The 143,442-nt window shown below is 43.9% G+C and overlaps 3 protein-coding genes, 1 long non-coding RNA gene and 1 pseudogene across 12 annotated transcripts; 3 read left to right on the plus strand and 2 right to left on the minus strand.

Annotated features, from left to right (window-relative positions):
- Nucleotides 1-10,457: 10,457 nt before the first annotated feature.
- Nucleotides 10,458-34,214, plus strand: MTFMT (mitochondrial methionyl-tRNA formyltransferase). The gene is made up of 9 exons (XM_060618272.3): nucleotides 10,458-10,943; nucleotides 12,826-13,035; nucleotides 15,783-15,905; nucleotides 17,406-17,508; nucleotides 18,622-18,697; nucleotides 23,386-23,477; nucleotides 30,422-30,500; nucleotides 31,350-31,432; nucleotides 33,771-34,214. The coding sequence occupies exons 1-9, from the start codon at nucleotides 10,723-10,725 to the stop codon at nucleotides 33,966-33,968; spliced, it is 1,185 nt and encodes a 394-aa protein (XP_060474255.1). The 5' UTR covers nucleotides 10,458-10,722; the 3' UTR covers nucleotides 33,969-34,214.
- Nucleotides 34,215-44,005: 9,791 nt separating this feature from the next.
- On the plus strand, nucleotides 44,006-63,960 carry SPG21 (SPG21 abhydrolase domain containing, maspardin). Of its 4 annotated transcripts, none has more exons than XM_060618287.3 (10): nucleotides 44,006-44,269; nucleotides 44,881-45,037; nucleotides 47,780-47,866; nucleotides 50,579-50,740; nucleotides 54,774-54,854; nucleotides 56,104-56,249; nucleotides 58,707-58,830; nucleotides 59,621-59,728; nucleotides 61,791-61,931; nucleotides 63,251-63,960. In XM_060618287.3, the coding sequence occupies exons 3-10, from the start codon at nucleotides 47,804-47,806 to the stop codon at nucleotides 63,365-63,367; spliced, it is 942 nt and encodes a 313-aa protein (XP_060474270.1). In that variant the 5' UTR covers nucleotides 44,006-44,269; nucleotides 44,881-45,037; nucleotides 47,780-47,803; the 3' UTR covers nucleotides 63,368-63,960. The 4 variants fall into 4 exon arrangements, with proteins under 4 accessions (XP_060474270.1, XP_060474268.1, XP_060474267.1 ...); XM_060618285.3 differs by lacking the exon at nucleotides 44,881-45,037 and adding an exon at nucleotides 46,526-46,632; XM_060618284.3 differs by lacking the exon at nucleotides 44,881-45,037.
- An 854-nt stretch (nucleotides 63,961-64,814) lies between these two features.
- Nucleotides 64,815-65,301, minus strand: LOC132669005 (small ribosomal subunit protein eS26 pseudogene; annotated as a pseudogene).
- A 2,701-nt stretch (nucleotides 65,302-68,002) lies between these two features.
- On the minus strand, nucleotides 68,003-105,826 carry ANKDD1A (ankyrin repeat and death domain containing 1A). Of its 6 annotated transcripts, XM_060618276.3 has the most exons (15): nucleotides 105,744-105,826; nucleotides 102,249-102,352; nucleotides 100,116-100,214; nucleotides 96,651-96,749; nucleotides 91,705-91,809; nucleotides 90,869-90,967; nucleotides 86,119-86,217; nucleotides 85,629-85,727; nucleotides 83,528-83,626; nucleotides 77,120-77,218; nucleotides 75,993-76,091; nucleotides 74,866-74,961; nucleotides 72,241-72,445; nucleotides 69,977-70,108; nucleotides 68,003-69,018 (listed from the first exon to the last, which is right to left on the minus strand). In XM_060618276.3, the coding sequence occupies exons 1-15, from the start codon at nucleotides 105,775-105,777 to the stop codon at nucleotides 68,957-68,959; spliced, it is 1,530 nt and encodes a 509-aa protein (XP_060474259.2). In that variant the 5' UTR covers nucleotides 105,778-105,826; the 3' UTR covers nucleotides 68,003-68,956. The 6 variants fall into 6 exon arrangements, with proteins under 6 accessions (XP_060474259.2, XP_078304858.2, XP_078304859.2 ...); XM_078448732.2 differs by having other exon boundaries at nucleotides 77,120-77,215; nucleotides 100,116-102,352; nucleotides 105,744-105,757; XM_078448733.2 differs by having other exon boundaries at nucleotides 70,040-70,108; nucleotides 100,116-102,352; nucleotides 105,744-105,757.
- Nucleotides 72,356-88,668, plus strand: LOC132669006 (uncharacterized). Its single transcript, XR_009605927.3, has 3 exons — nucleotides 72,356-72,799; nucleotides 76,054-76,168; nucleotides 88,211-88,668. It is a non-coding gene; the product is annotated as an uncharacterized LOC132669006 (long non-coding RNA).
- Nucleotides 105,827-143,442: the final 37,616 nt, after the last annotated feature.

The following is a 143,442-nucleotide window of genomic DNA, read 5'->3' on the forward strand; positions in this document are numbered from 1 at the left end:
AAGCGATGGACTCTTGATTTTGGCTCAGGTCATGATCTCACAGTGGTGAGATCAAGCCTTGCTCTGGGCATTGAGCCTGCTTAGGATTCTCTCTCCCTCTGATCTTCTCCCACTCATACACAAGCACTCTCTAAATAAATAAATAAATAAATAAATAAATAAATAAATAAATAAATAGCAAAGGAAATCTAAAAGTAGTGATGTAAGGAAATGACAACACATGGGAGCTGAGATGGATGGATAAGGATGAAATGTTCAAGATCTGGGAAGGGGTTAAATTATGATACCAACAGAACCACATATTTCTTCTAGGGGCCAATTTTTATATTAAACCTGGAGGAAGGAAACATATAGTAGAATCAGTGGGGCATTTTTTGAAAAGGTAGGGCAATTAAGTCCAAAATTACTGGTGCTTAAGCACTGACTTGATGCCTCCATCTGCAAGATGGTGGTTGAGAAGAGAGATGGGTATCCAAAGGGAAGCCATCTTTGTGCTGAAGTAAAATGATCTAAGAGAGCAAATTCTTTTTCAACAGATCCATAACTTGCTGGAAGCATTTCAGGAACATTTGCAAAGTATTGGAAGTTTGGGCAGACTGGTGTATAGCAATGGAACAAAGTATGTACTTTCTCCAAGAGAGGACATTCTGCAGCCACCACTTTCATCTTAGCTATAAGCATTTGAAACTTTCTATGTTGCTGACTCTTCTTTATAATCCTCACTTTTCTGTCTTTGACCTTTTGCGCCTGGCTACAGTCTAACCAGTTATCTCCTTCAGTTCCTGACTAAATCAAAGTCCAAGAGTAAGCAGAATAAAATCAGTCTCTCAGCCTTTCATTTTAATTATATGGGACACGTGAAGTTTAATCATTCCCGTAGACAGCCCTGTAGGAATAGCTTCGTTTGAAAATGAATTGCTAAATAATGTGAGGAATGACTAACCATTTGGTAAGAAAGCCTTGTGTGTTAATCTATCTGAATTTTGTTGTTATCACCTTTCACAAGCAAGTATTCTTTCAGGGGAACTACATAGCATACAGTTGGCACCAGCATTAAAGGAAACACTTTTTTTTTTTTAATGCTTATTTATTTATTTTTGAGAGAGAGAGAAAGAGTGCATGTGTGCTCATGAGCAGGGGAGGGGCAGAAAGAGAAGCAGAGAGAATCCCAAGCAGGCTCTGCCTGTAGGTGCAGAGCCCAATGCAGGGCTCCAACTCACAAACCATGCATGAGGTCATGACCTGAGCTGAGATCAACAGTCAGATGCTTAACCAACTGAGCCACCCAGGTGCCCCAAAGAAAACACTTGTGACACTTTAGTTAGGACCATTTAAAGTTTTATTACAATCTTGCTATAAGGGGAAAGGCCTCTGGCACTCCTAGTTTACAAATTCACCTTTGGTAAATGGTTAGATAATCATTGTTAGACTAGATTTTTAAAAGGAGAAAAATGTTTGATGAAAAGGTCACTAAGACTCTTAACTGGTGTCAGTTGGGTGGGTGGGTGACCATTTTCTAGAACAAGTCTTAATTGTCTTAAATTTAGCAGAAAATTTTCTAAGCATTTTTTTTTTTTTTACCAGGAATCATAATTTCTTTCCAGAAGGAAGTTGTGAATTAAATCATTAAAAAAGGAGAAAAGTTCTTTCCTCAACCAGGTTTGGGACAATTTTTCTTTTTCTTTCTTTTTTTTTTTTTATTATGAAATTTGTTGTCAAATTGGTTTCCATATGACACCCAGTGCTCATCCCAACAGGTGCCCTCAATACCCATCACCCACCCATCCCTCCCTCCCACCCCCCATAAACCCTCAGTTGACAATTTTTCTTTTAAAGCCTCTCCTTTTGTCTCAGATTATTTTTAAAGATCTGTCTTGGTCAAAAAAAAAAAAAAAAAAAAGAGCTGTCTCTATGTTAATTACATTTCTTACCTAGATGATCACTTTTTACATCTTTTTTTTTTTTTTTAATTTTTTTTTCAACGTTTTTTATTTATTTTTGGGACAGAGAGAGACAGAGCATGAACGGGGGAGGGGCAGAGAGAGAGGGAGACACAGAATCGGAAACAAGCTCCAGGCTCCGAGCCGTCAGCCCAGAGCCTGACGCGGGGCTCGAACTCACGGACCGCGAGATCGTGACCTGGCTGAAGTCGGACGCTTAACCGACTGCGCCACCCAGGCGCCCCCACTTTTTACATCTTTTAAAATTTATTTATTTATTTTGAAAGAGAGAGAGAGAGAGAGCCCGCACACACAAGCTGGGGAGGGGCAGAGAGAAGATCCCAAGCAGGTTCCGTGTTGTCCACCCAGAGCCCCATGTGTGGCTGGAACCCATAAACTGTGAGATCATGACCTGAGCTGAAATCAAGAGTCAGACACTTAACTGACTGAGCCACCCAGGTACCCCTGCATTTTCTTAAAAATGGAGGCAAGTAGGCATACAAAACATACACAATCATCGTTGCCAGAAGTATTCATGATCACATTAATATTATTCCTTTCAACCAGCTTTGCATATTCGGGAAGAGTTTCTAAATGAATATTGTGTGATGATTCATTCTGGTGGTAACAATTTCATGCAGTTTACGAGCCTGAATTATTTAAGTGTTATTCTATGTATCATGTTTTATTTATTTATTTATTTATTTATTTATTTATTTATTTATTTTTAAGTTTATTTTTAAAAGAGAGACAGAGAGAGCAAGCAAGGAAGGGGCAGAGAGAGAAGGAGAGGGAGTCCGAAGCAGGCTCAGCATTGTCAGCACAGAGCCCAATGTGGGGCTCAAACTCACGAACTTTGAGATCATGACCTGAGTGGAAACCAACAGTTGGATGATTAACCGACTGAGCCATCCAGGTGGCCCCTCTATGTGTCATGTTTTAATTCACAGATCCAAAAGAGGCATCAATAAATGCACAAAGACCTTGCTGAATGGTGAGCCAAATTAGAATCATAAGATTAGAAGCAGAAAATTAACTCTTCCCTGTAAATTTTATAAGGCCTTGGGGGCAAGTTTCCATTCTTTCCATGGTGCCAGAAATGCTTTCTACTGACCTTATCAGTGTGTTTGCTCTGAGGCCAGAAAACGAGCACCATCTAATCACCTCACCAGGTTTGGTCATCAGTTTCCAAATCTCTTCTCTAGCTCCCTAAAGTTTGTCAGTGTTTCTGGCCTGCCCAGAAATGGCAGCCTTTACTACCTGTAAGATTATAAATCCATAAGCCATTTCCTTGGAAGACTTTGTGGTGTCATTTGTATATATGAAATGAGGAATCACTTATCATTCTGTTTGTTTGCTTATCATTGTTTGCAGATTTTATATCTCCAAAAACTTCATGGAAGTTAATGGGTTCTTTTAATAGTCTACATTTTGGAAGTTACAACAAAAAATTTCTGTCATCTATACAAAGGAAAAATAAAAATGTATTTCACTACCTCACACTGACTCACGACTATATATACACATGGTCAGGCATGTGATCAGTGTACTAAGTTGCATTATTAATACTCTATTATATATAAGCATCCCAATTATTTAATTAATTTTGATATACCTATTACATGTGTATTTTAAATAAGTCTACTAAATATACCTCATTAAGTGTACTAATATGCCTCATTACATATATATTTTAAATAAGTGTACTAGGGGCACCTGGGTGGCTCAGTTGGTTGAGCGTCTGACTTCTGCTCAGATCATGATCTCACACAGTTTGTGAATTCGAGCCCCGAGTCGGGTTCTTTGCTGACTGCTCGGAGCCTAGAGCCTGCTTCGGGTTCTATGTCTCCCTCTGTCTCTGCCCCTCCCCTGCTCGTGCTCTGTCTCTCTCAGAAATAAAATAAACATTAAAAAAATTTTTAATATAAATAAATAAGTGTACTAAATAATGATAGGTACAATATTGTTTAAAGCTTTAAATTTTGGTTTAAAAAATAAAATTATCCTTGTGAAGTATATGTTAAGATAATTTTATTGCATTAATTTTATTCTTGTAACTTGAATATGAGGCAAAAAGTACATTTCATACATACAAGAGTATCTGAAAACAACTTTTAAATAGGTTTATTGATTTTTTACATAGCATAGCATGATTTTTTATATAGCATACAATTTATTGATAATTTATATAACATACAATTCACTCATTTAAAGTGTACTTTAGGGGTGCCTAGGGGGCTTAGTCGGTTAAGCCTTCAACGACGTGTTTTTAATGTTTGTTTGTTTGTTTGCTTGCTTGCTTGCTTTAATTTTTAACGTTTTTATTCATTTTTGAGAGCCAGACAGAGAGACAGAGTGCTAGCAGGGGAGGGGCAGAGAGAGGGAGACACAGAATCTGAAGCAGGCTCCAGGCTCTGAGCTGTCAGCACAGAGCTCGATATGGGGCTCAAATCCACAAACTGTGAGATCATGACTTGAGCTGAAGTCGGATGCTCATCCTGAGCCACCCAGGTGCCCCAAGCCTCTGACTATTGATTTTAGCTCAGGTCATGATCTCTGGTGAGATTAAGCCCTGCATTGGGCTTTGTGCTGACAGTGCAAAGCCTCCTTGGGATTCTCTCTCTCTGTTTCTCTCACATAACAAATAAATAAACTTAAAAAAGAAAAGAAAAGGAAGTGTACTTCAATGGCTTTTAGTATGTTCAGAGTCATGTAGCCATTACCAACAATTAATTTCAGAGCGTTTTCATCCACCCCAAAAGGAACCTTGTGCCAACGGCAGGCACCCCTCATTTCAACCAACACCCACCCCTGCCCTACTTTCTGTCTCTATAAATTTGCCTGTTCTGGACATTTCATGTAGATGGAACCCTACATTTATTTGGTCTTTGTGACTGGTTGTAAAATATATTGTGCAATCTCCAAGTATTTGTATTGTCTCAAGCTACTTCTTTTAATTACTTAATTTTTTTTCAGATAACCAAAAATTCATTTATTAATTATTTTAGATTAATATGCCTAGCTCTTCAAGTTAATTGGTTATCTTGGAATTATGATTTAAATTGACATTAACTACTAAATGAATAGCTGTTGGTATTAAATACACAAGCTAAATATTACTCAGGTAATGCAAGCAATGTAATTCTGTGGTTCCACATGGTTTACAACATTGCCTGAGCTTTACATACTATACTTGTTATTATAATTAAATTTAGCTGAGACCCCATGGTTATATCTACATAGTCTTATATTTTTAGCGTTGACAATTTCAATGGCTGTAAAACAAGCACAGTGTAAGGAATTTGGAAATTTCAATTAATTAGGCTTATCAGAACATAAATCCAATCCTTACATGAGCTAAAATGGCTTTTTTGGCACTTTACTCATATTGTTATAAAATCAGAGTCTTTTTAAAAATTGGAGTATACTATACACATAGAATCCGTAAGTCACAAATGCATACCTTGATAAATTTTCACAACTGTGCAATCAGCTCCCAGACCAAGAAATGGAGTGTGACAAGCCACCTAGGAGCCCTCCTGGGCTCCCTTCCAATCACTGCTACCAAACTCCCTACAAGGATAACAACTGTCTTGATTCTAACACCGTGGATTAGTGTGTGTTTTGAACCTTATGTAAGTGGAACCACACAGAATATACCCTTTTGTGTCTGGCTTCTCTGACTCAGTGTTATGTTGGTGACATCTATCCATGTTGTTGCATGTAGGGATAGCTGGTTCATTCCCATTGCTGTATGGTATTCCAATTTTTGACAAGTCCATAAATTGTTTATCCATTCGATTGCTTCCAGTTTGGGGCTATTATGAAGAGTCCAGCTATAACATTTGTGAATTTGTCTTTTGGTGAACATGTATACACTAGGAGTGGAGTTGCTGGTCACAGCATATGCATATTTTCAGCCTTAGTAGACACTGCTAAATGATCTTCCAGAGTAGCTCTCCCACCGATAGTGTATGAGAATTCCAGTTGTTCTACATCAGTGCCAAAATTTGGTATTATCTTTTTTGGTTTTGGCCATTCTGATAGTCATGTGTTTATATCTCATTGTAGTTTCAATGTGCATTTCCTTGCTGACTAATATGCTTATTGACCCTTGGGATATCCTCTTTTGTGGGGCGTCTAGCTCTTTTTCCCACTGGGTTACCTGCCTTTTAAAATCGATCTATGGAAATTCTTTAATATTCTGAATACAAGCCCTTTTCTAGATATATGCAATGGATTTCTTTTAAACCATATTTAACACCTATTTAAAACATATTTAACTTGTCCAAGTACTTACCATAATCAAGAGTTTTGTTTGTTTTTTTAAGTAGAGCACAAGTTGGGGAGATGGACAGAGAGAAAGAGAATCTTAAGCCAGCTCCATGCTCAGCACAGAGGCAGACATGAGGCTCGATCCCATAACCCTGGGATCATGACCTGAGCCGAAATCAAGAGTCAGACGCTTAATCAACTGAGCCACCCTGGCGCCTCACCATAATCGAGAGTATTAAGTGAAACTATAATTTTGTATAATCTGTTCTATTTGTTTATCAAGTATTGATACAACTTTTAAGACGTTGGTTTAAAAGTCATATACAGAAAGATTTCTTAGGACCGGCCTAATATCTATTTGGATATCTTTCATTCCTTATATTGTAACCAGACACTTTCTATTAACAAAAACTCCATTGTTCTTTTTTTTCCTCCTATTATTTTCCCAGCAGTTCTTGAGACCCTTATTCTCAAGAATAATTTTTATAAATGGTTACCAGTCTCTAGACCAGTCAAATTATGAGTTCCATGAAATGTGAGAGGTATTACTATCTTGTCAATTTCCTTGCAGAGCTAGGAAAATGTACTTTATAAAAAAAAGAAATACTCCTTCTCTTTGTTAATATTGTACAGCTCTTTGCCTGGGGGGAGGGGAACCAAAGATTTTAAGATTTGATCTCTTTGTGTCTATTTTGGTATTTCTCTTGGTTTACTAGGTTACCTACAGCAGCAAGGGAAAACTTCCTTACCCTTAGGCTGCTCCTCATTCCCATAGTACCACAACTGGCTTCCCTTCCTGGGGCTCTGACATTCATCAAATGTCATTTGATCTCTCCAATTTCTCTCCTCAAGGACACCCAATCCTGTGGGCCCACGCTGCCTCTTAAGCTCTTTCCTGGGACGGAAGGACGCTCAGGCTCCTAGCAGGGGACAGTCTGTCCAGAAAACAGCCTCCTTACTATTTGTGTCATCATCTATAAGAGGTGGTTGGGGCAACCTATCCCTGTCTGTCCCCAGCAGGTGGCTTTGCAGTCCCAGTCCTGCTTTACAGAGCAGCTGGACACTTGATGAGGGACGTCTACTGAAAGTAAAGAGGGCAGTAACAACACTGACAGCCAAATCTAAGTGAAAAGTACTGGAGCTTGTGAATGAATTGTCCAGCAGTCTCAACGACAGGAAAGGTTGGTGAGCAGTGCCCCCTTGCGGAATTCTGGTGCAATCACAGGCAGAAGGTGGTAATAACATGGAACTTCTCACTAAGGGGTTGGCATCCCAAAAGGCTTCATTGGACTGCACCCTGTGGCTGGGTTCCTGACTGTGGCACTGGCCAGATGCCTGTGTACGGTAGACCTTCTCCTGGTCACATGTGGCATTGCCATCCAGACCACATTCAGGAATTCTTGTGGATTCAGGCATTGGCCATTTTACCAATCAGAGCTCTGACCATTTTCCTCCTTGTGCCCCTTCTCCATCTTTCCCAGTGCTCTTGCTGTTCTGTTCCTCCTTTTTGACTCTCAGCACTAAAGGGCTGATCACACACACACACACGCACACACAGAAATTTAATCTGTAACAGGTCTCCCCACTCCTCAGAAATCAGGTACACATATTCAGGATTAGGGTGAAATGATGGGGAATAGGGAGAGGAGATGTTCCTGCTTCCTCTCTAGATCAGCTGTCCCACCCTCCAGACATTAAGGTCAATCTAACATTCTAGATTTCCACCAAACATCTCCACTTCCATTCCAAAGCATATGAAGCTGAACCGTCATCACAGTTACCACCTAGCAGTCTTCCTGTTTGTCAATGACCCTGCTCTTGTCTTGTCACCCAGACTCAGAACGTGGAGAAATTTCATTGATTCAGCATACACACTTATTCCGCTCATCAGGAGAGAGAACTCCCTGGAAACTGGAGTACCAGGGTAATATTATATCCCAGTCCTCTTGGGTGTGCTTTCTGGACATCTTAAGTTATTACCTAAAACTCCTTGCCATCAGGGACTGGAGTTCACATTGTCTCTGTGTGCTTTATTGTAGTTCCATCAATGGATTTTCTGGATGTAGAAGTGGACCTCCCCATACATTCCTAAATTACTACCACGGGTTTCAGAAATATTTCCATTTTCGCATCATGGGAAAACTTCAGCCATTACAATCATATCATGTTCAATTTTTTAAAAAGAAGTTTGCTGCTGGGGCGCCTGGGTGGCGCAGTCGGTTAAGCGTCCGACTTCAGCCAGGTCACGATCTCACGGTCCGTGAGTTCGAGCCCCGCGTCAGGCTCTGGGCTGATGGCTCAGAGCCTGGAGCCTGTTTCCGATTCTGTGTCTCCCTCTCTCTCTGTCCCTCCCCCGTTCATGCTCTGTCTCTCTCTGTCGCAAAAATAAATAAAACGTTGAAAAAAAAAAAAAAAAAAAAAAAAAAAAAGAAGTTTGCTGCAAATCAAAAGACCATCCACTAGAGGGGCGCGTGGGTGGCTGAGTCGGTTGAGAAACCGACTTCAGCTCAGGTCATGATCTCATGGTTGATGGTTTAAACCCTGCATTGTGCTAACAGCTCAGAGTCTGGAGCCTGCTTCGGATTCTGTGTCTCCCTCTCTCTCTCTGCCCCTCCCCAGCTCGTGCTCTCTCGCTCTCTCTCTCAAAAATAAATAAACGTGAAAAAGAAAAAAAGACCATCCACTAGAAAATAAGAAGTCAATGGCAGGAGACAACCCTGTAAGGGAAAGAAACCGGATTGGCCTTGGTCCTCAGACCAAGCAGTCGCTCTGTGGTCGGCAGAGGGCGCTGTGAACAACTCCTGCAACTCTAGGGAACAGGACTAGCTGTGGGGACCTTGGATTGCAGAAAATTAATCGTAGCATAATGCAGGTTAGCTCAAGGAGATGAGGTAAATACAAACAGTCACACTTTAGAGGCACCTGGGTGGTTCAGTCGGTTAAGCGCCCAACTCTTTCAGCTCAGGTCATGATTTCACAGTTCATGGCTCTGCACTGACAGTGTGGAGCCTGCTTGGGATTCTTTCTCCCTCTCTCAAAATAAATCAGTAAACTTAAAAAAAAAAAAAAAGACAGCAGCCAGATTCTGGGGTGAAAACCCAAATGACTATGTGGGTTGCATTTATAGGTCATGTGGTATGGAAAAAGACCATTTTTAATATATTAGAATCATATTTTGCTTACTTGCAGAGGATACTGGAACAAAACTAGATTGAAGGAATAGAAGGTTTGGGTTCCCAGTTCACCCTCCTCATATGTGATCAGATGAGCAGAATCACTGGAAATACAGTCTCTCACTTCCTCTTTGCTTCTCTCTTTTCTATTCTACACACAGATGAATTTGTCAATGTTTATGCATAATAAGACAACTTCCCTCAGTAATTCCAAACTGTGGTGAGAAGCAGTGATTCCCACAGAACATGAAGGAGGCACATGGAAAAGCACATTAAATCCATGCAGGCAAGAGCTAGAGGCTTCTGGGAGCATATCTGAACTTGGCATTGAATAATGGATATCATTTAGAGAGTAAGTGATGTGAGGAGAGCAGTCTAGAAAGAATAGCAAGAAAAGACACAGAAGTAGGGATGTGCAGAGCTCATAATTTAGGGAAAAGGACTGATCCAAGGTCGCTGGGTCTAAGACTATGTGATGGGAAAATGTGTTAAGAGTAAGATTAGAAAGGAATCTAATCTTCACTCTATAGCTATAAAAAAGATGTGTGATCATACATGAGAAAGCCACTGTGTGGGCCTCCAGAATACAGAATCTAAGCACTAATGGCCCTTACAGATCTTCTGGAGACAGCTTCTCTGATTTTTTTCCCCTGAGAATCTCCCCCATAGCATCGTTCTGTGTGGGAGGGAACCCACAGGATAGGGGCAAGACTGGGGCCTTCGATTCATCAGAATGTGAGGAAATAACTGAGACTCAGTTTCCTCAGGAACAAAATGGGGGACATTGACTTGCCTGGTACATAGGATTGCGATGAAGACCAAGTGGTTAGGATCACAGACTTTGGAACAACATGAACTAGCTGTCAGGACCTCAGGTAGGTAATTCTCTTGATTTCATTGAACCTCGGATTCTCTTCAATAAAATGATAATATTTGCCTTGTATGCTTGATAGGAAGATTAACTGATAAAATGGCTACAAAATGCTTAGCCAAAGCATGGCATACAATACTCAGTAAATATTACTTATCATAATTACTTAATAAATGATATTTTATTGTCTGAAAACACATGATTTGTTCCCAAAAGACTTCTTTTGGGAGACTGCCTAAATCGTGCAAACAAATGCAACAAAATTCACGGGGACCCATGAGCCCGCAAATTCCTAGTTGAGCTCCAACACAGGCGGGCCACGCCTCCAACCGTGCAGGCCACGCCCCCAGTCGCTAGCAGAACCCGCCCTTCAGCTCTCCTCCCCGGCCCCGCCCCTCCGGCCTAGCACGCGCACGCCTCCCATTCCGACGCGCCTGCGCAGGGTAGGCTTCCTTCAGAGGCTATGAGGGTGCTGGTGCGGCGTTGCTGGGGTTCTCGGCCGGCTGGTGGTGGTCCGGACGCAAGGCCGACCCCCCAGTGGCGAGCGCTGGCCGGGCTTGGTGCGTCCCCTGGCAGGGAAGACGGCCGGGGCGTCCGAGTCCGCGAGAAGCCGCCCTGGCGGGTGCTCTTCTTCGGTACGGACCAGTTTGCCCGAGAGGCGTTGCGGGCGCTGCACGCCGCCAGGTACCGGGGCCGGGGCTTGGGGGGCCCGGCTGCCGAAGGCGCTGCTGCCGAGCCACTGCGCCAGCTCCGAGGGCTTGGACTCCTCGTCAGGGATAGCAGCGGCGCCGGAAGGGTCTGGGCCCAGATCTTGGCGTCTCCGGGCGCCCGGAAGGTGCACCCTTCCCGTCTGGTCCCTCCGGTCTACACTCCGGCTCCCGGCTTCATCCGTTCTCCTGGCGCTACCGGGCGCTTCAAGGGGCCAAGCCCGCGCTAGTCGTTTTGCATACCTCATCCACCACAGCCACCACCCCCTTGCCCCATTTGTGTGTAAGGAAACCGGAGCTTGGAGAGGTTAGGAGATTGCCCAAGGTCATCAAATGAGCTGGTTCGGCCTTGAAACAGGGTCTGACTTCAAAGTCCTCCCCTTTCCACTTACTCCTTCTGCCTCCTCTTCATCTAATTTGTACCCACCAATCCTTTGGGCTTCTTGCCGGTCACAGGCATACCCATGTCTCACTTCCCTGCCCCCCATCTCCTTGTATGCAACGGGACTCAGTTTTCTGGAGCCACAATGAGGACATAGTCCAAAACCGAACTACTTTCAACTGAATAAATTTACAAATCAGAACTCTTAGGTATACATTTAGTATTTCTGAAATTTAACAAATCTTATTTACAGGGGAAAAAATTGAGATCCACTCTGTTCTGAAAGTCCATAAGGTATACATTTAGTATTTCTGAAATTTAACAAATCTTATTTACAGGAGAAAAAATTGAGATCCACTCTGTTCTGAAAGTCCATATGGTATATGGTAGTGGCTCTACCCAAATATACTGCTCTGCCTTCTTTCTCCCAACTTCTGTTTGTTATTTCCCCACTCCGTTTTTTCCTGATGTGTCTCCAACACTCATTTCTGCCTTCTCCAAGTCTTCCCTGCAGATTCTACACAGCAGCCCTCCTACTGTCTCCCCCGTCAATCCCCTCGTATCATATCCCTCCCTCTAGTGCTCTGCCCTGGCACCCGGAAACACTCCCTTCATACATGGTCCCTTTGCATACCCTCCCTGATGTACTCTCCACATGCTGCTTTCCCCAAAGTGCCTCCAGAATCTCACTGCTTGTGTGCTGACCTTTTTGCTGATGTTTCACTTGGCAACTCCATTATTCTTATGCTTTGTCGCTATATACTCATTTCCTTATTACTTCTCCATACCTGATGCAATACCTGCTAAATTAATTAACCCCACCCCCGGATACTGGAATACTACACAGCAGGTAAAAAGAAAGTAGTAGTACTAAATGTACTGCTATGAAATGATGCCCATGGGTGTGTGTGTGTGTGTGTGTGTGTGTGTGTGTGTAAAGTATTTATTGTTTGACCAGCACATGGTTGTGGTACAAAATTCAAAAGGTTCAAAGGATATACAGTGAAAAGGCAGTTCCTTCTGCCTCTATCACTTCCCAGTTCCTCTCTTCACAGACAGCTACTGTTTCCAGTTTTTTATTTTAGAAATGTCCGACAGATATACAAGCAAGTGTATACTGAACCCACTTTTTAAAAAGACTCATAAAATGGTATATATAGTGTTAAGAGGAAAAAAACAAAATGCAGAGCAATATATATAATATCCTAGTTGTGTAAAATGTCTGTACTGTGTGTGTTTCTGTATGCACAGGAAATTTCTAGAGTCATGCCATCCAAACAGTAGCCACTAGCCACATGTGGCTCTTTAAAAATAATTAAAATTAAATACAAAATAAAAACTCAGTCAGTTGTACTAGTTTTAATCACTTACCCTTAAATGTTTTGTGAATTTAACCACAAAAGTACTGTGGAAGTATGGGAGGTAGTTTAGCTTTGAGTCATTGTCTTAACATTTTCTTCCAATCTTTCCAACGTAGGGAAAACAAAGAGGAAGAGTTAATTGAAAAATTGGAGGTGGTCACAGTGCCCTCCCCATCACCAAAAGGACTGCCAGTGAAGCAATATGCTGTCCAATCTCAGCTTCCCGTGTATGAGTGGCCAGATGTGGGATCTGGAGAATATGACGTTGGAGTGGTAGCTTCATTTGGCCGACTTTTGAGTGAGGCTCTTATTCTTAAATTTCCCTAGTAAGTTTTTTTTAAAGGAAATAAAGTATAGAGGACTTGGTCTTTGCATATGGGCCTGGTGTTTAAAGTGCAATGACTTGAATTCTAGTTCTGCTGTCTTTAGTATTTTAAGGTAAAAAAAATTGTGTTGGTGTCACGAATATATGATGCTCTTGATCTATGGGCTCTCACTCACCCTCACTTAAATTCCTTGTTTATGGGGACAGCTGGGTGGTTCAGTGGGTTGAGCTTCTGATTTCAGCTCAGGTCATGATCTCACAGCTCATGAGTTCGAGCCCCCCATCGGGCTCTGCTCCTGTCAGCACACAGCCTGGTTCCAATCCTCTACCCCCCTCTCTGTGCCTCTCCCCTCCTTGCGTCTTCTCTCTCTCTCAAAAATAGATAAACATTAACAAGAATAATAAAATAAACTCCATGTATATACTGACGGCTCCCAAATTTGTCCCTCCAGTTCAGATTTCTCCCTGAATTCCAGGCCGCTGATGCACACTGCCTCCTCCACAGTTCTGCTTGGGTGTCTGATAGGCACCTTACACAGAAGATGTCCTAAACTGCATTCCTGAACTTGTGCCCCAAACCTGCTTCTCCCTACATCTTCATCTCAGCAAATGGCAACTCCACCCTTCTAGTTGTTGAGACTCAAAACCTTTCAGTCATTCTTATTGCTTATCTCACCCCACACATCCAGTCCATCAGCAAATTCTATTGGCTCTGCCTTCAAATTCTATCTAGAATCTGACTGGCTCTCTCAACACTTTTACTGCTGTTCTCACTGTCATTCTGCCCCCTAACCAGTAGCCCCCTAACTGGTGTCTATTCCTGTCCTTGGCCTTCTCAATCTTTTACCAACCCAGCAGCCAGGCAGGGGAGAGGCAGAGGGAGAGAGAGAGAATCTTAAGCAGGCTCCACGCCCATCGCAGAGCCCAGCTCGGGGCTCAGTCTCACAACTGTGAAGTCATCATGACCTGAGCCAAACTCAAGAGTCAGACACTGACTGACTGAGCCACCTAGGTGCCCCAAAATGATCCTTTTATTTTATTTTATTTTTTAATTTTTTTTTTTAACATTTATTTATTTTTGAGACAGAGAGAGAGCATGAACAGGGGAGGGTCAGAGAGAGAGGGAGACACAGAATCTGAAACAGGCTCCAGGTTCCGAGCTGTCAGCACCGAGCCTGACGCGGGGCTTGAACTCACAGACCACGAGATCATGACCTGAGCTGAAGTCGGACGCTTAACCGACTGAGCCACCCAGGCGCCCCCAAAATGATCCTTTTAAAGCAGAAGTTTGATCATGTCATTCTGCTCAAAATTCTCTGGTGTTTTCCCATCTCAGAAGAGGTCAGAGTCCTTATATGGGCCTACCTACTGGGTTTGGTCCCCTCCTTGCTGTCTTAGTGTTATTCCTCAGGTTCACTCTGCTCCAGCCACACTACACTGGCTTCTCTGCTGTTCTTGAACTTGCCCAGCATTTACCTTCTTCAAAATCTCTGTACTTATTACCTCTGCCTGGAATATGTTTGCATGTCTTATTCCCTCACCTCTTCACATCTTACTGGTAAAATTTTCTGTGACTCCTATTAAAATTGTAGTCTCCTACCTAATACTCCTACTCCTCTGCTTTATTTTTCCCCACAGCCCTTAGAACCATCTGGCAGACTTTTTGCACTTTTTGTTGTTGTTTATCTCCCACCCTTTGCGCATAAGCTCCCTGAGGGCAGAATTTCTTCTCCTTTGGTTCAGTGTTGCTTGTATCCCAGCACTTAGAACAATGCCAGCACATGAACTGTGCTCAGTAAATATTTGTTGGATCAATGAGACTGGTCTGAACAGAGCTTTGAATATAAGACTCTTATCTCTTAGACATACACTCCCAAGTGCATATTCCTGCGGTGGAGACATCATTAAACTAAGATAGCTTACTTAGTAAATGATTTAAGTTGCTCATCTATGGGCAATACGTGTGTTAGGGTAAAAAAAATACATCATTGGATGGGGATTCAAGAAGCTTGTTTTAGGCATTCTATATGCAAACTAAGTGAAACAAGGGTAATTATGTGACTAAACTATAAACATTCACATTGTCCATGAGATGCACAGTAGGGTTTGAGTAGTTCTTCTCATACAGTATAAAAGGTATTTTTTGCTTTTATTTAAAAACTCCAAGGGGCGCCTGGCTGGCTCAGTCAGTGGAGTATGTGATTCTTGATCTTGGGGTTTTAAGTTCAAGCCCCATGTTAGGCGTAGAGATTACTTAAAAAGTAAAATCTTTAAGAACTCCCAGACATCACAGATTATTGTGGAACACCTTTGGAACAGTGAGTTTGTTCTTGTTCTGTTTTTAATTGAGTTTCATTGGCCTTTTATGGTAATAAAGTAAACTTAATCTCTGGCTTCCTTTACTGATGATATAAGACGAGATTTTCTTTTATTTATTTTTGAGAAAGAGAGAACACACGAGCAGGGAAGGGGCAGAGAGAGAGGAGACACAGAATCCCAAGCAGGCTCTGCACTGTCAGAGCAGGGCTCAAACTCACCAACCGTGAGATCATGACCTGAACTGAAATTGAGAGTAAGGTGCTTAACCAGCTGAGCCACCCAGGCACCTCAGGTATAAGACTAGATTTAACCTTGTTTTTCAAACTTTCTAGGGAAGTATAATGATAAAAAGTAGCATATTTGTTTAGGTAGCAGGAACTAAATGGTAAAGCCCATTTGCACACTAATTTCTGCCTTTTTCTGACTCAGTGGTATATTGAATGTCCATCCCAGTTGCCTCCCGAGGTGGCGTGGTCCAGCGCCTATAATCCATACCGTGCTTCATGGAGACACAGTTACTGGAGTGACAATTATGCAAATTAGACCTAAAAGGTAGAAGATATTTTCTTTTCTCTAGACTTTGTAATTTTCATTGTTGTTGTCAATCTGTTTGGAAGGGACATGGAAGTAGATGAATGGATGGTGCTAATTCCTCTTAACTCCAGAGTGCCTTCCCTTTCTGTCTTTTCCTGGTTTTTAACACAAACTATATGTGGTTTTGTATTATGAAGTATCTCTTTAAAGTCCTTGTGAAATGTGTGGCTTGTTGATTGAAATAAATTATACCATTAACAAGTGGATTTCTTTAAAAGATGTGTAAATGAGAGGTGGATTTTTGTATATTAGTTGTTACAAATCTCAGTTCTGTTAGCCTAGGTTTCTGTGGTCAAAAATTTTTGGAACCTGAAATAAGACTATATTGTATGCCAATGTGTAATATAACTGTCTTAAACATTTAATTTTTTTAAAATCATACTGTGGTTTAAGAAACAGGATTATATTAAGTTGCTATCTGTTATCACCTAATGTCCCCATAGAAAATAATTCACAGGTTCACAAGAACAGCTGTATATCTGGGATTTGCTTTAACTAACTTCAGAAAAAGGGAGGAACATGTGAAACAAGTTGCAAAACTTTGATGATTCTAAAATCTGGGTGATGTTATTTGGGGATCAGGTGACTATTCACTCTAGTTTTATGGATGTTTGTAATTTTTCATAGTAAGAATTTTATTAAAGCTTATAGAATAGAAATTAAATTGAAATTAAATTGGAACTATAATTAACAACCACAAAGTTAAATATTTAAAATAAAGCATATTTCTAATAAAAGTTGATAGCCAGTATTTACAGAGCTAGATGTAAAAATGTAAGACTATGGGAATGCAAATACACTTGTGCCTACTTATAATCACCAGTGATTATAATCCAGGCAAAACTCTTGTCTTTTGAGAAAGGAATTACAGGAAGAAATCATTATGAATTTAATTGTACTTCCTTGGAAAATCAATTTTTTGCTCTATGCCTTCATTGTATAAATAGAAACTTTTTAAATACTATTTATTGCTAAAGGTATAATTATTATTTTTAATGTTTTTTATTTTTTATTTTTGAGAGAGAGACAGCGTGTGAGCAGGGGAGGGACAGAGAGAGAGGGAGACAAAGAATCCAAAGCAGGCTCTAGGCTCTGAGATGGCAGCACAGAGCCGGAAGCGGGGCTCAAACCCATGAACCATGAGATCATGACCCGAGCCAAAGATGGACGCTTAACAGGCTGAGCCACCGAGGAGCACCAAGGTGGACTTATTTGTAACTGCAATTAAATCCCTAATGTGCAGCTTCATACTTATTTCCTTTGGGAAAAAATAGATTTAAGATCTAAATACAGGCAAGATTTTACTTATTTCAGACTGACCTTTCTCTTTGGCTAATGGCTAACAGTGAAATTCACAGCCAGGGTTAAACTATTCTTGTGATGTGTAAACACTCATGTAGACAAACACATTGATCTTAAAAAATAGTAATGTTATCATTTGCTTTTGCTTTTCTATAGGTTTGACGTAGGCCCAATTCTCAAACAGGAGACGGTTCCTGTGCCACCTAAGAGCACCGCAAAGGAACTGGAGGCAGTGCTGTCAAGACTGGGTGCCAACATGGTACAGTTCTCCCATATCCCACTGCTTTCTACTCATTCAGTAGGTCTCCTAACTGTTTATGATGAAAGGAACACTTCCATGATGTGAAATTTGCAGCTGTTTTCTTTTAAGTGATTTCTGTCCCTGGCTTTCTAAAATTTAGGTTGGCATTTCTCATGTAAGTCTTTGAGAAATTTATCGAGTAGGTGCTTAATAAAGGCTCTCAAATGAAATGCATGTGTTTCTGTGGTCCACCACACCACGTTTCAGAGCCCTTTAGACTCTTCTTGCCAGTCTCACCCTTAGTCTCATAGAATCACCTGGTGCCCCCGTCAGACTGGCCAGCGGCCATTCACTCGGTGACTGGGCACTTCTCCCACTTCTGTGCCTGTGCGGCCACCATCGCCTCCACACACACTGGAGCTCTGTGGACCCCCTGGCTATACACGAGCTCTTCAGCTTTGTGTAGCTTGAATCTGCATACAGTAGGTCTGAGTGAATGCTTAGTGACCAAATTAATGATTTTCACATGAACTAGTTAATTTTCTATAGAGGACAGTTTTCCCCCATCTAGATGGTGCTTTCTAATCTAGGCACTCGCCTCAGAAGTGTTTTTGTAATAGTGGCTCTCATTTATCGAGCACTGGCTCATGTGCCAGGACTATTCTAGAAACTCTGTAGACATTATTATTATTATTATTATTATTTTACCTTCCCAATAAACTTCTCAAATAACTTTTCCACAATACATGCTAGTAGGTGGTGGAATTGGGATTTGAACCCAGAACTGTGTGACTCCAGAGTACATTCTCCTTCTTTGAGGCTCCACTCCCTTCCCTCCCTCAGGGTCAGAGTGTGGGTTCTGGAGCACATGCTGTCCTGACACCAGAGCTTGCATAGCCAGGCAAAGCTCAGCGTTCTCTAAAAGCATAACATTGCCCCATACCCTGCAGAGAGCAACATCCACACTCAAACTCCATTGAGTAGACACATGTCATCACAGCTTAAGCCAGTTTACTGCCCTGCCCTGCCACACAGCTCCTTCAAAATGTTTGATAGTGTCATGGTACTGAATTATAATGTATTTCTGTTTTTGTTCTCATCTTGAATGTGTTGCTCTCTTTTTTTTTTAAGCTTATTTCAGTTTTGAAAAATTTGCCTGAGAGTTTGAGCAATGGAAGGCAGCAGCCAACTGAGGGAGTGACACATGGTGAGCAAGGACTGCGGAGACCCTTCCCTCCTCCATGAGGTTTTGTCTGTCTTGATAGCACCTGAACGTCCTGACTTCCTCACTTGCACATTTCTCTTAATTTTGACTAAAGATTTAGTGCCCACTTGTATGTCCCTTTCCAAAGAATGGTTGGTATGGTCTCCCTTCCCCTCTTACCCTTGTAGCCTCATGAAGGTGTAGAAATTTTTTCCCACTTCTTTATATGGAAAAGTACCAAACAGAGTGAAGTTAAAAGATGGTGAATACCTGTTTTATCCAGAGTCAACAATTATTAATGTTTGGCCACATTTTTTTTCTGTGTGTGTGTGTGTGTGTGTGTGTGTGTGTGTGTGTGTATTTAGTACATATATTTTTTTTAATCTTTTTTTAATGTTTTTTATTTTTGAGAGAGAGAGAGAGACTGCGTGGGTGGGGGAGGGGCAGAGAGAGAGGAAGACACAGAATCTGAAGCAGGAGCAGGCTCTGAGCTGTCAGCACAGAGCCTGACATGGGGCTCAAACTCATGAACCAAGAGGTTATGACCTGAGCTGCAGTCTGACGCTTAACCAACTGAGCCACCCAGGCACCCCTATTTAGTACATATTTTTAGATTTCTGCTTAATCGTTTGGAAGTATGCATCGTAACCTGTCATCCCTAAATACTTCAGCATGCATCTCTTAAGAGAAATGAACAGTTCCCTAATAGCATCTAATATCCAGTGCATATTTAAATGTTGCTAATTGTCTAAAAACTTATTTTTTAACCATATATTTTTTTCAAACTAACATCTAATTGTAATTAGTTGTTATGTCTCCTTAATCTAGAGTAATTTCTCCACAAATTTTTTCCTTCCATGTCATTGACTTTTTGTTTTTTTTTTTTTTTTTTTTTTTTTTTAAATTTTTTTCAACGTTTTTTATTTATTTTTGGGACAGAGAGAGACAGAGCATGAATGGGGGAGGGGCAGAGAGAGAGGGAGACACAGAATCGGAAACAGGCTCCAGGCTCCGAGCCATCAGCCCAGAGCCTGATGCGGGGCTCGAACTCACGGACCGTGAGATCGTGACCTGGCTGAAGTCGGACGCTTAACCGACTGCGCCACCCAGGCGCCCCTGTCATTGACTTTTTGAAGAGACCAGGCTAGTTGTCTTTCCTTCCGGTGTTGTTTTAACTTGTTTTTCTAGCCCTTAGATTTCTTGTGAATTGGAAGTTTTAAAGCCTTGATTAGACTCAGGCTTGAAGTTTTTGAAAAGGGTATTTCATAGATGATATTGTGTTCCAATGATATTTGTTTCAGTTTGTTTTTAATTTTAAGGATTGCTTTTTATTTTTATGATTTGTTTCTTGAACATGTAAAACATTTACGTGATTCAAAAGTCAAAACTGTTTAAAAGGGTATACTCAGAGAAGTGTTGCCTCTGTCTACTCCAGTCTACTCCAGTCTTTGGATGTCACATCAGTGAGCCATAATACCAGGGTTGTATCGAGGCTGGTGAGGTTAAGTTGGATCACTTGGTTGAGTCCAGTACAAAGATTTATTTCCGCTTTTGCAGGGGTAGGTAATCTGTGGGGTAATGCTTTGGCACCATGCAAACATCCTGTTCTCTACCAACCTTTCACATAATAATTTTGGCATGGGTTGATGCTTCTTCGTTAAATGATTTATTTCATTAGGGATTGCAAAAATGGTGATTTTCCAATTCCTTTTACCTTTAATACTTGACATTATTCTGTAAAGAAGAGCTTTTCATCATTAATTGAAGATGAATTTTAGTTCATCCAAAAATGGTAGGATCAATGCTTGATTCTTTCTGTAACTACCAATTTTTAGAGTAAGAAGTGGGTGCCATAATCACCTTCAATTATGGTAGCAAATGAGATTTTTAAATTATTATATGACTCATGAATTTTCATTTATTGTGTTTTACAGTTAGTTGCATTTATAATTCTTTATACTGCTCAAGTCATCCCAAATTTGGCCAGTGGGAGCCCCTTAAAGTTGGGTCCTGTATCCTTTATTTTGTTTTTATTAATAAAAAAAATGTTTTTAATGTTTATTTACTTTTGAGAGAGACAGAGGACAGTGTGAGTAGGGGAGGGGCAGAAAGAGAGAGGGGGAAAACACAGAATCTGAAGCAGGCTCCAGGCTCTGAGCTGTCAGCACAGAGCCGGACACAGGGCTCGAAACTCTGGATCATGACCTGAGCCAAAGTCGGATGCTTAACCGACTGAGCCACCCAGGTACCCCTGGTTCTGTATCCTTTGACAACCCCAGGTAGTTTTTGAGTGCTTCCTTGCTTTCTTTTTCTAAGATGTCCCAGGCTCACTTTGTGAATTCTCAGCGTTGTTCATTTTAGCAGGGGGTGATATTTAGAAACAGTCTGGTGCAACTGTGTGTTCCAGGTTAAGGTGTCAATAGACAAGGTGAGGCATTATATATATATTTTTTTAATGTTTATTTTTGAGAGAGAGAGAGAGAGAGAGAGCGCGCGCGCACGTGTGAACAGGGGAGGGGCAGAGAGAGAGAGGGAGACACAGAATCTGAAAATAGGCTCCAGGCTCTGAGCTGTCAGCACAGAGCCTGACACGGGGCTTGAACTCTGAACAGCAAGATCATGACCTGAACCAAAGTCAGACACTTAACTAAGCCACCCAGGCATCCTGAGGCATTATATTTTTAAAATAATACTTGAGTTGATACTGTTACTGATTTAAATTTTAATTTCAGGGCTTTTCTTATATTTTCTTTTAAACTGTTAATACTTTCAAAAATTAACACTGACCTATTTATTTAATTGCTAGGCATAAAATAGTTTCAAAATTACGACACCAGTATTACTATAAACAGTAAAACTACTGAGTAATATTTCAGATTTCTCTGCAGTTTTTTTTGTCCATAGACTGCTAAGAGTGTGCAGTCAGAGTACCGTGTTCAAAACTTACTGGAGATGATTATTTTTTCCATGTGGTTTTGTTACCTAGTTTGATATATAGTTAAATTTATTTGCTTCAGTTTGTTTTTAATTTTCATAGTTGCTTTTTTTCCTCTTTATGATTAAATTTGATTTTTTGAATCACATAAAACATCTCTGTGATTAAAAAATTTAAGGCATTTGAGGAATTATACTCAGAGGAGTTTCGCTTCCATCCCTAGTTCCTCCTTCCGGTTTCCCTCCCTCTATAAGTAACTAAATGAGTTTCTGATTTAGCCTTCCAGTTGTTTCCTTTTATCAAAATAAGCAAAACCACATATTTTTTATTGATTTTTCCTTTTTTTCTTTCACAAAAGGTGGCATAAAATATACACTCTTTTGTACCTTTGGGTTTTTTTTAACTTAACAGTGTACCCTGGAAACCCTTTCCTATCAGTAAGAAGAGATTTTCCTTGTTCCTTTTTTTTTTTTTTTTTTAATTTTTTTTAATGTTTATTTATTTTTGAGAGAGAGACAGAGAGTGAGTGGGTAGGGGTAGAGAGAGAGAGGGAGACACAGGATCTGAAGCAGGTTCCAGGCTCTGAGCTGTCAGCACAGAGCCTCATGTGGGGCTCTAACCCACAAACTGTGAGATCATGACCTGAGCTGAAGTCAGATGCTTAACTGACTGAGCCACCCAGGCACCCCACCTTGTTCCTTTTTATGGCAGCATAGTTCTTACTTGTGTGGATAGATCATAATTTATTTAACAGAACCCCTATTGATGGGCACTTTGGGTGTTTCCAAGCTTTTGCTATTTCAGATAATCCCATTGTAGATAACTTGGAGCATATTTTACTTCCTAATCAAATAGATGAGAAATTGCATCTTGGAGTAGTTTTAGTTTACGTTACTTCTATGTGTGAGGTTGAGGATCTTTTTATATGTTTAAGGACTAATTGCATTTCTTTTTTCTGGGAAAGGACATTATATCTTTTGCCCATTTTTCTATCACATTTTTGGTCTTCTCAGCTTTTAGGAGTACTTTATATAATAGATTTTTAAAAATTTTTCTTTAATGTTTGTTTATTTTTGAGAGAGAGACAGAGCGCAAGCAGGGGAGGGCCAGAGAGTGAGGGAGACACAGAATCTGAAGCAGGCTCCAGGCTCTGAACCATCAGCACAAAGCCTGATAAGGGGCTTGAACTCAGGAACTGTGAGAGCATGACCTGAGCCGAAGTCAGACTTCACTTAACTGACTGAGCCACCCAGGTGCCTCTATGTAATAGATTTAAATAAATCTATATGATATAAAGTACTCCTAGATATGTTATTATAATATTACATAGATATATATACATAGATTAGCATATAACTTATATTTATTATAAATCTAAAGTGTTGTGATAAAAATTATAGATACTTTCAGTTTGTTTTTTCACTTAATTTATGACCTCTCCATCTTACAAAAGGTTGTTTTTAGTAAAAGCTTATTTTTATGTAGTCATATTTATCATTCTTTAATTGCTTCTGGATTTTGAGTCATTCTTAGGAGGGCTTTTTCTACACCCAGGTTATAAAGAAATTCACCCATTTTTCATAGTATTTGTATAGTTAATTTGTTTATTTTTACTTCATATTATGGAAAATTTCAAACATATTCAAAAGTTGAGAAAATAATACAAGTTCTCTTATATCTATTATTCAGCATCAATGTTACCAATTCATGGCCATGGAACCTGATATTTATTCTTGCTGTTGGCTTTATCTTTCAGCCCCTAAGATTTCTGCTGGTACCAGCTGTATAAAATGGGAGGAGCAAACTTCAGAGCAAATATTCAGACTTTATCGTGCCATTGGAAATATAGTAAGTTGGAAGTCAGATTGCAGTTTTACTTAATTGTCTTTGTGTGTGTGTGTGTGTGTGTGTGTGAATATTTTTATTTAGGACTGAATCTCAAACCTAAGAATCCTGAAATTCATTTTATTTTTAAAACTTTAAAAAAAAATTTTGGTCAAATACAACATAAATTTACCATTTCAACAATTTTTAAGTGTATAAATCAGTAGCATTAAGTACATTCATTTCATTGTGCAAACCATTGCCACTGTCCATCTCCAGAACTTGTTCATCATCCCATACTGAAACTCTGTACCCACTGAACACTGATTCCCCCATCTTCCCTTCCCACAGTCTCTGGTAACCACTGTCCTGCTTTCTGTCTCTTAGAATTTGCTTATTCTAGGTACCTCATATAAATGGTATCATACGATATTTGTCCTTTTGTGTCTGGCTTGTTTCACTTTGCATAATGTCTTCAAGGTTCATCAATGTTGTAGCATGTATCAGAATGTCATTCCTTTAAGTTTTTATATGGGCCTTAGAATTACAAAGCACTTTTGAATATATATATATTGCAGTTTCCCATAACCAAGTTTTATTACCCATTTCATGGATGAGGGGAATGATGGGTGCCCCATCACTAAATAATATAAATCTCATTCCTAATCTATTGCTTTTTCCAGTACGTCTTTCTGCCTGTAGCCAATTTTTTACAACAGAATTCTTAAATACTCAATTTCTACAGATAGTATACCAAATGGAGTTGTAACTTTAAATTACTTATTTATTACATAATTCTTTATTTGTACTTACAGTATTTATTAAATTCTTACTAAAATATCTGGGGTGCCAGGCTGCCTCAGTTAGTGGAGGATGTGACTCTCAGTCTCGAGGCTGTTAAGTTCAAGCCCCACGTTGAGGGTGTAGAGATTACTTAAAATCTTTTTTAAAAACTAAAAATAAATACTTATTAAAATGCCTGAGGGACGCCTGGGTGGTTCAGTAGGTTAAGCGTCTGACTCTCGATTTCAGCTCAGGTCATGATCTCGTGGTTTGTGGGTTCGAGCTCCATGTCGGGCTCTGCACAGTGCAGAGCCTGCTTGGGATTCTCTCTCTCTCCCTCTCTCTCTCTCTCAAAATAAATGAGAATAAACTTTAAAAAATAAATAAATAAAAATAAATAAATAAAATGCCTGAGTTAAATTCTCAGTTCTTTGACAAATATACTGTTTTTTCCCCCTTCATTTTGATAGTCTCTTGTGTTGTTTGAACTCCAGGCCTACCAAGTGTGGGATTTTTAATGGACCACCTGTTATTAATGTTGGTTAAAAAGGAGAGCTGTCGCTGAATATCTCTAGCATGCCAAGTTCTTCAGTGAAGATCACAATCGCACATTGTGGGTATTATCTGATTTTAAGTTGATGAAATTGAGGCTTGAAGTAGAGAATGGATGGTTATTGAATGATGTTGCACAAGGTCACATTTTTAGTTAGTGAGAGTCAGGTTTTGAACCAGATCTGTCTCACTGTAAACCTTGTACTTTCCCCATTGCAGCAGAATGACGTAGGGAAAGGAACATGGACTTTAGAGCCAGACAGAGCTGGGTTCCCTCTTGTCTCTGCCACTTCCTAGTTTGGTAGACTTGGGAAAGTTATTTAGCTTCTGAGCTTTAGTTTGTTCATCTGAAAATTAGGGCTGATATAATGTATAAGAAGCATCTAGTATAGTTTCTGGCAAAGAGTAGGTACTCATTAAATGTTATCTGCTATTATTCACATATTCGTGCATTCATTAAACAAAATATTTTTTGAGAGCCTATTATGTGTCAGGCATTGTTCTAGGTATTAGAAATACAAATGATGTGAGAAGATGGAAACAAGCAAATAAGAAAAATATCAGTGTGATAAATTTTTTGATGAAAATTAAAATAGGATAATATGATAGATTAACTGGAGGTTATTTTAGACTTGGTAGATGGGGAAGGAATCTCTGAACTGAAATTTAAGTTTAGATCTGAAAGACAATAAGGAGCCAGTCATGCCAAGTTCAGGAAAAGAGCATTTCAGACAGAGGGAGCAGCTGGTACAAAACCTAAGGAAGACTAAACAAGATAAAGACCTCACAAGAAAAGAAAGCCACGTGAATATAGTGGCTTCACAAGAATAGACTTCACAATAAAATAGGCTTTACAATATAGACTTTACAAGAAAAGAAAACCACCTTATGAATATAGCAGCAAAAATCCTCAGCAGAATTACCAAACCAAATCAAACAATGTATAAAAAAGGATTATATTCCATGATCAAGTGGGATTTATCTAAGGAATGCAAGATTGAATCAACATACAAAAATCAATCTATTAACGTACCATATTAATAGAATAAAGAGCATATAATTTACTCAACAGAGGCAGAAAAAGCATTTGACAAAATCCAACACCATTTCAGGATAAAAATGTTCAACAAACTAAGAATAGAAGGGAACTTCCTCAACCTGACAAAAACCCACAGCTAACATATTTAATGGTGAAGGCCTGAAAGCTTTCCCCCTAAGATCAGGAATGAAACAAAAATGTCCACTCTCACCACTTCTCTTCAACATTCTACTGGAGGTTATAGCTAAGGCTATCAGGCAAGAAAAAAGAAACAGTACAGAATCAGACTGGAAAGGAATAACTAAAGCTCTATGTACAGAATCAAAGAATCCGAAAGAAACTTTTAGAGCTAATAAGCAGTAAAGAAGACCTAAGTAAATGGAGAGAGCTTCTTGTTCATGGGTTGGAAGAATATTGTTAAGATGGCACTATTCCCCAATTGATCCACAGACTCAACGCAATTCCTATAAAAATCCCAGTTGACGTCTTTGCAGAAGTTGACATGCTTATCGTAAAATTCATATGGGATCCCAAGAGACCCAGAATAGCCAAAAAATCTTGAAAAAGAAGGACAAGATTAAAGAACTCACCGTTCCTAATTTCAGAACTTGCTACAAAGCTTCACTAATGAAGACAGTTGGGTACTGATATAAGAATAGACCTGTTTCTCAATGGGATAGAATTGAGAGCCCAGAAATAAACCTTCACATTTGTGGTCAATCGATTTTTGATAAGGGTACCACCATAATTTGATGGGAAAAGAATAGTCTTTTTTTTTTAAGTTTATTTTTTTAGATGGAAAGTATGAGCAGGGGAGGGTCAGAGAGAGAGAGGAAGAGAGAGAATCCCAAGTAGGCTCTGTGCTGTCAGTGCAGAGCCCAACGTGGCTCAAAGTTGAGATCATGACCTGAGCCAAAACCGAGAGTCAGACACTTAACTGACTGAGCCACCCAGGCACCCCGGGAAAGAATAGTCTTTTTAACACATGGTGCTTGGACAACTGGATATCCACACTCAAACAAATTTGGATTCCTACCTCACACCATGTATAAAAACGAACTCCAAATGGATCAGAGACCTAAATATAAGAGCTGAAATGATAAGACTCTTGGAAGAAAACCTAGGGATAAATCTTCATGATCTTGAATTAGGCAATGGTTCTTAAATATGTTGCCTAAAGCTTAAGTAACCAAACTAAAAATAGAGAAATTGCATTTTTTTTTATATTTATTTATTTTTGAGAGACTGAGACAAAGTGAGACTGGGGGAGGGGCAGAGAGAGAGGGAGACACAGGATTGGAAACAGGCTCCAGGCTCCGAGCTGTCAGCACAGAGCCTGACGCGGGGCCCGAACCCACAGACTGTGAGATCATGTCCTGAGCTGAAGTTGGACGCTCAACCGACTGAGCTACCCAGGCGCCCCAGAAATTGGATTTTAAAATTAAAACCTATTGGGGCTTCAAAGAACACTATCAAGAAAATGAAAAGACAGCTTACAGAGTGGAAGAAAATATTGGCAAATCACATATCTGATAATTGTCTAGTATCCAGAATATATAAAGATCCTATACAACTCCACAACAAAAAGACAAAACATCGTCATTAGAAAATGGGCCAAGCATCTGAATAGATATTTCTTCCAAGATCTATAAATGGCCACTAACAACATGAAAAAGTGATGATTTTCGTTAGTTGCCACAAAAATACAAATCAAAACTGTACAGAGATACCACTTCATACCCACTAGGATTGCTATAATTAAAAAAAACAATAACAAGTGTTGACATGGATAGGGAGAAATTGGGAACCGTCATACATTGTTGGTGGGAATGTAAATGGGTGCAGGTGCTACGGAAAGTAGTTTGATAGTTCCTTAAAATATTAAACGCAGTTACATTACTATATAATGATCCTTATCTTGTATAATTCACCTTTTCTCTCTACTGAGAACAAGCTTGTGCTATAACAGAATGAGAACCTAGGAGCCAGGAGGTAAAATTTGATTCCTAGAGCTCCCATTTACTAACCAAGAGCAAAACTCCTTTCTGGGTTTCTGCTTTTTTACCTCTAAAATGGGGTTAATGACCATGTCCACAGCTGCCAAGATCAAAGGAGATAAACCTTGTGAATTAAATCCGTGCAAACATATGATTTTGACAGTAATGATGGTGGATACTGAAATGACTATATTCTTACCATCCCTTTGCTTTCTGTAATGCTGTGATGATAAGGTGAAGATGATCTTTACCCTCCTCAAGAGCAAGAAGAATATATTCTGAACAAGAACTATATGTCTTGCATGTTTATAACTCTCAGTAAACATAAACCTTTTTTTAGTCAGCATGTTTCAAAAATATTTTGATTTCTTTGAAAGAAAAAAGTTACATGAAAATTGTTTCATAACTCTTACTGGAAGTGGGTGAAAGAAAAATAAGTCAGCAAATTTGAGAAGAGGATATTGTACTGGGGCGCCTTGGGTGGCTCAGTCGGTTAAGTGTCCGACTGTTTATCTCAGCTCAGATATCGAAATGAGGGTCGTGAGTTCAAGACCCAAATTGGCATGAAGCCTACTTAAAAAATGTTTAAAAATTTTAAAAAAAATTAAAAAAAAAAGAGGATATTGTACCAAGACATGTCACATTGAAGATCATGAACACCTATGAATCAAATGTATTTAATTCTTTGATGCAATGTTCAAATCTTTGCAACAACCTAATTCTGCTGAAAATTAAATTGTCCTCTTTAGGGAATCTCATAAAAAGAGCATTGAGCTGAGAGTGAGAAAACACAGATTCCGGTGCTTGGCTCTCCTAACTAACTGTGTCTAAACTTGGGAATATAGCTGCATTCTCTGGGCCTCACTTTCCTCATCTATGAAATGGAGGATTGAACTACAGCCTGAAAATCAATTTATTTACTTCAGAAATTTGAGAGAACTTGTGTCCTGGTATGTGTTAATTTTTATGAGTCTAAAATCAAAAGTGACAAAAGTGGCATTTCACACTGTGGGGAAAGGTGAGATGGATTGTCCAGTAAATAGGGTTGGGACAACTGAACTGGTTAGCCATTAGAGGAGGAAGCCCTCAAATCCTGCCTTTCAAAGTCAACATAAAATGTAGATGGATCAAGCATTTAAATATAAAAGAGTAAAGCCACAAAGAACTGGGGAAAAAACACAGTTGAATAATTTTACAATATTAGTAATCTTAAAGTGTGGGATAGCACTTTTAAGTTTGACATGAACCACTGGAGTCATGAGAGAAAAGATTGGCTAATATTACTACAAAAAACTAAAAAAAGTTACACATAGGAAAAAATTACTGTACCCAAGATTCAAAGTCTACACACTGGGAAAAAAATATTAATAGTAATAAGAAATGGAAAGTAATTGAAATGTCCATCATAAAGGTTTTGGTTGCATAAATTATGGCATAGTCATAAAATGGAATATTGTACAAGTACAGCAGATAAAGACTGAAATAGACACACATGCACTGATGAAAGTTGCCCACGCTTATTGTTAAGCAAAGAAGTCCCTTTGAAAAACAGTACGCTCTAGATTTTTGTAATATTTGTAGAAAAAACTACAAGGTTATACACATCAAATTGTTAACAGTGGTTACTTCTAGGGATGGGAGTACAGAATACTTACTAAGTTTTTTTTAATGTAATTGTGGTAATGCATTTTTTATAATGAACATAAATCTTACATTAGAAATGTTTTGGTTTTTTTTAATGTTTATTTTTGAGAGAGAGACAGAGCGTGAGCAGGGGTGGGGCAGAGAGAGAGGGAGATGCAGAATCCGAAGCAGGCTTCAGGCTCCGAGCTATCAGCACACAGCCTGACATGGGGCTTGAATCCATGAACTATAAGATCATGACCTGAGTCGAAGTCAGCCGCTTAACCAACTGAACCACCCAGGTGCCCCTTACATTAGAAATGTTAATAAAGATATAAACACTGATTTTTTTTTAAGTTTATTTATTGACTTTGAGAGAGAGAGCAAGCTGGAAATGGGCAGAGAGAGAGAGAGAGAGAATCCCAAGTATACACTGCCAGCATGGAGATCATGACCTGAGCTGAAATCCAAAGTTGGTCGCTTAACCAACTGAGCCACCCAGGCACCCCTATTGATTTTTATTTATTTATTTTATTTGTTTATTTTTAAAATTTTTTTAAATGTTTATTTATTTTTGATAGAGACAGAGCATGAGCAGGGGAGGAGCAGAAAGAGAGGGAGACACAGAATCCGAAGCAGGCTCCAGGGTCTGAGCTGTCAGCACAGAGTCCGACACGGGGCTCAAATTCACGAACCGTGAGATCATGACCTGAGCCAAATTCAGACGCTCACCCGACTGAGCCACCCAGGCGGCCCAAACATTGATTTTAAAAGAGTGTTTTAAGGTCTTACAATCTTGGAGACTTATGTAGAAGGCCACACCTGTGTTCTGTTTTGTAAGGTTTAGAGACTTCGCTCCCAATTCCTCTGTAATTGGGAGAGAAGTCAGACCATAATAATACAAAATAGTAGTTGAAAAGGGTTTGGGGGTTAAGTGTATTCTTTTATTATACCTTCTTTAATTTTCTTTGCAGATTCCGTTGCAGACACTCTGGATGGATAATGCCATTAAACTTCTGGAACTGGTAGAAGTTAATAGTTCAATCCTCACTGGTACTAACTTTTGAATAGCTGATGTGGAAAATGTTTTCACTATAGTCCATTTGAAAATGTGTCTTTTTTACCACAGGTTACAGTTACTAAAAATAAGAGTTCTTTTAGTTTGTGTCAGTTCAATAATTATATTTTATATTCATTTATTGTCTTGCTCTTTGCAGTGTCCATTCACATGTATTTTTTCATTCAGTCATTATAAGAATGTGGGAAGTAGGCAAAGCAGTGTTACTATCCTATTTTAAGCTCTGATTCTTTATACTAAGGTTTTCAGGGAGTGCAAAATGATTTGGTCAGTTTCATTCTGGTGAATATCATAATGAAAATCTTAGTGAGAATCCTAGACCAGGGTGTAGCATTTCATGACACAGTCTGTTCATTCTAAAGCCCATCAGTGCCTCCAGATGTGGTGGACTGAAGGAGTGTGAGTCACAGAGGGAGCTGGCCCAGCACAGAAGGAGTCAGAGTTCCCCAGGAATCTAAGACTTGTTTGGTCATGGATAGAAGGGTCAGCTTAGATCCTAAGCTTCCTGTATACCTCTCCACTGGTAGATAGTTATTTCCCCCAAATGGTCAAAATTTCTAAATTCAGCATTTTTAGTTAATCTTGGGAGACTGGGTGAAGGACTCATAAGTTCCTATGCATACTGAAAGCTTCCCTTTGAGTTTGAGATACACACAGCATTATGGCTCCATTGTAAGTTTGGATTACAAAGTCAGGACATCAGCAGGTATGCCCTCTCCAGTATTAGTACTGCCTCCCAGGATGTTTGTTTGATTTTTCAGAAGCGCCATGAAGTTATTTATAATAATTATTTATTCTAATATCCTTTTCCCCCCATTCTTTAGATCCAAAATTAACAGGACAACCTGTTATTCCAGGATCAGTAATATATCACAAACAGTCACAAATACTGCTGGTTTGTTGCAAGGTACATTTTTCTTTTAGTTTTAAACTATACTTGTTTTACTGAGTTTAATCATTTTTAGTTAAGATTTTACTCAACTATTTATCCATCAGATTGAACATTGTCTCAATCTGGGCAGTTTTTGTTTTTTTTTTTAATATTTATTTAGTTTTTTGAGACAGAGCATGAACGGGGGACGGTCAGAGAGAGAGGGAGACACAGAATCTGAAACAGGCTCCAGGCTCTGAGCTGTCGGCACAGAGCCCGACGCGGGGCTCGAACTCACAGACCGTGAGATCATGACCTGAGTCGAAGTCGGACGCTCAACCGACTGAGCCACCCAGGCGCCCCTCAATCTGGGCAGTTTAATTTTCTTAAGAAATAGTTGAATCTCTAGTATAATTTTTTTAAAGTGATGTTTTACCAAAGCATTATTATTCAAAGAAGATTCAGTAACCTTAGTGCTTTCTTAAAAGAAATTTGTATATTCTCACTAATCCATTGTAATTAACAAGATCTTGTTAAAACTAACAAGTCTTGGGGCGCCTGGGTGGCTCAGTCGGTTGAGCGTCCAACTTCGGCTCAGGTCATGATCTTACGGTCCGTGAGTTCAAGCCCCGCATTGGGCTCTGTGCTGACAGCTCAGAGCCTGGAGCCTGCTTTGGATTCTGTGTCTCCCTCTCTCTCTGACCCTCCCCTGTTCATGCTCTGTCTCTCTCTGTCTCAAAAATAAATAAAACATTAAAAAAATTAAAAAACAAAAAACTAACAAGTCTTGGGGCACCTGGGTGGATCAGTTGGTTAAGCAACTAACTCTTGATTTTGGCTCAGGTCATGATCTCACAGCTCATGAGTTTGAGCCCCATGCTGATGGCACAGAGCCTGCTTGGGATCCTCTCTGTCCCTCCCCTGTTTTCTCTCTTTCTCTCTCTCTCTCTTTCTCTCTAAACAAACAAACAAACAAACTTAAAAAAAAACAAACTAACAAGTCTTATTTAACTAGCAAGTTGTCTTGCTAATATGATGATCACAGAAGACAGACATATGAAAGTATGTAGCTGAACTACCACAGTGCTGGTATCCTACTTGCTTTTAGTGTTCAACAGTGGTTAAAGAGGGGATTTCTTAACTATTTAAAATGACTTGAGGGGCACCTGGGTGGCTCAGTCAGTTGAGCATCTGACTTTGGCTCAGGTCATGATCTCATTGTTGGTGAGTTTGAGCCATGCATCGGGCTCTGTGCAGACAGCTCACAGCTCAGAGCCTGAAGCTTGCTTTGGATTCTGTGTCTTCTCTCTCTCTCTGCCCTTCCCCTGCTCACAGTCTCTCTCTCTCTCTCAAAAATAAACATTAAAAAATGAAATAAAACAACATAAAATGACTTTAGAACCATTATTATTTAATGACAGTGGCCTGAGAGCTGTTGCACATTTTTTCCATTTCCTGGTATTTTCCTTCATGGTGTTTATGTGCAATGTTTCATGCTCAAGAGGTTGTGTTTGAAATGTGTGATAAGAGCGCCTGGGTGGCTCAGTTGGTTAAGTGTCCAACTCTTGGTTTCAGCTCAGGTCATATCTCACAGCTTATGAGTTCAAGACCCACATTGGGCTGTGCCCTGACAGCACAGAACCTGCTTGGGATTCTCTCTCTCCCCCTTTCTTCCCTCCCCGACTTGTGCGCTCGCTTGCTCTCTCTCAAAATAAGTAAACATAAATAAATAATAAACTTATTAATGAATGAATGAAAGAGTGTTAGAGTGATCTGACCTACATAGACTATAGATACAGAGCTTCCACATCAACCTCTCTTCATCTTTCTTCAACTTATTCTCGAACAATGTAGGGTGCACATGTTTGCTGTCCTTGTCTGGGTCTTTATATATCTGTATTGCAAATCTGCAGTTTACTCTCATAGAAGATGGGGTTGTCTGAACATGTGAGTTTGAGTGCCACCAGTTATGTCACGTCGGACAAATCACTCACCTCTGAGCATCGGTTTTCTCTTCTAAAATCAATTCCCTCTGGGGATGATAGTGGATCTGCCTTTTAGAGCAGTTCTATTTTTGATGACCAGTCATAGTAAGATATATGGACATACTCTAAAAACTGTAAAGTACCATGCAAATATAACATCTTTATTCTGCTTCCTTTATGTTTAAATAGGTTTAATTTATTCAGGTCTGTACATTTGTTATCACTCAGTAATAAATGCAAAGAAACGTGTATGTTACTTAGTACAGTGCTGTCTGCAGCTAGGCATTTGGTAAGATTTGTAGGTTTGTTTGTTCTCATGATAAAAGTTCTATAAACTAAAATGTAAGAGTTTTGCCACCACTGTCTAGTCACTGTCTTTTGCTCTTTAGGACGGTTGGATTGGTGTTCGATCAGTGATGTTCAAGAAAACGCTAACAGCTACTGATTTCTACAATGGATACCTGCACCCCTGGTACCAGAAAGATTCCCGAGCTCTACCAAGCCAGTGCAGATTTCAGACTCTCACACTGCCAACAAAGAAGAAGCAGGAAAACAAAATTGTTGCTATGCAACAGTGCATTAAGTAGTTAGGAAGTAGATGGACAAGAATCTACTACGTATTTGTAATTTATTAAAATCCTTCTTTACGGGAAATTACCTTGACTTTCAAAGAAGATGACACTGTTGGAGGGAAAGATTATTGTCAAAAGATGAATTACCTCACTTCCCATTTTTTGTTTAACAGTAATTAAAGACTACTTTTCTATTTGAATAACCAAAAAAAGCTTTAAATAAAATTTAATTAAAATAAAATTTTTATTTATAATGTGAAACTCAAGGAGATTTTATCTTTCCATAAAAGCAAATGCAACTAGTGTGTGTGTGTGTGTGTTTGTGTGTGTGTGCCCCCATTGATTATGCTATCATTTCAGCAGTATTTAATCTACATTTCTGACTTTCAACAAGCAGTAAAGTCAGCTCTTAAAAATTTATACACCTTCGGGGCGCCTGGGTGGCTCAGTCGGTTGGGCGTCCGACTTCGGCTCAGGTCACGATCTCGCGGTCTGTGAGTTCGAGCCCCGCGTCGGGCTCTGTGCTGACAGCTCGGAGCCTGGAGCCTGCTTCGGATTCTGTGTCTCCCTCTCTCTCTGCCCCTCTCCCGCTCATGCTCTGTCTCTCTCTCTCTCTCTGTCAAAAATAAATAAACATTTAAAATAAATAAATAAAAATTTATACACCTTCTAGTTTTTACAATGTAGTAAACATAATATTTAATCATCTCTGTCACATGGATTTATAGTATAAATTCATATTTTACATCTAGATTTTCTTAAAGTAGGAATATGCTAACATTTTTCAACTTAATTGTGCAATATAGGTTATTGAACATCTGGTCTGTACAAATTCATCTCTGTCTCCAAGAAAGTCAAGCACTTCTCAAACAGGAAGGAGATACAGTGGCCAGCTGTTGAATTTTTGAAAATCTTTACATATTGGCTCTTCCTGAAAATCTTCCATTCATTAATTCATCCATTTCACATGTATTGACAGGGTGATTATGTAATTGGTCATTTACATTAGACACATTCGTGAGTAAAGGAAGCACTTAGAAAAATCACTCTTGGACAACAAGCATAAACCAGGACTCTCCTAGGCAAACCAGATTGTATGGACATCCATTCTATTTACTGAACGCTTACAGTGTTACCAGCCTTTATGCTGCTTGCTGGAGATTCAGAGATTAAGTAATACTTGGAATCTTCAATCTACTGGGGAGACAAACATGTAAGCAAATATAATACTGTTAGGAATGACATAATGGAGGCATAATGGAAGCATTAAGTCTCTCTCAAGGGACTCAGTGGAGGCTTTCTGGAGGAGGTAGAGCTGACCTGAGGTTCCAAATGATGAGTTCACCATGCAGACTAAGGCATTCTAGCATGTGCAGAGGTTTGGAGGCATAAAAGAACACTATCTCTCATAGGGGGTTATGGAAATGTTAACTGGGTGGTGGGAGCATGATAGCCTTTTATTATCATTTTCTAAACCATAAATTTGCTATGCATTCTCTTCATTGTATGAGCCAGTTATATAAACTTACAGACATATGCAGCTAGCTGGAAAAAAGCTAACTGGATCATGGAAGAGAAACAAATGGCATGTTAAACACGGGGTGGGGGGTGGGGTGGGGAAGCACAATGTTTTGAAGAACCTGAAAGAACTGACATGAAAGGAATAGAATGGATGGAGATGAGACTGGAAGAGCAAATCAGGAGGGCCACTTCGCAGAGGGCTGTGAAAACCATGAGAATCGGACCTTTGTCTTGCATGCAATAATCGGAGAAGACCAGATTTGCATTCTGGAAAGGTAACTTTGGTAGTGGGGTGGAAGATAGAGTGGAGGTAAAACCTGTGGCAGGAAGATCTGTTGGGAGGTTAGAAGTATGAATATCTGAGTTACAGCAGCAGTTATGAGGGAGAGGAAAAGGATTTACAAGATTTTTGCTTTCAGACGTGAGAATGTGGGTTGTAGTTCGGGTATTATATCGCGTGATGGAGAGTTTTGGCTCCACCACTGACTAGCTCTTTGGTCTCTAACAAGTCCCTTAACATCACTGAACTTTAGCTTCCTCATATGTGAAATGAGGCTGAAGGTTAAACAACAACAACAACAACAACAACAACAAAACACTACCCAAATAGTTTTGAGAATCAGTGACTGTGTGGAAGTGCTTTTTTTGCTGTTGTTTTTCAGTTAATATGCATGGAGCACTTCCCCCCCTCCTTCCTCCTGTAGGGGCTACTGTCATGTTATTTCAGAGAGAGTGAAAATCAGTGCCATCTAGGAGTCTGCAGGTGTGCAGTAGGAGTGATTGCAGGCGACCTAAGTGCCCACTCAGACACTACCACAGGGAGTGGAGAACCTCACTGAGGGCACAGCTTTCCGCTTATCTCTTCTGATCTCCCACTACCTAATGGTGAATGGTGAATGGTCTCAGGTCTGCACCCCACATTTTATACTATTTCATTAGTATAAAAGGTATTTCATGGTATACCCACTATGCTAATCATGACGTCCAGCTTCCCTTTCCAGCTCACACAGCCTCACTTACAGCCCCCTACTCAGTATTAGGCTGTATTTTTTGTGCAGGTAAAATCATTGGACTGGGCTGGGCCTTGACTCACAGTCTGGCCAAGGGCTAGAGGTAGTCTACCACCAAAGATTCTGCTCAGCAAGGGCAACGGTAATTAGCTAAACAACACAGTAACCCAAGGCACCCCAAAATAAATAAACTTTAAAAAATAAAATTGGGGCGCCTGGGTGGCTGTCGGTTAAACATCCAACTTCAGCTCAGGTCATGAACTCACAGTTCATGGGTTCGAGCCCTGCGTTGGGCTCTGTGCTGACAGCTCAGAGCCTGGAGCCTGCTTCAGATTCTGTGTCTCCCTCTCTCTCTCTCTGTCCCTCCCCTGCTTGTGCTCTCTCTCTCCCTCTCTCTCTCTTTCTCTCTCAAAAAAAAAATTAAAAATTAAATCTAAAAATAAAACAAAATAATAAAATGTGGATTCCTGGGCCCAACTCCAGACCTTGAATCTGAGTCTGTGGATATGGGACTCTGCCTTTTATCACACTCAACAAATAATTTTTATGCTAGAGTAGTAACAGCTTTAACTAGCTTATGAGGTGCACATGGAACTATGGGCTGACCCCTAGGTCCAGGGTCCTCCCAGGAAGAGTGGAACACAGCCTATTCTGTGCTCTGGCTGAAAGGATGGATTTGCAAAAACATTGCCTCCTTATGCAAGATGCTTCTATTTGAGTTCTTGTCATTGCAGAAAAAAATCAGACTCAAAACAATTCAGTTACTCATTACAAGTTGAGTGACCTGGGACAGGTTACTTAAATTCTTTTTTTTTTTTTATTTTTTTAAATGTTTATTTATTTTTGAGACAGGGAAAGACAGAGCGTGAACAGGAGAGGGTCAGAGAGAGGGAGACACAGAATCTGAAGCAGGCTCCAGGCTCCAAGCTGTCAGCACAGAGCTTGACACGGGGCTTGAACGCACAGAGTGTGAGATCATGACCTGAGCTGAAGTCGGATGCTTAACCAACTGAGCCACCCAGGTGCCCCAAGTTACTTAAATTCTTTAAACTCTGATTTCTCAGTTTAAAACATGGGTAATACCTATGCTGCAGAATAGAAATACATATAGAATATGCCCAAGGAAGTGCCTGGCACATAGTAGATACTCCATAAGTGCTAGCTATTACTGTCACCACAGTCTAACACTGCTATAATGCCTTCTTTGGGCCTGCAACAATATTTCCTCCTCTGGATGGCAGCAACAGCTTGCTGAGATGCCTTTAGACCAACAGGAGGAAAAGAATTTTAGAGGGGGAAAGGATCTATAATTTAGTAACTCAAATTTAAAAGGGGCACCTAGGTGGCTTAGTTGGTCGAGCATCCAGCTCTTGATTTCAGCTCAGGTCATGATCCTAGGGTCGTGGGATGAAGCCCCAAATCGGGCTCTGTCCTGGGCATGCATTCTGCTTGAGATCCTCTCCCTCTCCCTCTCCCTCTCCCTCTCCCTCTCCCTCTCCCTCTCCCTCTCTCTCTCTCAATAAGCATTTAAAAAAATCTTTAGGGCATGCATTCTGCCTGAGATCCTCTCCCTCTCCCTCTCCCTCTCCCTCTCCCTCTCTCTCTCTCTCTCTCTCAATAAGCATTTAAAAAAATCTTTAGGGGTGCTTGGATGGCTCAGTCAGTTAAGCGTCTGACTTCGGCTCAGGTCATGATCTTGCAGTATGTGGGATTGAGCCCCGCATCGGGCTCTGCGCTGACATCTCAGGGCCTGGAGCCTACTTTGGATTCCATGTCTCCCTCTCTCTCTGCCCCTCTCCCGCTTCTACTCTATCTCTCTTCTCTCTCTCAAAAATAAATAAACATTTAAAAAAAAGAACAAAAAAGATCTTTAAAAATTTTTCCTTTAAGAGATGATGAAACAAGTACTCAGCAACAGTTTGCTAGTGACAATACTAGGATTAGAACCTCAAGACCACAGTAAATTCTGTTAAAAACAAGAATTTTACTCTTGGTTTGGTTTGGGTGACAAAAAAAGTATATCTGAGCATAAACTCGAGCTCTTGAGAATTCGGCTGCTGAAAGATGTTTATTGTTTTATACTTTATATTTAAGCTTCTTTTCACCATTTTTCTTAATAGTCATCAAACAATTTCAAAGTAAAGATATACAATTTGGAGAGGCAGAGTCTTAGATTCAACAAACATGGCATGAGCCCTGGCCCTGCCACTGACCCTAATTCTAGGCTGGTTACTCACCTTCTCTAAATGTGTTTCCTTATCTACGAAATGAAAATTGTACCGACTTTGCAACGGGTGTCATGAGGAATATATATATAACATATATATATATATATTACATATATATGTTATATATATATATATATTACATATATATGTAATATATATATGTGTATATATATATGTAATATATATACATATATATTACATATATATATATACATACGTATGTGTATATATATATATATGTAATGCACCTGGTACAGTGTCTGGAACGCAGCAGGTTCTCAAAAGCATTATTAGCTAACATTGAGTGCCAGCCAGATTTCCAAGGACCTGACCTAAACTATCTCATTTTATCATTACAAATAACCTTGTGAGGCAGGTAATGTTCTCAATCCTCATTTTTCTAAAACATTAAATAGCTAATAAGCGGTACATATAGAGTTCACACTCCACTGGTCTGACACCAGTCTATGGGCCTAACCACTTTCCTACCCTGCCTCTATTTGCAAATGTTTTTATCTTTGATTAGGGAATTTAATGTGTTAGGCCTTAGTGCTCAGGAACAAAGAAATGGGAGCTGTTGTTAATTGAGTGCCAATTATATGCAGGCAATATGCTACACAACTTCTTTCAAAAAGATTTTCTCATTTCAATTACTATTTAATCACTCTCTTTACCACCTCTAAGAATTCATAAAGTTTTCTAGAACCTTACAGACAGAAGCTTATTTTGTAGTATAATAGTGCAGTTCTTGCTTTCCAAGATTCTTTATTGCAGTTTTTCTTCCAGAAGACAGATTTATCACATTGTTATTTACAGAAGAAACATTAATGAGATGCTAAACTATCACATTAAGAAAAAAGAAAAAGATGTGAGGGGCTCCTGGGTGGCTCAGTCAGTTAAGTGTCTGACCCTTGATTTCAGCTCAGGTCCTGATCTCACAGTTTATGGGTTCAAGCCCATGTCAGGCTCTGTGCTGACAATGCGGAGCCTGCTTGGGATTCCCTCTATCCCTCTCTCTGCCCCTCTCCTGCTTGCATGTGCTCTCTCTCTCAAAATAAAAAATAAACTTAAAATTTTTTTTAAAGATTTGATACCTTTGCTCAGGAAATTTTATATTAAAAAGTTAACAATGGACAAATGTTGGGGCGCCTGGGTGGCTCAGTTAGTTGAGCGTCTGACTTCGGCTCAGGTCATGATCTCACGGCTCAGCTTGTGACTTCAGCCCCCCATCAGGCTCTGTGCTGACAGCTCAGAGCCTGGAGTCTGCTTCGGATTCTGTGTCTCCCTCTCTCTCTGCCCCTCCCCCACTTGTACTCTGTCTCTCTCTGCCTCTCAAAAATAAAGAAATAAAAATTTTTTAAAAACAATGGACAAGTGTTATCCAAGAAGTTAAAATATTGTTTCTGTAGAGAAGCATTTTTGTGTGCAGGCTACTTTTTTTTTGGTAAGTTTGACTGGAAGGGAGAGGCAGTGGGAGATTATCAGAGAAGAGCAGCTTTGAGGCAAGGCTATTTATAAAGATTCTGTGATATATCTGTCATAAATATATAGAATCTAAAATCTCAGAAAAGGAGGGGCACCTGGGTGGCTCAGTCAGTTGAGCAAGTTGAGTGTCTAACTCTTGATTTTGGCTCAGGTCATGATCCCAGGGTCGTGGGACTGAGCCCCGTGTCAGGCTCTGCACTGAGCATGGAGTCTGCTTAAAATTCTCCCTCTCTCTTTTCCTCTGCCCCTCTCTCCCACTCACATGTTCTTTCTCTCTCTCAAACAAAACAAAGTAAAAATATTAAAAATATATAAAATAAAATCTCAGAATTGGAAAGAATTTAGAGATCATTTAGTCTAACCTTGGACTCATTTTACAGAGAAGGAAACCACACTGGAGAGAAGAACTGTCTTGCCCAAAAATAGAACTCAGGTTTCTTAACTCCCGGATGATAATGAATTATTAATTACAAATAACTGTATATAACTTGTTTGATACGACCTTTGTTCGTTAGGAAGCAAGCTATAGAGTAGACATGTCAGCATCTTTCGTGGGCAGTTTCCGAATCCCCATTCTGTGTCTGATCCCCATAATTCAGTGTAGTATGTATCTGACACAGACTGGGTCTGGCAATAAGGAAACAGCATTCATTTTTCAGTCTTGGATCTCAGCATAATTTGATATACAATGCTGACATATAATGTATCCTGGACAGCTTTAAAGGATGGTATTCCAAGAACAGGTATTAGTTTAAAAAACTTAAGTGTTTTGTTTCTGTTTCACTTTTTCACACATCCATGGTTTCTGGGATAAAATAGAGGTATTTCACTCCAGTGGGTTAAGTGGAGGAGGCATTCTAAGTGGAGGGAAAAGTATATAATCACCCAGAGGTTTAAGACCTCATTGGGTATTTGGGGTCCTTTCAGAGAGCCTGACCTTCTCTCGCCTGTGGACCTTGGACTTTAGTTTGAAGGCAGTAGGGAACTATTAAAGGAACAGCAGGGTTTAGGGTATGAATATAGTTGCTTTTAATTATTATTATTTTTTATTTGAGAGAGAGAGGGAGGGAGAACATGAATGGGGAAGGGGCAGAGAGGGAGAAAGAGAGATGATCCCAAGCAGGCTCCATGCTGAGCATGGAGCCCAACGTGGGGCTTGATCTCACGACCCTGAGATCATGACCTGAGCTGAAATCAAGAGTCAGACACTTAACCGAGTCACCCAGGCGCCCCTTAATTATTTTTGAATCACACAATAATATATGAATACATTCTTACATAAATTGAAATACTAAATCTAGAGATGCCTGGGTGGCTCAGTCAGTTAAGTGTCCGATTTGGGCTCAGGTCATGATCTCATGGTTTGTGGGTTTGAGCCCCACATCGGGCTCTCTGCTATCAGCGCAGAGCCCGCTTCAGATCCTCTGTCTCCCTCTCTCTTTGCCCCTCCCCACCCTCAAAAATACAAATGAAAATGAAAACAAATACTAAATCTAAAGCCAAGGTTCTTTACCCTTCCATCCTCTGGTTTTCCTCAGAGGTAACCACTATTCCATCTGGTGTATATACATACATGCATAGGAGATACAGCTAGGATTATTTTGCACAAGTGTTTTAAAACAAATACTATCCTACCAAAAGATCAATTTGAAGGTTAGAGCTTGGTTTGGACAATTCTGAGAACCAGCTGGCCATCTGTTTACTTTGTTGGTGTTCACAGAGTATTTTGTGAACATTCCAGTTTTTAAGTGAGATTCTCACACAGGGATTGGTGCTGTGGGAACCATCTGGAAGACCCCAACCATGACAGCTGCAAACCCTCAAAGCCATATCCACTGGGTCTGCCTGCACTATGGCCTGCCCTGGGTCAAAGTTTGCTCCCTGCAGTTGTGCAACTACAGGACAGCTGGAATTCACAGAGATTAAATGTTCCTTGTTCAGATTAGGGAATGGATAATGTGCCTGCCATGTGTTATAGAGCAACTGAATATCCAAACATGACCATGGGGTCCTTTTCTCAGGGGAAAAAAAACATTCATTACTTTGGGTTTGATCTTTTACACTGTAACAAAAGTTCACATGCAACAAAAAGTCTACATAACGAAATGGCTTTTCATTATCAACAGTTGAGTTAAAAATTATTATCAAACTAACAGAATAAGGACTTCTAATTAGGCATATCCATAGCTTAAATCTCATTAGGGCTATTACTAAAGTGAGGTCTGGGGGTGTGGGACATAAGGAATCCGGTGTTAGGAATACATGTGGATAGATTTATTTATTCTCTCATTAACTCACTGAATATACATTTAGTACCTACTATGAGCCAAATCATGTACTAAGACACTGGTTGAATTACTCTGTTCCTTTTGCCCTAAATTAAAGTTCACAACAGGGGCACCTGGGTGGCTCAGTCGGTTAAGCGGCTGACTTCGGCTCAGGTCATGATCTCACAGTCTGTGGGTTCGTGCCCCACGTCGGGCTCTGTGCTGACAGCTCAGAGCCTGGAGCCTGCTTCTGATTCTGTGTCTCCCCCTCTCTCTGACCCTCCCCCATTCATGCTCTGTCTCTCTCTGTCTCAAAAATAAATAAATGTTAAAAAAAAATTTTTTTAAAAAAAGTTCACAACATACCTGGGGAGACACAAATAATGTAATGAGTACCCATAGTGGTCTTTACATGCAACCAGTGATTTGCCAGTTATTCCATTCATTAAACTATTCTGAAGTTTTGAAAAAAAGCCACAAGGTTAAAAATCTTCTGTAGAAACATGCCCTATACACTTATGTGGTACTTATAATAAATGACCACTTCCTGGTCATTACACTGACTGGAAATTCTGAAAGAAGTGATGGGGTGGGGAGCCAGAGGCTAACGAGTTACTGTGCTCCTGGGGAATGCATCTGGGATTTGTCAAAGTTCTAGACTAGGACCCAACACTCAAGAGCAGGAAAGAAGAGGTCATGACTAAGGATGCAATTTACTCAGATTCTCCCCTGACCTTAATCCCATAAACAGTTGCCTGGGTAAGGGCAAAAACCAAAGGCCTTTAAAACAGGGTATAAGCTTTCCCTAAAACAAGATTAGGGCAGGCACTTCCAACAGGACCTTGTTGCAGGATCACAAAAAGACTTCAAACAAGATTTACATGTTATCCATCCTTATCATACATTCTTTCAGCAAACTGCAAATGTTTTACTGAGTAATCTCCATTACATTTTGCTTAAGAAGAAAGTTTATAAGTATATTAATATTCTCTATTCTTTTAAAGGAAAGTGATGCAGGAGCTGGAGGCTTGGTTGGAGAATGACAGCACAAGTCTGCAAAGTGCTGTGAGGGGTGTTACAGTGGAGGATATGGAGGGCGACTATGCTCGTGCCAAGAGGAAAAAATCTTGCCAAGCAAAGAGAGTATACAAAGCGCTGCTCACTAAAGCCTGTGACCCAAAGGGGGTCCCCTCAAAGCTTTACGTAGGGGAGAGAAAATGGTCCGCACCTGCTTCCTCCAGGAGGGCGCAAACTGAAGGCAGAGGGAGGTCCCAAGGGGCCAGGCGTCCCCTTCTGCCACTCGCACAATCTCTCCCTCGGTGCCCACATCAAATGGGTGACCTAGAGCAGACCCAAAGGGAACTCGAACCTCCTCCCCGCGCCCTCCACCACCTCCAGGGCGGACACCGACTCCCAACCGGCAGGATGTACCGAGCCGGCCGGGAGTGTCTCACCTTGGTCTCCATCCCTCGCTGTCGTCATGGTGACCGCCGGAGCCACGCAGCCCCGCCCCTTCCTCATGACGTGGCCCCGCCTCCTCCGAACCCGGAAGCGCGAGGCTCGCGCCCACTGCGCGAACCGTTCGGGAGGGGGGAGCGCGGCAGCTGAGGCTCGCCGGGCCGCGCGCCCCGCCCCTCGGAGGCCCGCCCTCCAGCTCGCCCCCACAGCCCGCTGTGCCTGCGGGTACTGAGCGCTCCGGCAGCCGGCGGTGACCTGGACCCAGCCGCCTCCCCGGCCCGCGCCCCTACTGGAGGGAAGAGCCGCCTTGGGGAGGAGGGAAAGGGACGTGGGGGAGGCCACGGCAGGTGAGGGGTGGGCGAGGCCCTGGAAGCGGGGTGTGGGTGTGTGATGTGTATAGGTTTGCAGGTGGGTGTGTATGTACTGTGTGCGGCTGCCTCTGTTGGTGTGACTTTGTTAGTGTGGCCCCTAGTGGGCCGGTCCATGTGATCATGCACGTGACCGCATGTCCCTCTGTGTATGTGTATCTGTCTATCTGTCTGAGGTCAAGTTTGACTTCCTGAGGTGGTCGTTGTACTGTGACCCTGCCTTGTGGCTTTCACAGGCGGGACTGGGAAAGGGTGGGGTCTGTGTTTGGATCATCTGGGGATGGGGGTGCGGGTCTCTTGACCAGGGCATACTATTGTAATCTGGTCCCGGGGATACACTGCTGCAGCCCAGGAATATGTTTTTCAACTTTTAAGAACTCTGAGCAGAAGCTAGTTATTTTGAAGATTGCACCTCAGCCTGAAAGTGACAAATGTCTTTGTCATTGCTCAGTACCTGGTGTGAGACTTGTGAATGGGGGATGAGGAAAGTAACAGGACTAGAGTGCGTTGCTTTCCTTCTTCTGGCTTTCCTAGGGAGTTATAAATTCTGCATTTATGCTGCTGCTTTGTCTTCTTGTACAATGTTCCAGCTCCTGTTAGCAGCATGATTCAAGAGACCGAGGAGTAACTTAATAGCTGTGTGCAAATTTCCAAGAGCTTTTATACCAAGACAGTACAAGATGAGGTGTCACAGAAGAAATGTCAAGTTGGCAGCTTTTCCTCCCATGAGGTTTAGACAATAATGGAGTAAGTTCCTGAAGAAAAGAGGGATAAATGTTCCCCTAAAGAAATCTGGAGGAAGAAAGGATAGCTGTGTACTGGTGTGGTGAGCTGTTGAGATTTGCATTAAAAAAGCCAACTGCATTGCCTAGAGACTCTCAGGTCCTAATATTTAGTTACTGCTGGCATTAATAATTACAGACTGTCCATATGTGGATCAACTACAGATTGAGATAAAGGATCCAAAAACCTCTGACTAGTTAATCTGGTTATGTGACTTAAACATTTTTAAAGATGATTTCATTGACTGTAAACTGGCAGGTTCTGTTGAATCCCTGAGGGGTAAGTGCACACTCACAATTGGCAATTTTATTGTCTAGCACCACAGGGCCAGAGAGGACTAACTGTCCAAAGTACTCCCTGAGGAGGGATTTCTTTAGGCAAGATTAAGGCTGATCTCTGTAGCCCTTTTCCCACCAGCATGAACAGGTGCTTTTGTTTTTGCGAAGAATTGAATTGTGAGAGATCAGATCAGTGTTGAGCTCCTGGTCGACATTCTTTCTTATTTAATACTGACCAGCTTGGTCACAATCTCAGTTAACCTTTTTTTGCCATATACAGAATGTTCCTCTCGTGACTTGGAAAAGTATACCCCTTTAGTGAATGAAAGAGAGCTCGGAGAACAGACTTCCTTTTCATACCACTCACAGCTGCTTTCTCTTTGCAGCAGTGAGTTTTTTTGTTTTTTTTTTTTTTTAACTTAGATGTCAGTTGGTCAGATGCAACATTTGGTATCTATCTTACCTTTCATGTATTGCCAAACTAACACAAGTGTTAAAATCACTTGCCTCTACAAAAATTTAGTCACAGTTGGGTGGAATCTCTCCATCCAGTGAGATTAGTTATAAAATGTTATACTGAGGTGGTTGTGAATAATGCTGAGGACTGTGGTAAGGCACATCTTTCTACTTGTTGCTCTGGGAAGAAGTGGATGTCAGTGAATGTGTGTGCCTGTGTATGATCTGTATGTCTATGATAGTTTGGTTTGTACCTTGCAGCTGATTCCAAGACTGAATTAATTTATCCCAAGTTTGACAAATCTAGAAGCTACCTTTCTGGCTTTAAGTAGCTTAGATGTTTTATAAACCTACTGAGTAGATTCCAGGGGCTTAGATTTTTTTTTTTTTTAACATGTTAATATTCGTTAAGAGAAAATGGATATGCAAAGAACGATTTTCTTTATTCCAGGATGAATTATAACTACATCTGTGCACACTGATTTCAGCGTAAGACTGGCTAATGATATTCTTGGTACTTTTGAGAACAGCTTATGATTTTAACAAACTTTTCTAAAATTACCATCCTAGCCTTGAGGGAACAGACCATTATTGCAATGTCAAGGTTGTAAATCAAGTTTAATAATGGATGCCTACGTCTCCCATCTCCTTGGGGTTTAGTAACCTCTCCAAGATTAGAGGTAACTGTTATGATTGCTAAGTTCCCTGAACTCCTGAGTTGGCAGATGTGGAGGGCCAAAAAGGAGTCCCCAGCTCCTGGCCAGTCCAGAGAACTGCACCCGCTGACCAACCACTCAAAATAACAATTCAGAGTCAGCCCAGGAGGTAAGTGTTATGGTCTTGAACACATCCTAGCCTTGTTAGGAAATCCAGACTTGCTCTGGGGGTAGAGGACAGGATACACAGCAAGTATTTGAATCCTTCCAAACCAGGGGGTGGAAGTTCCTCGTTTGGCAATAAGAATCTGCAACAGGGAGCTATAATTTCAAGTTCCTGTTACGACAATATAGATGCCTGAGCAAGGAGGGGCAGCCTTTCCCTTGAAGATGCCCAGCCATTCCAAAGCTGTTAGATCCCTGGGTCAGAAGAGACTCTAGGATTGCCTGATCCAGTCTCCTTAGGACATAGTCATCCATTTAGTCAACAGATAATGCCTGTTCTGTGCCAAGCACTGTTCTAGGCTTTGAAAATACAGTGGTGAAACAGTCATAGATGGGAAAGCAAGCTCAAAGAAGGTCAGTGACTCTTCCAAGGTCACGCAGCTATAAAAGCTAGAAATCACTAATCTCACCACAAGAGACTGCGTATTTCTTCTAAAGACCCATGTTTTGTTGCTGGTTATAGTGCCTTCAAGCCTGTCCTGGTATTTGATCATAGATCTTTCAGAGGAGGGTATATCACATTTAATCACATCAAGAACTGCATTAAGAACTACATGTGAGGTTCTGAAACTATGTTCTGCTAGAGTTAGATTTATGGCATTTTGTGACTTGATCAGGACGCAGGCTTCTATTACCCCCTTTCTCTAGTGTGGACTGTTCCCTGAAACTCTATCAGACATCTTTGTTAAAATGGATTCTTAAGATACTGTCAACACATAGGTGATGGTACTGCAGTTTGGAATCATTTACCTAGGACAGGCATTCTGGTGTCAGAACACACTGTCCTACCTCTGGTCCTAGCTCTGCAATAGACAGGAGATCGCTGGTAAGTCATTTAAGTTTTCTAGACCAGGTTCTTCATCCGGAGGAACTAAGAAAGTAATTATCTCTCAGGGTCCCCTTCTGCTCTATGACTATAGGACTTCACCAAATTGTTTTCTGTAGTTTAAGTATATACTGACAAGGTAAAATAGCCCATTTCTTTGGTTTTACCATCTAAAGTATTGTTTTTATAGTTAGACCAGACTCTACATTTGGTTCTGATGTAAACATGAATTCTTGACATGAAACATCACATGCTTTTATTTCAGGGTTAACCTCCATTTCAGCTAATCATGGGAGAGATTAAAGTCTCTCCTGATTATAACTGGTTTAGAAGTACAGTTCCCCTTAAAAAGGTATGTATGGTTTTACTACACCTCTTATTTGCAAAATCTTGTATTGTTTTTGTTTGTGACTTAGATGTTATGCCTTAACAGTGTTTGAGAGGAAAGGTTATTGCCAAATATCAGGAGTCTGGGTCGTAGGGCATAAAGTTCACCCCTTCTTTGTCAAGTGCAGTGAACTCTTGAGACGCATTCAAGAGTAAAAGTGGGTATAACTGTACTCATTATTTTATAATTGCTTTTGTGTATTCAAGCAAACAGGAATATGTGTACTCTGTAGATAGTGGAAAGCTTGCAGCAACAGCAACTATACAGTACGTGCAGTCAGATTCGATTATAAAGCCTTTTCCTGTCCCTCAGATTTAAGATTTTCAATGGGCCACATTATAGATCCTCTGTAATGGTAGCCATTTTCAGGAAATCTTATTTGCCTGAGATGTCATTCACAGTGAAGTTTGACTGTCGACTCTGAGTCCCTAATTAATCCCAAATGTTTGGGGATCATACTGGACAAAAGCTAGTTAAGTCACAGAGCAAAGTCTTTGCTGATCCCTTTGCAAAAGTATGAGATGAAAATCATCTATGTCTCTGTTATAATTATTTTGTCAGGGTAGACATCTGTGGAAGTGCCATGCAGGTTTGAATTAACAACAAAACTATTCTATATAGAAATTTGAGATACAGTTCTCCAAGTGTAAACAGAGTATCTGCTAGACAACTGGCACTGTTGTAGGAGGTCAGCAGATACTTTATTTAATTCTTAACAGTTTAACAAAGCTGGTAGTGATGTGCCCCTCTTGCAGATAAGAAAACCAAGGTCCAGAGAGGTTAACATGTTAAAGGTCACTCAGCCTGGTAGAGTCTGCCCATTAAAATCAAATTAATCTGACTTCAGAGTCAGAAGTACTTGACTGCTTACCAAAGGGAGCTGCCCTTCCTTCTTGTTCCCTGGGAAACTCCTGCCCGTGCTAAATGATAATTGGGTCTTGCAGTCCCTCTGCCTTGTCCCATCCCCTCAAATAATTCATGTGCGCTCATCTTGATAGCTCACTTTCTCAGCAAGCTGATCACCAGACCCCAAACAACCCACACTTTGCTAAATATTCTTAGAAGTAGTTATAGGAGGTAGTTTGGTTGATGTGATTTTCTCCAGTTGTGAGATCAGTTTGGTCCACAAGTCATGATAAGTTTGCTTGAAATTTCGTGGTGCTAGATTTTAAATTATCAGGTAGATATTGCATCTTCTAAGGGATTTCTGACAAAATTGCCATTCAGAGAACTCTGAGAAAATTGAAGTGATAAACAACTTTTAAGTATTTATGGCTTATATTCAGAACATACTGTGTCAATTATATCTCAGTAAAGGGGGGGAGAGAACATGCTATTTTTGTTACTTTTCTCCCAAATAGATTATTGAAATAACTTCCTGGAAAATTTCAGAGATCTAAATATTCTTACCTCATATTAATTTTATTATTACAAGATTGGGATTTACTGTGTGCACTGTCAAAAGCCATTAAGAGATTTTTACCACAATCATAGCCTCCCAAAATAAAATAAGAGCAAAATTGTGTGTGGCAAGATGCCAAGGGCAGAAACATGAGTATGAGATATTACTGTCATCATCTGTGACCTGGGGATGTCTAAAAGGGAATTGTTAGATTCCTCTGGACTGTGCCTTGCCCCATTTGTCTGCTCCCAGTGATGCCAGTGATCCCAGTCAGTGTGTTACCATCCACAATGACACCAGTGGCCCACAGCACTGCCAGCTAGGAGCTCTCAGAAAATAGAACCTGGAGGCCTTGAATTTTTTAATGTAAAAGTAGGATAAATAATTGATTTGCATTGGCAAAAGTTCAGAAAGTTCAGGTATTTTTCCAAATATCACGAAAAAGTCAGCCACAGAAAACAAAAAGTAAACTATCATGCAGTGAATAATACTAATATCTAACACTCACTGAAACTCTCACTGCCCAACTCCACGCTGAGCCCTTGACTTGTTTCAGCTCACTTAATGCCCATCTTTTTTCCCTTTGGGTTAAGAACTACTAATTCAGGAAGGTTTCTGATGCCCTTCCTCCTCCCAACCCTCTTTTCTCAAGAAAACCAGTTTTTCCCTGTGCCCATTCCCTACACCTGACTGACTGGTTTGAAACATTCTTCCAGAACAGGGACACCTACACCTGCTGTGTCCTTCCTCTTTAGCAAAAGTCTCCCCCTCAAAGACGTGGTGTAGATCAGGCTCCAGAACCATCTCCTGAGTGGTACCATCTCTCCCTAGTTTGTCCCTAGAGCCTGGAGTCTTTCCTCCCCTCCGGACAGCACTGGAGAATGACTCTGCAAATTGCCTCTTACACCCACACAAAGCCAGAAGCATGGGGAAGAAATAAGATGCCAATTACAGGGTTTACTGTTTAATGGTAAACAAAACAGGCTTTTATAATCATGGATGGGAAGGAAAATGAAAAAACTGATTTTAAAAAAAGCTTTATAGTCTTTGGAAGGATATAAGGCAATTCTGTACAGTATGTTAGCACATAGAAGAAGGAAAAAGAGACCAAAGCAGTTTATTTATTATACACGCTAGTCTGGTGTGATCCCCAGGGTACCTTGTAACAACCAAGGCGGTGGCATTAAAATTGTCACAGAAATTATAGTGTAAAGTAACAATATCAAACCAAATCCATAAGGTTTTCCATTTTTTTTTTATAACTTTCCCTCCAGATTATCGTGGATGATGATGATAGTAAAATATGGTCGCTGTATGATGCAGGCCCCAGAAATATCAGGTGTCCTCTGATATTTCTTCCTCCTGTCAGCGGAACTGCAGATGTATTTTTCCGGCAGATTTTGGCTTTGACTGGATGGGGTTACCGGGTTATAGCTGTAAGTATTATTGATTCAGTATTACAGTTCAAGTCCACATTTTTTGGGTTTGGTTGTTTTTTTGTTTTGTTTTGTTTTTTGTATGTGGGTACTTCTGTTCCTGATTAACTATCATAATGGGCTTTTTTTTTTTTTTAGTTGAGGTAAGATTGTTTTCCTTCTTTAAAATGTGAAATGAAGCCTTTGGAAGGAAGGCGGTGTAGTACATGGACATACAGAGATGCAGAGGGTACAAACTTCTGTGGAAACCTCAACGCCCAGCTTTTATGTACATTCTCTTAACTCTGAATGGTAGGAAGCATTGTCCTTGTTTAGAGATGAGGAAATGGAGGTCCAGCCATTTTGGTGATCGTGGCAGGCCATGACCACTAGGTGGTGGAAGGAGAACCAGTCTGAGTCTTCTGACTCCATTTCCACTCCTGGTTCATTACACCACTGCCTGCAAGGGAGCTGAATGTGCAATATTATACAGCGGAGGGGTCTGCTGACATTCAGCTGACTGAAAGCTTGCTTTAATGTAAGTCTTTGACTGTTGGGATGGGTCTTATTATAGCCCATACTCTCAGCATTTACTTAAGAAGTTTTTTGTTTCTAATTGTTATTTTATCACTGAGTTTGGTCTAAATCTAGTTTCCCATTGGTCATTCTTGAATCTCTTCTGGAAGAACAGTGTAGGTGAGGAAGGCACCGTTGTTCATGACGCGACTGTGTAACAATGGAGGCTGGCCAGGGGCTCCTGGGTGGCTTGGTCGGTTGAGTGTACAACTCTTGATTTCTGCTCAGGTTTGTGAGATCAAACCTGATCTCACAATCTGCCTCTGTCTCTCTCTCTCTCTCTCTCTCTCTCTCTCTCTCTCTCGATACTAAATAAATAAACTTTAAAAACAAAAAATAATGGAGGCTGGTCTCCCTACTTCTCAGGAAGGAGAGATTCTTGGGCTTTGGAGTTGGCACTTGTTTCTGGGAGCCGGAACAGTAACATGTAAAACGGGTCTCCCTGTGGGAATATTGCTGTTACTGTACATTTTATTTACTATCTGAAGGAGAGAAAATGTGGACCAGATCTCTTTTCTCGGAAGGTAACTTAAAGTTTTACTGGGTTTACCACCAACTGGGGCCACACGGAACAAATCCAGTTCTTCCTCCTGACAGCCCTTCTCGAGAAAACGAGTTATTGTCAACTTGCTGCCTTCCCCCCAGGTCTTTTCTTTCAGGAGAAATTCTCCACATTCTTTGATCATTCTTCATGTGGCATGTTTTGAGTCTCTGCAACATAATCCTCCCTTGTTCTGGGTTTTCATAATTCCTCTTGGTTGACGGCATTTCAGGAAAGCGGGGTGGCAAGCACACTCATCCCAGCCCTCCACAGCCTAAGACACGACAGTACCTTTCCTGGTAGCCTCTGTTGATCAGCCAGGGAGGGGAAACTGAGCGGCCACAGACGTCTCTCCCACTTCAGAGCACTGTCTGAAGTTGACTGTGTGTTTTTTGCTCCAAGCTGGCAAGTCCAAATTGCTTTGCCTTTTGGCTGGATATTTCTTCTTGCCCTCAAGCTTCTTGATGTGGGATTTCCTTATTTCATTAGCTAGATAATGAATCAAGAAAGGGCCAGGGGCATCTGGCTGGCTCAGCTGGTGTAGCGTGTAACCCTTGATCTCGGGGTTGTGGGTTTGAGCCCCATATTGGGTGCAGAGATTACTTAAAAATAAAACTTAAAAAAGAAAAGGCCAGTGATGTCTTCAAAGTTACTTTGTCCTTATGTGCCTAACCCCACGAGGTTTGTTTTATTTATGTAGTTATTAAAATGTATGTATTCATTTTTGAGAGAGTGAGAAAGGGGCAGAGAGAGAGGGAGGGAGAGAGAGAGAATCCCAAGCAGTCTCCACACTGTCAGCAAGGAGCCCAATGAGGGGCTTGAACCCAAGAACCGTGAGATCATGACCTGAGCCAAAACAGACACCTAACCAACTGAGCCACCCAGGTGCCCCTACCTCACAAGATTTTAAAACTTATTACATACTTATCTAGCAGTTGAAAGGTACCAGTCCTTTTGTCATTTACATTTTTATTGAGATAATTATAGGTTCACCTGTAGTTTTCAGAAATGATACAGAGATATCCCTTTTATACTTTGCCCAGTTTCTCTCAATAGTAACATTTTACAAAACTGTAGTAGGATATTGTAACCAGGGTATGATATTAATACAATCCACCAATCTTAGATTTCCAGTTTTACTTGTACTCTGTGTGTGTGTGTGTGTGTGTGTGTGTGTGTGTGTCAAGTTGTGTACAGTTTTACCCCTATCTTGGGCATAGATATTTTTAAATTAAAGGCTTCATAAAAAATATTTTTACAATATAGGTTTTTTTTCCTTTTTGTTTTGTTTTTAATGTTTGTTTATTTTTGAGAGAGAGAGAGCACAATTGGGGGTTGGGTAGAGAGAGAGGGAGACAGAGAATCCGAAGCAGGCTCCAGGCTCCAAACTGTCAGCATAAAGCCTGACACGGGGTTCGATCCCACAAACCGAGATAGCATGACCTGAGCCAAAGTCAGACACTTAACTAATTGAGCCACCCAGATGCCCTATAATAGCTTTCTTTTCTATCATCCGACTCCAGTTCTCAGATTATCTGCTAGGGAGCAGCTGTTCTTCATCCTGTCAGAATAGTGGAATCTCATCCACAAATGAAATTTTTAATAGTAAAAGTAACATAATTACAGCAAATCTAAAGTTATCCTATTATATACATGATAGTATCAATTCCAGCAACTTGTTAATGACAAAAGGAATCTAAGTTCTTAAAACAACTAGCCTGTCAGACAGGTTTTGCTTATTATTAAAGAGAGTAGAATTCTTTGGTGACAAGCTGCAGTCCTCTAGAAAGGAGGTAGTGACTTGTATTTCTTTTCCTCTTCCTCAGCTTTTATAGGCTACTTAAGGTCAAGCACCATACTTTTTTGGCCACAAATAAAGGTACAAGAAATCAGATATAATGCCTGAGTCAATTAAGAAAAGAGGAACAATTTTAGTGAATACGCACTTCAAGCAATGCTGCCAAAAAGAGAGGGAATTCTCCTTAGGATTTTATTTCGAGTTCTCCTGAGCCATACTTTTAGAATTAAATTGGATTAAAGGGAAAACAGTATTTTTTTACTTGAAAGGGTTCTGCTCCTATTCACCCTTGAACCTCAGAGTTTCTTAGCTATTTGGAAAGTAAACAGACATGAATTGAAATTATTATTCACATAATATCTCTTGTGTGCTATTCTTTTTTTAAATTGGTCTGTTAGGGGGCACCTGGGAGGCTCAGTCGGTTGAACAGCAGACTTCAGTTTAGGTCTTGATCTTGCGGTTCGTGGGTTCAAGCCTCACATTGGGTTTGCTGCTTTCAGTGCGGAGCCTGCTTCAGATCCTCTGTCCCCCACTCTCTCTGCCCTTGCCCTACTTACCCTCTCTCTCTCAAAAAATAAATAAAACATTGAAAAAATAATAATAAAATAAATTGGTCTAGGGGCATCTGGGTGGCTTAGTTGGTTAAGCGTTTGACTTCAGCTCAGGTCATGATCTCATGGTTCATGGGTGTGAGCCCTGCATTGGGCTCTGTGCTGTCACATCAGAGCCTGGAGCCTGCTTCAGATTGTGTGTCTCCCTCTCTCTCTGCCCATCCCCTGCTCATGCTGTGTGTGTGTGTGTGTGTGTGTGTGTGTGTGTGTCAAAAATAAAAGGAGCAGAGCTTGAGCAAATGAGAAATGCTACTATGGGAGTCCTAAATTTTGCATATATATATTTTTTTTAATTTTTTAAATATTTATTTATTTTTGAGAGACAGAGTGCAAGTGTGGGAGGGGCAGAGAGGGAGACACAGAGTCCGAAGCAGGCTCCAGGCTCTGAGCTGTCAGCACAATGCCCGACATGGGGCTCAAATTCAACAGCTCTGAGATCTTGACCTGAGCCAAAGTCAGACGCTTGAATTGACTGAGCCACTCAGGCTCCCCTATATTTATTATTAATTAATAATGTTATTATTTCAGTTGCAGTATCCAGTTTATTGGGACCATCTTGAATTCTGTGATGGATTTAGAAAACTTTTAGATCATTTACAACTGGATAAAGTGAGTACCCTAAAACTAAATATTTACATGTGATTTTAATGCAGCATTTACATTGTAAAGCCTGGTATTGTCTTTGTTTTTAAATGATACTTCTTTTGAGATATAATTCACATACCATACAATTTACCCTTTTCAAGTGTGTGAGTATGGTTTTTAATATATTCATAGATAGGTGCGATATATATTTATATGTAAACATAAATATATTTTATATATAAATAAATATAATATATTCACAAATAGGGTCAATTTTAGGTCATTTTTTTCACCCCAAAAAGAAACCGCATATTCATTATTAGTGACTCCTCACCTTTCTTCTCCTACCCCTGGCAACTTAATCTCCTTTCTGCCTGTGTAGATGTACCCATTCTAGGTATTTTATATAAATGGAATCACGCAGTATTCATCTTTTTTTTTTAATTTTCTTAGTGTTCATCTTTTCTAACTGACTTCTTTCATTTAGCATAATGTTTGCAAGGCCCATCTATGTTGTAGCATGTATCAGTACTCCACCTTTTTATTGTCAAATAATATCCCACTATATAGGTGTACCCCATTTTATTTATCCATTTGTCAGTTCATGCACGTTTGGATTGTTGCCATTGTTTGGCTATTAGAAGTAACACTGCTGTAGGGTGCCTGGGTGGCTCAGTTGGTTAAGCATCTGACTTCGACTCAGGTCATGATCTCACAGCTTGCGAGTTTGAGCCCTGAATCAGGATCTGTGCTGACAGCTCAGAGCCTGGAGCCTGCTTCAGATTCTGTGTCTCCCTGTCTCTTTGCCCCTCCGCTGCTCTCTCTCTCTCTCTCAAAAATAAAAAATAAAACATTTTTAAAAATTAAAAAAAAAAAAAAGAAATAACACTGCTGTGAACATTCGTGGACACACGAACATGGACATGTGTTTTCAGTTCTTTTGAGTTTGTACCTAGGAGTAGAATTACCAAATCATAGTTTTCTTAAATATAAATTACTGAGTGGTTTCATTTTCTAGTGTAATCTGTAGATAATATTTTCTTACTTGTATTTGCATGCACAGATTGTTTTCTTGACGGGATGTATAAATTGTACTTAAGTGCAGTGTTTCCTAAATGTTGAACTGCTATCGATATTTTCATCTAAGGACTATGATGACATTATGTATTCTGTGATTGGTGGGAAGTAAAACTACTTTTTTTTTTTTTTTTTGGTATTTATGTTCAGGATTGATTGTTGTTGTAGTATTCTTCTTGTGTTTGTTTGCAATTAGGTTCACCTGTTTGGGGCTTCTTTGGGAGGCTTTTTGGCCCAGAAATTTGCTGAATACACACACACATCTCCCAGAGTCCATTCCCTCATCCTCTGCAATTCTTTCAGTGACACCTCCATCTTCAACCAAACTTGGACTGCAAACAGGTAAGAACATGAACATTTGGCCAAAATTCTTAGGATTTTCATTCAGTGGAATTTTGAAAATGTTGGCTTGGCGGGGGGCAGGGGGTTGTTGCACTAAGCAGTGGGGGTGTGGGGGTGGAAAGGGCTTGTATCTACCTCTGTCTTCTGAAACTGCCTTGGCTTTTAAAACTAGAAACAATCACCTTTGCCAAAGAAAAGAATGGAATGAACTCTGAATTTAGCTATTTCTATTACTCTGAATTATGGGTTAGCTTTGTTTAATATACATTCATGTGATCCTAACAGGTCCTCTTCAGTTGCATATGTAACTAATATGGTGTTCTGCTTGTTCCGCCTACTGTGTTGTTAAACAGTTCTGTATATTGACTGACACAGTGTTTTTAGGCATTTTGGCTTCCCCCAATTTTTCATCATGTTCTGCAAATCATTGTACACGTTGCTTTTTTCCTTCCCTTTCTGGGTTATTTCCTTGAAATGTGTTTCCAAAAACAGAGAGAATACATTTCGTCTGCCAGCACGTCTTGCACATCATGACACTTTAGCGTTAGTCTGCTTTCGGAAAGATGGAAATGGTGGCCTGCTTCGTGGGGCCACCCATGGGGCGCTTGTTTCCTCTGAGTCATCCTTTCATTGAAGATTCCACTTTAGGAGCGCCTGGGTGCCTCAGTCAGTTGAGTGTCCGACTCTTGATTTTGACTCAGGTCATAATCTCACAGTTTGTGGGATTGAGCCCCGTGTCAGGCTCTGCTGTGACAGTGTGGAGCCTGCTTGGGATTCTCTTTCTCTTCCTATCCCCCTCCCCCTCCCCCCACTGGAAAAAGAAAAGTTATTGAAGATAACATTTTGTTTATTTATTTTTAATTTTTTTCAATGTTTATTCATTTTTTTAAGAGACAGAGACCTAGCATGAGCAGGGGAGGGACAGAGAGAGAGAGAGAGAGAGAGGGAGGGAGACAGATACAGAATCCAAAGTAGGCTCCAGGCTCTGAGCTATTGGTAGAGAGCCTGACATGGAGCTCGAACCCACAGACCTCAAGATCATGACCTGAGCTAAAGTCGAATGCTTAACTGACTGAGCCACCCAGGCACCCTGAAGATAACATTTTAAGTAATTTGATAAGTATCTAATAGTACCTTAAAGCTAATGTAATGTGATTTTTTTTTCATTGCTAGCAAGGTTAGACTCTACCCTAAAAGACAAAGACATCATACCTGTATGATCAGGTTGATTTTTCACAGAATTCTCTAGGTAAACATTGTGTTTGTTATTTTCACATTTCTTTAAAATTGTAGGTAGAGCATGCAACTCTTGATCTCTGGATCATGAGTTTGAGCACCACGTTGGGCATATAGCTTACTCAAAAACAAGTTGTACTCTGTTCTCTTTAAAAATGTTTTCTGGTGTTATCTCAGTAGTTTACTCAGCATTTGTGCAACAATTTCTTACATACATTAGCTACAAATAGTTCATGTCCGGACAATGCACTAAAGCTCATTGATTATTTTTGATGATTTTTAATGTTGTTTTAACTGTCACAAGCCAAGACTGCCCCTACTTTGTTTGTGCCCCTGCATATGAGCTACATTTTATCAAATATCTGAGTGCTTACTTTGTGCCACACATTGAGGCTACAGGGGCAAGCAAAGCCAACAGGGTCTACCCCTCACAGAGGGTACCTAGGCAACATCACCTTGAGAAAATAAGGAAACCCATGGGCGGGATGAAGAAAGGTAACTGAAAGAGGGCCCACTGGCCTTGTGAGGGAAGCTCAACCTCCAACAAGCCAGTCCATTGAGAACACGCATCAGAAGGTGATCTGCACTTTTTATCATTTTCACCATAGGTTTAGAGAAAGTAGTGTTTACCGTATATAATGGCTCTCAATTCTTGTAATTAATGGAATAAATATCAACTAAAAATCACTTACAGAAATCCATAGATTGAATTGCCTTGAATTAGCCTAATTGAATCTACTAGGAGAAAACTTTGGCAGTATAACAGCTCCTTCATTTTGCTATTTTGAAATATCAATCAATCAAGGTGATATAAACCTGAAGGTTGGGATCTTAATTTTTCAGTTTTCTAAAGGAAATAGTTTAGCCATTGGAAATAAGGCCAAATAGTAAAAAAAGAAAAAAAATAGTAATAATAATAATAATAATAATAATAATAAATAAAAAATTCTCAGTATTATCAAAATGTCTACCTTGGCAAAGAAACTTGAAATACCACTTATAATTATTCTAAATTCTCAAATAAAACTTTAATCATATTAAACCGTAACTCTTTGGGAGCTCGGGAAAATGTATATAAAAACAAGATGCTTTAAAGCTAGCTCTTTGGAAGAAGAGATAGGTCTTTTTATCTCTAGATCCCAAGAACATAGCTAATACAAAGCTTCAATATTGAATGAATATTTGCTACTTTTGTGTAACCTTGCAAATTTAAATTATCAGGTCCTTGTTTTACAGCTTTTGGCTGATGCCATCATTTATGCTCAAAAAAATAGTTCTTGGAAACTTTTCATCTGGCCCAGTGGACCCTTTGATGGCTGATGCTATTGATTTCATGGTGGACAGGGTAAGGATCATGGCGTTGGGGTGGGGACACCTTATACTAGAAATTTTTGTGTCTCCTTGCTTCCTGATGATAGATCTGTCTCATTGAGTATGTATTAGAGATGTTTGCTAAACAGCCTTCCATATCAACTTTAACACACCCACACAGATTATTACTGTTGGTAAGTAATTCAACAGAATCACTTGGGGGAAGCTTTTAAAAATACAGATTCCAGGGGCACCTGACTGGCTCAGTCAGTATAGCATGGGACTCTTGATCTGGGGATCATGAGTTCGAGCCCCATGTTGGGCATGGAGCCTACATTTAAAAAAAAAAAAACAGATTCCAAGGCCTCTCCAGCCCACTGAACTGGAATCCCTGGGTGTGGGATCTGGGAACCTGTATTTTTACTCTGTTCCCCCTCTTTCTCCTTGAGGTGAATCTGAAATAGCAGGTCTACAGACTTGGATTTAGGGACTACGGGGCTAGATGGTTTTTCTGAGGTCTCTTCCAGCTCCAAAATCTCTTAAAAATGTTTGTCACTTGTGAGTTATAGGAAGTGGCTTGCTGCCCACAGGTACCTGGTTGAAGAAGCAATTCATGTTGAGGGCTATGGATGCCAGGTTCCCACAGTAGAAAAATGCCACCACCTGGGAGGCCCATGGTCTCACAGATACATTATATTTCCTCCTTGGTGATCTTTCTGGACCCACCACACGTGATACCACCTTTATAAGCACAAATATTACACTTAATGGAAATGTGGGAAACAAAATTAATTCAAAACCTTTGCCTGTGTTTCTTCCTACAGCTGGAAAGTTTGGGTCAGAGTGAACTGGCTTCAAGACTGACCCTGAATTGTCAAAATTCTTATGTGGAACCTCATAAAATTCGGGACATCCCTGTAACCATTATGGATGTAAGCTTCCTTTTAAGTCAAATAGATGGCTTTACCCTTTTAATTGTATATATCAAAATCCTCATAATTATTTTATAATTTTTCAATGTACCTCTTCCAATGCTGCCTTGGATTTTTTTTACACCCTCCCCCCACCCACTTTTTCAGTTCTAAAACAATCAACGTATTGCTTACCCTATTTTTTTCCTGATAGGAATAACACCATTGAAGTAGGAATAAACATAAACAAACATGGTAGTCCTTACCCATTCTGATATATTTTTGCTACAGTCATCAACAGATATTGCACTTTAGCTATTACACATCTATGTAGCAAAGAAAAGTTGCCTCATGGGGGCAGAAAATCAAGAATTCCATAAAATCTAATTAGCACAAAAGCTTGCTACTTATATGCTCGAGTTGTGGTAAAATATATGTTACAAAATTTACCATTTTAACCATTTTTAAGTGTACATTAAGTAAACTTAAGTGGCATTAAGTACATTTACAGTGTTGTGCAACCATCACCATCATCCATTTCCAGAACTTTTCATCATCCCAAACTGAAGCTCTGTACCCATTAAACACTAGCTCACCATTCCCCCCTCCTTCCAGACCCTGGTACCCAACATTATACTTTCTGTCTCTATGTATTTGACTATTCCATGTACCTCACGTAAGGTACATAGACTATAAGGAATCACATAATATTTGTACTTCTGTGTCTGGCTGAATTCACTGAGCAGAATGTTTTCAAAGTCTATTCATGTCGTGGTGTGTATTAAACGCTGAATAATACTCTCTTGTATGCAAGTACCACATTTAGTTTATCCAGCATCTGTTGATAGACATTTGGGTTATTCCACCTCTGGGCTATTGTGAATAATGCTGCTGTGAGCATTGGTGTACAAATATCTGTTTGAGTACCTACTTTCACATCTTGTGGGTATATACGGAGAAGTGGAATTGCTGAGCCATATGTAATTCTGTTTAGCTTTTTGAGAAACCGTGATACCATCCTCCACAGTGGTTGTACCATTTTACATTCCCACCAGCAATGCACAAGGGTTCGAAATGTTCCACATCCTCCCCAACACTTGTTATTTTCTGTTTTTTGATAACGGTGATTCTAATGGGTGTGAAGTGGTATTTCATTGTGGTTTGGCTTATTTTTTTTTTAAATCATGTAACTATTTTGCCTCAAAAACGGGTTTATTCCTAGATTCAAATAATGTTTTTTAACGAATTGATTTTTGTCCAGAAATTTACAAGCATGTAAATAATAACTTCTCATTCTTCACTGTAATCTCTACATTCCGACATTGACCATGACACAGAACAAGCTTTTCAGTACTGTTGGTAAAATATTTTGTCCTCACAGTGCGTTTGCTCTGTTTGCCCATCTTTCAAAGCTGAGCTCATGTACCCAAAGCTTGAGTCACTGGAAACTGTGTTTAAGCTTTGGCAAGTTGGAGGTGCTGTGTGTGTGTGTGCGCGTGCGCGATTAAAAAAACTACTTTTTGAAAAAAAATTACTTTCTGAAAACTTGCTTGAATGTGTGTGTAAACATAAGTTTATGTGGGCAGTAAATGGTGTCTAGAATCATACACTCCAAACTGTTAACAGTAGTTCCCCCAGGAAAGGATCTGGACTTTTTCTTATACTCTTAAAAATTTTTTTTGTTTTTGTTTTTTTTTTCACTAAGCATATAGTATTTATGTAACTGTTTTTAAGTAGTAATAAAATTTACACGTTCTTTTGAGATTTTAGTGATCTTTTTGAAATTAACTGGCATTTTCAATAATGATTGTTCACTATTAATATTCTTTTAATTCAGTTAACTCTGTTTGAGGGGAAAAAATTCATGATAGACTTTTCTCCCAAAGAATGCAACAACAAATTCTGTAGCTTATGTTAGAAATCACCAGGGATCAGTAGGAGGAGGTGGCCCAGGCTGGGCAAGGTTCAGCAGCATCTCTTCACAAGAAAGAAATGCTTTGGGAAGCATTTTCCGTGATGTGGAAAGAACATATTAAAATACCAGTAGGTTCCAGCCTTTGTTTTTTTTTTTTTTTTTTTAAAGGTATTTGACCAGAGTGCACTTTCAACCGAAGCTAAAGAAGAAATGTACAAACTGTATCCTAATGCCCGGAGGGCTCACCTTAAAACAGGAGGCAATTTCCCATACCTGTGCAGAAGTGCAGAGGTGAATCTTTATGTACAGGTAAGTCCCAGCTTGGAAGCCAGGGCACTTTGAACCCACAGTGTATAGTTTGAAACACAAAGCTTGTTTTTTTTTAATGGTGGAATAGGAGAACTACAGAATTCTCTGTAAGAATGAGGCACTTGCTTGATAAAAGTGGTTTACATTAATAATTTAAAGCAGAATTCAAGCAGGTGTGTTAGAGACAGTCAGGTGACTCTCTGCCTACCATCTCTTTTCTAAGAACAGCAGGCCTATATCCACATACCTAGAAGTAGCCATTTGGTATGATGTGACCTTGCCTCCTGGATACAATGAATTCAATCAGAACAGGATACCAGATTCATGAAGCAACTTCCTGATCCATTTTTAGTGCATTAAAATAATACACGCAAAAACTGACAAAAACTGCCACTTTGTCCTCTACCTTAAATGGATATTAAAATAGCAGTGAGGGGGTGTGTGGGTGGCTCAGTCGGCTAAACGTCCAACTTGGGCTCAGGTCATGGGTTCAAACCCTGCATAGGGCTCTGTGCCAACAGCTCAGAGCCTGGAGCCTGCTTCAGATTCTGTGTCTTCCTCTCTCTCTCTGCCCCTCCCCCACTTGTGTTCCCTCTCTCTTTCTCAAAAATAAATAAACATTAAAAAAAATTTTTTTTTTAAGTTTAAATAGCAATGAGAAATTACTGCTTTGGCAGTTTGGCAAGAAGTATCAAGAACTTCAAAAAACAGTCATGTCCTTTGGTCCTGTCATCCACTGTGGCAGTGGATCCTAAGTAGAGGACCCTAAATTCAGAAAAACTTGATGCCTGGAGCCTTTCCTGATGATCTTACTCTGAACAGCAGAGGATGGGAAAGACCTGAGTCACAGCAGCAGGACAGGAGGGTAAACAACAACTTATGGAGCAGTGTGCCACCATTTAAGATGTTGATGAAATTTATAGGAACTTGGGAGAGACTTATTACATATTAAATAAGGAACAAAGATCCCAAATTGTGGGTGTTATTTTTTAATGCTTATTTATTTTGAGAGAGGGGATCGGGAGGAACAGAGAGAGAGGAACAGAGAATCCCAAATAGGCTCTGCTCTGTCAGCACAGAACCTGATGCAGAGCTTGAACTCAAAAACTGCAAGATCATGACCCAGGCCCAAAATCAAGAATCAGATGCCTAACTGACTGAGCCACCCAGGCGTCCCTCAAATTGTGGTTTTTAAAAATACTTGTTTGACTTCTCTGTGTTTTCCAATTTGTCTCTTATTAGTACATATTACTGTGTAATTTTAGAAGTATAAAATATGCCATAGTGACATTTAAAAGAACAATTCTGTGTTTCTACAGATACATTTGCTGCAATTCCATGGAACCAAATACGCGGCCATTGATCCGTCGATGGTCAGTGCTGAGGAACTTGAGGTGCAGAAAGGCAGCCTCAGCGTCAGTCAGGAGGAGCAATAGTTGTGGTGTTCGTTGTTAATGATGCGTGATCCAGAGAGTTCTTGTACAATCATGGCGTCAGTGCCCGCCCGGCGGCCTCTCCATTCGGCTGTCAGGTTCACCGGTTATCACTGTGTTTGGAAGTAGGACTGATTGTCGTCTTTGTGACAGGCGGCAGCTCTTCTAAGCCAGTGTAACTGTTCCCTCTTCGGTTTTTTTAGCTTTTGAATTTGAGGAAGTACTTTTGAAGACTCCCATTTTAAGAATTGTGAAAATTTTGCTACCAAAAGTCATCACCACTGTGTTCTTAAGCGAATATTAATTTCTGAAGTTTGGGATTTTGTGAGGGTTTGTTTCCTTTCTTTTCTTTCCTCCTTTCTTTTTATGTTATTTGCTGTAAATGCTGCACATCCAGATTGTGTATCAGAAGGACATCAGTTATTTTTATGAATTCTTGGTTATTGCCGTTATCAAGTGCCAAGCTGTCACCCTACTGTGTGCTCCCTGCAACATCAACTACTTCTACTTTCCAGTTATACAGAATCATTTTCAGTTTTATCTGTTGTCTTTCTAGCCATTACAGTCATTTGGAATAAAAACTCACTTTCAGCGAATGGCTTTGGTGATTATTGTAGCTGCCCAACTGGGCTACATAGACATAGGACTTTCTGACAAGAAACCGTGGTGGTGTTGGCCAATTTGGTATGACATTACATAAGTTACTTAATCTCTCTAAGTTGCAGTTTGCTCATTGTAAAGTAACAGTAGGTCTCATTTATTGAGCTGTTACTATGTACCAGTTACTTTTCATACCTTCTTTCTTCCCCCTCAATGGGAATGTGTCTTAAATCTCTTTTAATTTTTTTTTTTTACATTTTTTTTAAGTAGGTTCCACGCCCAACTTGGAGCTTGAACTCATGACCCTGAGATTGAGAGTTGCATGCTGCACCTACTGAACCAGCCAACTGCCCCAAATCTCTTTCAAACTATATATTCCTTTTTTTTTTTTTTCTTGCCATTAATTTGTTGAAGAAATAGGCTCATTTGCTCTATGGAATTCCCCACGATCTAGATTTGGCTGATTGCAGTCTCATGGTGTCCTTTAACTTGTTTCTGTGTCCCTGGTATTTCCCATAAGCTGGTACATACATCTAGAGGGTCAGTCAGGCTCAAATTCAGTCTTTTTGGCAGGAATGCTTCATAGGGCTGCGTGCTTCCCATTATGTCACTCAGGAGGCACATAACATCTGGTGGTTTCTAAGTGGTTAACATGATGGTTTAGCTGCCCCTGCTTATCACGGCACAGATGTGTTGTTTCATTGGAGGATGCAAAACAGTGACGATAACTCTAATTTTTATCATCCCATTTATTAACTAGAGTTCTCTGATTTAAAAACAAAAATCTTCCCCTCATCAATTATTTGGTTTCTCTGAGGTACAAGTGAGACAGAAAAATCATCATGAATGCTTCTTTCCCTTTAAGTTTTTTTTTTTTTTTTTTTTTTTTTAAGTACAATCTGTTTTATTTTATTTTTCCAGAGAACAGTTTTTCTTCAATCCTTAACGACTTAGCTCTTTACATAGGCTTTGGTGGAGGTCATGGGGCAGCACCGGCAGGTCTAAATCTGGGTGGTGGTGTTCGGTCCTTCCGTGCTTCACGAGAGCGATTCCTGACTACCTTGCTGTGAATGGCACAACTCACACAGTAATGCAGTTTCACATACAGCTTGGGAAGCACATAGGCGTCGAAGACACTCGCTTCAGATATGTCCCTGACCGCGGCGGCCTCTACTATGTTCCGGATAACGAACTTCTTAATGGCCTTATCCTTGGGGACGCAACGGGCACAGTTGGTGCAGCGAATAGGCTGCACGTGGCCGCGGCCTTTTTTGGCACGACCATTGTTCCTTCTTTTCTTGGTCATCTTGGAAACGAGACCCCGAGAGATCCCTTTAAGTTTTAAGTATATTGAGTTAGCCACCCTATTTCTGACTTAATCCCCACCACAGCCCTGATTAAACTGATTTTTACGGGTGAGGTCATGGAGACTGGGAGGAGCCAAGAGACTTGCTCATCATCACACAGGAAAGGGCAGAGCTGGGATGTTAACTTGGATCTGACCACCACAAAACCAAGGATCTTTCCACGTAGGCCAGTGTCTGCTCTGTCTTGTGACTCGAGAACTGTCGTGAGTTATGGGAAGCACTTGGGAAGCCATGAAGGTAGGAGCTTAGTGTTTTTAACTATTACCATCTGAGACTACTTCCCAACCAACAGGAACTCCTGTGGGCAGAGCCAGGCCACACATGGCCAGTAGCCCCTTCCTCTCCTGATACAGCAATGAACTGTGAGACTGCCCTCTGCTTTCTTTTCACATTCTCCCCGTGGGAGCCATTTTCCCCTAACAGCTTTAACTACTCCCTGGTTCTATGCCCTGAGGATTGCCATTTCCAGCCCCAACGGATTCTGAGCTGGCCTTGAATGCCTGTACATCAGGCCAGACTTCTACAGGCACACCAGACTCCACCTGGCAAAAGCCACACCCATGACCCCAGTGCCCAAATCTAACCCTTCTCTCCTTAACCCACCGCCCCAACTCCCAGCATCACTGTTCCCCAGATGCCCCAGCTAGAAACAGCCATCTTGGATCCCACCCCATCCCCAAGTCTCAAGGTGAAGCAGATACCAAGATGAAACTTTGGGAGCAAGATGGTTATTTAGGGTCAAAGAGAAGAGGTTGTGAAGGGAAGTGGATTGGGCAGGGGAGAAGCTGAGCTGTGACACAGGCGTCCCCAAGCACCGGCTGACCACATAGAGGGCTCTTGAGCTAAGAGTGCCCATTGGAATAGTCTCCCGAGGGGCTGAAATAGCCAGGCCCTCCTGCCTCTCCAGCTCCTCTCTCCTCTTCTTTCCATGCTTCCTGTGTTCCAACCACACCATCCCCCAAATAGATACATCACACCTCCTTGCCATCACGCAGACTGGTTTTTTTACTTGGAATGTGCTTCCCCCCACTTCTGCCTTCTCTGTGAGCTTCTCAGACCTTCCTTTCCTTTCCCTTCCCCTTCTCCTTCCTCTTTCCCTTTCTCTTCCCCTTTCCCTTCCCCAAGGAAGAACAAATCCCACAGTTTTCTGTATACACCCAACACATGATAGTACATTATTGTTGTCCCAGCCCCCCCTCACCCCATCACAAGGTCTCAGAGGGCAGGAACCGTGGCTACTCAGCTCTGCAGCCCAGCTCCCAGCAGACTGCCCGGCATGGAACACACTCAGTAAATATTGACTGGTGGTAGTGAGTTGAGTGGTGTGGTTACAGAGAACCAATCCACAACAGCTTGTCTGACTTGAAATTTTGCCATACTTCTCCCAAACAAAAAAACCATATTGAATGTGAAAGATGTATTTCAACATTTCAATTTTATTTTCTTTAAGAACTTGCTTTTTTGTCTCAAAACACAAAATCCATTTCACAAAACTCATCCAGATAAATAGTCTAAATCCCATGTGGTACAAAATACATTTCCTAAATGGAATATATAGAAGAGAAGGTTTTTCCCCCTCAACACAGCACTTGAAGAGAAGGGCATAGAGGCCACATGCTGCACTGGGGGTCCAAATCATGCTGTGACTGTGCAGCCTCAGTCCTATAGGTGATTGTGTGTAAAATAGGTTGGTTTCAAAGCCTCTTTTTCTTTCTTTTCATAAGCCTCAGGTATTTTTTAAAAATTGTTAATAGGCTTTATTTTTAAAAACAGTTAAAAATAAAACCTGAGCAGGGATGCCTGGGTGGCTCAGTCACTTAAGTCCAACTTCAGCTCAGGTCATGATCTCATGGTTTGTGGGTTTGAGCCTCGCATTGGGCCCTGTGCTGACAGCTCAGACCTTAAAGCCTGCTTTGGATTCTGTGTCTTCTCTCTCTGCCCCTCCCCCACTCATGCTCTGTCTCTCAAAAATGTTAAAAGTAAGAATAAAAAATAAAAATCTGAGCAGATAGCACAGAGTTCCCATACACCCCTCTGCCCAGCAATTTCTGCCATATTAACTTGCATTGGTCTTGGTATCTAATGTTTGCAGGTTTATCTGTAGGATAAATTCCTCCACGTGGGATTGCTGGGTCAAAGGGCAAATGCCTTTGTAATTTTGGTAGATATAATGCCGCCTGCCTTTCAGAGGATTGTTCCACTGTGACCTCCCACTGGCCATGTGTGACGGTTGAAGCCCCTTTCAGCTCTTAACAGTTTTTATTCTGTCTCTCCCTCCTGAGACTCAGACCCAGTGGATAACTCTGTGGGGAGTTTTTCTAAGACAGGGGTCCCTGGGGCACCTGGGTGGCTCAGTTGATTAAGCATCCAGCTCTTGATCTGGGCTCAGGTCTTGAACTTAGGAGTTCAAGCCCCATATCAGGCTCTGCGCTGAGGGTGTGGCGACTGCTTGGAATTCTGTCTCTCCCTCTCTCTCTGCCCCTCCCACCCTGTGCACACGCACTCTCTCTGTCTCTTAAAATAAATAAACTTAAAAAAAAAAAAAAAAAAAAGAATGACAACTAAATGCAAGGTGTGATTCTGGACTGGATCCTGGTCCAGAAAAAGGACATGAATGGTTCAACTAACAAAATTGGAATAAGGTCTGAAGATGAGTTAATAGTATGGTATCAGTGTTAATTTCCTGGTTTTGAAAATTATACTGTGATTACATAAGATGGTAATATTTGGGGAAGTTGTATTGTGAAGCATATTCAGAAATTCTTCATACTGTTTCTGCAATGTTTTTGTAAGTCTGAAATGATTTCAAAATAAAATTTTAAAGTTAAAAATAATTCTAGGGGTGCCTGGGTGGCTTAGTCGGTTAAGCATCCAACTCTTGATTTCAGCTCAGATCATGATCTTAGTCGTAGGATTGAGCCCCACGTGGGGCTGTGCACCGAGCATGGAACCTGCTTGGGATTCTCTCTCTCTCTCTCTCTCTCTCTCTCTCTCCCTCTCTCCCATGCATGCACTCTCTCTCTCTCTCTCTTTCTCTCTCTCTCAAAAAAAAATAATAAAAATAAATTTTTAAAATTAAATTTCTAAACAAAATGGGAAAAAAAGAATGTGTGTACCTCTTAGAACTGTCAAAGCATATAAATAAGCTTGTGAACAGAAACACTGTTTTTGTAAGCACAGCATTCATTAAAAGCCAGTGAATGAGTTAAAGGAGGTCCGTTTTGTAAGTGACAGTTGGAGTCCTTTTGCCAGGTTGGGGAGACAGGAATGCTGGGTTTGGCACCTGACCTCAACAGCCGATTAGCTGCTTATCCATTCTGAGCCTCAGTGTCCTCTCTGAAAAGATGGCCCTTGCATCTCAGGGGACTGCTGTGATGCTCCAAGAGCCGCAAAGGACTGCACCTGTGGGAAGGGATTACCTGCAAAACCTGAATTGGCCCCTGGACTAACCCCTGTGAAAGAGATTACAAACAGTGCCTGCTGGTCCTGCAGGGCTGGGTGTTTCAGTACAAGCAGCTGGAGGTCTGTTAACAGTGATTTTTTAAAAGCCCTTAAATGGTGGTCCTCTTCTGTTCAGGGGCCCCCATTCTGAGTCTCCATGCCCCTGAAGGTCTGGCCTCTCCAGTTACATGGCTGTACACCTCCTGGGGGTACCAGGGTCAGCATTTGCTTTCTTCCTGATGCTTTCTGCAAGACAGAAGAATCCTATTGCTTCATGTTGCCTAAGCTCTGCCTCACAGAGCTGGTTTTAAAAATGTTTTAATTGCCTGCCAGAGTTTGTGTTAAAAAAAAGATAGAGCAATAATATTTAAGAACGTTTTGAAAAAGAAAAAGTCATCCCTAATTCCTCCACTCTGAAGTGACTGTTTCCCACTTTGCCTGCAGCAGCTGTGAGATACTACAAAGGGGGGCTTTCCTTTTTCCTCTCAATAACATGCTACCCATGTTTTTACTGTTGGCGCGTGACTAACCTAGCCTTCGTTATTATTGGTGACCGCCTAACACCCTGTCCTGTGGTAGCCCCATAATGCACCATGCCAGGGACGTGTATTACAGTATTTAAGGTTCTTTCATCATGAGCTGATTTTGTTTTTAATGAGGGATTAGTACTGAACCTTTTATCTCGCTTGCCTGATGATTCCACAGGGTGCCCTGAATCTCAAACCAGGCTTTTGGAATTGACAGACTCAAAAGGTCGTGATGGCCTCAGATATTTTATTTATTTGACCAGCTCTGACTGGTTCAACTCATATTAAGCTACTTCTGGCCTATATATATTACTGCTTGTGAAAAAAGAAGTCTATAGGCTGTTCCAGCCTTATTTTAAACTAGAAACAAAAACAAAAATCAAAGTACAGAGGGCCAGAGATGATAACACCAGTGGCTTTGGGGCTGTGAAAGTTGCAGGCATCATCTGAGCCCAAACCCTCATGGCACAGATGGGGAAATGGGGGCCAGGAGGTACTGTGGTTTGCTCAGGGCTCTGCCTGAATTCCAGTAGACAAGGCTAGGACCAGCAATCTGGAAGGTGCTGCCCCACAGCATTATGGCCTGGGCAGAACTTTGGGGGCCCTGTCACACTCCAAGGTGGGCCATGCAGCTCTGACTCTGGGGCCCAGTATTGCCCTGAGCAGAGGACACTTACCAGCCAGGTCCCTCCTGCCAATGGCCATGAGGCCCTCGAACAGTGCTTTGTTGGGGTTCTCACCGGCTATGGCCACACCATGCAGCCAGATAAGCAGCATCCGGTGGCCATGCTCCTGGTAGCTCTTGATGCCTGAGGACCATGAGGAGAGAAAGAGAAGGAGCCAAGTCTGAGCAGATGTCTGTAGTACACATGTCCAGGTGGGAAAGAGCCAAGAGGCCCTTTTCCAAGCTCCAGTGGAGCTCAGCCCAGAGATGGGGAGAGGAGGGAAGAGACAGCCTCAGATGGGGTGGGGGTGGAGGTTTTGTATCCTAGAACGTCCCCAATCCCAGGCTTTCTTCTGAGCATCCACCATGCATCCTGTTGGTGTTGCTCTGAAGAGAGAAAGATTTGGCACTTATTGTTGTGATTCCATGATGCACATGACTATTCCCTTCATCTCTGGCTGCTCATCTGTGCCTTGCACGCTAGCGGCCCCATTTTACAGATGAGAAAACCAGCATAGTGCAAGACACAGGTGGCCATGTTCTCTCCCCTGCACCAGTGATTCTTAGCTGTAACTGCTCATTGGAAACCCTTGGGAAGTCTTAGAAAACAGTGACACCTAGGTTCCATTACCCTCCCCAGAGATTCCAACCTACTTGGGTCTGGGTGCAGCCTGGGCGCTAAGCAGTGTTACATCTTCCCAGGTAATTCCAATGTACAGCCATGTTTGAAAATAATTGCCCACACTCTTCAGTGCCGGAGGAGGGCGTTAACTTGTTACTAAACTCTGTGACAAGGTCTGCTCTCCCAGTCGGGGACACACATGTTTGGGCACAGCCATCAGGGCCAAATCAGTCCATTCACTGGCACATTCAGCAGGCACTTCCTCATGGTGCTGCCCTTGGTGTAGCTGTTTCATTTGACCCATTTATTCACTATTCCTCGCCCCAGCCCCATAATTTACCAGTACTCCTTTATCATCTGTGAAAGTTCTTATCCATCATAGATGCTACTTTTGGACTCCCTGCTCTATTTCACTAACTGGTGTGCATATTTTTATGTTTGGGAAAACATGTCGGGTATCTCTCTATGCTTTATTGGAGCTTTATAAAAGGTTGGGTCTGGTTGGATTAGACCTTCTTCACTTTTCCCCCCAGAATATTCATTTAAATATTCCCTCTTTATTCTCTCAAGTGAACTCTAGAATCCTTTAGTCAAGTTTCAAAAACTTTCTATTTTGATTTGATTTGATTAAAACAATCAATTTTGGGGACACCTGGGTGGTGGCTCAGTCGGTTAAGCATCTCTTGATTTTGGCTAAGGTCATGATCTCATAGTTTCATGAGTTTGAGCCCCGCATTGGGCTCTGTGCTGACAGTGCAGAGCCTGCTTGGGATTCTCTCTCTCCTCTCTCTCTCTGCCCCTAACCTGCTTGCTCTCTCTTTCAAAATAAATAAATAAACTTAATTTAAAAGTTTTAAAAATAAAATAAAATATATAAACATTAAAAAAAACTCTTTAAAAAACTGATTCAAATTTTTAATCTAGTTTGGGAAAAACCAATGTCTACCTGACACTTTCTAGCCAAGAATACAGAATGTCATTCCACTTACCCAAGTCTTTTTTTAATAGTTGAACTAATTTTTACTGTTTTACTCATATGCCATTCATACTTCTTTTTAGAAACACTAGTGTAAATGGAATATCTTTTCAAAAATACCCCTATATATTTTTCCCCACTTACTGATAGTACATAGGAATACTATGGTGTTTGTATACTTTATCATATCTTTAGCCATTTCACTGAATTATTTTATGCTAAGTTTTTCAGTTGATTCTTCTGGACTTCTCATGTATAGGATTATAGCACCTGAGGTTAGTAAATCTCTCTTCCTTTCCAATATTTTCAGTCTTTATTTCTGTTTCTGTTTTCTCCCTTAGTACCAGAGCCAACATTTTCAAGTAGAAGTTAAATACTGGTGGCAAGAGCTGGTCCTCTACTTTTTATGGAGAGTGCCTTTAGTTTGTGTGAATGATGAGCTCATTCACAAAGAATGTGAAGTTCACAGGTCAAGGGAGAGGGAGAGGCAGAGGGCTCAGCCTGAGCAAAGGCCTGGAAGGATGGAGGAGCACACGGGATGTTGGCGATGACATGTGGCTTGCCATCCAACTTTGCCAGGTTGCACTGGCTTTTCCCCCAGAAATGCAGAAAACTGAACACACAAGTGCCCCCCTTCCACCCACTGGTTGCTCTGGGGTGGGGAGAGGCCGGGTGGTACCTGTCCACTGCTGCTCGATGGCATGGACGTGGGCCTCGGTGAACTCCCAGCAATACGCAAGCTTCTTCCACTCTTGAGGCCGCAGATGCCTGGAAGCCAGTCGCCACAGCACAGAGTGGAATTGCTGCGTTTCCTGCCGATGGTCCTGCTTAAAGGTCAAGTTCTTCCCAGAGGGATCCCTGGGGTCCCTGCACAACACGTGATCCTGTGGGGCAGATCCCAAAAGTGCAGCTGCCACCCGGGGGGACATCCCTGCCAGGCTCTCCCTCGGGAGCCTGGATGGGGTACTGGCATCATCACAGGCCTGGGGTTTCTGGTTTCTCACTCTGTGCCTTGCTTTGACCTCTGGAACCCCAGCTGCTCACATTGTTCCTCCATCCACAACTCCTTTTCTCACCTCCCTGCCCCTCAACCCCATCACCACAATCAAGAGGCCATCTACATGCCATCTCTTCCAGGAAGCCTTCCCAATTCCTCTCTTTTCTCTGTGTTCTCACAGCACAAGTGCCAGCAGAAGGGCTCAGCAGCTGTGGCTAACACCAGTCAAGCCAAGGATCAGGTACTTAAGCTGATTTGCAGAATCTCAACAAGTAGTGAAGGGCGGGGTTACAGAATTCTTTCTATGCAAAGCAGGTGATAAAATGAGAAGTTATAAAAGAACAATGTGATAGCATCGGTTAAACCCACAAAAGCCTAAGTAAGCCCCTCTAAAGGATGTGGATACAGAGTTCTGGTTGTTAAAAAGCTCAGGTGAGTTCTGGGGTCTGCAGCTGCAAATCTTACATCCTGGTCAACAATGTTCAGTCACCTATGACATGGTGACCAGGGAGACTGGTTCTCATGTGGGTGGTTCCTCAGAGCAGTGTTCTTAGCCGCATCTGTACATTGGGATCATCCAGGAGCTTTAAGAACTACTGATGCTTGGTTCCCACACCAGAGATTCTGAATGAACTGGCCTTAGGGTGGGAGTGGGGGGCAGGCTGTGATTCTAACCACCCCGCCACCTTGACGTTGAGAACTTTTGAAGTCTGAGGTGTTAGAATTACACACAGAGATGAATCAGTTAATCAAGCCCTTGGTATTAATATTTTGGGGTTACATTGAGGAGTAACCTGTTAGACATAAAGGGGCTATAATGTTTTTGAGAATCTAGCATGTCCATAAAAGAGAATATCTTATGATTGCTATTGAAATGTGTTATTAACTAATTTTGGAATAGTGATTTTTTTTTTTTTAATTTGAGAGGTATAAGAGAAGTTTACTCAGTTTGCAAACAATATTCAAATGTTTAAGATATTTGAGACTCACTTTATTTATAGGTTTAATTTACTGGATATACTAGGATAACTTAAGAATTTAGGAAGCATTCAAAGTACTTTTAAAAATCTATTATTCATTCAGTTTAGAATGTTTAAGATAGTTTAATTAACTAAGTTTAAACATGGATCCAAAAGGCTTCCTTGAAAGTGGAAATTCCTAAAATTCCTAAAATATAGTAGCTGTATAAATGGAATAAGATTTATAAAATGAGGGGCGCCTGGGGGGCTCAGTCTGTTGAGCGTCTGACTGCGGCTCAGGTCATGATCTCACGGTCCATGAGTTCGAGCCCCGCGTCGGGCTCTGTGCTGACCGCTCAGAGCCTGGAGCCTGCTTCAGATTCTGTGTCTCCCTCTCTCTCTGCCCCTTTCCCACTCTCATTCTGTCTCCGTCTCTCTCAAAAACAAATACACATTAGGGGCGCCTGGGTGGCTTGGTCGGTTAATCGTCCAACTTCAGCTCAGGTCATGATCTCACGGTCCGTGAGTTCGAGCCCCATGTCGGGCTCTGTGCTGACAGCTCAGAGCCTGGAGCCTGTTTCAGATTCTGTGTCTCCCTCTCTCTCTGTTCCTCCCCTGTTCATGCTCTGTCTCTCTCTGTCTCAAAAATAAATAAACGTTAAAAGTTAAAAAAAAAAAAAAACAAATACACATTAAAAAAAAAGATTTATAAAATGATTTTAAAAGTTTAAGGAAAACTAGGTTTTAAAATTCATAATAAATTTAGTATTAATTTTTAAAACCCAAGTAAATGCAAAAATTGTTTTCTGTATACAAAAACAACCTTCAAAGATGTCAAAAAAAACCCCACCCCACCCCCATTTCCTGAGGACTGGGAAAGCATGGCCTTAACACCTGCTACTCTTCCCCAATTCTTCAGCAGACATCACTAATTAATCCCAGCACACTTTCCTTCTGGGCTCAGAAAGTTGCCTGAATAGAACACCCCGAACAGCAATTCCAATCACCTGAAGATGGCAGTGAGCTAAAACCAACTTGCCATCTCTTTATTCATGCATGCCGGCATGCACACATGAATCCATCAACCAGGGGCTGTAACAGTGTCCAGTAACATCTCCACACTGGCATGGACCTCAGTCTGCTTTGTTTCAGTGTGGTTTAGGTGCTCACTCATCTCCAGATGCTCACAAACAACCCTGGTGTTAGGTAAGGCAGGGATTATCACCTCCTCAGAAACTGAGGGTGGTCCTGCATTGGTCAGGGCTGGGGTTCAAAGCCAGCCCCACCTAGAGCCAAGCCCACACAGTCCCTTTGCAACATGGAGAGACCAAGTGCAGGGTCTCAGTACCTTCTCCCATTTGTAGAGGCGATCAGCTTTTATAATCATGTCCACCAGGCTGATGTGGTTGCTGCGGGCGGCCACTGCCAGGGCAGTTTTCCCTTGCTGCAAGTAAGAAGTAAGAATGGAAGCCAAAGTTGCTACAGGTGGGGCGTGGGGTAGCCTCTAGTACTGACTGCAAACATTCCTGCCCAAAGAAAGCAGTTTCCAGCAGTCTACACCGGAGAGCAGAAAAGTTTTCTGGGCATGGGGAAGGATTGAACGAGGCAATAATAATAATTCCAGTAACCACCTCTTGTTTCTTTAGAATTTAGAAAGTCTTAGAGCTTATGAAACTCAGCCTACACAACTCCTCAGCATTACCTCTGAAATAGGGGTTACCTGCCCCACTTCTCAGATGAAACCAGAGCCCAGGGAAGGGGACCAGGTTCATTAGGTCCATTTGCCCTCCCCACTTCATGCTCCCAGGCCCTTCGCTCCAGACCTCTGGCACAGGGCTGGCCTCAATCTCTCCAGGCACCTGCAGGGAGCTGGGAAGCTCCTCTTTACATATGGCCAGCTACCCTGGGGCCCAGCTCAAAGCAGGGAGCCCCTCCCAGATTCAGCCTCAGGGCCCATTTCTGCCTCCAATTCTTCCCCACACCATACTGGGCCACAGGTGCAAGCCCCTTCCACTCATGAGCCTGTGACATTCTCGGCCTCAGACCAAATCTTCAGCTGGTCTGGAACCTTCAGCACCTGAGGAAGTAGTCAGCCCAGAGGCACAAAGAGCCAGGTAGCTTCCCCACCCCTGTCCTATATTTAGGGGGCTGTGGGACCCTGCTCCTCTACTCCCTCTCCCCCTCCCCACCAGGCGACTCAAGGAGCTCAAAATCTGAGCAGCCATGAAACAGAAGGTGACCACATCACAATTCTAGACCAGGAGAAGGGCAGGCCAAGTCCTAAGGGACCTCAGAGGAGGAAGGGGAAAGTGATGGAGGGGCAGGAAGACTTCCCGGAGGAGGCTGCTTTTGAGCTAGTATATAAAGGATGGGAAGCCTTGAATAGTCTGAGACCAGGAGGCATTTGTAATAGGGTCTCTGGCAAAGAGGGAGCCATGAAAGCTTGAAAGGGAGGCTGGTTGGGAGGAGAGGTACCTTATCTCTCAGGTTTAAGTTAACCCCAGTGACGAGGAGCATCTCTGCTATGTCCTGCCAGGCGTGCTCAGCAGCAAGGTGGAGGGGCGTCTGCTGCCTCTGGAGAAGCCAAAGGGACAGGGGAGTACAAAAGCATGTATGAGTGGCCCAAGACTCAAAGCCAAGACAGTTTCAAGGTGAGTACACTCTTACCTGGGCCTTAAAAAGTTTTTCTAAGAAGTTATGGGAGAGGGTAAGCTGGGTTTAGTCATAAGCCTAATATCAGAGAAAACTTGGTAAAAACAAAAAGCAGAAAGAACAAAGGAAAAAATACCACTTGCTGGCTAAGTCAACCTCTGTAATGATCCTAATACATTTCTTCTAGTCTTTAATGCAGAATGCTTTTGGTTTACTGGTTTTATGTGAGATCATCCCGTATATACATTTTTCATCCATTTTTCTACCTAACATAACATTTCCACATATTATAAACAATGTTTTTAACAGCTCCATAGTAGTCTACGTCTATAACCATAATCTACCTGACCACTTCTCTCTTATTAAATATTTGGGCAAGATTGATGTTGAAGATTGATAAGCAATGCTGCAATCGATATCTTTGTGCATGAGCTTTTAATGTATTTCTTGAGGCTCAATTCGCTGAAGTGCAAATACTGACAATTTTGAAGGTACATGATATATCCTGCAAAGCTGCTTTCCACCACTAGTGGCTGTATGTGCTGGCACTGAGGACTACTAGATGGTCAGGGGGAGAGTTGTGGGGATGGGGAATTAAAAGGGTGCCTGACTGAGCACAACTTCAGGACTCAGAAGCTTCTTGTTACACAAGACTGCCCCAGTCACCCCTGTCCTGGGAATTTTCCCAAAGGAAAATAGAATCAATAAAAGGAAATGGTTGAACACAGGAAGATGTTTACTACAGTGTTATATAGACCATGGCAACAGCTTGAAAACCACCAAAATGTTCAAAATAGAGTGGGTCATAAAATGATGTTCTCTTCAACAAATATTAGACAGCTTTTTACAAGCTCAAAAAATTAATTCCTCAACTCTAGGCCATGCTAGGAGATTACAGCCAAGCCCTGCCCACCTGGGAGGGTGCCCAGATGGTTTCTGCAACCACTTACATTGTCAGTGGCATCCAGGTCACTGCCTGCGTCAATGAGGAGCTGGACCAAGGCGGGGAAGTTGTGCCTCACAGCGAGGTGCATAGGAGAGGTTCCCTGCTGGGGGAGAAAACACATGAATCAATTGAACGGTCCCTCCCAGGACTGTCCAGCACAGCCTGGTGCTGGGGGAATCGAAGTAGGGAGGGGTATATAGATATAGTGCTTCTAGGTTTGTCCCTTCTTGCTCCTCAGAGGACATGGGTGGCTTGAGGAATCTATAACCCCAAAGGCTGAATCCCTGGAGCCCAAAACTGATCCTCAAGGTGGGTGGGAGCTTGAAGACCCAAGTTTGAGACCTTGCTATGCCAGAAACTCACTGTGGAACTGTGGGCAAGTCATTTCCCTTCTCTGCTCCTCTTCACCTAGCAAGTAATGTTTGCTGAGGTCCCTTGTAGCAACAACACTTAAAGTTCTCTAATATCTTATTGAATCCACACACGAACCTAGGAAGTATATATAGGAATGGTGTTACTAGTATTTTCAACTTACAGACAAGAACACTGAGGTTCACAAGACATAAGTGACTTGCCCAACAGCTAATAGGAACCTTGTGTTATTGGAGTTTCTCCCTTCAATACTCAGGTAGGTGCCTGATTACTGTTTATGTGTGGAAGAAAGGAACGAGGGAGCCAGCCAGGACCAGAACAGAGATCTCACTCCAAGGCAACACACATCCAAGGCCTCACTCAAGGCTGGAAGACTCCTTCATCAGTCGTCCCCTCTGATGCCTGACCACATGGCAAAGTAGAGATACTGCAATAGCATCCTTCCCTCGAGGTGATATAGTGACAGACACATAGTGGAAGAGTACCAAGCCAAAAAACTGATGGTGGAAAAACAGGCTCACATTTTAAGTGTAAAAAGATTACAGAACAGAGTACACACACACACACACACACATAGACACACCCCCCAAAAATGTCCACTACCAATGTCTATTAATTTAGGCCAGCAAATTAAAAAAAAAAAAGGTTTATTGATATTGGAAAAGAATATTTAAACTATACAATTATTTGTAGGCAATGTGATTGTATATCTAGACAGGTTTAAAAAAGCTATTACCCCCTAAAAAAAAAAAAAAAAAAAAAACTCTAGTAAAATTAAAAGTCATAGAGCATTCCTATATTGAATGCTACAAGAAATGGCATAATTAAAAAAAATATTCACAACAGTCAAAAAATATCAAGTATTTATGTAGAGTATAATTGGAAATGGACATATCAAAGGCAAACTAAAAGCTATATAACATCACTGAAGGATATAAAAGAAGACATAAAGAAATGGCAAGACTTCATGCTCCTAGTGAAAATATATTAGAGAGGCTCCTGGGTGGCTCAGTCAGTTAAACATCTGACTTAGGCTCAGGTCATGATCTCATGGTTTGTGAGTTCGAGCCCTGCATCAGGCTCTGTGCTGACAGCTCAGACCTAAAGCTTGCCTCGGCTTCTGTCTCTCCTTCTCTCTATGCCCCTCCGCTGCTCACGCTCTGTCTCTCAAAAGTAAACATTGAAAAAAATGTATAAAAAAACATATTACAAAGATGACTATTTTATATTATTTATAAGCTTAACGTAATCCCAAACTCAAATTTCAATAAATACCAAAAATTATTTTGAAACACATCTAGAAAAAAAATTTGAACACAGGTAAAAACTACCATAAGAATTTCAACTTCAACAATGGCCTCAGATCATTGCCAGATAATAGAAATAAAAATCAGGCCCCAAAAAGGTCTGCTGTGACAGTGAACAGGCAAAGACTAGAAACTGGCTCAAATGCACGACTCAGGTGAGCCTGGAAATCTGTCCAGAACTACAAGTCTGGGCTTTCCAGGAAGCAGAAGGCCATGGAGATAAAACAACCAAATACACTGGATATAGCCTTGGTCATCCTGGAAACCCATCTGGGGGAATGTGGTCAGAAAGGGGAGTGGAAAGAGAGCAAATATGGCTCTTAGTTGTTTTACATTTTATTTATAAAAACCAAAAGAACCAAAAAGTACACAGGTATCTAGTGAAAAGCTTTCTTCTACCTGCATTCACACACCTGCTCATACCCCCTACTCCTAAACCCCATCGGTAACCTAAATCTCTGCTTTTATGTGTGTCCTTCCAGAGACTTTTAAATTTTTTTAACGGGGCAGAACTTTCCATTTTTATTTTGAAATAATTATAGAGTCACATGCAATTAAGAAATAATACAGAGAGTTCTGGTGTATCCTTCACCCACTTTCCCACAATGGTAATATCTTACAACACCCTAGTAATATCCCAAGCAGGATAATGACTCTGACAACAACCACCATCTTATTCAGATCCCCCAGCTTCACTTGTAGTCATTTGTACATGTATGTTTAGTTCTACACCATTTTATCACATGTGTATGTTCATGTATCCACTACATAGTCAAGATACACAACAGTTTCCTCACAAGGTCCTGTGTTGTTCTTTTTTTTTTTAAGATCTTAGTTTTTTAAGTTTATTTATTTATTTGTTTATTTTTGAGAGCGGTGGGGAGAGAGAATCCCAAGAAGTCTCTGCACCATCAGTGCAGAGCCCAATGTGGGGCTTGAACCTATGAACTGTGAGATGATGTCCTAAGATGAAATCAAGAGTCAGACACTGAGTAACGGACCGAGGCACCCAGGTGTTCATTTTTTCAAGTAATCTCTACACCCAACGTGGGGCTTGAACTCATGGCTCCAAGATCAAGGGTCCCATGCTCTTTCTGACTGAGCCAGCCAGGCACTCCTGGGGTCTTTTTTAATTGGGAGAAAACGAAAAAGCTAATACACACTTCGGGTGAGAGGACTAAGAAACAAGCAGCCTGGACACTGCTAGTGACTCTGCAGATTGGCACAACACTTCTAGGAAGGGTTCGGCTTACATATCAAGAGCTAGAAAGATGCTCACAATATTTGACCTCAAATTCCCTATTTCTGAGAATCTTGCCCCCAAATCTTGCACAAAACTATGCTACCTGCATTAGCAAGTAAACCTGATGCTCTACCACAGTTGAGGAGGTTAATAAATCATGGTGCCTCCATTCATCAGACCGAATGTCATCATCAGTAGGCTCTGAGGAACCTCCATGCTGTTCTTCACAGTGGCTGCACAGTGTGCATGCCCACCAACAGGGCATGAGGGTTCCTTTTTGCCCATACCCTCGCCAACACTTATTTCTTATGTTTTTGATTTTAACCATTCTGATTGGTGTGAGGTGATCTCTCATTGTAGTTTTGATTTGCATTTCCCTGACAATGAGTGATGTTGAACATCTTTTCATATGTCTGTTGTCCATCCATATGTCATCTTTGGAGAAATGTCTGTTCGTTTCTTCTGCCTGTTTTTTAATTGGATTATTTATTTTGGGGGGTGTTGAGTTGTATCAGTTCTTTATATATTTTGGATACTAACCCTTTATCAGATATGTCATTTACAAATATCTTCTCCCATTCTGTAGGTTCCTTCTTAGTTTTGTTGACTGTTTCCTTCACTGTGTAGCAACTTTTTATTTTGATGTAGTCCCAATAGTTTACTTTTGCTCTTGTTTCCTTTGTGCCAGGACACCTAAGTAGAAAAAGTTGCTATGGTTGATGTCAGAGAAATTACTGTCTGTGCTCTCTTCAAGGATTTTTTATGGTTCCAGGTGTCACATTTAGTTCTTTAATCCATTTTGAGCTTATTTTTGTGTACGGTGAAAGAAAGGGGTCCAGTTTCATTCTTTTGCATGTGGCTGTCCAGCTTTCCCCACACCATTTGTTGAAGAGACTTTTTCCCATTGTATGTTCATTGCTCCTTTGTCAAAAACTAATTGACCATGACATTGTGGGTTCATTTCTGGGTTTTCCTTTCTATTCTATTGATCTTTGTGTTTGTTTTTATGCCAGTACTATACTGTTTTAATTACTACAGCTTTGAAATACAACTTGATACCGCCCATTTTGTTTTCCTTTTTTAAGATTCCTTTGGCTATTCAGGGTCTTTTGGGTGTCATACAATTTTGGGGATTTTTTGTTCTAGTTCTGTGAAAAATGCTGTTGGTGTTTTGATAGGGATTCCATTAAATCTGTACATTGCTTTGGGTAATATGGACATCTTAACAATATTTGTTCTTCCAATCCATGAGCATAGAATATCTTTCCATTTCTTTGCATTGTCTGGAATTTCTTTCATCAGTGTTTTATAGCTTTCAGAGTGTAGGTCTTTTATCTCTTTGGTTAAGTTTATTCCTAGATATTTTATTGTTTTTAGTGCAATTGCAGATGGGATTATTTTCTTAGTTTCACTTTCTGCGGTTTCATTATTAGTGTATAGGAAAGCAACAGATTTCTGTACATTGATTTTATATCCTGTGACTTTACTGAATTCATTTATCAACTCTAGTAGTTTTTTTGATGGAATCTTTTGGGTTTTCTATATGTAGTATCACGTCATCTGCAAATAATGAAGGTTTTACTTCTTCCTGACCAATTTGGATGCCTTTTATTTCTTTATGTTGTCTAATTGCTGGGGCTAGGACTTCCAGTGCTAAGTTGAATAAAAGTGGTGAGAATGGATATCCTTGTCTTATTCCTGACCTTAGTGGAAAACTCTCAGTTTTTCACCATGGGCTGTGGGTTTTTCATATAAAGCCTTTTATTATGTTGATATATGTTCCCGCTAGACCTACTTTGCAGAGGGTTTTTATCATGAATGGATGTGTACTTTGTCAAATGCTTTTCTGCGTCTATTGAAATGATCATATGGTTTCTCTACTTTCTCTTACTGATGTGATATGGGATTTTTTTTCTTAATTTCACCCTGCTGTTTCATTATGAGTATACAGGAATGCAACAGATTTCTGTACATTGATTTTGTATCCTTAAGTTGAATTTTTTAATTGAAAAAATACTTTAAATTTCAGCTGGGGAAAAAAAAAACATTTGAGAATACAAAAGGATAAAAGATTATACTAAGAGACAAGGATAATTAAAGGAGACTAACTTTATATGCCTTTAAAATAAATTATAAGGCAATAATAATTAAAATAATATGGTACCAGCTCAAGATTAGATATACAACTTACCGAAAGAGAATCACTTGCCCAGATATAAAGCCCATCATATATCAAACTGCAAGTATGTGATAAAGGAAAGAAGGAAAAAGCACTAAGAAATGTTATAATTATTTAATAAATTCACTTGACATAGAAGTATTAAAAAATTGGAGGGGAAATCTATTGAATAATATATCACACCATATACAAAAATACATTTTAGGAGAATTAAAGAGTTAAACATAAAAAATCAAATCATAACTAGAAGATACTGAGTTCTGCTTTCGGTGAGCTCAAGCTCCGCTTTGGGTGAGCCCCACTTCTCTCTATCTCTCTCTCTGCCCCTCATGGGATTCTCTCTTCTCCACCCTCATTCACTTGCACCCTCTCTCTCTCTCAAAAAAAAAAAAAATGTTCATAAAATCATCATTTATCCTGGCAAAGTTAGAAACGACTTAAATACCAAACAGTTGAGGTACCGTTAAGTGTGATGTGGTCACTGAACTACATCTGGCATTAAAAAGGTTGCTAGAAAAACTCGTAACCTTTGATACCTGAGCTGCATAATCTCCACTGGACTGGAATCAAACTTCTGATGTCTTTATGGGTAAAAACAAATAAGCATCACCCTTTCCAGAATTCTGCCTTAGCCTAGTTACCACACATATGAGGAAAACTGGTAGGGAATAAGGAAAAGTCATTGCTTTACTAGGGTGCTGGGATTAGGGATCTCTATATTCCAAAGAATTGTGTTATACTGCTTTTACAGTAATTTTAAATATAGTGTTTATTTCAGCTACAATATGACCTCTTTCTAATCTAAACAACAGATAGTTCCTCATTTACATAATGGGAATAATAAGAGTGCCTATAGATAAAGAAACAAAGGCCCAGGGAGGTCAAAGCAACTTGCCCAAGGTCGTTCAGTGCATGGCAGGGCTAGGCCTCCAAGCCAGGTTATCTGACAAAGTCCGTGTCTTAACCACAGGATATACTGTCACCTGTGAGTATACCACACAATATAACAGGACAAAATGAACAACCAAGAGGCTAGATTTGTAATATGAAAGATCATCACTAGGTCCCAATGGATAAATGAGTGGAGAACACAAGCAGATAATTCACTTGGGAGGAAATGCAACTTGGTTGCTAACCCTGTTCTAGCTAGAAGCTTATCTGGCCCACCCTCATGTGGCCAGATCCCCCAGTCCTGGCCCCCATCCCAACCCCAAGGACCTAAAGTGCCCATCTCTGCCTGCTGTGCTTCACCAGTGAGGTCATGAAGACTTTGCAGTGGGGACCCCCCTCAACCCAAGCCCCCACACTTACATGATCAGCTATGTTGGTGTGGCCTCCTGCATGGATGAGGGCCCGGGCCACATCCTCAGAGCCACCAAGGGCTGCGTAGTGGAGGCAGCTTTGCTTTTTCTAGAGGGAAACAGGCATCAGTGCAATGTCCTGAAAGCCCCTCACAGTGGGGCTTTGGGATCCATTATTCCATTTATGTCTCACAACCCGGGGACTATTACCCCATTAAACCCTGAAGCTGGAGAAATCAATGCCTTGCCTAGGCCTGGTGACTGGTAAGAGGAGCTCACTGTGGTCTGAGCTTTTCCGTGCCTCCTTTCACAAACTTGAGAATGTACATCAAAGAGGGGAACAAATAAGATTTGCCAGTACAGAGTAAACCCCACCTGGTGCACACCTGCTGGAGTGGGTCTCAACGTGCCCAGGCAGGAGCCTGGCAGAGCCAGTGCGAGGGCTTCACCTTGATGGGCTTTCTAAGTGCTCTTCTTCAATCAGAGCACACCCCTGGCCAAACGATGAGCTCACGTGAAATACCCCTCCACTCCTCCAGGCAGACCCTTCTAGGTAGCCAACTGTTGCAGACTGCCCAGACTGTTCCCCAGGACTTTCACTTTCAAAACCAGGCCAGTACGGGGCAAAGTGGGACGAGCTGGTCGTCCTCCCAAAGTCCTATCTGAGCTGAGTGCACAAGGGTGAATGGGAACCAGTCCACCTCCCAATGGGAAATGTAATCGCTTTGGGTCAGCCCCCTTCTCAGAGAGCCTGAAAGGGGTGGGAGTGTCCAAATAGAATGTGCCTTCTGCCAGAAACCTCAAGCCAAGGCTGGAGCACGAGGCCCAGTGCAATGGGCAGCTCCAGCCTTGCCAATGACCGCCAGCTGGACACCACCTCCCCAGTCTCTCAACTCCTATGCTGCTACTGCTGGGGAGATAGCCTTGACATTTCATTTCTTTTGCCCCCTCTCAGTACTGAGCACTGTGCTGGGCACAGAGAAAGGGCTGCTGACCAAAGAGCAACGTCGGGCCGATGGAAGGACATAGTTGGGTGCCCTGGGGCAGGTGCTTTCCCCCTCTGGGTGGGCCGTGGTGTCATCCCGACACCCTGGGGCAGAGGGTGCTACCTGCTAGGGAAGTTCTGCAAATTAAGTGTTTTGTGACTTTTAAGCATTATTCACATTCAGGGGACTTTAACACTGATATCATTATTAAATTTACATTTGCCATTTTTCTATTTATTTTCTATATGTCTCCTGTCTTTTTTGCTCTTCTGTTTCTCCTTGACTGCCTTCTTCTGTGTTAAACATTTTTAGCATATTTTAATTCCTCTGCTTTTTAACTATTTTTGCTATTATTTTTATTTATTAGTATTATCGCCTTCTGATTGAAATTTAGAACAAATAGAGAATTCCAGATCCTGAAGCCATTCAATCAGCCAAGAAAGATTATTGGTCATTGATCTAAAAACAAAAAGCAAAAACAAAACAAAACAAAAACACCAACTTCCTACCTAAAGAAAGGCTACAACCTCCCTTTCCAGGGCACAGAGGAGAATTTCCAACAGCTGACTTAAGGAATACAGTAGTGAGAGAGAGGAGGCCTCTCCCAGGCTCCAGCTCTGAGGGCTGGTGTGGCCCCTTCACAGACAGGGCAAACTTTCCAGGCCATGAGCTCTGGAGTCAGGGGAATGGGCTTTTCAGACTCAGCTTTGCTTCTTACCAGCTTGTGACCTGCAAAGGCACTGAATCTCTCTACAGCTTCAGTTTCTTCATAGGTAAAACAGGGGAAATTTTTCTGAAGTAATAGTTATAAAGGGGACTCATGAACTACCAAATACCCAGCAATAAGAAGACACCAACAGGTGTTGAGCTCCTAATACATCCCAGACACCATGAGGGGTATTTACTCCCCAAAAGCAATGTAAAAAAAGTAACTACATAGCATCTCCATTTTGGGAAATGAGGCTCAGAGAATTTAAGTAACTTGCCCACTGTCACAGTGCTCAGTAGTGGAGAAGCCAAGACCACACCCTGGGCCTGCCCTCAGGGCCTCTATTCCCACACAATTAGGGTTAGGGCGAGCTCAGTAGCCAAGGGAAGACATTAGTCCTGGGGAGGCCTGACTACCTGGGTGAGGGCGTTCACGCTGCTCCCAGCCTCAAGGAGCAGCTGCACACAGTCAGGGTGGCTGCCTTCAACCGCTGCATGTAGGGCAGTCAGACCTTCCTGAAATACACAGGGAGAAGTATGAGGATGGCAGGGAGGCTGAGGCCAGACCCTGAGATGAGAAGGCCCCCCTGGCACCATGGCTCCAGGGCTATTGAAGCTCTCCACCACCATGCTACTCAGGACAATAACCTGGGTTATTTGTGGTTCCCTGAGCCCCATACCTGATTTTCTCACCTTGAGGAGCATGTGATATATGCACTCCCGCCCCCACACCCCTGCTCATGTTCTCACCCTCCAAGCTGCCTCACCCCCTGCCCTCTGTCTATTCCCTTTTACTACAGAAAGTCTCTAGCAGGGGAAAATCAGGCTACACCACAGGCTGGGGTTCCTTGAAAGCAGAGAGTGAGCAAGCATCACGCATCTCTGCATCTTCTGGGTGGTGACTCACCACATTCTGCTCCTCCAGGTCCAGCCTGATGTCCACGAGTCGCTGCAACACAGTCAGGTGGCCGCGGCTAGCAGCCAGGTGAAGGGCTGTGTTCCCCTCCTGCAGGCAGAAGGGCTCCTGAGGGACCAGTAGAATCATAGACCCTTGAAGGCCCCAGGGACCTGCTGGAACCACCCTCATTTTATAGATATGGAAGCTGAGTTCCAAAGAGGGGAAGTGACTTATCTAGGGTCACAGAGCAAGTGTATAACAAACTGCAGCCCTGAACACTGGGCCAGTATCTCCTGCCCCTGAGAAGTGTGCCTCAAACTACAACCAGGGGCACTTACAAGGGCCAGGTCCTGGTTTTTCCTATTACATGTCAAGGCAGATACATTACTTGGGGGGAAAAAAAAACAAAAAACCTTTCCACGCTCCTCTCTAAAACCAGTCCCTCCTAGATCCATCCCCTCCCCTGCTCAAGGCCAAGGCTCTCCTCTGCGCTCAGGCTGTGCCCAGGCAGCCAGCCACATGGCCTAGTTCAAGATGGTAGCTTCTCACCGAATAGTGTGGCCACACTGACCACACTATTTAAAACCGCAACTTCCACCCCGTGTCCTCCTGATCCCCTGATCCTGCTCTGCTCTTCTTTCCCTCTTCCCCCATAGCACTGATAACCTAACACACTCTATAATTTGCTTATATACTTTGCTTATTGTTTATTGTCTGACTCTTCCTGCTAGGACATAAATGCCTCAAGGGCAGGGATTTCTGTCTACTTTGTTCTTCAATGTTTGGGGCCTGGGGCATGTGCCAGACATTCAATAAAATAGTTGTTCAATGAGTAAATACTATGATGGAGAGACTGGCATGTGTCTCCTGGAACTTGAGAGCCACAGGGCTGGTAGTTGTCTCACACTTGAGAAGTCTAAAGGTGACAGCAACAGAGCCAAGAGAGGTGGTGCCACTGGGTGGGGCAAAGGCTCCCCAACTTCTTTGTATCACAATTGGCTCCTGTCAAGGGTAGTCAGGTGGGGTTGTCCTTTTTTTTACATTTTTTAAAAAACGTTTATTTATTTTTGAGAGAAAGAGAGCAAGTGAAGGGGGGGAATAGGGGAGGGACAGAGAGACAGAAAGAGAGAGACACAGAATCCGAAGCAGGCTCCAGGCCGTCAGCACAGAGCCCAACGTGGGTCTTGAACCCACAAACTGTGAGATCATGATCTAAGCCAGACTCAGACGCTTAACCAACTGAGCCGCCCATGTGCCCCTGGTGGGGTTGTCCTTAAAAGGATCTTTCTGTGGAGGGCAAGTGGATGGTAAAGGGGGCCAAGCAAGAAGGAGAAGAGCTGAAAGGGACCAGCCAGAGAAGAAGTATGTCCCTAAGGAAGAACCACAGATGGAAGACCAGAGCAGTGGCTCCTGAGGGAACCCACAAAGGCATGAGAAGAGCTAATCCAGCTTTAGCCATTCATCATACCCACAAGGGCTCTGGGACATATCTAGCTCTACCAGTCATGGGGGCTTCTAGCTCAAGGTCTTTTCCTCAGCCCTGGTCTACCTCAGCACCTTCCTGAGGAAGGAATCAAGATATTCACATCAGGCACAGAACTCTTTTTGAAAAAACTTTTTTAAAATTTTATTTATTTTTGAGAGAGAGAGTGACAGATTGTGAGCCAAGAGGGGCAGAGAGAGAGGGACACAGAATCCGAAGTAGGCTCCAGGATCTGAGTTATCAGCACAGAGCCCAACAGGGGGCTCAAACTCACAAACCATGAGATCATGACCTAAGCTGAAGTCAACGCTTAACCAACAGAGACACCCCGGTGCCCCAAGGCACGGAACTCTTAAGGGCCCAATGAGGGTGTGAACATATTCCAATGCCAAAGGGGTACTTTAAAAAGATATAGACATACCTCCCCTCAAGGTAAGTCCATACATACATAAAACAACTATAACTACCTTCTGGGCTGCAAGATGAAACATTTAAATTTCTTCTATGATCATTACCATTTTGTGTTAATAAATAAAAGTTAAGTTTAAAACATCCTCTCAACAACAATGAAATATCCCCTGGACAGCTTTGTTCACTCCTTTCTCACCTTCTCTGCAGATGTGCACACAGCTGCCTGGCTGCTGCAAGCAAGGACCAGGCTGTGGGAAGGTGGCCACACTGTGAAGCCTGTGTTCAAAGAGACACAAAAGAAGCGGTGAGCCGTGGGGGGCCAACACACGCCCCAGGTAGCAGGACTATGGAGACAGGGGCAGAGTTTTGTCCTCCTTCTGGGTTATAAATATCCACATCATGCTCTTTGAGGGTGCAGGTGGCACAGACCCCCTAACAGAGCACTCAGCTCTCTATCTGAGCAGGGCTGGGGTGCTCAGAGGCAGGGGAGCTAGGCAGAAGGAGGCCATGGCCTTGGGCCCAGTGCCTGCCGTCTTCTCTCCTCCTGTGAGGATGCCCAGCCTGTCCACCTCTGGGAGGCCTTGTCAGTAACTCCTCCTTGTTCCCAGTGGAACTAATCACTCTCTCAGGCTCTCAAAGCTTCCTTATCATCACAAGGCCTGTGGTGTGCCCTGTGTTGCTGCTGGAGGAGGGGGAGGGGGGGGCGGGGTTCTCAGAGGTCTACCTTAGCAGGCCGTGGGGTCCTAGCAGGAGTCAGACATTCAGTGGCCCAGAGCCTAGAGAAGCTTACTATGCCTCCTCCCTCAAAGAAATTCAAAATAAAAACACTTTTCACCTGAAAATACAAAACATAACAGGGGCATGCAATTTTAAAATCTTCTTTCTAGAATTTCTGATTGCAAGATTCTGGGTAAGCTCATCAAAGCTGGGCTTTGCTTGGTTTCCGGTTTTGGTGCTCCAGCCTTCCTGGCACCCTGAGTACAATCATGTTTTTGCCTCCTGGGTAGATGGGTCCTGGCAGGCGCAGTCCTTTACTCCTCTCTGTACTCCCAGTTCCTGGCCCACAGCCTAGTCCAGAGCGTGACCTGCTCAGCCCATGTTTCCAGAATGAAGGAAATCAGCCTGATCTGATTCTCAGGACCAAAAGGATGAGTGTGGACAGCTGGATTCAGTGCAGACCCCAAGGGCTTAGTGTCTCGTGAGGCAGTTTGAAGAGAGGCAGCAGCCCAGGGCTGGACATTAGGTTACTAATTCCAAACCCAGATGAACCTCTGTCTTTGCTGTGTGACCTTGGCTAAAGCATCCCCCTCTCTGGACCTTAGTTTCCACATCTATAAAATGAGAATGTTGAATTGGCCCTTAATGAAGAACACTTCCAGTTCTAAGACCCTGTGGTGAATTTATCTATGAGCTCTCTGTCACTAACTTATAAACAGAACTCCTTTATGCTGGCCAAGCACATTAATCAGAAGATTAATAATGCAGTCGGTCCCAGGGTGCCTAGGTGGCTCAGTCAGTTAAGCTTTCGACTCTGGGTTTCAGCTCAGGTCATGATCTCACAATTTATGTGTTCAAGTCCCACTCCTAAGCCTAACAGCATGAAGCTTGCTTAGGATTCTCTCTCTCTCCCTCTGTCTCTGCCCCTCCCCTGCTTGTGCTCTATTTCTCTCTCAAAATAAATAAACTTAAAAAAAATTTTTTTAATAAAAAAATAATGAAGTCTGTCCCTTTGTTGGAAGCATTGTTTAGGATTTGCTGCAACATACTTGCCTAATGATTCACAATGGCCCCTGATAGGAGTCATTTGCAGGGTCACCTCTTCAATCCCCAGCCCTCCCCTCTTCTCAGATTGGTGAAATCCTGCTAATAAACTCTCCACCCTGAACGAATCACTCCCTCTTCTGGCTCTCATTCTATTTTTGCCATAACCATAGTAGATGACTAAATCACAAAGAAAGTAAATAACCAGCAGGTGTGGGGCCACCACCACCCCCTAACTCTTCCCCTCACCCCCAACAATAGACATCCTCAGGGGCATCACAGTGCTGCTCAAAACCACTCCAGGCAGCACCACCAGCCAAAAGATGTGCCATCCTGGCTCCCCACTCTGATCACAGGTTTCCACTAGGGCTGTGGCATCAGGTTCCTTGAGTGAAAAACTATGTCTTAGGGGGACGCCTGGGTGGCTCAGTTGGTTAAGCGTCTGACTTCAGCTCAGGTCATTATCTCATGGTTCGTGGGTTCGAGCCCTGTGTCAGGCTCTGTGCTGACAGTGTGAAGCCTGGAGCCTGCTTCTGATTCTGTGTCTCCCTCTCTCTCTGCCCCTCCCCTGCTCGCTCGCTCTCTCTCTCAAAAATAAATATAAAAAAATTAAGAAAAAAAAAACAAAACTATGACTCTTGGATATCTGTGCTTCTCACCAGCAGCACAGGGAGGACCCATAGCATGTGCTCAAGAAATGGCTGCCGGGTGAACATCAGACACTCTCTGATCCTTAAGCTGCCTGCCCCTCCAGCACACTGGAGTCAGAAGTAGGTGCAGGTAAGAGACGCCTAGGTGGCTCAGTCAGTTAAGCATCCAACTCTTGATTTCAGCTCAGGTCATGATCTCATGGCTCATGGGTTCAAGCCCCGTGTCAACAGTGCGGGGCCTGCTTGGGATTGTCTCTCTCCCTCTCTCTCTGCCCCTCCCCAGCTTGCATGCATTCGCATGCGTGATCTCTTGCGCTCTCTCTCAAAATAAATAAATAAGCTTTTAAAAGAAAAAGAAGAAGAAGAAGAAGAAGACAAAGAAGAAGAAGGCAGCACAGGTAAGCCGCCAGTGCCACACTGGTCACCTCCCTCCCCTGGGACCCAGTTACAGTACCTTGTCTTTCACACTGTGCTCGCAGCCAGAGCCCACAAGGAAGTCCAGAGCATCCAGCTGCCCATGCTCAGCAGCCCTGTGAAACGCTGTCCTTCCCAGCTGACGGGGGAGGGGAAGAAAGTGGCCCTTCTGCACCCTGCAGTGGGCACGCCCACCCTGCCCACCTAGCCAACTACTCTGGGCTTGCGGAGGGCCTCTCCTGACCCAGAAGCTCTCCCCTCCCCTTACCCTACATGCTTTCCCTGGAAAGCTCAGACTGAACTCTCCAACAAGATCCCACTGGGTGGGGTTCCTCCCCCACTGAAATCCTTCTGTGGCTCCCTGCCGCATACTGAATAAAGGACAGATTTCTGAGTCTTGAAGTCAGTGGAGATTTCCATGCGGGGCTCCCAACAAGCCCCCTGGCTCTCACTCCCCAAATCACAAACCATCTAAACTCACACACAAAGGGCCCTTTTCTACCTCTAAAGCTTTAGCAATGCTCTCCTCTCTATTTATAAAACCTCCCCGCTTTCCAATCTTACCAACAAAACCCAGTTCATTAACCCAGTTCATTCACCAAATGCCACCTCTTCCAGGAAGCAGAAAGCAGTGGCTCCTGTCTCTAACCTACCTAGTTAGTCCTTATCAGAACCTCTCTGAGGGAACTTATCATGTTCCTCCTTTATCTGACTCATTTGTGCCCTAATGCCCCTTCTAGGCCCGCAGTTCCCTGAGGGAGGGTCCAGTCTGCACTACCCTCATAGCTCAAAGGATGCACTTAAGGAATGGGCAGGAGTGGCCCTAGGAGCCCCAAGCCCAACGGGAAGGACAAACAGCCTTGAGGCCACTCTTACCTTGTCAGCTTGGTCCAGGGGCACATCCTCCAGGTCTTCCATTATGAATGCGAGCACTGGCACGTGGCCTTTTTGGGCTGCACAGTGTAGTAAGGTCAGGCCGTCCTGGAAACAAGCCCAGGGTGGTCCCTACAGTCTACCAAGGAGGACCCTTCTCACCCACTGGCTGTCTCCCAAACGGTGAATGTTTGCAACCTAGAACACAGCTTTACCATGGAAACAACACAGTATATAAATGGGGAAAACCACAAGTGCCCACTCAGCCTCACAGAGCCTGGTAGGAATTGGGACGCCAGAGTTCAAATCCCAGCTCCAGCATTTATCAGCAATGCAGTCTGGTCTTGACCAAGTTATCTGTACCTCTATAAGCCTCCATTTTCTTATAGGTCAAATCAGGATAATAACCCCTGACTACCTCAGTGGGTGGCTGAGGGGGTTGGACAGCATCCTCTACAGCAAGTTTTGTTATACGCTGAAAAATAATTCGGGATGTAAGGTGAGGTTGTATAGCACTAATAGTCCTCAGAATGCTACCCACCACAGGACATTGTTAAAAGGTTCTAGCATCTGCTTACCTAGAAACGGCCCCAAAAGAAGAAGGAGGTGACTAAGCACCCAGTGTCTATCTCTAGGTGGTAACCTCCTAACCTTCTGGGGAGGAGTGAGAGCTGATGGGGTCTGCAAGGACTAGGAGGTGTTAAAAAGGAGAAAACAGACCCAAAATGGAGTCACCTGTGCTAAGGCCCACCCATCACCAAATCGAGACTTTAATACCTAACCTAATTGCAGCTTCAGCCTCTCCCAGATAAGTCATCTTAGCCAGTCAGTCTGGATCTTCCTGGTCAATAATAGGGAGGAAATCCACCTGACAGGGGCACCTGAGTGGCTTAGTTGGTTAAGGGTCTAATGGTTCATGAGTTGGAGCCCTGCACTGGGCTCTGCACTGACAGTGCAGAGCCTGCCTGGGATTTTCTCTCTCTCTCTCTCTCTCTCTCTCTCTCCCTCCCTCCCTCTCTCTTTGTCACTCCCCCATTCTCCAAATAAATAAACTTAAAAAAAACAAACAACCACCTGATAGACCACCCCCACTGTCCCCTGAAGGAAGGTGATCTTGCCTAAAACAATCCAGTCTTTGCTGGAATAACTTCTTTGCCCCACTTCCTTTTGCCTATAAAAGTCTTTCATTTTATACAGTTCCCTGGAGCTCCTTTCTATTTGCTAGATGGGATGCTGCCCAATTCATGAATCATTGAATAAAGCCAATTAGATCTTTAAATTTACTCACTTGAATTTTGTTTTTTAACAGACAGAAGTGGCCAGGGTGGGAAAAGGGGTCGGCAGAAAGATGGTCTCTTGGCTCCAGAAGCAATATTTTAGTGAGGGAGGTTTGCAAATCCTGTTTATAGCCCAGAGCTTCTACCAAGGCATTGCATTATAGCTAGATTGTTTAGAGCACTGTTTTTCAAATGGATTGCAACCATCGATAGATCATAAAAATCAACAGAATGATGTTGTACATCTTGACAGTAATTTGGATTACGCTGAAGTAAAATTTGTCAAATCCCAGTGAATATAAACTTAAGACTTGTATATTTCATTTTAAGCAAAGAAATTGAATTCTAGTGAATGTTATGCATACGGAGTATTTAGAGGGAAGTATAGTGATGTCTAAAATTTATCTTGAAACACTTCCAAAATTTATAAAGAACTCTAAAAACTCATCGATGAGATATTAACCCAATTAAAAAGTCATTTGGACACAAAGAAGATATATAGGTGGCAAAGAAGCATATGAAAAGATATCTAACATCATTAGTCATTATTGAAATGTAAATTAAAACCACAAAGCATTTCTGACAATAGAGTTTGGGAAGGGAAAAATGCTAACACTCCAATGGAGAAACCTGGGCGACACCACTTAACCACGTGATCAAGCCTGAAATTATGGTTTATAATAAGAAATATATATTTGGGCTTGGTCCTGTTTCTGGCACATAGGTCCTAAAACCTTTGGAATTTTCCAAGTGTACAGAGCGGTTAAGACGTCTATTGTTAACGTTAATTTGGTGACAAGGGAAGCCCCAAGGTAACTGAAGACGTGGTGGGGGGAGGGGGATGGGGGACTGGTTGCCTGGGGAACCAACTAGACCAGAGGGTTGGAACTTTCAGCCCCACCCCCTGACCTCCAGGGAGGGGAGAGAGGCTGGAGGTTGAGTCAATCACCAATGGTCAAGAATTTAATCTATCCTGTCTATGAAACGAAGCTGCCATAAAAACGGGAAAGGACCGGGTTTGGAGAACTTCCAGGTTGGTGAACTCAAGAACGCATCCACGTGCTGGGTCCCATGCTCCACAAGGACAGAAATTCCTTTGTTCAGGACCTCACGCTATGTATCTCTTCATCTGGCTATTGATTTGTATCCTTTAATATCCTTTGTAATATATTTATGATCTAGTGAGTAAACTAGTTTCCTGAGTTCTGTGAGCTGCTCTAGCAAATTAATCAAAACTAAGGAGGGGGTGGTAGGAACCTCTGATTTATACCTAATCGGTCAGAAGCCCAGGTAACAGCCTGGACTTGGGATTGGCTTCTGAAATGGGGGTGGTCTTGGAGGTCTAAACCCTTAACCAGTGGAATCTGACACTATCTTTAGGCAGATAGTATTGGAATTGAGTTAAATTTGTGGGAAACCCAGTCAGTGTCCATGGAGAATTGACTTAATTGCTTGGTGATGTGGAAAAAAGCACACACATTGGAGTTGGTATCAGAACTGGATCAAGGTAACATCACCAGTGACAGGCCATGTTGGTACTGATAAAGTTAATTCTTATATTGAGACCTACAAAATGAAGGCTGCCCCAGTGACCTGGCCCAGGTCACAAATCTAAATCTACCTCAGCCTGCACTTACAGGAAACCTAATGTAGAACAATGACAATCTAACATACACTGAGCTGTACTAGCTCCCCTGACCCTAGAAAACAGGACCCACTAGCCTTACAAAGAAACCCCCTAGCAGCCAATCCTGCCGTTTCTGTGTTGCTGCTTTGGGGGCTCTATAAAATTCGCTCTTACCCAAAATCTCTCCAGAAGAGTGTTCAATTGTTGTGAAGGGCTGTACTCCCCCAACCCAGGGACTGTTTTCTTTCGAATAAAGGACATCAAACTTGCTACAAAGCTGCCTTTTGGGGGCACCTGGCTGGCTCAGTTGATCTTTAGGTTGGGAGTTCGAGTCCCACACTACCAAGGCCTTGCATTGGACACTCAGGAGTGCCTGGGTGGCTCAAGATGGCAGAGAGTTTATTTAAATAAATTATTTTTGTTTTGTCACTGGACAGTATCCTATTTCTCCTGACAGGAGGCAATGAAGGACACTTAACCTCTGTGGTTTTCTACTCCAGATTCCATGACCCCATTCTAATCATGAGAAAAACATCAGACAAACCCAAATTAAAGGACATTGTGCACAATACCTGACCAGTGCTATTCAAAAGTGTCAAGGTCGTGAAAAACAAGGAAAGACTGAGAAATTGTCATAAAATTGGAGGAGAGTAAGGAGACAAGATGATTAAATACTTTGTAGGACATTAACAGAAAAACTGCTGAAATGTTAATACAGCCTATAGTTTGGTAAAACTCTAGATATCACCAGTACCTGGCAAAGTAGAGCCAGGTAAACAGCGGGGGGGGGGGGGGGGGGGGGAAGAAAACTCCAGGGCCAGAGTGTGGCGCAGTCATGGCCTGGCTCAAGGTTCCTCTACAGGTGAGATAAATACCTCCAGGGAGGTCCTCGAACAAGGAATAGAAAAGTAGTCGGTGGGACTGCTTACAAAGATGGACACAACTATTCCTCACACCTCTGGAAACACCCAAAGCAATGGGATTGTGTACTCTTCTCATTAAGGGGGAGAATCCAATATTCTCTATCCCCTGAATCCAGGCTGGCCCTGCAAGGAGCTTCAAGCAATAAAATATGGTCGAAGTGGTATCGTGTGACTTCCCAGCCTTGGCTTCAAAAGACCATGCCACTTCCACTCTGCATTCGCTCATCATTGCAACTAATACTAAACCTTTAAATAGAAGTTTGTAAAAATAAAAATGTCCCTTTTTTCCCCACCCTGAGTTCTAAGGATCTCCAGATTGAGACCCCCTGGCTGACAGCGTTTGGTCCAGAAATGTTTGCATTTTCATAAGGGCCAATGACCCCCTAAAAGGTGAGACACCAGTGCAGAGATCCCCAGCAGAGATCTGACTTGCTGGGGACCCTCCTCCCTCATACCACAGAGCACACCAATGAGCCGGGAGAGACTGCCAGGTTCTCTAATGTGCCAGGCACTGAGCCAGGTACTTTATACAGAGTACTGAGTTTCTCCCTCAGCTCAGAGGTGGGTACTAGCATCCCCATTTCCCCAGTGTGAAAACTGAGGCTCAGGATGCTGAAGTAATTTGCCCAAGGTCCCAGGGTTTGGTAACCAGAACTTTCCTCTTTCCACCCCACAAGGGAGGCAGCGCCCAGAAGAAGACGGGGGGGGGGAGGCCCCAACCTCTCTCTCTCTCTCATTAAATCTTCCTAACCACCCTCTGAGGGTGTTACTTTGACTCCTCCTGTGTGAATAAGGAGGCTGTCCAGAGGGCTAGGGACTGTTCCAACATGGCAGAGTGGTAAAGGGTCGGGGGCATTAGAAGAAAGAGGCTTTTAATGCTGATGGAAGAACCACCCCAGCAGCTTCTCCCAGCCCCAGTGGAAACACTGAGCGTCCCAACTTCACGGGGCTGAGCTCAGCTGCGACTTCCAGAGGGTTCTCAGAAGGCAGGGGCAAGCTGGGGCAGCAGAGTCACCCGGGGAGTAGGAGGGAGCAGAGGTGGGGGCAGACCCATGCTGCAGGGGCAGGGCACAGAGGCGGCAGAGACTCCGGGAGCAAGGGGTCTGCCATCTGAGGCCTTACCTTGTTCTTGCAGTGGATCTTGGCCCCAGAGTTGACCAAGATCTGCAGGATCTGTAAGTGGCCGAACCAGGCAGACAGGAGAAGCGAGTTCATCCCAAACTGGGGGAGAGGACACAGGGAGGAGGTGAGAAGAATGTAAGCAGGTATGGCTGTGCCACCTGGGCCCATGTCTGCACTGAAAATCATACAACCATAAGGGACCATAAGTGCCACCCGGGCTGGGGAGCACCAAGATTTAGGAATATAAAAACCATGGCATTTTTTAAAAATAGAGGCTGAGACAAAATATAGAAATAGGACTTTTTAGTAAAGCCCAAAATAGGGGCTGATTATTGCAAACTTTTGTTTTTGCTAAATAAAATTTAAAAAGAAAACAGTTACCATCTATTCTCCCCAGCATGTAATAAACAAGGAACATTTTAGGGATGCCTGGGTGGCTCAGTCGGGTGAGCGTCCAACTTCAGGTCGGGTCATGATCTCACAGTTCATGAGTTCAAGCCCCACACTGTCTGTGCTGTCAGCACAGAACCTGGTTTGGATCCTCTGTCCTCCTCTCTCTCTGCCCCTCATCCCCCCCCCCCTCAAAAATGAATAAACATTAAAAAAGTTCTTTAAAAAAAAAAGCAGGAATATTTTAATACAAAAAGTTGGGGAGAAACTAATTAGAGAAGATGCTCTTTCCGAATACAGCTTCATGAAAAACACACTACATTGTTCTTATTTTCTGATTTGCTGTGACTGGTAAAGACCTCACCCTGGACTGGTGTTTGAGAACCAACTGTTTGAATCTCCTACAGGACGTCCTCCAGGCAGATGGCTTAAGCCAGAAGACGCCTTGCCACCTTACAAAGACATCTACTGCACTGAAAAACACCACTCACTGTTGGAAAGTCCCTCTTTCCGCTGTACTAAAATCTGAATCCCTGGTGCCTTCCACCCCACATGCCCTTTGGAACAACTGAGAATATGTCTGGGCCCTTTTTTGATGGCGGCTCACCACCTGTTTGCAGGAGCTCTTCCTGCATCTGTGAAGCACTCTGAGATCATCAGAGCCCCTTCCCTGACCTCTGCCCTCATGGGGTTATGCGGAAGACCCAGCACTGGGTAGAATATCAGTAATTGTGGGCTGGCTGGCTGAGGGAGAGAATGTATACTCATCCCCAGCCCCGGGCGGGTGGGGGCAGGAAGCCCACAGGAAACTGGGAATGAAAAGGATCAAGGCTCAGGGCTGGGAGAGGAGAGTCATGAGAGCCAGAGCCTCCTGTCAGTGGGAACCCCAGGGATACTTCTGCATCCTAGTTCCAAGAACTGTCCAGGACAGAGCCCTATGGTATATCCCTAGAGACCTTCCCCCCAACAGCAGGATTTCCCTCTCTTGTCTCCCTCACCCTTCTGTTACTAAAGTAGGCATATCCATCACCTTTCTTAATTTTCAAAATACATTTATTACTATTTGCAAAGAAAATAGAGAAGAGTTATAAAAGCACTCTCTCTCTCTTACTATTCTTCCTCATACCTTCTTTTCTCACTCATTCCCTCAAGGAAGAAATAAGAAATAACAGAGCACAGTGGTGACAGTGGAGGGGTCTTTGGGGGCAAAGGCCTATCACATGACATTCCAGTATTTTATTGGGAAACTCAGACTAAGGATCCTAGATATTCTCCTTTTAAGAGATTTTTTTTTACATTTATTTATTTTTGAGAGACAGAGAGAGATATAATGGGGGGGGGGGGGGGAGACAGAGAGAGAGGGAGACACAGAATCAGAAGCAGGCTCCAGGCTCCGAGCTGTCAGCACAGAGCCTGACAGGGGGCTTGAACCCACCAACCGTGAGATTGTGACCTGAACCGAAGTCAGACCCTTAACCGACTGAGCCACCTGGCGCCCTGATACTCTCCTTTTAGCGTCAGCTCTAAACGAGGAGATGGGGCAGGAGTGGGGAAGAAGGTGTTGCTGCCGCACCCCCTAGCCCCAGTTTGTAATTAAGCTCCCCCTCATGCTGGGGCCTGGGAGCAAAGACAATCCAGGGCAAAGAAAAGTATTTCTGTTAAAGGTAAATCTCTGCAGGGAAGTTTATAATGCCTTAACATTTATTTATTTATCTACTTATTTTATTTAATTTTTTTAACGTTTATTTATTATTGAGAGACAGAGAGAGACAGAGCATGAGCATGGGAGGGGCAGAGAGAAGAGGAGACACAGAATCTGAAGCAGGCTCCAGGCTCTGAGCTGTCAGAACAGAGCCCGACACGGGGCTCGAAATCATGAACTGTGAGATCATGACCCGAGCTGAAGTTGGATGCTTAACTGACTGAGCCACCCCGGCACCCCATTATTTAATTATTTTGTGAGAGGCAAGGAGAATGCAAGCAGAGGAGGGGCAAAGAGAGAGGGAGAGAATTCCAAGCAGGCTCTACACTGTCAGCACGGAGCCCGACACAGGGCTCAAACTTACCAACTGTGAGATCATGACCTGAGCCAAAATCAAGAGTCAGATGCTTAGACTGAGCCACCCAGGTGTCCCTTTTTTTTTTTTAATTTTAGAGTGAGAGAGAGAGTGAACTGGGGAGAGGGGCAGAGGGAGAGAAAGAGAGAATCTTAAGCAGGCTCCACACTCAGCATGGAGCCCGACATGGGGTTTGATCCCACAGTGCTGGGATTATGACCTGAGCCGAAATCAAGAGTTGAACACTCAGGAGTGCCTGGGTGGCTCAGTTGGTTGAGCATCTACTTTGGCTCAGGTCATGATCTCACCGTTCTCGAGTTCAAGCCCTGCATCCAGCTCTGTGCTGACAGCTCAGAGCCTGGAGCCTGCTTCAGATTCTGTGTCTCCCTCTCTCTCTGGCCCTCCCCTGCTCACTCTCTCTCTCTCTCTCTCTCTCTCTCTCTCTCAAAAATAAATATTTAAAAAAATTAAAAATAATAACACATTAGGAGTTGGACATTCAATCCCCTGAGCTACCCACGTGCCCCTAAGCTTGGATTCTTAAGTGTATCCCTGTCAAATGTCATTGTCAGACCCAGCCCTTTCCTCAAACCTAGACCCTGTTATTCTTTAGTGCTCTCTCTCGGCAATGTGTCACCTGCCAATTTGTTAGTAAGACTGTTAGTTTTCATTCCAGTCTCTGGTTAAAATGTTAAAGAGCAGAGTCCCATGGCATATCATGAGAGACCTACCTCCTGAGTATTTTACTAAAAAGTCCTTTATCAATCCACCCAATTATTTGTTCTACAGCCCATATCTCTCCCTGTTCACATGGTATCATGTGGGACTGAAAGGCTGAGAACTAAAAAGCTCTTGAAATTGGAGAGGTCCTTATGGCTGTACAGGGGAAAACTGGGATCATTGCAGTGTCACTGGCCCTTGAAGACTGAGGGGAGAGGGGTGAGGGGAGAGGCAGAGAGGCAGAGAATATGATCTCAGGATCATTTGGAAATATTAACCCGAATGAGGGGTCCCCTACCGCATCCTCATCGTCCACAGCAACCTCATGCTCCAGGAGCAGCCGCACAGCTTGCTCATGCCCTGCACCCGCAGCCCAGTGCAGGGCTACCCTGCCCACCTGCCAGGAGAGAGAGAAGAGCTGTGAGGCACCAGCTGCCTGCCTGGCCCACCTCCCCACCCTCTCCCACTTCCTTAGCTGCAATTCAGCTGGTCTGCAGGGTGGAAGGGCCTTTGCTGGCTCTAGTGACAAGAGGGCAGGGCCCCAGCCCCACTCAGGCCCCTTTCTCCTCCTCCACATGACAGCAGCTGAAATGAACATAGTCAAACACAATGACTAGACCCATCCGTCTCTCACCTAAAACTGCACAGCTTCCCACTGCTCTTGGGACAAACTCCTAACCCTAGGCCCTGTGAGGCCCTGCCTGCCACGGCTTAGAAATGCCAAACTACTCCCCCACGGCCTGTCTTTGTTCCTGCTGCTCCCTCTGCTGGACAGCCACCAGTCGGAGGATTATTGTCCTAGTCCCTGAGGGCCCCTGACCACCTGGGTCAATCCCCTTCTTCCTTCAGAATGGGCTGAAGGGGCCTGGTCCCCCACCCCTTTGTCAGACTACCCTGGAAGTTCATCATGGTCTTTGGCCTCAGCACATCTGAGCAGGACTGGGGGAATCCTCCTTCCTCCAGCTCATGACCTGCGGTTTTTAGCTTAAAAGGGAACAACAAAAGGAAATGCTAATTTTCTGTGTGGTCTTCCTTCCTCAAGGCTTCTGCCCACACTATCCCCTCTTCCTGTCTTCACTCAGGCTCCTGCAAAAATCCCTGGTTGCTACAGGTAGGGGGGCCCCCTCAGACCCTCCACATGCTCTCAACTTAATCACAGTGGGAACGAACTGTTCATGAGACACATTGTTTAATATCTGTTCTCCCCACCCGGACTCCAAGAGGGCAGGGACTCCATCTGCACAAGTTCTGCTCTGTCCCCAGCACCTAGCACAGTGCCGGCACAGAGTAAGCCCTTCAGAAATACTGACGGATTGAATGAATAAACAAACAAGTAAATGAATGAATCTGGCATTAGCATCCTATCATCCTACAAGTCCATGCTTCCTTGCAAGTGTTTGCCCAGGAGCTGAGACTGAGGCTCCAATTATCAATGAAATGTGTGACCTGAGGTGGCTTGGTGACTGTCTGTGCCTGCCTTGATCTATAAATAGGACTAATCCTTCCTGCCCTCCTCACCTCTCAGGGGGTGAGTGAGGACCACCAGGAAACAGGTGGATGAGCACATCAGACATCTCTGGGAATTCCTCTTACTCTTACTGGGCCCCAGGCAGGCCCTGAAGACCCAGGTCATACCCTTGTCGTGTCACCCCAGACAGAGCAGCCTCTGCTGCAGGCAGGAATCCTACATCCAACCCTTTCAGCCTCCGCTGACCTCCCACCCAGGCTGACATCCCCCTAAGACAAGCCTGGCAGCCAGAAGCCCCATGGTAGGGAAAAGCTACCCTGAGTGGCACCCAGGACTATCCCCAGGGCTCCCCATCAGAAGGAATGGCTTTTCTCTGTCTCCTCCCCCAGCGGGGCTATAGATCACTCCATCAGCAGCCTTCCCTGAGGTCTAATCAGTGGGCTAGGTCTGCCTCCCTGTCTGGTCTTTGAGCCCCCCAGGATCTGCCTGGGCCCATAGTGGGCGCTCAGAGATCTAAACTAAATTGCTTCCTCACACATGCTCAGCCTGTCTTGGTCTGGCCTTTCATGGTCTTGAACCCCTGGATTTCTGACCATAGGCATCATTTCATCTTTCTCCCTCCAGTCTTCTGCCCCTATCTGCCTATCTGTCAGCCTCTGATTCCTGACCTTCAACCCCCCTGCCCTCCTGACTCTAACCTTTGTTCCTTGTGTGTGCCTTTCAGGTGGGGGATGGGGATTGAGCGCGTGAGTTCTCAAATTGCCCAAGCCTGGCTAGGAATCCCTGACTTCAGAGACGCCCCAGAGACCTTAAGCCAAAGTGGACAATCTGAGCCTCCCCCAAGTAACATATGCAAATGCTCCTGCCTCCAGCTCCAGGAACTGTTCCTCCTGCATGGAGGTGTCATCATGCAGGCACTATTCCTATCCAGGCACCCTGATTTGGAAGAGCCCCTTTACGAACGTGGTTTCTGGCCCTGATGTTGACTTTCCTCTCGATCAGTTCCTTCATCCTTCCGATGTTGTTCCGACGGGCAGCTTCATGGAGCTGCCTTTCCAGAGGAAGCACTAGGGGCAGAAAAGGGGATATGGAATGAGGGGGAGAGCACCCCACACTGCATACAGAGGAGAGGTGAACAGCTCCTCCCTGGCCCTGAACGTGTCCCAGACAGGGGGTCTTCCAGCTGGAAATGGTGGCAGGGATGCCTCTCCCCGCTTTTAGGGGACGTCCCCAGACAAGCTGCTTTTCTTCACTAACTCAACCCATGTCCACACAACCAGGACTCAGCAAAACCCTAAAGATGGGACAGCACGGCAAGACCATCCACAGGAGCCAGGTGTGTGCCTGTCATGGCCCTCAGAGGTGCCCCATCATCCAGTTTTCACGACCCTAAGAGCAGCTCTTGAGGAAGGGAATGGAATTCATTCCCACTGGAGTTGATGACTACCTTTCTATGGCTTTGTCCACTGAAGAAGGCAGCCAGGATTTACTGAGCCACCTACTTCATCAGGCACGGGCAAGGCCAGAGGCATATCACCCGGCTTCTCTGTCCTCGTCCCTCCATCTCATCTCTCTTCATCCCCAATCCTAACCAGCTGTTGCCTCCCAGCTGTAGGCCCCACCCTGATTTGCCTTCTCTCAGGGCTCCTCTTGCCTCAATGCTGCACCATCATCTCCGACTAGAGGGAGCCTCAGAGCTCCCCCTGCTGGCCTCCTGCCATTGGCAGCAGTGGGCTCTGCTCAGAGGGGTGGTGGCCAAGCCAGGAGGACCCAGGCCTGGTGATGTGGTCCAGGGCACCTCTCACCAGACCCCCACACTGCTGTCATTCTGACTGCTCTTGTCTTGTGAGGATGTCTGGTGTCCTTGGCTGGACTGCAAGCTCCTTGGGGCCCTGGCCATATCTGACCCTTGCTGATCCACCTACAGCTCACAGCAGGCCCAAAGCTGGGCATAAGGAAGAACCCATAAGATTCTGCTTCTATCAGTGACACAAAAATCCTCAGACTATAGATACCTGTCCCTCCTCCAGAAAGGTTTAGATACACTAGCACAAGGCACAAATATTTGCTGGCCCTTTGCACAGTCATCACAAGGCAGGTAATCTGTGGTTTGATTGCCCCCAAACCCACATCATCCTACATGTTTGGTCCAATGTGAATGTCCAGATCTAGCCCATTGGTGTATCCAGGGACAGGTGGCCAGTGACTTGTCAGAGAAGGCTGGAAAGCACTGAGGTGACAGGCCTGCCATCAATTTGCTTTCCAGATATGGGAGAGGGTCTTGTGCTTTCCTGGGCCTCATAGATACAACCTAAGGACCTTGGAGCTGCTGCCCTTGGGCGATCACATGGCCCTAAGTTCAGCTCTGAGTCACTTCCCGGCCATGTGACTTGAGTTACTTAATTATCCTGTGCCTCAGTTCCCTCATCTGCAAAATGGGGAATGTGTGCCACCCTGTAGGGTTATTGTAATGATTAGATATAAGATATGAAAAGCCCCTAGCATGGTATCTGGCAAATAGAGCCATCATCATCATTATCACTATTATTTCTCCAAAGCAAAGGGGTCAGAGAATAAATTCTGGTGGCCAAAGACATGGAAGTGGTAGGGCCTCCTTCACTCAGGGCTCTCTAAGCCTGTGAAATCCCAACCAAAGAAAGCACCTTTCCTACCCGCCCCCCTGCATTATTTTTCTCTATAGCACCCCTCACCACAGACATATGCTATACTTACATATTGATGAGGTTTATTGTCTGCTTCCCCCATTATAAGCCCATGACAGGGGAGGTCTTATTTGTTAATTGCTGAATCCCCAAATTCAGGCCTTGGCACACATTTGTTGAATGAATGAGTGACATACAAATCATTAAAACTCTTCACAGGCATTGGAACCATAAGATGCTGTCCCAATTAAGACTCATTAGTCCCCTGGAAAATCAAACCACAAGCTCAAGTAAATGGCAGGAAAGAGGCTTTGAGGGAGAGGCAGCTTCAGGTCAATATTGCAGGGGAGTGGGGAAAACACCATCTTCCAGGTGTGGTCTCCACTGCTAGCTCCACCCTTTCCCACCCCCAAAAGGGATGCCTTTCTTATAGGTGAGAAGAGGGCTCTTCTGGAAGAACCCTTCTCAGATCTCAAACACCTCCAAAAGCCCTGGGTCCCGAGCTTTTGTTTCCTTAGCCTCTTGGCTGAACAACACCATGATCCAAGTTCAGGAAAAAAGCTGGCACTTTAGATGTGAGTTTAGAGAAGCTGGGGATCTAGTACCCAGTCTGCTACTTTCTAGCAGCAGGTTCCTAAGGCTAGCCATGTGACCCTCAGAGGCCTTGGTTTCTTTGGTTGTAAAACTGCAGAAGGGTGAAGAAAGGTATCTGTAGAGATGCCTTCCAGCTCTGACTCCCTTTCTCTTAGTGGAAGCCTACAGGTGGCCTTTTAGTGGCTTGTTTGTGTCAGCAAACAGCCAAGGGTCTGAATGGGAGCAAGCAGACCCTGCATGACCCCAGTGAAATCAAGCCTAATCTCTTTACCATCCACCTCAACCCATGCATCCTCTTTCTGGCCACATCAAATATACACTGTACCCTGGCCTGGGAGACCTTCCCCATGATGCATGGTCTGCCCAGAATTCCCTCCCCCACACACGAATGCTCCATTGCTGTACATTCTTTGAGGGTGGGTTCAAGAGATCCTCTGACCCAGGCAGAACCCTGCACCCTTTGAAACAGCACCTTGATAGAGCCCCTTAACCCAGTGTGAGGACATTGGCACAATCTTTCTCTCTCCCCCTCCCAGGGTGTGCAGCCAAAGCCTCCCAGGTTGGCTGACGCTCACACGGATGCTGACCGGCCCAGAGACACTGGCACTGAGCACACTCCTTGAGCAAGACTCTCAGGTGCCCTCATCCCACCTGCAGCACACCACAGCTCCCCTCCTGTGGGTTTCATTTTCCCTATCTGCTATGGTCTTCATTCCCCAACCAATCTCAACATTCTGGCAGAGGTGGGGCCTTCAGCATTGCTACCACTTAACGGCTGTGTGACCTTGGGTAACTTATTTAATCACCCTGGGCCTCAGCTTTCTCTTCTGCAAAATGGCGATAACAATATGTCTTACCCATAGGGCCTCTGTGAAGATCAAATAACATGCCTGTCCTGGCTCTTCCCGGCACACAAAGTAAGTACTCAATAAAGGATCGCATAACCATCTTATTTCTAGCTAATGTCTCCACCGCAGCAGCTCCCTGCTCTCAGGACCGATGGCGCCGCCAAGTCCCAGACGCGCAGCCAATGCTCCCCCCACCCCGGTGCGCGTTCCTCTGGGCGCCACAAAGAAGCCCACGACCGAGGTGGCCACGAGGACAGCGCCAATCGCAGGCTTGGTCGCTCCCCGCGGGGGTTCGGGGATCCTCTGGGCTCTGCCCGCGCCCGCCCCCGGGTCCCGCGGCATGGCTGACTCACGGCCGTCGTTCTCCCACGCCGGGGGCTCCTCCATGCCGCCGCTCCGCAGCCCGGGCGCGCGCCTCTGCCCCACCGCCCGCCGCCCGCCGCGCGTCCGCCTGGGCGCGGCGCCGCGAGCGGAGGGAAGGGGGCGCTGAGTTGGGGTCGAAGGGCATGGGTCCCCAGGAGCGCCAGGGTGCGCGCGAAAGCCGCTGCTCCAGACCCTTCGGTCCCTCCTGGCCCTTGAGCATGATGTGGGCGCAGCTGCACATCACCTACCCCCGTCCCCATCCCCGACCAGGCTGCAGGGGCCTCCTGGAGCTCCCTCGACATCCCATGCCGATGGCCCCGCGCCTTTCACATCCAAGGCTGGGGGGTCGGGGCCACTCTGGGCTCTGCAGGTCCCCGTGGACGGGGGGACTGTCCCAGCCTCCAGGCCCTGGACATTCGTGCAAGGCCTCTGGCAGGCCCCATCCTCAAGACTCTGGAGCCTGCTCAGCTGCCCGGAGAAGCTAAAAGACTCCAAGGGCTTAGGCGGGCATTTAAGGAACAGACACCCCAGCAAGCCTGTAAGCATATGAAGAGATGGTCAGATTATTTATGATCAGAAAAATACAAGTTAAAATGACAATGAAATATAATTTTCAATTAGACTGGCAAAATTAGAAAGGTAGATGTTGGTAGGTAGGGGAATGAGGAGCTGTGACAGTCAGGTGGACTGCTGGTGGGAGTCCCCTGGGGCAACCATTCTGGAAAAACAGTCTGGCAGTAATGAGGGAGACTAAACACAGCGAACTTTGGCCCTAAAATGCAGCTCTTTCTCTTACAGCCTCAGAAAAGGACATGTAAAAGGATGTTCTTTGCTGTGTTGTTGTTTTGTGGTTGCTGGGAGTTGGAGGTGACTTGAGGGTCAGCATTGAGGGAGTGGATGGGTAAAATGTGATAGTATACAACCAGAGATATCAGTGTGAGGCCTCCGGATTGGGTGGGGGCTGGGGGCACAGACCATGAAAGAATTCACTCAAGGCAGAACAAAAGAGATAGAAGTTTCTTGGATACACTGCAAGGGAGCAGGGGGCAGGACAATAAAGGAGAGACTGCAACAAGGCGATGGGCGGGGAGGGTATAGTTATAGGGTGGAGTGAGGGAGTATGGGAATATATGGAATTTTCCTCTTTTTTGGTAACTGTGCCTGGTTGTATACAAGTAACCCATTGGTCATTTAGGGCTGTTTCGAGGTGGGTCACTTAATGAGCCTGTTTGTATTCAGCTTGGTGGTCACTGTGGGTCCTTTTGCCTTGCTCAAGTTTCCATTGCTCAAGTCTGTTACCTAAAAGCAGCCTCTACAACCAGGTGTGTTCATAGCAACAGGGATTCAAACAAACATCCAGTGCTGAGCTGAAAAAGTAGAAGAACCCAATGAGACCCTTAACATAATACCAATAAATGCATGCACACAAGACAACACAGATTGAAAAGACACAAACAGAAAGATACACATCAAACATCAGAATGGGTGGCATATCAGACCCCTGAGGGACTGCCATGTCTTCTCTTCTTTGCCTTTTTGGCTTTAAGGCATTTACAGCCCCTTTAGATTTAGGGATAGTGAAGTCCCAGGCATCTCTACGGCAAGGCAAAGAGCTGTTACTAGTTCTGGGATCAGAGAAGGAAGAATATATTTTAGTCGTTAGTGTAGTTCAGGAGGGCTTCCTGGAGGAGGAAGTATTGGGGATGGCTTTTGAAAAATAACATAATGAAAATAGCTAATAATTAATGAGCCTCAAGCTAAGCACGTTGTGTGGATTATCTCATTTTGTCTCCCAAACCACCCTATATGAAATGGGCATTACCATTTTATGGAAGAGAAACTGAAGCACAAGAGGGTAAGTAACTCTTCCTATCTCACATGGGTAAATGCTGGAGCCAGGGTGGTCTGATTCAAGAGCCAGAGCAGGAACATCTGGCAGGTGGAGAGGACTCTGATGGAGTCAAAGCACAGACAGCAGGCAGTCAGTCACTCTCTAAGCCCTGGCTTCCCAGATGGATGCAGAGGTGCCAGGGAGCAGTTGGCTGGCATGACTGTCCACCTGCCATCTATGATATCCACTGCCCTGGGCCAGCAGAAAGAAGTGGCTGCTGCTTTCTGCATCTCAAACAAGGATGCTCATATCTTGGGATACACGGTGGTGAACGAGGGCCACAGAAACCACGGTCAGGACTTCAATTTTACATGATGCCCGGGAGAGGATAGAAAAGTTGCATTTTTATTAAAACATAAAAATGGTTGGGGCGCCTGGGTGGCTCAGTTGGTTAAGTGTCCGACTTTGGCTCAGTTCATGATCTCACAGTTCATGAGTTTAAGCCCTGCATCCGGCTGTCTGCTATCAGTGCAGAGCCATCTTCCAGTCCTCTGTCCCTGTCTCTCTGCCCCTCCTCTACGTGTGTGTGTGTGCATGGGCGAGTATGCTCTCTCTCTCTCTGTCTCTCAATAATAAATGAATATTTTTTAAACTTTTAAATAACCAAGGTTATATGAGCAAGAGAGTAAGATGCAAAATCCAGTGGGCCACTTTGGACAAGGGCCGCAGAGTCTTGGGTGTTCACACTGCTCTATCTTTGGGAATATTTGGAGGGAGATATTTGGGGGAACCAAACCCTGGCTCTGTCTTTTTCCTGTCTCTGAGGGTATGCAGAGCCCATTTTCACTCTGCTTCTCCAGCCTTCAACCTAACCCCCCCACCCATCCTCCCCCACGTACTCACTCACTCTGGTGACCCCCAGGTCATTCTCAAAGAAGACAGTACCCAGTTCCACACATACATGCTGCCTCCATCCCTTTAGCATTAGGGACTGTGGGGTCAGAGGACAAGAAGAGGTAAATCAGAGACCAGCACAGTTGACAGGGATAGAGAGAGAGCCTGAGAACACAGTTGCTGGAGCTTGGGGTAGGGCATGTGGGGTGGCTCCAGGACCCGTGTGAGTGTGTGTGACAGGGGGACATGATTGACCTAAACACTGACTAGAAATAATGAGGAAATATCAAAGTGAGGAAACACAGATGGAAAACCTGGTTTGACTGTGGAAAAATAATGTCAATTATAGTCATTTATGAGCTCTACATATCGTTTTAGCCTTTTTGTAGCTTAGTAATGACGCACATCATTTTAATGTTTTTCAATCCCCATGTAACTGAGGCACAGGGGTGCAAGAGCACGTGGCTCTGGGGGTCCCAGACAGACCAGGCCCAACCATGGCTACAGACAAAATCCAAAGGCAGAGAGACGAGTGGTGGTGGCACAAGAAAGGTATTTATTTCAGTGAGGCCAACACCGAGAAGATAACGGACTAGCATCTCCAAAGCACTGAAAATACTTGCAGGATTGTATAAGGAAAATGTGGGACAAAGGTTGGTGGGTACGTGCAGGTGGGCAGTACAGGTCAGGTCCATCATTGTCCTGGGGTCAGTCACGCTGGCTTCGAGCAGTCCCTATTGCTTGAGGGGGTGGTTTTGGTTCACCGGATGCTTTGCCTGCAGGGTCTTTTGCCTGAGTTAAGAGATAAACTGGAAAGAACTTAATCAACAAATCAATCAATCAAGAACAGATGGAGTCAAAGGGAGGTAGTTGAAGTCCTCTTTCTGGGGGAGGAAAAAAACAATTAAACTTGCTAAAGTTCCTTCAGTAGAATGAAATTTTCTCTGCCCTGCCTCAGGAGCTTTGCACTTACCATTTCCTTTTACTTGGAGCAATTCTTCCCCATTCCTTTTTCCATGACTAGCTCTTTGTCATTTTTTGACTGGCCTAAGTGTCAATTTCCCAATGTTAGTTGTGCCACCACTACCCTCACTGTCCCTCTCATAGCAGCCTTTTCCTCCAGGACACAGCTACAATTTGTAATTCTGTGACTCACAAATAACACTGGGATGGGGCACCTGGGTGGCTCAGTCGATTAAGCATCTGACTTTGGCTCAGTCATGATCTCACAGTTCATGAGTCTGAGCCCTGCATTGGGCTCTGTGCTGACAGCTCAGAGTCTGGAGCCTGCTTCGGATTCTGTGTCTTCCTCTCTCTCTCTGCCCCTCCCCCGCTCGCGCGCGCACGCTCTCTCTCTCTGTCTCAAAAAAAAACCCAATACATATATATACACGTATACATTTGTATAAATAAAGATAAAAAAAAAACAAGCTGGGTCTACCTATTCCTACTCAGAGTTCATTGCCCTGTCATTTCACGCACAAAAGAAACACTCGTCTGGTCCAAAGCCTTGAAAAATAATGAAAGTTATTATTTTTAAAGTGGCAGGGAATTCAGGACAGTTCAGACTGTTAAAAAGAAAATCACAGGTCCAAGATGGTGTCACTTATGCTAGGCCAAGTCACCAAACAGAAGCTTAATACCTAAGTGCAATTTTGACCTCCCCCCCCCCCCCCCCCAACGTAGTCCTAACTGGTCAGCCAGGAATTTTCTGGTCAGCACCAATGAGGTAATCTGTCACAGGAGCCCTCTCTTTGCCTGGAACAATCCTTTCTTTTCTTCTGCTAATAATTTCTTGTCCCACCCTCCTTCCTATAAAAACCTTCCCTTTTGTAGCACTCCTCAGGAGCTCCCCTCTATGTGCTAGATGAGCTGTGGTTTGATTCTTGAAGCGCTTAAGAAAGCCAATTAGATCTTAAAATTTACTCAGTTGATTTTTCATTTTTTTAACAAGACACAGCCAAACTTCCTGAAAGCCATACTTCAGTATCTTTCCCCAAAGGTCTACTGATTCCAGTGGGGCCCCCATTTCTCCCAAATCTCTGCTTCTCTTCGAATCAGATTCTCTGTTTGTAATGTCCAAATGTTCACTGCACAGCCTGATTTTTCATATAGAATAATTTTGTCTGCTCAGCTAGTCCTGCCACTGGGATCTCCCCCATCACCCCAACAGCCCTATGGGGTGTCCACAAGCAGCCAGTCACCTCCTTCAGACGCTGTAAAGACTTATAGTTTAATACTTTTGAACATGCCATGTGAATATTTATTTGTCTACTTGCTTGTTATTTACCAGCCCCACCCTTTTTTTTTTATTTTTTTTATTTTTATTTTTTTTAATTTTTTTTTCAACGTTTTTTATTTATTTTTGGGACAGAGAGAGACAGAGCATGAACGGGGGAGGGACAGAGAGAGAGGGAGACACAGAATCGGAAACAGGCTCCAGGCTCTGAGCCATCAGCCCAGAGCCTGACGCGGGGCTCGAACTCACGGACCGTGAGATCGTGACCTGGCTGAAGTCGGACGCTTAACCGACTGCGCCACCCAGGCGCCCCAAAGGCAAGTCTTAATAGCACACAACTCCACTAGTTGATGGAAGCTCTGACATGTAGATTTGAAGTTCTAAGTGCCCCAAGCAACATTTAGAAGGAGTCCAGAGACTCCTAGATTTTACTCCTCGCTCTGACCTTGCTGGGTTTGGGGGCTGCTCCATTTGGTGGTCTGTGACCATAACACTTCTCTCAGTTCCAAAAAACTGCTCAGAGTGGTTCCTGGGGCCCTGAGGTCTGAGCTGTGAGGCCTCTAGCTGAGATAAAAGGATCAAGACAAAGAGACAAAGGAGATTTTTTTCTCCTAATGTTTTACTTAGAAAAATTTCAAACTTACAGAAGAGTTGAAGGAATAGTACCACATATTAATATTTTGCCATATTTGCCTTATCTAAGACACAGGAATTTTGTAAAAAACACACACACACACACACACACACACACACACACAAATTTACTATAGAAAATTTCAAATGTACATAAAAGTAGAGCGAATGATATAATAATCCTCATATGCCTATCATCCAGATTTAGCTGTTAACAATCCTAACTTCCTTCTCTCCCTTGCACTATTTTGAAAAATTGTTTAATGTTTATTTTTGAGAGACAGAGCATGAGCATGAGCAGGGGAGGGGCAGAGAGAGAGACAGATTCTGAAGCAGGCTCCAGGCTCTGAGCTCTCAGCACAGAGCCTGACTCGGGGCCCGAGCCCATGAACCGTGAGATCATGACCTGAACTGAAGTCTGAAGCGTAATGGACTGAGCCACCCAGGCGCCCTCCCCTGCATTATTTTGAAGTAAATTCATATTCAACCATATTCAGTGTGCTTTATCCATTGAAGTTATTTTCCTTATTGATGCTCAAATTACATCCTCTTTGGTCAACTGGCACCTAAACCTTTTTACCTTAACCATAGTCAGCTTCCCTGCTTCTGGTGTGACAAGATACTCCAGATTCATCTAGCACATTCCTCTCACCAGACCTGGAATCAGCTATCTCTCCAGGGAGTCTCGGGTCCTTTAATGGGAAAGATTTTTAGAGACCAGTCTGGGCTCTAGAGATGGTCACTGCTACTGGGTTGGTCTTATTTCTAGGACCTTTCAGTGGATAGACCTAGGAAATGTTTCATTTGTTTCCCGATAAAATGCATCATTTATCATTCCTGATGAAATGTATTCATACTCATGACTGAATATAAGCTCAAATTCAAGACAACAGGGTTTTACCTAACATTATCAAAATTACATCTGTATTTTCTTTCTCCCATGTTGGAAGTCCCACTTCTCAGTGACTCCAACATAATTCCTCATTCACTTTACCTATAAAGTACTCACAACAGTCTGAGAATAACAATTCCAGCATAGAAAACAACAACACGATTCCTAAAAACTGTTTAGGTATTTTTAAGTTTGTCTTGTTGGGGTGCCTGGTAGAGCATGCCACTCTTGGTCTTGAGGTTGTGAGTTCGAGCCCATGTTGGGTGTAGAGATTACTTGCAAGTAAAAAAATGTATAAAAGTTTGTCTTGTCATTTGGATATATCCCGCTAGGGGCATATAATCACATCACTATTTTGAAGTCACTTGGAATAGTTCCTGTGTGGGTATGCCACCAACTCAATGTGCATAGGTTTGAAAAAAAATGCATAGGTCTCTTTCATTTTTGCTTTTTTTAAATGTTAATTTTGTTTATAATATGTAAAATATTTATATAGTTTCAAAGTCAAGTCTGTGAAGGTTGTCATGGTCAGTTGTCATAGACCAGCAGCTTCCAGCTGGTTCTTGCTCTCCTTCATTCACGTCTAGCTTTTCTTCCCACTTGATGGCCCTACTGACCAACAGTGGCCCTAGGCCACCACGGATGCTCAGAAGCAGACCGAGAGGCATCCTCTATTGAGGAAAGAGCTTCCTATAGACCTCCCTGCAGCTTCCCCTGTAATCGTTTGGGCGGCTGGACATACTTGGTTTCTCAGATTGGCTTGCTAGTGACTCCTCTGATTCCCCAACTCCCCCTTGCAGTCACTATCTTTGCCAGCTCCTTCCACAACTGTGCAAAGCAAATTACTATTAAGAAAGTCTGCATCCTAAAAAAAAAAAGAGAAAAGAAAGTCCCTATCCTGTAATGTCAGAGTGATTCTGCTCTCCAACTGAATCCTAATGGACTACAATAAACTTTTTTTGTTGTTGTTGCTTACCCTTATATTGTTTAATTCAATCATATATACGTATATGTAACCTGATGTAAACATGTATTTTTCTCCCTTTCCTACAATAGCATACTATATACAATTGTCTCACCTTGCCTTTTTTTGAACAGCTTTATTGAGACCATACAAGTCACCCATTTAAGTGTTCATTCCAATGGTTTTTAGTATTGTTCAGAGTTGTATTATCATCACCATTCAATTTTAGAACATTTTCATCACCTAAAAAAGAAACAACGTACCTTATAGCTCTTGTTATCCCACTACTGCTGCCACCATGGCCCCGGCAACCACTAACCTACTTTCTGTCTCTACAGATTTGCCTACTGTGGACACCCACATTGCTTTATTCATAGAACCCACCAGGGTGATCTGTCTGCAGGGGCATGTCGCGATCTTCCTCATTCTTTTTGCAGTCCGAGTCCTTCATTGTGTGGCTTAGTCAACCAGTCCCTGCTGATGGATACGTGCCCTATTTCCAATCTTTTGCTATTACAATAGTTATAATGAATAGCCTCATGCATGTATCATTGACATTTTTTTTTTTTACCAGCGCATCTATGGGATCTATTCTTAGAAGCGGGGTTGCTGTGTTAAAGGGTAAACGCACATGTGATTTTGCTAGCAATTGCCAAATCCCTTCCATGGAATCTGTACTATTTTGCACTCTATCAGCAATGTATGAGAGTGCCTGTTTCCTCACAGCTTTCCCAACAGAACATGCTGTCAAACTCAGATTTTTGCCAATATGATAGGTAAAAAATGGTAACTCCGTGTAATTTTAATTTGTGTTTTGAGCAAAGTTGGTTATCTTGTCTATGTTTAAGAACTATTTTCATTTTTTTTCTGAGAAGAATCTGTTCTTTTTTTTTTTTTTTAATTAACATTTATTTATTTTTGAGAGAGAGACAGAATGTGTGAGCAGGGGAGAAGCAGAGAGGAAGACACAGTATCTGAAGCAGGCTCCAGGCCCTGAGCCGTCAGCACAGAGCCTGACTCAGGGCTCGAACCCACAAACTGTGAGATCATGACCTGAGACAGAGTAGGACACCCAACCAACTGAGCAACCCAGGCACCCCGAGAACAATCTGTTCTTATTTCTAGCTCATTTTCTTTATGATTGTTGGCCTTTTCCTTAAAAGAATTTTAAAACAATTTTTATTTCCTGTCTTATTAATGAAGAAACGTTTGTTCATTATCAAAGAAAATTTAAAGTACAGCTTTAAACAAGGAAAACTATACCCACAATCATATACCCCAAAATGACACTGGGAATCCCTTGCTGTATATTATGCTAGCCCCTTTATTTCTCTTTCTCTTTTCCTTTCTTTCTTTTTTCTGAGTACAGTTTAGCTGACACACAGTGTTACATTAGTTTCAGATGAACAACATCATGATTCGGCAAGTTTAGACAAGTTTATTTTTTTTAATTAAAAAGAATTTTTTTAAGGTTTATTTATTTTTGAGAGAGAGAAAGAACGACAACTAGTGGGGGAGGGGCAGAGAGAAAGGGAGACACAGAATCCGAAGCAGGCTTCCAGGCTCTGAGCTGTTAACACAGAGCCTGACACAAACTCACAAACTGCGAGATCATGATCTGAGCCAAAGTCAGATGCTTAACCAACTGAGCCACCCAGGCACCCTTGGACAAGTTTATAAGTTATGCTATGCTCACCATAAGTGTAGCTACCATAGCTAGCTCCATTCTAACAAAAGAAAGAAGATACTCGTGCGTGCACACACATACGCAACGGCAAAATATTTACTGGTCATGTGCCAGCACGTGGAAGCCAGAGGCTGCACTGGTCTCTCTGCTTAGAGCATCAGCCCTGTTGGGGGAGAGAGGCCTGGAATGCCTGGGAAAAGAAGAGAAGGGTGATGGCAGAAGGTTCTGACCAAGCAGGGTCAGGAGTGGCCAGTGGGCAGCCCCTGGAGAGGTGCCAGTACTGAGTGGGTAGTTTGAGTGTTGCTTACCCAGAGGTTCCCCTCTGGGTAGGGGGAGGCAGCACAAGGTTAGAAATGGGCTCCAGTGCTGTTCTGCAGTGCCCATCCGTGTGACCCTGGAAAAGTCTCCCCATTTCTTCATAAGGAAATAGGACTGGATGGTCTTTTAGTTCCCTGCCCACGCAAACATTATACTAAGATGGGATGAATAATTCATTAGAAAAAGAAAGCATGAAGGACCCAAAAGAAGGCAGGGCTGTTTTCTTTTTAAGGGCCCTGGGCAGCCCCTCAACTTACAAACCTTGGACCCCACCCACACTTCCCAACACTTGTGTACTCATGTCTTCCTGAGGCTAGTTCCAGCTCTGCCACTCTCTATCTGTGTGACCTTGGGCAAATCACTACATCTCAATTTCTTCCCTCGATTTCTTCATCTTTGTATAATACTTTTTATAGGGTCATTTCAAACTGCCTAAAGCAGTCCCCGGCACATACTGAGTGACTCATCACCGTGATAATTATTATCTCCCTGCTTTCTACCCTCCACCTCGTCCCACTGAATCATCCGGACAATCCTGTGAGGCAAGAACTAGTAAATCTAAGCTCCATTTTACAGACAAGGCAAGTGAGGTTCAGAGAGGTTAATGACTTGCCCAGGGACACACTGAGAACAGGGGAGTTGAGCTTGGAATCCAGGCGTGCCTCTCTCCCAAGGCTAACTCGTTGATCCACACGGCACTGTAGCCCCCAGGCGAGGCCAAGAACGTCTCTTCCGTCGCGTCCCCAGGGGCGCCCTGACTCTAGGGGGCGCTCTCTCACGGGGGTAGGAAAGCGTTTTGGAGGAAAACCTCAAGCGCAGTCACGTACTCCGGGGCGGAGGAGCCAGACGTGGGAAGCACGCAGAGGGCGCGCACGTCGCTTCTGCAGCTGCGCAGCTCGTCCAACTGCCGTTCCTGTGGTCTACACGCGGGAGAACCAGAACCGGCCAAGAGCTGCCGGCGGTGAATACTTTCATTGCCTCAGGTGTGCGCACCTTAGTGGGCCCCCACCACGGGCACGAGCGTGACAGAAGCCAGAGTGGCGTGAGGAGGGAGCTGCCGGGGATTACGGGGCGGTAGTCTGACCTGAGGTTGGCTGGGTCTGCCTGCCAAGGAGGACGCTCCACGCGGAGAAGCGGGTTCCCGCCCGCCAGCTCCGAGTCTCTCGGAGCTGGTCCTTCACGCCTACTGTCTGCTGCTCTGTTTTCTGAGGCTTTCCCCAGAATCGAGGTGCAGGTCCTTGGGGGCGGGTGAAAGGGGGCAGAGTTGCAGGGATGTAAGGACCGAAGGGGGAATTGCATGTTTAATTCCCCGTCCCCTGACTTACCCCTTCACTAAGGGCCTCTCAGAGAGCCTCAGGTCTTCATTAACCTGAGCGAAAAGATACAATAACGCTATTCAAATAGAAAGTTTGGCAATTGACTATGGGCTCCTGTCAGAGTAATGGACATTTAGAACACTGCAGCATGGAGCAAATGCTTCACCCAGAAGAACTTCTAAAGGCCCAATTTCTGAGAGGTGTTTCCCTGGAGGAGGGCTGGGATGATACGGTGTTGCGTGCTGGGATGTGAGGCAGCGCGGCGTGACCTGGGCTGCAGGGTGGGGCAGGGTGGGGCAGGGTGCCACCTGGGCACATGGGGTCTGCGTCTCAGCCTCTGTCAGAAGGTCACCCAACCACAGGCAGTGTCCAGAAGCAGTGCTAAAGACCCAGGGCTCTGCCTGCCCTGCCAGCATGGCTCAGAGTCGGGGCAGGAGAGGCTGGGGCTGGTGGGATGATAGTGGAAGCACGGTGACGAGAGAGAGGAAAAGGGAAGTTAAGAGCTCAGAGGCTGGAGCTAGGCAAGACCTTCATTCTCCAGGCCTCAGTTTCCTTATCTGGAAGATGGAGATAATAATGCTAAGGGCTACTGTGAGCATTCAATGAGTCAGTGTTCTAGATAATTCTCTGTAACCAGTGCAAAGTCTAGGCAGGAAACCTCTTCCATAGAGGCCTACCTGATTGCCTCAGACCCTGAATGCCGCTCTTTCCTGGGGGCTCCCAGAGCACATGGTCCAGCCTTCCATACCAGACCTATAGCCTTGATGGGGTGACTGTTTATTTTGCAGCTACCACCATCTCACTATACTGCTTTTCCTGCCCACATCCCTGCCAGACTGAATTTCTCAAGGCAGACATGGTGGCTGATTCATCTCTGCATTAATTCAAAAACAAGTCCAGATAATACTTTGCAAAATGATACTAAAGTTCATTAAAAAAAAAAAAAAAGTACAAAGAGGCAGCAGAGTTGTGAAAACAAATGCAGTGGGGATGGAGGATGGGACCAGATATTGAGACAATTTGAAAAAGAGCTATCAGAATTTTTTTTAAGTGTACATATACTTTACACTCAATAACTCCATTTTGCAGAACCTTCACACAAATAATAGCAGTGATAGGGCCAAGATACATGTGCAAGGGCATTTGCTGCAGTATTATTTGTAACTGCAGGAAAGAACTGGAAACAACCCAAGAGACCACTAATAGGGATTGGTGGTCATTTTACAGTATATGTAAATCAAACCATCACACTGTGTGCTTTAAACTTACACAGTGATATGTCAGTTATTTCTCAATAAATCTGGAAAAAAATAGAGGACGGTTAAGTAAATGGAGATGCAGCCATACAGTGCAATACTGAGCAGTTGTTAAAAAGAAATGAATGGGCCTATAAGTGCTGAGGTAGGAAGAATGTCTAAGAGACAGCAAGAAACAGAACAGGAAGTATAGTATGAGTCCTTTTCTTTAAAAACATTCTCCCACCACTGCCTTCAAGTTGTCACATCTCCCTAGCCCGTCTCAGGATGGCAATCTGGCAGATCCTTTGCTTTGTGGTCCCTTAAGGACATTAAAAGTCTGGTCCAACCCACTTAAAAACATTTTTTTTTATGTTTATTTATTTTTGACAGAGACAGAGCATGAGCAGGGGAGGGGCAGAGAGAGAGGGAGACACAGAATCTGAATAGGGCTCCAGGCTCTGAGCTGTCAGCACAGAGCCTGACGCGGGGCTCAAACTCACAGACCGAGAGATCATGACCTGAGCCGAAGTCGGACGCTCAACCGACTGAGCCACCCAGGTGCCCCCATGGTCCGACCCACTTTAAATTCAAGCTCTTTGCATCTTCAAAGTACATATAGCACCGATCCATACCAGGCTTATCATTTCAAAACATTTCTTTCCTGCCACAGCCCTCTGAAATAGGCACTATGAGTATCATCCTCAATTTACAGATAAAGAAATTACGGGATAGATGGGTTAAACAATTTTCCCAAAGTCACAGATCACAGATGGCAGAATCAGTGTTTACAGTTTCAGAACCTATGCCTTTAACTACTGTTATGTCACTCTAGGCTCATAGGGCCACAAATGGTGCTTTTTCTTGGTTCAGGCTTTCCATGGGTACAGCGTATACCATTAACTAGATGTATTAGCCTTTCCCCTAATGAGGACAGATTGATTGTTTCCAGTCTTGTGCTATCACAAACATTGTTGCAGTGAACGTCTTTGATCAGGTGTTTTTGTGCACTTATGCAAACAGTTTGGTAGATTAGATTCACAGAAGTGAAATTGCTGGGTTAAAGGGTAAATTTAAATTTGGATAGCTACTCTAGACACCTATTGCTGTATGATAAACCACTCCCAAACTCAATGCTTACCACCATTTTATTTTATTCATAATTTTGTAGGTGAGGAATTCAGGAAGGGCTCAGCAAGATGGTTTATCTTTGCTTCTGTGCCAGGCTGGCTTCATCACTCACAGGACAAGGTCTCAGTACTTCTTGACCTCTCTCTCCAAGTGATGTCATACCCTCCGGGGCTCCCCCACATGGTTTGGGCTTCTCACAGCATGGTGATGTCAGGTAATTGCAGTTCAGGTAAGAGGCGGGAAGTGGAACCTGCTGGGCAAATTAAGGGATATGCTTCAAACTAGAACAGTATCACTTTTGCTAGATTTTGTTGGTCAGAGAACTTACAGGCCAGCCCAATTCAAGGGAAGGGAACATCAACCCCATCTCTCTATGGACGAAGTGTCAAAGAATTTGTGCCCATCTTTACTCCACCATGGTAGCTATTCCCAAATTGCCCTCCCAAATGCTGGTCAATTTACATTCCCACAGTGTTTGGGTCTGTCTTTCCCCATCCCCTCACCAACACTATACATCGTATAACATTTCACTGGTGCTAATCTGGCAGTGGAAAATGGCATTTCACTGTTATTTTGTTATGTGTTTCTTTCATTATGAGTGAAGGTGAGCGTCTTTTCATGTATTTACTGTTCATCTGAAGCGTTTCTTTCCTTGTAAATTGCCCATTTTAAAATTTGGGTACTCTTTTTTTCATGTTAATATCTAAAATGTGTATACTGAGGAAACTAGCTCTTTAGCTGACATTATGTTACAAATAGTTTTCCCCAGCGTGTAGCCTTTTGACTTTGTTTTTTGATAATTTTCTCCGTTTGGTTTAATTAGTTACATGTTCAAATGGTCAGTCTTACTTTAACACTTCTGGGTTTTGTGTGGTGTGTTCCTTTCATTTTTCAGAATTTTTCTGCTCATTTCAAATGTTTATTTTTCCAGAGGAAGATTAATATCATTTTCTGAGGCTCCCTCCCCCATCTTATTGGTATTTGGATTGAAATTACTTTCAGTTGATAAACCCATTAGAGAAAATGCACAACTTTAGAATTGGAGGGCAGGGCTGATTGTCACCTTGTTTTGAGTCTTCTCTTCTGTAGGACATTGAGGCGTATTGAGAGAGTGAGAGTGCCATCTCAGGAATGCCTCAGTACCCTGGGCACCTTGAGGGAGGGCGCCCAAGAGCCCAGTAAAGGCAGCCCTGGGGTCAGGCAGGCCCTGCACAGGCCTATCCCTGGGAACCCAAGGCTTGGCCAAGGGAGGCCTAGAATAGAACCCCACACTACAACTCTGGACCTCCATGCATGGTGAGTTCAGGCCTCCTTAAAGGAAACATTCCTTAGAGGCCAAGGAGAGGGGCCAGATGTTTCCTCAAAGAGCTGATTCATGAGGTAGGAGATTTCACAGAGGGGCGCCTTGTTCAAGAAACCAAGTAGTAAGGCATTTGCCAAGGACAATCCTACTGGTCTCCACATCACAGCCTTGGGGAGAGGCAGGGATCTGCTCTGGGAACCACAGGTACACGTGGCTGCTCTGAGCACAGGCTTTCAGGCTTGCCTTCCCAACCCTGCTGGGCTCCGCTGTCTTCTCTCCAGTCCCTGAGCCTCGGACAGCAGCATCCACCCCCTCCTTACCGAGGCAGGGGCCCAAAGGCTTTCCCAGAGGCACCCAGGGAGCCTGAGTGGGCACTCATTTATTCAGGGATCATTTGATGAGTGCTTGGGATGTGCCAGTGCATGTTCTTGGGATGCAGTAGACCAAAATCCCTGCCCTTGTGGAGTTTACAGACATAAAATAACTATGGTGATATATAAAATGTTAGGAGATAGAAGCCACAGAAGAAAATAGGGCAAGGTAAAAGGCCTTGGGGTTTGGGGTGGGAGCAGCAGAGAAGGCAGTCAGTATTGCTGGGGAACATCCATTTGCCCTCCAGCCTGGTCCACCAGTGGGGAACCCATGCAGGAAAGCCAAGAAGATGACGAAAGTGCTCACTCCCCTGGCTCCCTCCCTTCATAGTCTCAGCTCCTGTCAGGTGGCCCTCTCCCACAGTGCTCTCCTTCCTATTTTCAGCAGTCATTTCCTTCCCTCCCCCTCAAGCCTGGGAGTAGTAAAGGTATCCCATGCTTCTGGGCCTGGGCATTACACTCTCCCTTGGGGCTTCCTTACATCCACATCTTTGTGAATATTCATCGAATAATCCTAATCTGAGTTCTGTATTCTGCTAGAACACTGGAAAATACAGTGGCATTTGAGCAGGCTGGAAGGCAGGAAGGTGGTCTGCCATGTAGGTACCTAAGGGAAGAGTGTTCTGGGCAGGGGGAAATATCAGGGCAAAGGCCTGGAGAGGGGAAGGCAAGTCTGAACGTTTTGAAGAAAAGCAAGAAGCCAGGGTGGCTGGAGCAGAGGGAAGGGGGGAGGAGTATAACATGGTATCAAAGAGGTGTGTGTTGGGAGGCAGGGCTCTGACTGAGGAGAGACTGATCTTTAACACCATGGTTCTGGCTGCATACGGAGAAGCAACTGTGAGAGTTCAAGGGTGGAAACAGGGAGGCCAGTGAGGAGGCCTTTGCAGTATCCCTGGTGGCTCGGATGGCAGCAGGGAAGGAATGAGCCCCCAGGATTTGCTAAAGGGTTGGATGTGGGCTGCTAGAGAAAGGAGGCAAGGATGCTTCAAGGTTTCTGGCCTGTTGGATTTAGCAGGACTGCTAGGCTTCTTGTGGCTTCCCTGCATCCACCCAGCCTGGCCTTCACGTCCCATCCCTCCGGGTACCACAGACCTATCTCTTCTCTGAGAGGCCTGCCAGCCGCTGCCAGGAGGGATCCTTGAACAAGTTACAGTGCCCTCTGCTTGGGACCATCTCTCTGCCAGTCCTTGGTCCAGTGTTAGGAGTGGATTCTGCCCCTGGGGCACTGGGAACAGAGGCTAAGCCAGATCCCAAGAGGCAGTCCCAGTGAGTTGACTGTTGCCACTTCAGTGACCTGCTTTATGGGGTACTCCCAGATCCACACTCTTCAGCCTGAGCCCTATGGGTCAGCCAGACCCAATATGACCTGCTTCTTCTTCCATCACTCTCTCGGCTGGCTTCTTTTCAGGCTCCAGGTCTCTGTGGGGCCATCTGAGGCCACAAGTGAAGAGCCTGCCCACGGCTGGCCCAGCCCTTCTCAGGGACATTGTGATGCTTGGCCCCTCCTGCTGGACATGGTCTTTCAGAATTCCGGTTTGGAGGGCCTCCTCCCACAGCATCCTGTGGGGTCACTTGGTGAAGCTCTTACTGCCCAGCCACTGGATACCAGCTCAGTGCCTTCTGGGACAGCTAGGCCTGGCCTCCATTGATAATAGAACCACCATATAGACTTCCGTTGAGCCGGCTCCATGCCGAGCTCTCCTCAGGCTATCCACCCAAGTCCGCTGGCGTCCATCCAGCACAGAGGGCTGGTTATAAGAGTGGGTTCCGGGGTACATACTCTGTCACTCATCTGCATATGAGCTTGAACAGTCACCTAACTCTCCAAGCCTCCATTTCCTCAGCTGACCTCCTGGTGGCCCTCCCGCATTGGAGACCCTCATAAGCACTTTCTGAATAAGTCACTGAATGCAATACGCTTCACACAGTGCTTGACCCACAGTACGTACTTGGTAAAAGTCAGCTATTTAAATCATCTTCATCTCATGGGGTGCCTGGGTGGCTCAGTCAGTTGAGCATCTGACTTCAGCTCAGGTCATGATCTTGCTGTTCTTGAGTTTGAGCCCCGCATCAGGCTCTGTACTGACAGATCAGAGCCTTGAGCCTGCCTCGGACTATGTGTCTCCCTCTCTCTGTGCCCATCCCCTGCTTGTGTTCTCTCTCTCTTTCTCAAAAATAAACATTGAAAAAAATTTTTTTAAATATCATCCCTGTCTCCAGATGAAGAAACTGAGGCTCAGAGAGGATAGAACTTATACAAGGCCACAAGGCTGGAAAATGGTGGAACCAGTTTCCTCTGTGCCCTGATCCATCAGTCTATCCCCACCCATGTATTTGTCCCCTTCTTCTCTGTGTCTTTGAGGCCAGCACAGGGTGAGTGTCAGCCCACAAGGAGCACGAGGAGGCAAATGGAGAAGCTAGAAGCTTACACTCTGAGAATCCCCTAAGGGAGGGAAGACACCTGTCATCATGGGAGATACAAAGATGAATTAAACACAGTCTCAGCTCACAAAGGGCTGCTCAGTCTGGAGCTGGGAGCCACAGACCTCCAGGAGCAGCATCCTTCCCTACATAGAAGATCCAGGAAACCTCCAGGGAGAGGACACAGTTGGCTCATTGAATCATACGGGTCACAAGAAATGGTGACCACACAATCTGAATTTTTTAAGACAGTCCAAGTTTTAACCATTCTAATCCATTATTGGATAAAGCTTCAAGTGCCCCCAAAGAATTCAATATGGTGGCACCTAAATGACCTCTCACAACAAAAATCTATGTTACTTCACATGTCCTCAGCTTAACTTGGAGAAATAGGGCCAACCACACAGATGACACCTGTCTCAGCTTCATGGGTGTGTGTATGTCCACACAGACTCTAACACCAGCCAAAGCTGAGGGTCACCCACTCTGGGGTCATTAAGTGACTCATTGGCTTGGGTAAGCACCCACTCCCCACTCAAGCAATGATCCTAACCCCAGTGCTGGGCACTGTGATGTCTGGTGGGGCTGTTTGAATCTTCAGAGAAAACAGACTCTTGCCTTGCACAATTCTTGTCAGGATGAGGGGCAAGGCCTGGCATAGGCATCAAAAGGTTGCACCTAGAGTGTCTCTGACTGGACCTGCTGCCCAGCTACAATGGCTTTGTTCTCTCTGCACAGCTTTGCAACCTTAGCATTTTGCTGCAGACCTGCCTTTCACATGGACTCCTGTCAGGACTTTTGGTTTCAGTTTCTGAAAGTTGAAACAAGTCCTGCCCCTTCCCTCTGCTGCCCCTCACACCGTCCTTCCTCCTCCTCTGTCTCTGCCCTTCCTTCCCCTCCCCCTTCCTGGTCAGAAATGGCCCCCTGGTCCCTGGCTCTGTAGGGAAGGGTAAGGAAAAGAGGGGAGGGGATAGGGAAGTGAAGAGAATTACCAGAGACCTCACTCCATTTTCAAGGCTGCTCACGGTTGTGCAAATTGTGCACTGTACAACTCTAGGGGGCGCAGTCCCTTCAATGCCACCAAAGTTTGCATTATTAGCATACTTTTCAGGAAGATCAAAGTGTCCTGAGAAGAGGCATTTTTTTTCCTGAATTGTCTGAGGTGTTTCAAGTGAGATGAAGGGGCCAAGTGGATTTGGGCTCTGATTCCCCCAGAAGCCCCAGGCTGTCCCCTGTCCCCCCCGTACCTCCTCCCAGCTCCAAGTCCTTGCATTCTAACCTACTTGTCCCTCGCTCCTCAACTTCTCAGCTGGGCTAGAGTTCCAGTTAGAGACTGGTTCAAAATGGACTGGCCAATCACCTCCAGGGCAATTCGCACCACCCCAAAACAAGTCTCTTCCTTTCTAGGCCTCAGTTTCCACATCTGTAATATATGTAGTGGACAAAATGATCACTAAAGGGCCCTCCGGATTTAACATCTTGAGTTTGTGCTGAGGCTGCCTGGGAAGCAAATAAGTTACAGTTGAATTCAGTGGCAGGGTCCCTTTCACCCTGAAGGAAGGAAGTGGAATGATGGTAGGAGCCCCATGAAGTCACCCAGAGAGGCTGTGTGACCTGGGCAGGTCCCCTAACGTCTCTAAACCTCAGCCCCCTCCCCCAATGAAGTGGGGGTGTTAATACTCACCTTGAAAGTGTGTGGAATAAAGGGAATACCCCATGCAGCCGTGCTGGCACAGAGAAGGTGCTCAGAGAGTAGAGGAGAGGGGCCCTGCAGGTCTCAAGGAGCCAAGCCCTAGAGCCCTGATTCAGGCTGGGCCTGTGGAGCACAGCAGGACCACCAGGCCTGGCCACTGTCTGAGCTCATGCTCCAGAGCAGGAAACCTACCTGGTTTCCTTTGGGCCTGACAGGCCACCCCCTATCCTTCCTCCGCTGTGGGCTAACCCACCCCCTCTTTGCATGACCACACTTCCGGCAGTATGCCTAGGGACTGTGCAGCTCTGCAGGAACCCCAAAAGGCCCAAACTCTTTAGCCTGGCATGCAAGCCCCATCCTCTGCCCTACCACTCCTTCTGTTCACCAGCGACCTTGAGTCACCTGACACCCCCAAACAAGCCAAGCATTGTCACACCTCCATGCCTTTGCCATGCTCTATCCCTTCTGTGTCACATGCCCTGACTTCTCCCCTCTCCCTGCCTCACAAGGGAGCTAAATCCCATTCATTGTTTAGAGGCCAGCTCAAATGTCACCTTCTCTGGGAAGCCTTTCCCTGTCGTCCCAGTAAAGAAAATAATCACCTTCCTGTTGGCTCCATCAACCCAGGGCTCACAGTGAGGAGTGCTGTGGGGCTGCGTCAATCGTGCCTCCCCCCCCCCCCCCCAACTCCCCCCGGGTCTCAGTGCCCTTACCTATGAAATGTTGGCAAATCACCTATTCCTAAGGGGGACGGTGTTGGAAGACTTCAATAAAAGGGGACACATGAAGCCCCTAAGCATAGGGTGGGCATGCAGTCCATGCCCAATAACCCCTAGCTGAACGTTCAATTCCAGCCAGCCAACCCTGCAGGGAGCAGGAAGGGTGGATCAGGCATCCTTTCTATCCATTTATTCCTGGTCTTCCCACCCCGGGACGCTTCCAGCCCACTGCTCATTGGACACCAACAATGATTGACAGGCTCCAAATCCAATGATTGACCTAGTCCTTGCTGGAGCGAGTGTCCCGCCCCACTTCCCTTTTTGGAGCCTCTCTCTGAGGAAGGCAGAGGCAAGGAGTAATTTTGGGGAGATAGGTCTGATTTTCATGGGCAGCCCTGTAGCAGCCTGTGCAGCCTGCCACCCCACTGATGACTCACGTCTACTCCCCACCCTTCCCCTTCAGGAAGAGGACATGTTATAATCGCAGTTGTGCTACCTAAAAATAGCTTCAGTTCACAGACGCTACATGATCACCAGGCCTTTCTACTTAGCAAAGAGGAAGGCCATTTCTCCACTGTATTCTCCCTCAGCCCCTCTTTAAAAGTGGATCCTCTGGGGTGGAGTCCTAACACTTCTCCGCGAATGGCTTCAGCAGCTGTTTCCTCTCCTGCCTTGGTGCAGAAGACTTTTTGCTGCTTTACAATCAGCTTCTCACAGGTTCCTATTTGTCCTTTACGCCAGAGATACAGGGCAGAGCAGCAGAAGTTATTGTACCCATTTTGCAGATTCAAAACCCAGACCAGGAGAGGTGAGGTCTTGCCCAAGATCACACAGTGAGCTGGTTGTGGAGCTGAGGTGTGGGTACCTGACTCCTCCTACGATGTTCTTTCTCCTCTAGCATGTATTTCCTCCTTGGAAAATGCTGTGGTCGCATCCAAGGCAAAAAAGAGACAGGGGAAGACAGAAAGGTTGGACAGAGCGCAGATTTAAAGAGCAAGACATTCATGCAACAAACACTTATCAAGCTCCTACTATGTACCAGCCACCACACTGGACACTAGAGATATAGCAGGGAGCAAAAAGTCCACTTCCTGCCTCCATTGAGCTCTACAGTTAAATGGAATGAGAGTTAACTTTTATTGGGGATGGTTTTGTTTTTTAAGTTTATTTATTTTGAAAGAGAGAGTGAGTGCACCTGTGTGCTCACATGTGCTTGAGCACAAGCAGGGGAGGGGCAGAGAAAGGGAGAGAGAGAATCCCAAGCAGGCTCTGCACTGTCAGCATGGAGCCCTACCTGGGGCTCAATCTCATTGTGACATCATGACCTGAGTCAAAATTGAGAGTCAGAAGATTAACCGACTGAGCCATCCAGGCACCCCTGAGCATGTTCTTTACACCAGATGCTTTACAAAACACTTTTACATGGAATATTACTTTAATTCTCACCAGCATCCCCATAAGGTAGCATATTGGACATTTGTCATTTGTGTTGGCCACCCAGCACCTGAAATCCCTTCCTATGTGTGGGGTTATTCTTCACTCATGAAGAAGAGCCCAACTTCCACTACTGAGACTAAGTATGCCAGATACTCCATTTCCCAGCCTCCCATGCAGCTTGAGGCTGGGCATGTGACCAACTTTGACCGATTAGTACAACCACCCCAGACTCTGTGTTGAGGCAGTAACTGTACTGATTCATCGTGGCAGTCAGTTAAGGACAATAGGAGCCCCATCTGGCTTCCAGAGGCACCAACAACCATTCATAGGGACAGAGTCTCTCATTCACTGCTGGTGGAGCCAATGTCTGTGCCCAATGGTGGCAGGTAGTATTGTCCTTCCAGCTCTGTGGAGAGATTGAACATTAGAGCTAGTGGAGAAAGGAGAAAATCCTGCCCTGCCTGTAGGTGGGGATCCCTGCTGCTTCCCCCCAGAGGAAGTGAGTTGGTGGGTAGAACCTAGAAATGGCAGGGGGTCTAGGGTGATGTTGAGACTTTCTCTGAGGCCTTCCAGCCTGAGCCCAGTGGCCTGAGCTGGGGTGGATGTGGGCACTGGGTGGTCTCAGAAGACTCCACCTTGTGGCTGCATAATCATCCCTGCCTGAATCCCTGGAGAGCCCCTGTCTGTTCTCATGCTATCTCTTTTCTCCCACCCACCCTCCTCTCCATCCTACTGATCCCTGCCTAGTTCTAGCCCCATGACCTCTGCCTGAACACCTGTAACAGCTCCTAGGTCTCCCTGCCTCAGCTTTGTGTCTTTTCATCCACTCACTACCATCCTTCTTCCTGGAGTCGGGGTGAACCTCTGGGACACAGGACTAATGGAGTCCCACCTTTCCTTAAGTATTTGCCAGGATATTCTCACCCACAAATGCCATGCCTGGCACCCAAGGCCCTTAAAACCCCCATGACTATGCATGTCAGTCCTCCAGCCCTGTCCCAGAGTTCTGGCTCCACACCTGTTTGTCCAGTCTCCCATACTCCATTGCCTCTGTGCCCTGCCCCTCACACTTTCTTGCACTGCCTTTGCTTGTGCTTTCCCTCTGCTAGAAATGCCCTTCCCTATCCCTTCTACTCTTCTCTCTAATAAAGTTTCATTCGTTCTTTTTTTTTTAAATTTTTTTAAATATTTATTTATTTTGAGAGAGAGAGAGAACACGAGGGGGGAAGGGACAAAGAAAGGGAGAGAAAATACTGAGGAGGCTCTCCGCACTGCCAGTGCAGAGCCCAATGCAGAGCTTAAACCACAACCTCTGAACTGTGAGATTATGACCTGAGCCAAAACCAAGAGTAAGTTGCTTAACTGGCTGAGCCACCCAGACACCTCCAAATCCTTAAACTAGTTTCAAATGCCAACTCATCCATGAAGCTTCCCTCAACCCTACCTAGACTCCCAGTACTATTATTGATTCCTTTATTTTGTTGTTGAGAAGTTCTGTGGTATTTTATAGGTACACAAGTTTGCTACTGCCTGAACCAGGTACTTTGTTATGACAAAAGTTTGGTTGTGGGACCAAGAACTTGGGCTCTTGGTCAGAGAAACCCAGGTTCAAATCTAGGCTTTGCATTTGCATGCTGAGCCATTGTGGGCAAGTCAGCTAACCTTTCCAATGCTCCATTAATTTTTTTTTAAGTCTATTTATTTATTTTGAGAGACAGCACATGCTAACATGCCTGTGAATGAGGGGGGGTGGGGAGAGCAAGGGAGAGAAAGAATCCCAAGCAGACTCTGCACTGTCAGTGCAGAGCCAGACACAGCACTCAAACCCATGGACCGTGAGATCATGACCTGAGCTGAAATCAAGTTGGAAGCTTAACTGACTGAGCCACCCAGGCTCTCCTCCAATGCCCCATTTCTTCAGCCTCGTTGGGAACCCTGTGACAAATTGGTGGTTTCCCCATCAGTCTGCCCTGTGAACTATGAGCAGCCCCTCTAGGCCCAAGACTGTCTGGGGCACGGGGGCCTTTGCTACCTGCTGAAGCTGCCCTGATCTCCATGTCTCAGCTCTCTGCCTTTCAAATCCACTTTCCACTATGGAAGCGTGAGGCAGGTCAGAGGGGACAAGCTGGGAGCCTCTATTTTGGTGTCTCATGGCACCCAGGAGGAAGTGCATAGGTGTGTCCCATCTGTGCACCTAAATGCTGATGAGTATAAGCAAGTGGCTTTGTGTACACACAGCTGTGTACAGATTTGGGTGTGTGTGTGAGTGTGTCTATGTGGGGGCACGTGTGCTTGTTTGTGTGTATGTGTGTAATTGCTGTGGTTGTCAACTCAGAGCAAAAAAGCCCACACTTCCTGTTGAGTATCAATTAGAACATTTTTTATAGAAGCCCCACATCTCCCTAGAAGTGTCATCAGAGTTGGGGGAAGAGAGGTGGGAAGGCAGTGCAGGAGGATGGGAGCAGAGGGCAGGAGTCCTAGGTTCTTACCTATTCTGCTGCCAAGTCATTGCATGACCCTAAACAAGTCACTGTACCTCTCTGGGCCTCAGTTTCCCTTTCTGTAAAAGGATGGGGGATTAGACTGGGTGATCTCTGAACCCTCCTACTCCGTCAGTTTTGGAGACCCAGATTGGTATCCAGAGTATACTCTTCAGAGGGAGACACCACTCACAATCCAGATATCCCACGGAGTGTGTCCCTCATTCTGTTGATCTAACCCTTCTCAGGCCATCCTTGGAAACACCTAGACTCTTCCTTGTGGTTTTATAGGGGAGGGGACAGGAAGGAAGTTTCCACCGGGAAGGAGTTGGTGGCAGCCAGTCTCTCACCCTCATCAGTAACTTCCTCTTCGCCCCCATCCCCACCATGCCCTGCTCCCTCCCAGTTCCCACATCCTCAACCAGAAGAGAAACAAGTTAGTTCCTCAATAGGAAAAGGCAAGAGTCCCTGCCCCTTCCACCCACCCTATCTACAGTGGGCGAGAATACATGGGGCAGAGTCTGGTTTCACAGTCAAAGCTGGCCCCCTCGTTTAACAGATGAGAAAACCCATATAACAAAGAGGACCAGTGACTTGCCAAAGACACACAGTTGAGATGGTGGCAATGCCAGAATTGCCACAGGCAAAATCCCACAGGCTTTTGTACACCATCAGGCCACCCCTCCATGAAGAAGTCTCTCTAACTAATTCTCATTTCTACTGAGGGTAGAGCACAAGAAAAGGAGTTGACATTGCAGCACAGAGACTTGGAGTAGATGCCAGGAAGCACTTCTGTACCTAGGATTTATAGACTTGGACAGGTGCCAAAGTAACACCTCCTCCCAGATGTGTTTTTAAAGTAGGATACACTGGAATGCAGTAGCTCCTTGTGGTTAGGAAGATGGCTGGAGAGACCAGGTTTCCTGCTTAAGTTATCTTGCAGGGAAGGGGGCAAGGTTTCAGAAGGAGGAAGAAATCTACTTTGGCCAGGCCCCATGTTCAGGACTCACACCTATGCCTATGACAGCTGTAGAAAAGAGAATCCCTATTTTTAGATGAGGAAACTGAAGCTCAGAGAGGTTAAGTGAGTTTCCCAAGGTCACACAGCCAGAAAGTACAGTTGATCCTTGAATAACTCAGGGGTTAAGGGTGCTGACCATCCCCGCACAGTTGAAAATGCAAGTATAACTTTTGATTCTCCCAAAACTTAACTACTGATAGTGTACTGTTGACCTAAAGCCTTACTGATAAGTTGATTAACAGTTGATTAACATGTATTTTGGTGCTTTTTTGTTTGTTTAGGTTTTTTTTATTAAGATGTATTTTGTATATTATACATATTATATACTGCAGTCTTACAATAAAGTAAGCTAGAGAAAATAAAATGTTATTAAGAAAATCATAAGACGGGCACCTGGGTGGCTCAGTCAGTTAAGTATCTGACTCTTGATTTTGGCTCAGGTCATGAACTCACAGTTAGTGTATTTGAGCCTCGCATCGGGCTCTGTGTTGGCAGCATGCAGCCTGCTTAGGATTCTGTCTTTCTCTTCCTCCTCCCTCTCTGCCTCTTCTCCACTCACACTGTCTCTGTCTCTCAAAATAAATAAATAAATAAACAAATAATTTTTTAAAATTAAAAAAAGAGAGAAAATACATTTACAGTACTGTACTGTGTAAAACAAAAAATCTGCATATAAGCAGACCTGCACAGTTCAAACCCATACTGTTCAAGGGTCAGCTATTGTAGGACCTATGTGGTACAATGCCAAAATCTTTGTTCTTTCCACTAAATGACTTCCCAAAACATGGACCACAAGATGAATTTCAAAACATGGTCCATTAGATGAGTTTAGGTGATAGGTGTGTGAACTGTTTTTTTTTTCTTTTAATAATACATTGATCCAAATGCAAGTCAGTAAAGGTAAATCAGCTCATCAAACTCAAGATTTCACAGATATTATTGCTTAGAAATAGGCTGAAAAAATGTTTTGTTTATCTTTTGATGCCCTTCACCCATTTCTGCCACCCTCTAACCCCCACTTCTGGCAACCACCAGTCTGTTCTCTTTCTATGAGCTTGGGGCTTGAGGTTGTTTTTGTTTTTGTTTTTTTAGATTTCACATGTAAGAGAAGTCATATGGTATTTATCTTTCTCTATCCGACTTATTGCACTTAGCATAATGCCCTTGAGACCTATCCGTGTTGTCACAAATGGCAAGATCTCATCCTTTTTTCCAGTTTGACAAGCAATGGTTTATTAAGGGGACTTACATACAGAAGTGTGTCTTAGATGGCAGCAAGATGAGCAGATCTTCATTCCTTTTTGTGGCTGAATAATATTCTGTTGCATACGTACACCCCAATTTCTTTATTCATACATCAATGGACACTCAGGTTGTTTTCATCTTGGCTGTTGTAAATAATGCTGCAGTGAATATGGGAGTGCAGATATCTTCTCAAATTAGTGTTTTCATTTTCTTCAGATAAATACCCAGAAGTGGAACTGCTGGATCATAGAGTAGTTCTATTTTCAATTTTTTGAGGAACCACCCTACTGTTTTCCATAGTGGTTGCACCAATTTACATTCCCACCAAGAGTGCACAAAGGTTCCCTTTTTTCCACATCCTCATCAACACTTGTTATTTCTTGTCTTTTTGATACTAACCATTCTGATAGGTGTGAGGTGGTATCTCATTGTGGTTCTGATTTGCATTTCCCTGATGGTTAGTGCTGTTGAGCAGCTTTTCCATGTACCTGTCAGCCATCTTGTTTGGAAATATATATATTCAGATCTTCTGCCCATTTTTCCATCACATTGTTTGTGTGTTTTTGCTGCTGAGTTGTATGAGTTCTTTATATATTTTATTTACTTTTTTTTTAATGTTTACTTTTCTGAGAGAAAGAGAGAGCTTGTGCACAAGAACAGGGGAGGGACAGAGAGAGAGGGAGACAGAGGATCTGAAGCAGGCTCTGCACTGACAGCACAGAGCCTGCCAATGTGGGTTCAAACTCACCAACTGTGAGACCATACCTGAGCCGAAGTTGGATGCTTAACCAACTGAGCCACCCAGGCACCCCTGTATATTTTAGATACTAATTCCTTATCAGATAAATGATTGACAAATATTTTCTCCTATTCAGGAAGTTGTCTTTTTCTTTTGTTGATGGTTTCCTTTGCTGCGCAGAAACTTTTCATTTTGATGTAGTCCTAACTGTTTGTTTTTCCTTTTGTTACTTTCAGTGTCAAATTCAAAAAACCATCACCAAGACCTATGTCAAGGGGTTTGCCTCCTATGTTTTCTTTTTTTCTTTTTTTAATGTTTATTTATTTTTGAGAGAGAGAGACAGAGACAGAGCGTGATTGGGATAGGGCAGAAAGAGAGGGAAACGCAGAATCTGCAGCAGGCTCCAGGCTCTGAGCTGTCAGCACAGAGCCCAATGTGGGGCTCGAACCCACAAACCGTGAGATCATAACCTGAGCCAAAGTCAGACACTTAACCGACTGAGTCACCCAGGTGCCCCAACCTCCTATGTTTTCTTGTAGGAGTTTTATGGTTTCAGGTCTTACATTCAAGTCTTTAATTTGAGTTAATTTTTGTATGTACTATAAGATAACAGCCCAGTTTCATTCTTTTGTATTCTGTTGTCCAGTTTCCCTGACACCATTTATTAAAGAGACTGTCCTTTTCCCATTGTATATTCTTGCCTCCTTTATTGAAAATTAATTGACCGTATATGCATGGGCTTATTTCTGGGCTCTCTATTCTGTTCCATTGATCTGTCTGTTTTTATGCCAATACTGTACTAATTACTATTGCTTTGTAATAGAGATTTAAATCAGGGAGCATGATACCTACAACTTTGTTCTTCTTTCTCTAGACTAAGTTTTGAAAAGGAGTTGATTCAAAGAAAAATATTAAATGGATAATAATTTAGGTAGCAAAAATCTGGGAAATGATGAGTGAATGGCTGGAGATTTAGAAACAGTGCTTGAAACTACCTGGTCAGAGGCCTGTGGGTCTTTGCCTGGCCACCCTAGTTGGCAAATACCTGAGTGATTCCTGAGCGTGACCCTCCCCCCCCCCCCCAAGTCCTTTGGGCCATGCAGGCCTGGGATCAGGTGTGTGTATGTGGAGGGGGCAGTTCATCCTGGGTAACACCACTCCCAGGGAGATGTGAGATGGGGAAGGGGATGGGCCCAGCTTCTGGGGAAGGAGGCGCTGTGCAGGAAGAAGGGCAGGCCTGTGGGGGCTCAGAAGTATGAGATATAGCCACAGAACACCTGCAGTCAGCTCTGAGGAGAGGCTGAAGCTCTCCACTTGGCCTGCCTGGTGTGGGTGTCCCTTCCTCCCTCAGTTTTAGGTCCTCGTTTTTGAGTCCCAGTTCCTACTCTCCTCTGTCCGTGTATCAGTTTCAGCTTTGCTCATTGTCTGAGGAGCCATCCAGGCAAGAGGGAAGCTCTGGGCCTCTCTAAGGAGGCAACTGCATTCCTGGGCCCTCCATTCGGGGCCTGGCCAAGGGAGCCAGTTCCATACGGCCGAACAGCAAGCCTGGCAGCTGGCCGGCCTCCTGGACCCAGGGGACTGAGGGAGGATGCAGAGCCCAGCGAGGGCCTGCCTGGCTGACCCTGCAGTCTGGGGGTCAGTCCCTTGGGGGCAGGTCATCAAGGAGGTCGAGTGTCTCGCTCCAAAGCTAACATAGAAGAGCCCCCGGGGCAGCAGGACAGCATCTTCCCTGTCAGTAGAAAGCTGTGGTGTGGGGTATGGGGAGGAGCTCCATTTCTCCTTAAGCCCCCTTACCATTCTAGCCCTCGGACCTGCCCAGTCTGCCTTAATCACTCATGACCTATTCACTCACTCAGGATCGGAACACTGAATAATGGTATTTCAGAGAAGTGAGCTATCTTGCCCAAGGCCAGACATAAGGCAAGAAAGAGCCAGGATTCAATCTGATTCTAAACCTCTGCTGTTTCCCCCATCCCTGTGAAAGGAGAGCTCACCATTGGAAAAGAAGTCAGTCCTTCAACTTAGACTTGACCCCCAATTTAAAGTGGTGTGTTTTTGTTTTTTGTTTTTTGTTTTTTTGGAGAGAGGGAGAGAGAGCAGGGGAGAGGCAGAGAGAGAGGGAGACAGAGAATCCCAAGCAAGCAGGCTCTGCGTTGCCAGCACGGAGTCCGATATGGGTCTTGAATCCATGAACCGTGAGATCATGACCTGAACCAAAATCAAGAGTCAGACGCTTAACCTACTGAGCCACCCAGGCACCCCACTTGATCCTCAGTTTAAATACAAAGCCCAGCCACTGGTGGGCTTTTTCACTGGGAAAAGCCACCCTTGAAGCTTTATCACTTTTCTCTACTTTAGTGTGAGTTGATGACCATTGTGACCTTAGTATCATAAGTGTTTTCGTACCATCTCATTTAGTCCATGCCAACAAGAACAGATATAATGTCCATTTTACAGAGGAAACCAAGACCCAGGAAAGTGGTGATGGGTCCTGCAGTGCCCTGGCCAGCCCCTCTCTCTCTGGACTTTTCTCCCAGAGCACATTTTGATAGGAGGGAGAGGAGCTAGCAGGAGGGCCCAGGGCCCCGGGAGTGGGGCGGGGGGTGGGGGGGCGGGAAACAAGTGGGCTGTAAGGAGAGAACAGAGACTTTCTGGACATTAGGGCCGTCCTGAATTTTAAACCTCACGCCCTTCCTAGGCTTCCAGAGGGACCTGCAGGAATGTGAGGACGACCCTTTGTGAAAGCTAAACAGCTTCCTTTGTCCTCTTCCCCCACTAGCTCTCCCACTATCAGCCTGTTTTCTAGCCAAAAGACCTTCAGTTCCTTAACCATTCCTCTTAGGACATTGTCTAATTATGGTGAGTGTACATGTAAAGGAAGAAAAATGTACAGAAGACTCAAGGCTGTTTCAGTTAAGTTCAACAGTGTAAATGCCTGTTTGGGGGAAAGATTTTTCGGCTAATGGACGATTAGAAGCATTCAGCTGGAGAGCTGTGGATTGCTCACTGTCCAGTGATGGTGGAGAGTTGAATTTCACTTGATTAAGTAAAATACCCATATCAGTGTTCAACTTTCCAATATAACTGGAAAATAAGCTTAAAAAACATCAGGATCCACTTTTTAAATGTGGGTATCTCCTAAATATTGCAGGACAGACCTACATCAGGGGGTCGTACCCTTTGTGTGAGAACGTGCCATAGCCTCCTTTGTCATCTGGTAAAACCTATAGACCCTGTCTCAGAATAATGTTAAATGCACACAATAAAATAACATAACATACAGGAAAACAACTATATTAAAATATATTTATCAAAAATTTATTTAAAAAAAACAGTGCTTCCTAATTGATGCACGAAATACCAAGATCTAGCAATAGGTCTGATAACTACTATAATTTTGAAATAGTGATGAGCGTAAACCATATTGTGAAATATCTGAAAAAGCCGTAATGGTGATTTGAAAATATCAGTAATTCTATCAGTGACACCATCCCAGGTCCTGCCTACAGTGCTGTGGTTTGTTGCCACATCATTGAAGAGAAAAAATTCAGGTAGAGTTCAGTGAAAATAAAGATGTATTTTTTTTTTCTTCCAAATTGTTAGAGTCCTTGAATTCTATTCTCAGATCTTTGAGGATTCCACAGAGACTCCAACTCCCCAACTCCTAGACTAGAACTCCTGGTCTGGTTCTAGCTTTTATTTCATAGCATGTATATGTAATTGTATCATAGTTTGTTTGTTTTTTTTAAGTTTGTTTATTTGTATTTAGAGAGAGAGAGAAAGAGGGAATGAGTGGGGGAGGGGTAGGGAGAGGGGGACAGAGAATCTGAAGCAGGCTCTGTGCTGACCAGAGAGCCCAATGCAGGGCTTGAACTCACAAACTGTGAGTTCATGACTGAGCCAAAGTTGGACGCTTAACCACCTGAGCCACCCAGACGTCCCTATATCATAGTTCTTAAAAATCTGATTAAATTTACAAACAAAGTGCCTGGCAGATAGTAGATTTCAATAACTGAGAGTCTCCTCAGGCATCTACTGTGGTTACTCCACTCAGCATTCTTCTGGGGAAAATGGACTCCTAGGGCTACATTGAAGCACTGTGCCCCAGATGCCCACAGACTGCTCAGCCCTGAGCCAGACCTTCCTCCACCAGAGTGGCTTATATGTCCCTTCTCACACTGATACCAGTCAGCTGGAGAGGAATTGAGTTAAGTCTGGGGTTATTTTGACTTGCCCTCAACCCAGGGAGAAGGGTGGCTTCACAGCCCAGCCCTGGGAACCTCCAGCCTCCCGGGGACTCTGAGGCCTCTCAAGGCCTTCTGCACCCAGGGCCCAGAGCTGCCTGCATCACGGGAATCCCCCGGAAGCCTTTAGGCGCCTGTTTCCCCTCTTGACTCATTCGAGTGCAGGAGGAGCACAGTCACGAGCCAGTGTGACTAGGTCAGCGCTGACAGGCTCACAAGACACTTGGCTGGGAATCAGGCCACAGACATTGGCGGCAAGCTGGGAGGCCCGCAGAGCCCAGGGAACAAACAGAAGCCTAGAGAAGAGATCCACTCCGGCCCCTCAGGCCTCAGGAAGTGGCTCAGCCAGAACTCAAGGCTCTGACTCCCCAGAGCTCATCCCCCACTCCTTTGCAGCCTCCTACCCACCGCTGGGACACTCTTCCCCATGCCCACATTGTCAGTGACCTGGGGACTTGTGCCCATCCATGTGACCCAGGTCCACCACCATCCTTGCTTGCTCCTGAACATTTTCCCCTCATCCTTTCCTTTCTGCTTTCTTATCAAAACCCACCTGCTCAAACGAAAAATAAAAAACAGTTGTTTTGTGTCCCTTCAGCCCCTGCTCTCCAGAACAACTCCCAGTTACCTGAGGTACGTGGAATTTGTAATTAAAGATCTGTATTCAAGTATTGGATCTGATTAACTAGAAAGTCCACTGCCTCTTGGATTCTTGTTCAGTGTCCTCATCTATTGCATGGACAAGTTTAAATTGTTACCCATGTTTAAATTCATAGCTGTTATGAGAATCAAAAACATTTTTAGATGTGAAATCACTTTATAAACTATAAAGCACTTTTATGGCTATAATATGGGACTCATGGCTGACAAGTTCAATTAGCAGGGCCTTTCTGGAGAAATGACACAATGGATGGTGTTTCAGGTGGGTGGTGGTTGGTGGGGAGATCCATCTAACCAGAGGGCCCTACCACATATTCCTACCCAGCCCTGAAATCATATCTCCACACATGTAGGCAGAGTCTGGTCTTGAATATGGGTAGGAGTTTGAAAACTCCCAAAGAATGACCACTACCACCCCCAACCCAAAACAGGAAATTGACGGAGTAGATACTGGGGTGATAGAGACTTGCTTCTGCTTTAGATGTGATTCACCCACCCTGTCTCAACCATTGTTGAGGGGAGAGACAATGGAATAATGAAACATCTGTTTCTGAGGAGGAAAGCCTGGGAGGTGCGGAGCTGTTGGCTCACAGGAAGGCATTTTCAAACCAGTTGTTGGCTTGGGTGCTTGGAGTGTGACCTGCTAGGAATCTTGCAGGGTTTAGCCCCAGAAGGCCTGGATGGCAGACCCTGCTAAGCCACACCCAAGCTGTGTGCCTGTGGGTAGGTTGCTGGTCATCTCTGGACCTAGATTTCCTATACAAGGCCTGTGATAATCCTCAAGTCAGCAGAATCTTCTGAGCATCTATGGGTTCCCAAGTCAGGTGACTTGCAGGGAAAGGTGCGCACCCACCCTGCCTCCCAGTGTTTGCAGGGCCAATGCTCCCACCCAACACAGCCCTTGTCTAGGCTTCCTACATGTCTGTCTCCTTGTTGGGCTGATTCCTGCGAGAGAGCAGCGCCTTCCCATCTTATACTCACATCCACTGTGCACACTGGCCAAGTGGAGGCAGGGAAGGCGGTGCACCTGTGATTACTATTCCAGAACTCCATTGCAGCAGTGCCAGAAGCTCAGGAAGGCCCCTTCCTCCCTGTGAGGCTATGATCACATGTCTACATTTGTGTTGCTTTCAGAAATTTCATTTAGCGTTCTCCTCTGGGGTCACAGACAACCTCGGGCCCAGCCAGCGGTTGCCCAGTGTCTGGGAATGTTTCATCAGTGTCCTTTCTCCTTCCTTAGAGCCAGTCTGATTCAAGCCCCAGCTCTGTTACTTACTAGCTATAACCTTGGCCAACTCACTTAACCGTTCTGTGCCTGAGTTTCCTCTTCTGTAAAATGGGAATGATAATTCAATCTACTATTGGGTAGAAGTATATTTAGCCTTTTAAGAAATGTCAGGTTTTCTTTTTTTTTTTTTAAGTTTATTTAGTTTTGAGAGAAATAGAGCATGAGTGGAGAAGGGGCAGAGAGAGAGGGAGACACAGAATCTGAAGTGGGCTTCAGGCTCTGAGCTGTCAGCATAGAGCCTGACATGGAGCTCGAACCCACAAACTGTGAGATCATGACCTGAGGTGAAGTGGGACGCTTAACCGACTGAGCCACCCAGGCGCCCCTGTCAAATTGTTTTCTGAGGGGGTTGTGCCAATTTATATCCCCAGTAACTGCCTAAGATATGTTATGGTCCACATCCCCTTCTACCTTTGTATTGTCAAACTTTGAAAACTTTGTCAGCAAAATGGACATACAGTGGTATTTATTATGGTGCTTATTGCTTTTCCTGAATGCTAATGAGGTTAGGTATGCCCTCACATGTTTATTAGCCATTTATATTTTCCCTTCAGTAAAATGCCTATTCATATCTTTGGTTCATTTTTCTCTTGTATTGTTTATGTTTTTTGTTAACTGATTTGTAGGAATTCTCTATTTTTTCTTATATATTCTTACTACTAATCCTTTGGTTATATAAAATAATTTCTCTTCTCCCAGGTTGTAGCCTTATCTTTTCACTTTATTCAACGTATCTTTTGATGAGAAGTTCTTAATTGTAACAAATTAAGATATCGGATTTCTTCTAAAGGGCTTCATGTTAACTTTGAAGTTCTCGATCCATCACTCCAGTCTAAAGTGATTTTTTTGTATGTGGTGTGAGGTAGGAGTTCTTTCTCTTCCATATGGATAACTGAATTTTCTAGGTTGAACAGTCTTAGAGCCAATCTTTTTCTTTTTCTTTTCCTGGAACTAATCTTAACTGATTTTGAGGGGGTAGGGAGGAAGGGCCCAGCGAAGTCCGACTGACACAGAATTCCCCCTAAACCTGACCAAGGACTTCTTGAGGGGGTCATATCCAAGGAATCTAGAGACAAAAAAAAGGCCACATCGCATCTTTGCCCAACTAACACCTGCCTGCTTCTGAGCTCAGCATTAACTATTTCATTAGTAGGCATAACATACATATATGGCAAATAATAATACGAATGGTAATAATTCAAATAGTACTGAAAAGTATCAGATGAAAGGTTAAATTCTCCCACTTCCAGAATCACTGCCCAGAGATACCACTTTAGTAGTAAGTGATTTTTACCTTTTGTGAATTCTCTCCCTATCTGCAAGTGGTATGTTTAATGCCTCTGTTTTTTGATGTATCCACCCTAGAATAACTATTCATTCTCTGCTGGAAAAGTTAGTTTCCTTGCATCTGCCCCGTCTCTCCTCCCTTCTTACCCCATTCTCAGTATTTGACTTTTTAAAAACGAATGCTAAATGTTATGCCAATTCCTGCAGCTGCTGCCGCAGCTATATTTCAGGAAGCCCAGCCCTGTGGGGCTGCCGCCAACCTCCCCCCCCTCCCCCCCCCTGCTCCCCGCCGACCCAGGAGGATGTCAGAAAGGACATCCCATCACCCCATTTCCTGACTACAGGCATCAACACTGAACTGGACAGAAGGAAAACAGCCTTTTGGTGTCTGGGGCTCTTGCTAACAAGGGTGCAAACGAGAAGAGCGGGAGTGGGAAATGAGAGCCTTGGGAGAGCAGGAGAAGAGTGTTGCGCGCAGATTCCACCTGGTTGATGCCCTGCCACAGGCTCCTGTGTGACCTTGGGCAACTCTCTTCCCTGGCCTCTCCATCTGTAAATTGCAGGTTATCAGGGTCATTCCCACTGTAAACTTTCCATGCTAAGAATTAGAGTGGCAGCTCAGGGGAGGACTTTCTGATGAGGAGTAGTGACGCTCTCCAGAGAGACAGGGTGACAACACAGTGATAGTAAGAACAGCTGCTGCTTCCTGGGTTCTTCCTGTGGGCCAGGCACTGTCCAGATGCTATGCATGCACGATCCTACTTAATCCTCGCAACCCTCAGCTGGGTGTTATTCTCCTCATTTAACAAATGAGGAAACTGGAGGATCAGAGAGGTTCAGCAACTGGTCAGAGGTCACAGGGCAGAAGATCTGTACCACCAATCAAATCCATCACCCAGTCCCGTTGAAGAGCTAAGATATTTGAAAATGCTGAAAACCTCCAGAGTCCCTCTGGGCTTCCAGAAATAGGTTGGAAGGTGGGAGCTTAACCCTTCCTAAGCTCATGGAGGCGGTGATTCTCAGGCCCACTGAAAGGATTGGCCTAGCCCAGGCCCAGGGGGTCATTCTGAGACCAATTCCTTTCAGGGGACTTTTGACAGCCAGACAAGAGCGGGGGACTCTTTGGCCTGGGGAGACCTTTGCTCACCCATAGCAAGGACCGCAAACAGTTCAGAATGGCTTGGAGGCTATTCCTTTCCCAAAGCCCTCCCCAGAGACAGAGTTGTTCACACACTCCCCACCCCACTGATAGGCACACTCTCAGCCATACCACATCCTGGGATTCTGGGGACCCACAGGCCTCAGCCTCAGCATGGCCTGGCACTGGCCCCAGCTGGGGCAGGTCGACTTCCCTTCAGTCCCAAGGCCACAGGCCGGGAAGGAAATGAAGGTGGGAGGGGCCCAGAAATGCTGACTTGGTTGGAAGGCTGACTGGGAGGGAAGAAGCACAGAAAGGCCCAGCCCAGCGCTATGGGCAAAGCCAGAAAAACTGCCTGGGTATCTCTGCGGATTCAGGGCCACAAGAGCCTCTCCTTGACCACCCAGCACTGTTTGTGGCCAAGAGGCTGGGGGAAGAGTCCTGATTGTGTCACAGTGAAAATAAGGGACTGAACCAGAGTCTGGCCCTGGTGGCCCAGTGTATAGGGCTTTCCCCCCCACCAGCAGCCAAGTCGGGTTGGTGGGCAAAGAAATGCCCATATGTTAAATAAGCCCCTTCCCTGAGAGTCTAGCCTGTAACTCTGCACTTCTGAGCTCACTATAAAGAAATGAATGAAACAAAGAGGCACAAACAAAGCTTCTTTGCTTTTCTGTGAAGGCAGGAGCCCCACCAAGCTGGGGCAAATCTAACAAATGCCCAGAGCCTAAGTCTGAGCTGCTGAACTCCCCTGATATTGTGGCCTGCCAGGGACAGGTGTCTTACACAGCCACAAGCGACTTGTCCACTCACTCCGCATGCTCTCCTGGTTACAGCAATGAGACTAGAAATTGTCCATCTAGGTCAGGGTTTCTCAAGCTCAGCACCACCGACATCTTAGGCCAAATATTGTGGCATGGGGGGGGGGGGGCAGGGTATCCTGTACATTGTAGGACGTTTAGCAGCATCCCTGGCCTTCACCCACTGGATGCCAGTAGCACCCCTCGCAGTTGTGACAAACAAAAATACCTCCAGATTTTGCCAAATGTTCCCTGGAGGGCAACATGGCCCCCAGTTGACACCACTGCTCTAGATGCATTCTTCTGTCTTCTTTGGTAATAGGACTTTTGATTTCCAGCTGGCACACAGTCACCAGGGAAAAAAAGACCAAGAAAATGCAAGATCACCCCTGCAGCTAGGTGTGGCCATTTGTGATCAATGAGAGGTCGGCAAAGTGCAACTTCCAGGAAGTGTCTTTTCTTTTTCCAGGAAGTGTCTTTAAAGGGAAGGTGTATGTCCTTATGATCCCTTCTCCCTTCCCAGAAGTCAGAATACAAGTTATGTGACTGGCATCTTGTTGCTTGTAGGTCATGAAGTAGGAGTCAAGTGATAAGATGGCAGAACAGTAAGAGAAGAGGTGCTATAATAGATGACCATGGAGCTGCTATAATAGGCATGGGCTCTACTGCCGGACTTGACTCACATGAGAGAAAATTAAACTTGTGTCACTGTTATCTTGGCCTAACACCCCCAGAGCCCAGATTCTGGCCTCTGATGAACTCTCCTGACACCATGGCCTCTAGCCAGTCACAGTCAAATCTAATCCTACAACATCTAAGATATAACTCTACCATACTCATGGCTTCAATCACCCATTGTCTGCATGCGTGTGATCTTCAGATTTGCTCCAGTTCAGTTCTGGTAGTTCACTGGACCCCTCCATGTAGCTTCCATCCTCTCCTCAACCTGCCTCTTCCCTGGTGCTCCCCATCTCAGGAAAGGGCACCTCCATATCCCAAGTACTCTGTGAGTCATCTGATTTTCCTTCCTCCCATTCTAGTCCTCCCACATCCATGAGACCCAACACCCACCCTCCCCGCCCCCGCCCCGGCCATCCTGCTTCCTAAAATATTCTACTCTTCCGCACCTTGTCCATTGCCACCTAACTGGTCTCCCTGCCTCCAGTCTCCACACCACAGCCTGTCTCTACCCTCTTTAAAACCCACCCATGACTCCCCTCGGTCTCTAGGACAAAGTCCAAGCTTTCTGAATGAACATCACAACCTTCTGCCACCCCGTGTCCCAGCCCCCCACCCCTTCCTCAGCATCTCCTCCTGCAGGATACCACACAAAGAATTTGCTCTAGAGCCAGTAGCCTGCTGTTCCCTCTGTCTCAAATGCCCTTCCCAATTTCCCTGTTTGGTAAACTCTTACTCTTCCTTCAAGGCCCAGACAAAAGTCACCTCCTCCGGGAGGCCTTGTCTGATTCCCTCAGCAAGAGCAGCCTGTTGAGCTCTGCTCTGTGCTGCTGCAGAACTTGCCCATCTAACACAGCTTATCCCACTGCACTCTCTGAGTGGGGGTGCCTGTCTTCCTGACTGGCAGTGAGCAATTTGGGGAGGGATCCCATTTTCTTGGAATCCACAGCACCTAATATAATGTTGGCATAGAGTAGGTGCCCAGCACACAATATTGTTACCCATTCACTAAGCCCGTACTGTGCCAG

This window comes from Panthera onca, chromosome B3 (assembly GCF_046562875.1).
Source record: "Panthera onca isolate mPanOnc1 chromosome B3, mPanOnc1 haplotype 2, whole genome shotgun sequence".
Classification (NCBI taxonomy): Eukaryota; Metazoa; Chordata; class Mammalia; order Carnivora; family Felidae; genus Panthera; species Panthera onca.

Coding starts and splice junctions, on each gene's coding strand:
- MTFMT (XM_060618272.3), top strand. CDS start 10,723: ATGAGGGTGCTGGTGCGGCGTTGCTGGGGTTCTCGGCCGGCTGGTGGT. Junction 23,478..30,421: donor ATCGTGCCATTGGAAATATA/GTAAGTTGGAAG, acceptor TTTTCTTTGCAG/ATTCCGTTGCAGACACTCTG. Junction 31,433..33,770: donor TACTGCTGGTTTGTTGCAAG/GTACATTTTTCT, acceptor TTTGCTCTTTAG/GACGGTTGGATTGGTGTTCG.
- SPG21 (XM_060618287.3), top strand. CDS start 47,804: ATGGGAGAGATTAAAGTCTCTCCTGATTATAACTGGTTTAGAAGTACA. Junction 47,867..50,578: donor GTACAGTTCCCCTTAAAAAG/GTATGTATGGTT, acceptor CTTTCCCTCCAG/ATTATCGTGGATGATGATGA. Junction 59,729..61,790: donor TCCCTGTAACCATTATGGAT/GTAAGCTTCCTT, acceptor TTTTTTTTAAAG/GTATTTGACCAGAGTGCACT.
- ANKDD1A (XM_078448731.2), bottom strand. CDS start 100,415: ATGTTCATTTCAGCTGCTGTCATGTGGAGGAGGAGAAAGGGGCCTGAG. Junction 83,627..85,628: donor GCGTGAACGCCCTCACCCAG/GTAGTCAGGCCT, acceptor GTTTCCCTCTAG/AAAAAGCAAAGCTGCCTCCA. Junction 74,962..75,992: donor ACTTAAACCTGAGAGATAAG/GTACCTCTCCTC, acceptor TCTTACTTGCAG/CAAGGGAAAACTGCCCTGGC.